Source organism: Podarcis vaucheri (genome assembly GCF_965113315.1).
Source record: "Podarcis vaucheri genome assembly, chromosome: 15".
In the NCBI taxonomy this organism is placed as follows: domain Eukaryota; kingdom Metazoa; phylum Chordata; class Lepidosauria; order Squamata; family Lacertidae; genus Podarcis; species Podarcis vaucheri.
Genome location: NC_138753.1, coordinates 13,675,040 through 13,796,935, shown reverse-complemented (window position 1 = coordinate 13,796,935; position 121,896 = coordinate 13,675,040). Strand labels below are relative to the sequence as shown.

The following is a 121,896-nucleotide window of genomic DNA, read 5'->3' as shown; positions in this document are numbered from 1 at the left end:
TCTGACTTGGTACGTATAAGCTTGCTTCCTATGTTTTTAATAAATATGCCTATTACAGCATAGAGGCTGGGTTTACGACACTGCCGTAAAGCGGCACCAGGGGGCCGTTCCCATTCTGTATTTACTGTAATTCTTGGCGGCCGCGCCACAACATTCCGAACCATAGAGGCTACGGTTCCTTCCCCTCCCTAGAAGGGCTGCGTACGCGACGCTGCCGCACATCGAGCCCTTCTGAACGCGCGCTAGTGTCCTCGGCGCTGCTTTGCGGCCGGGTGACGCAAAACGGCCGCTAGGCGAGCGGGCGTTTGCGACGCCGCCTTGGCGGAAGTTCGGCGTCCTGAGGGAAGCCGCAGGGACGAGCTGAAGGAGGAGCGGCCGGCAGAAGGAAGCCGGGCTCGGGCGCTCCATGGGGAACGTGGGCAGCCACAGCGAGGGCGAGGAGGAGGAGGAGGAAACGGCGCCCTGCGCCGCCGCCGCCACCGCAGGAGGGGCCCGGAATAGCGGCAGCGCCGCCAGGGAGGCCTCCTCGCCGGGCGCCATGGAGACGGCGGCGGCCTCCTCGTCCTCTTCCTCACCGGCCGCCGCCCGGCCCTCGGCACCTCCGTCGGCGGCCTCCCTGCCGTCCTCGTCCCCGTCCCCGCTGCTGCCGGCGGCGTCGGTGCTGCTCGGCCAGGCCCGCCTGAGGGAGGAGGCCGCGGCCCGCTTGCGCGAGGCTCCCTCGGCGGAACCGCTGCTGTCCCGCCACCACGCCGCCCTGGTGCGCTGGCTGGAGGAGCGCCTGGGCCGCGGGGAGCACGCCGTCAGCCTCGAGCAACTCTGCGAGGCCCTCGAGGCGCGCGCCGGGCCGACGCCGGGAGGAGGAGGAGGCGGCGGCGGCGGAGGAGTAGCGGGGGCCGCCGCCACCGCCGGGGCAGCCGCCACGGGAGGAGGCGGGAGTGGAGGAGAAGCCGCCGCCGCCGAGGAGCGAGCCAGGAGCGAGGAGGTGAGCGGGAGCCCCCCCCCACCATGGGGAAAGGGGTGGCAGCTCAGTGCGTGGAGCAGGTGCTTCGGAGGCTCCACTTTCCGCCCTTGGCATCTCCAGGCAGCGCTGCGGGGGGGGGGGAGAGACCTCCTCCAGTTGGACCCCGGAGATCTATCTTTGTATAAGAAGCTTCTTAGGTTCCTGTTTGAAGCAGTCTATGTTGAAATCACGAGGACTAGAGTCTTGCTTTATTTTTAGGGCAAAGTGCACAGGGCAGTGGTGGAGCATTATGTTTGCGTGCAGGAGGTCCCAGGTTGGTCTCTGGCATATCCTGGCAGGGCTGGGGAAAGGCTCCCTGCTTGAAACCTTGGAGAGCCGCTACAAATAGTTGTAAAGGTACCCCTGACCGTTAGGTTCAGTCGCAGACGACTCTGGGGTTGTGAGAATGCAAAGCTAGATGAACCACTATGGACTCAGTATAAGGCAGCTTGTTATGTTGTTATTTAAGCTAGACCTTTATTTAGAATAATGAGGACTAGAATCCCTAAACCTGATAGTGCTATACAGATGTCATGTTTATCACCACCACTCACAAGTAAGGCATTTCTTCTTGACATGTCACACATCCCCTTCAGCTGTTTAAGGAGAAAACTTTTCTGAATCTAGCTATCTCAGATCCTGGTTCAAATTGCACTTAAACCTGAAGCACTGTTAGAGTACCCGCTTTGCATGCTAAAGGTCCAAGATTCAATCCCTGGCATCTCTAGATAACGGCTGGAGAATGACTTTTGCCTAAAACGCTGGAGAGCAGCTGCTAGTCAGTGTCCAGAATACTGAGCTGGATGGACCAACTGTCAATATACGGCAGCTTCGTACATTCCTCTTTAAGCTCTTTGTTCAGAAAAATGAGGACTAGAATCTTGTTTTCTTTTAAGCAAAGGATCACCTTTCCGTGGCAGAGTACCTGTTCCTAAATTCAGTCCCCAATGGTATCTCCAGATAGGGCTGGGAAAGAGACCCCCCCCCATCTGAAATCCAGGAGAGCCATTTCTCATCATTGTGGAAAATACTGAGCCAAATGGGCCAGTGGTTTGATTCAACATGGCCGCTTCCTCTGTTTGAGGAGATTGCATCTACATATGTGTGTTTGAGCAGCATAGCCTATACACCCAAACAGAAGGGTGGAGGGCTAATCTCTGCTTGGTAGGGTTTGCTGCCCTAGGCAAAGATGCCCAAGGGCAGAAGCTTTGCAGTGCAGGCTTATGTAATACTTGCTGTGTTTGGTTCTGGCGCTTCCTCTTATGCAAAGTAGAGAGGGCAGCCTTGCAATGCACTCTTCTGTGGTGTTTACTCCCAAGTAAGTGTTCTTGTGTTTACTCTTAGGAAGCATGCAAAGTAGGATGGCAGGCTTGCGGTGCAGGCCTCTCTGTGCTGTTAGAGTTTATATTTGTGCCATCTTTCTGCCCAAAAAGGTCTCCAAAGCAGCTCAGAGAGGTTCACAAACAAATTCAAAATTCAAGTTTTAAAAAATGCAACTTTGAAAAGTTGAAGATACAAACTTTAAAAAACAACAACAAAAAACCGCTATCACTTATCCCCCTCCTCGTGTGTTCTACTTCTTAATATATTGTGACTGGGTTCCATTTGTTTATTTGCATGTATACTTGGAACTGAACTACTCCGTGTTTCTGGGGCCTTAACTCCCCAGGGAAGGGTGCTCAGGGATGACAGCTGCGGCCTTGCAATGCACTCCTGTGTCAAGTATTTACTCATCTGTAAGCTCCAATGTGCTCAGTTTAGGGTTTCTCCTTTAGGAAATGCACAAGGCAGGACAGCAACCACCTCCTGCAGAGTGGGCTCTACAGCAAACACTATTGCGTTCACTTCAGGGCTTCCTTTTAGGAAACGTACAGCATTGTAGGATTGTAGCCTTGCGATTCAGCTCTATGGAAACTTGGGAGTGAGATCCTGTGTGTTTACTGAGTCTTGCCCAGGAATGGATTTGAGATGGAAGTATTTCTATTAACAGTTTTGTATAGTTCTGTGGCTTGGTGAAATGATTTATATTACTTTATCTGTGTTGTCTACTCAACAACCATTTTCTGTGGTGGGCTGCTGCATTTTCAGATATGCATCTTAGGGTAAGAGTATGACTTGTAAGCCCTGAGCTGAGGGTGGACAGGTGTGAACCTGGGTCTCCTTCCCGCAGCAGTGGCTCTGTGTGGCCTATAGAAGCAGATTTAAAATGCTGTTGTTGGCAGGGACCACAGAGAATTTGGCCCGGAGTTCTGAGGCTCCCCAGCGATGGTTTAGAACAGGCATAGGCAAACTTGGCCCTCCATATTTTTTGAGACTGCAACTCCCATCATCCCTGACCACTGATCCTGTTAGCTAGGGATGATGGGAGTTGTAGTCCCAAAACATCTGGAGGGCCGAGTTTGTCTATACCTGGTTTAGAAGTTACCAAGATGAGAATCAGAATTTACAAATGCTTCAAATTATTGAAGTAGCATAATTGAATCTGTGGTAGGTTAGCATAAATATGGGGTTAGAGGAGGGAATAAAATGATAAGGGTAGTGCACTGGTTGAATGTGTTTTGGAGACTTGCAATACTGACGTTACATGTTTTGGTCCAGTACTAAGTTGTGTTTCCAAGCAACCTTTTCCCCATATGTCCCATGGCCATAAATAACCTGCAGTTCTGTTGAAAGCATGACCCAGAGGATATATTTTCCCATGCTGTTAAATGTAGTGCCCTCTTCCAATCCAAAGCAGTGTCTGTGGTACAGGTAATGCCTGTAGAAGGGGACATTGGTTTCACAAACAGTTAATTATGGGAAGTATTAAATAATCCTTCTCCTTTCATTTTAACAGGGTTCTTGACAATGTTTGCCTACAAGGGAGAACAGATGCTGGTTGTTTTTCATAAGTGATGCTAGGAGTTATTTTAGTTTGGAATATCTGTTTCCTCAGTGTGTTTTATATGAGGCAGAAAATGGAAGAGAATTGATTTAAAATTAATACACATCCAAGCAGTTGTTGTGGAAAATGCAAAAAGCAGTTTAAGTGCTGTTTGAAAAATGCCTGCTTTGAGCCTGCAAACTCCTGCATTGCCTTCAGAGTGGGTGTGGACAGTTTCACCTTTATGTAACATGTAATCGTGATAGTATGAAGAGAAAGAGAACACTTCAGGGCAAAGGTTCAGGGGACAACACCCTGTTAAGAAACATGACCTGATGCTCAGGCAGGGAAGCTGTTTGATTTTGCTGGCCCTTAGGCTTTAGCAATGCACAGAGCTCTCTGCCTTTTTGCAACACTTCCTTGTTCACTTGCAAATATGCTCTTGAGGACCACAAACAGCCTTCCAGGTCTCAACCCTCAGAACTCTCTGCGGGCCAAGCTCATACACAGGCCACACTCCTCACTGCCCCTACTCTGCACCCTCCTGAAGTGCTTTTGCCTGGCTGGACGCTTGAACTGTGATTCCTCCTGCTTAAGTGAATGGAAAAAGGGGGTGTTGGCTCTGAAGCTCTGCCACTTGTAAGCCTGGGTCAAAGCTCCACTTGTTGTTGTTTTTGTCCCAGATGATTTGCTTGTGCATTTCAGATATTTATTTGAAATTTTGAGCACAAGTAATATATGCGGAGATTTATTTATTTTTTAAAGAAGAAAAAGCTTCACTTCTCAGGAGCCCACGTTACTTTAGCTGAGTCTGTAAACCTTTATGTGGTTGATGAGCACCACATCAGAGGTTGACCCTCAGGATGCTTCCAGCTCTGAAGAATTCTCCGTACAGCATTCTGTATACTTTGAGTCTCTGGTACTTGTTCATTCCCATGAGTTGGAGTGTGTCATTTGACAGTCTGAGTGGGGTGATTGTTGGTGGCTTGACTAGCCAACTCCGAGGATCAGTGGAGAAGTTTGGGGTGTTCACACATGGCATCACAGATCCACCATCCCAGACACTGTGGAGAAAACATCTCTCTTCCTTTTCCCTCAGACCTTTCGTTCTGCACACCTCTCCTGAGCCCATCTTCTTCCTCTTCCAACTCTTGTTTATTTATTGTCTACTAAAAAATTATTTGGAACTTTTCTGCCACGTAAGAGCCCCTAATATGGTCCATGCAGTATTAAGATGAATATAGTATTGACAGCGGGCATCAACGTTTTTCAGGCCTCTGAGCACATTTAGAATTTTTTATCAAATGCCATGGCTGCCAGCTCCTCTGCTCACCTCTTGCCTCCCTCCCCCTGGATCAACCCATACCCCACAGAGACAGTAGAGGAGAGCACATGCACATGGATGTTGCTTTTTCAAGGGATTTGTGTAAACAGACATATACAAGAGTACTCAAAAAGATTTGTACATATAATCAGAAATAATTTGGTGTCAGGTTTATTCAGGGAGCATTTCCCCCCTTGTTATGGTGTTGTCAGGCAATAGACACACTGAGGAGCTCTGAGGCGAGTGAGGCTGAGCAGCCAGACTTTGCTCAGCCCATAATGCTGCCAAGGTGGCATGATGTAAGCTCCTAACCAACATGAAAGCATAAGGTTTGCACAGCCTTGCTTTCTATCCATTCAAACAACCAGAGGAAGTCTTCCCGACCTCGTACAACACCTTTACCAATCAACCACTCATGCCCATAACAATTTTGCCTGACTTCTGATTGTGCTATATGGGGGCACAATCTGAGACCGATGGTGAGAATTCAAATACTACAATCTAACCTACTTTTATCATTTATCATTTTATTACATAAAATTCAGAATTAAAAACAGTTAAAACGGACTACATTCACTGGAATAGGGTGGATCCTGCAACTCATATCTCAGGTATCAAAGGTCAGGGGGGAAAGCTGCGTATTCAGCATTTACCAAAAGCTGTATACTGAATAAGCTGGACACAGTTCTGTGCGGAAGGAATTGCACAGTTTAGGGCCTTCCAGCAGAGAATGGCCTCTCCTGGGCCACCGCTCCCCTCAAAAAACCTTCTGAGGGTGGTGGAACTTCCAAGGGGACCCTTCTACTGAGCTTGACAGGTCTGTAGGAAGGATGCGGTCTTTCAGAAATTTGGGACCTAAATTGTTTAGGGTTTAGAACAGTTGATGCGAGCACCTTGAATTGGGCATGGAAACAAACTGTCAACCAATGTAGGACAGTAATTGGAAGATGCCTTCACCATGTTAAAATAAAACACCTGTCACTTCTGAGGTCTTTGGCACCCCAGAAATCAGCCAGCAAATCCACCCACACATGGCTTCAGCTCAGCAAATTTATATCAAGAGAGATTGTGGCTGAACTGAAGGGACAGGTGAACACACTTACTTCCCCTAGCAACTGTTCCCTGCCTTTCACCCAGAGAGTACATGTTCAGATAAGGTTATAGCCCAACTGCAGAGCAGGTAAATATACATGCTTCCAGAGCTAAATGGCACTGACTTCCCTGTCTCTGCAGTTACAGCTAGCTACAAATCACAATAATTTTTCATGCAAACTAGGATTGGATGTGCTTGTTGACAGTAGTACACTGCAAACAAATCACCTGGCCAGCTTTGTTTAAATGGTGCTACTTGGGAGGTCACTTAGCCAAACACCACTCTGGTTGCCACAACACATAGTCTGTCCTCCCATGCTGTGGTTAAGCATGTGACAAGCATCTTCACTGCTGACCTTTGAAATGAGGATAATCCATATCCATTTACAAGCAGCATGTTCAGCAATGATGCACACACAACAGTGTGTAGAACAAGTTACAGTCAGTTGTACAAAATGGGCTGGCATGGAAAGAAAGTATTTTGCCCTTTTTTCTGTTTTGGCTTAAACAAGTAGGCCTTGAGCCCTTATGCTGATGCCATGTGTATATCTAACCTTTGGCCATCACGGATTAGTTAAAGGACCAGAAGGGAGACTAGCTTTAGTTGGTGAAAGCAAACAACCTTGTTGCTTACATAAGACACTTCGGGTATGTTTACAGACGGCCCTATCCTGTGTTGCATTACAACAATTTCAGTTGTGTCGATCACACTCCCTAAAAGGGGCTCGCAATCTAGTCTGGGTTACATCTTGAGGGAAACTTAAAGTAGAACAAGCTAAAATTGATACCTTAAAAAAGTATGTCCTTTCTAAGGACATAAAAATAGCCTGCTGGATCAGTGGCTCATTCAGTCCAGCATCCTGTTCTCAGAGCGGCCAACCAGATGCCTGTAATAAACCCCAAAGCAGGACCTTAGTGCAGTAGCAGCTTGGGGGAAAACTGGTTTATTACTACTTTTAATAGGTTTGCAGGAGTGTACTGACAATCCATCTGACTCAAGAAAACAGAACATCATGTCCAGTCTAAGATTTTGTTAAAGCAATAACTGTGATAAACAACCAGTGAGATTCTTTTACTAGTTTTGGGAATCATTTCAAATCTCTGCTGAAACGATGGTCTCGGAGGGCATCTCTGAACTACTTGCTGTTTCTGTGACTCGGCTACAGCTCCTATAGCCAATGGTCAAAAAGGCAATGCAAGTTAAAACAAGTTGTGTGCGTGTGCGTGCGTTCACCCCCTTCAAAAGCAAATTATATATATAAACAGTTGAATACTGTATTCATAAAACCAATCCCACAGATACCAACAGAGCTAAAGGTCTCTGTTTAGATGCCAAAAAGACAATAACGAAAGTGCCTGAGATATAACGGAAGGGAGTTCAAAGGGTAAAGTGTCACCACACTAAAGGCCAGCTGCATCTAGAGAGTATCAGATGAGTATTCACTACAGGTGATTGATTACCTTCTAAATCAAGTTATACCCAGTGTGCTATAACTTTGTGCCAATGGAGAAAATTGCTTTTTCCATTTGAGATAGTTAAAGACAGTTGACAGTGGGCACAATAAAAGGGGGGTCTCCCCTCTCTGCTCATCTAACTGCTGATCTTCTTTTTCTTCCCCTTCAGGCTTTTGCTCAGTTTGATCCTGAGGGTGATGGCACAGTGGATGTGGAGAACATGCTGGAGGCTCTCAAGAACTCCAGCGGAGCCAATCTTCAAGGGGAGCTTAGTCACGTGATCAGGCAGCTGCAGGCTTGTTCGCTTGTCCCAGGTAAGAAATGGGAAGGAAGAAGGGAGATGGCTTCTGTGGATTTATCTTAATGCAATGGGCCACGGACTTAAGATACCATGACAGTAACCCCCTGGGAAGGTGCCTGGTGTTTGAGCAAATGGAGAAGGGCCATAGCTCGTTGGTAGAGCAAGCAGAAGGTCCCAAGTTCAACCTCTGGCACCTCCAGGTAGGGTTGGGAGAGACTTTGCAGTGGGACTTTCTCCCTAGGATGATTCTTCCGCCACTGTAAGGCAGCTTCACATTCTCCAGTTGATATATAGCTATGTGAGTTGTAGTCCAAAACATCTGGATAAGACGAGGTTGGTGAAAACTAACATATCCAATAGCAGAAGGAATCATTGATTGGGCATCTCACTTAGCTCAAGTGTGCAATTCTATCACCATTGCTAGCTTCACCCTGAACCATTCAAGGGGTTCATTTTTAATCACTTGTTTACTCAGGAGCTGTCATGTTAACTTGCTCTTGTTTTCCTGAGAAGTGCATGGTCATGACTCATGAGGCAGTGCCAAACCTTTGCAAGGTTCTAGTAGCTTTGTTTGGGCACACCCAAAATAAACAGTCAGGGTATAAAAGTACTCATAGCTAACAATAATGCTTGTTTTTCCAATATTCATAGTGCTTTCACAGTCTTGCTAAGGTAAGGCCGGTATTGACCTCATATTACAGATGGGAGATCAATGTTGATAGAGGGAGATTGACGTTTACTGAAGGTCCACACTGAGCTTCTATAAGAGGCAAGATTCAGAGTAGCAACTTTCTGCTTCGTAGCTCAAGCTTCTTAGCCACTGCACCACACCAATGTCTAAAATATATTAAAACTGTTAAATCTGGGAAAAAAACCTCAGGCACCCTGCAAGAGGGCTGTGAGTTCCGTGCTAGGAAAAGGTCTGAGAAGAGAACAGTATCTGCGGGTCTCCTTTTTTTTTAACATTGTGTTTCACTAGTTTGTGTCCATTATTTGAGCCCCATAGTTGAGTTGAAGGATGTCTTATCAGTCTTTCACAGCTAGAAGAGGTTAAGGATATGGTTCAAGGTACCAAGTAAGGAACAGATAGTCATATAGAGTGTGGCTACTCCCAGTTTCTGAACACTGGAGATTTTGGGAGATTCTGCACCCGTGTTCAAAAACATATCCCCCAAACATAGGAATGGACTAGGATTTTTAAACAAGTGCCATGTCATATTTCCAGAAACTTCTAGGATCATACAACATGGAAAAATGCTGCTACCAGCTCATACCATTCTGTAGGGATTATATCAAAACAGTTTCAGTAGTTTAGGATACAGTGATTACTTGGTTCACACACAGTTAAGCCATCAGCCTGTTCGTTGGGGCCAAATGTGCTTCCTCACTTGCTCACACTGATTGAATATGCTTCTCCTCACACTCTGGTTTTAATTATCAGTAGCTTCATATGGTTTCTTTCTTAGGGGCACTGCTGCTTCTTTTCCCCCTTCCACTAGCGTAGTTTGGAAGCACCTAAGTGGTGACTTGAGTGGGGTTTATTTAACTAATCTCATGTTTAGCCCAGGGATTGGGAGCCTGTGGCCCTCTAGATGTTGTTGGACTACAATTCCCATCATGATGGGAGTTGTAGACCAACATCTGGAGGGGCAACAGATTCCTCTGTTCCTGTTCTAGCCAGATGAGTGATAGAATTAAGTTCCACTTAATTAACTGAAGCAGGAAATGTTCTGTCTCTACCAAAATATGTATGCACCTTATTAAGTGCCTTTCCCTTTCCTTCTCAAGGTTTTGTAGACATATTTTCAGAGTTGAACGAGCGACTTAGTCTCCACGCTTTCATGATCCTGAGGTTCCTGCACCGGCACCGTATCGCCAGCACAGTCATCCCATATCCAGTCTTGGAGTACTTCAACAATATTTGCACCATGCGATCTTCCGTACTGAAGGATTCTTTAGATCGGCTCCTCCTAAAAGAAAAAGGTATTGGAAGTTGATTTGTCCTCTTCTCACCTAAAATGTTTATAATCAGGGCCAGCCACTGAGGTGCAATTGTAATCTTAATTGTGTTTCCTCTCAATCTTCTGAATATCCATGTCAGGATAATTTCTTGAGCAGTTCAGTATCAATACGTCCTTGGAGGCAAAGCTCCTCTGCAGGTGGAGATGCCGATCTATGCCTCTCTTATTTGAACCATGTTTAAATTCTGATTTCACTAACGTGTGGCATTTTTGTCACTATGGGTGCCATCCCCCCCTTTTTTGTCTTCTCCAGATCACCCTTCACTGTAATTGTTCTGCATAGGTTGTGATGTGGGTCATTCAGTCACTCAGAATACAAAGGCGTAGCAGAATTATCTACCTTCAGAGGAGGCTGCCTGTTGCATTGCTGTATGAGTATCTGCTCTGGGCATCCCCCCATCCAATCATTCAGGTGTGCCCAGATTAGCAATTCATGTGGGAACTCAGAGTGGGCTCTCCTAAGGGTTGGCAGCTCTATAAGTCCTTTAATAGTGAACCTGGGCAACTGAGCTCCTGACAAGAGAGGGGAAAGGACCTAAAGAAACCATAAGCCAGATCCACACAGTCTGCTTAACAGTTAAGTCTGTGGATGATGCTTGTACTATTTGGATGCCAGTTCAATACCTGCCCTTTAAAAAAAGAGAGAAAAGGAAACACTAGGCGAAAGAGGTTACTTTCCTTTCCTCTAGGCAAATTCTCAATGAATGTGTTGCAAGGAAATGAAAGAGAATCACTTCCTCAAAGGTCTCGTAGATTGCCATGAAGGTAGGGGGACGGAGGAAGAGGTAAGCAGAAGTCAGTATGCTGGTATGAATGTTTTTACTTAACCTGTCTTTGCCGCTTCTTCCAATCTCTTTACAGAATGTCCGAGTGATTTAAATGGAAACCAGGAATTAGACAAGCTCAAATCAGTTTCAAAGTGCTACACTCACATAGAAACTTCCTCCAATTCAGCAGACATTGACAAAATGACAAATGGAGAGACCTCCTCCTTCTGGCAGTCTGATGGGAGTGCTCGGTCACACTGGATACGGTGAGTGACAGGCTGGATTTCATTATTAACAAGGCTTCTGGGATTTCCAGAGCAGAACGTTCCTCTTCTTTGTTTGACTTGGATGGAAACTGGTAAACATAAGACTCTCAAGCTTGTAGAAGAGAGGTCTTGTGGTTCTGTCCAGATGTTGGACTCCAACCACTATCCTTGGCTTGGACTTAATTCTGAGCCCAAGAACTGTGGTTTGTTTCATTTACTCATAAAATTCCTCAGCTGCCCTTCACCATAAGGTCCCCAGGATGGGTTACAGCTATATAAACATATGGTTACAAAACCAAGTAAAACCATTTCAACCAAAATAGAAGCTTCTCTTGAACAGAAGGGGTGGGTCCCATAAAACGAAATACCTTAACTGTCAAAAGCTAGGCTCACGGTATGGATAAACAACAGTGATGTGAAAGACTTTGTGCAGGAGGTTTTTCTACCACTATATTTTCCTATGATTCTTCCCCCTGTTTACTTATTTATAATAATATTTCTGTACTGCTAATACATAAAGAAAATATCAAAGTGTTTCACAACAAGTACATATGAAACCATACAATAAAAACCATATTAAAAATTTAAAATCAGATAACAATTGTGGAAAGATGTATTCTTAATTGCCTGCATAAGCTTGAAGGAATAAAAAAGTTTTCAGCAGGCGTTTAAAAGTTGAAACAGATGGTGTCCGCTATATCTTTTGTGTCAGAGGGTTCCACAGAGCTGGGCAGATTACACAAAAGGCTTGGTTCCTTGTTGTCTCAAATGAACCTTGCCAACTTGGGGAATGACCAGCGACAGTCAAGCAGATGATCTCAGTGACCAACCTGGGATATTAAGCTTCTGGAAGTTCCTGAAGTACCCTGGACCGAAGTTGCTCAGGGCTTTATAAATTAAGACATGTTCCTGGCCTGATAATAGATGGACAGCCAGTGTCAACTTGCTTGGGATTTTAACTGTTGGTAAAGTTTTTAATGTGCTGCTTGTTTTATTACTAGGTTTAGGGTGATTTGAGCGAAGTTCTGCCCAGAAGACCTAATAGGCATGACTAATGCTGGATGCAAGCCTTTGCCTTTAATTCTCTCATGATTTCTTTTTTAATTGTAAGCTGCCTTGAGTTTGATCTTTATCATGGACTGGCGCGATACGTATGGCCCAGTAGATACATAAGCCTGGCATCCTTTTATAAATGTGTTCTTTACCGAATAAGTGCAAGTCGGGCAAGCTCAGTTGGGCACCACAAAATCTCCTGTTCTCACCCCCCGCATTCCCAATGAAATCTCTTTGCCTTCCAGTTTAAAGATGAAACCGGATGTCATTCTGAGGCACCTCTCGATTGCAGTCGCAGCCAACGACCAGAGTTACATGCCGCAGCAGGTTACGGTAGCTGTTGGAAGGACGGCCAGCAATCTCCAGGAGGTCCGCGATGTTCACATTCCCAGCAATGTTACCGGATATGTGACATTGTTGGAAAACGCTAACATTAGTCAGATGTGTGAGTCCATAACAATACAATTGGTGTTTCTTCTCTCTCTCTCTCTCTTTAATAAAACAAAATATATTTTAACTGTCTGGCTTGAAAGGTAAAAGGGGGGGGAGCAGTTCCTTAGGGATGGGAAGTTTGGGTTACCCAGGTCAGCCCAAAGTCACTTTATCTCGTCCAGGTTAACCCAAAGTGACTCACAATCAGCCCACCAAACAGACAAGAAACCCCACATAGACACTTTTGCCTGCATCCCTAGATGTTGAGCTCTCAATACTTGTGGATGCCCATGCTCAGAGACAGATTGCATGTGTTCTGGGGCCAAGCCTTTGAATCTGAGTGCAGATTCTGGTGTTCAGCTAGAAAACTTATTTAAAAGAGTGTTGGAGTTCAGATTGACAGGTTTCAATGCCCCAAGTGTGCATAGCTTTATAACTGTGCCGCTAGAAATGTGAAGCTTAATACTTGGAAACCACTGAAATCGGATGTCTTGTGAATATCACTCTTCAGGCAAGATTCGGTGTCTGTATTATCCTCATTTCCATGCAAACCCGTGAATGTCATGGTTGGCTTAAAATGCACAATGCACCTCAGCAAGATACCTGTGGTTTACTTGGACATTTGACAAGCGCCCCCCCCCCCAATTATTGTGGTTTGCATGATTGCAGGTTTGTTCATTATCTAGAATTGAATCTGGAATTCTGACTTGCTCAGGGAATTGGAGCGTTGTTGTTTTTAAAGCTCATTAATTTCTGTTGAAGTAATCTTGGGGGGCCTATAACCCGAACAAAAAGACCAGCATTAAGAGAAATGTTGCAGTTCTCAGAGAAGTCTTGTCTGCTTGGGACTGTGGCTTACTCTGTTGCCAGAACTACCCTCATATATAATACAGATCACACACTTAAGCTAGTTGAGTGTCAAATCAGTTTTAATTATTGATTTATTACATTTATATCCCGCCTCCTCCATTTTATCCTCACAACGACCCTATGGGATAGGCTGGGCAAAGAGGCAGTGACTGGCCCAAGATCGCCCAGTGAGCTTCATGCCAGGTGGCAATTTGAAGCCTTGTCTCTCCCAGGTCCTAGTCCAGCACTCAAAACCACTACACCACACTGGCTACCATTTTGGGAGAGAAATGGGGCCACCTAAAAATAGAGGCTTCTGGATATTCATGGGACTCCCTAATACAGAAGTTTGTGTCTTTTTGTGGGGTGAGGGGAGAAATAAACAGAAAAGAAACATGGCCTGATCCACAGACTTTTGAAGTTCCAGGATAAACAACATGTGGATAATTACATGCCAGCATTGTGCAATAGGGCAGGGGGCGGGAAGGAAAATAGTGAGAGAAGTGCCCTAGCAACTTTGCAGTTAAGTTTCCTAGGTGAAAGCACCCCCACCAGGCATTATAAAGGGATATTTCAGGAAGAAAGGAAACCTCGGTTCTCGAACGCAATCTGTTCCGGAAGACGGTTGGAGTTCCGAAACGGTTCGAAAACCAAGGCGCAAAGGGTTGGCTGCAAATGCAATTGAGAAAATTGAAAAACATACAGCAGAGGCTGTTCGACTTTGAAAATGGAAGCATTTACTTTTGGGTTCTGAAACATTTGACAATGGAGACGTTCGAGAACCGAGGTACCACTGTAGTTAAAAGATACACTGGTTTGATGCATCAGATGAAGACCTGGGTAAAATAAAAAATATGACCTCTGCGGGGGGATTTAGACATAAGGATTCCCCACGTCTGTCTTTTTTTTGGTAAATAATTTTTATTTCATTTTATAATGTATATAAAACCAAGACAACAACAGATGGGGGGGGGGGGAATCCAGATAGGCACATAGAATAAGTACAGATACATATGGGTTAAGTAACAAAGTCATGAAAGAAAAAAATGAGAATAAAAATTGCCTTCACATAGAAGAAAGAATATTTGTGTTAACTGATCTTCACATATAGTTCCAGATTTGCCAAGCACGTGATGAGGGTTGTTTTGAAAATAATGCTTCTGCTGTATATGTAGTAAAGGGATGCCAAATCATATTTAAAATATCTGGAAGTGCTAGACCTTGTTGAAATCTCAAATAATGCATAACTACATGTCTGTTTTGACTCTGAGTCTGGCATATGATTCCCAGCCAATAATTTAAGCCTGCCTGCCACTAGGTCCACCTTCATTTTTGTGGCTTGGCAGTTGGCTATGCTTGGTTTACAGCTGCCCTGCTCTGGAGAACCCAAAAGAAGGTGCAGGAATTTTTCAGGCCTGGCATATGAAGCTTGTTTGTGTCGTTCTCCACTCCCCAGTAAATAAACTTGGTTTGGCAGCAACATCCTCCATGATGAGCCTTCTTCCCCTCACTTCATATTTTCCTTTAATAGCTTGTAAAATCTACCAATTACCTAGACCTAGTTTATTGATTCATGGTATTGTACTCTGAATAAGCAGTCATGTTCTAGGCTGCAGGAGAGAATGCTTTTGGAATATAACTCAAAGGGGTTGTGGTAATGTACAGCGAAGGATGTTCCGCTACACCAGGCATAGGCAAACTTGGCCCTCCAGATGTTTTGGGACTACAATTCCCATCATCTCTGACCACTGGTCCTGTTAGCTAGGGATCGTGGGAGTTGTAGTCCAAAAACATCTGGAGGGCCAAGTTTGCCTATGCCTGCTATATACGTATATCATGTTTTGTGATGTTAGCTGTTCTTAAACATTATTGGACAATCAGCAGCTTCCCTTTGAGCTGTAGAACTTCATTAAAAACAAAAAACAAAATTGGCCCATGGCTGGAAGAAATTATTTGTTTGATGCTTTTGACAGATGTACAGATAAATATCAAGCGCTGCCTTAGCGATGGGTGTGACACCAGAATCCACGGGCTCAGGGCTATCGGCTACCAAAGAGTGAAGAAGGGAGGTGTCTCGGTCTGTGATGCTTCGGCGATCTGGTACTGGTCCCTTTTGACCTCTCTGATCACAGCGTCCATGGACACCAACCCTGCGATTGTTCATGCCATCCTGCAAAATACTCAGTGAGTAGTTCTCCTTTTTCTCCTTAGCTACATTACCATCTGCATTTTTCCTTATTGAGTGTACACCAGTGTTTATATCTGGCCAGGGTGGGTTACTAAAATTTTAAAATTCAGAATTAAAAACAGCTAAACTACCCCTCCATTTTGTTGTATTTTTGTGTGTAAGAGTCTCTTATGCACGGTTTTAGAAACAGCAGCTTAAAAGTTGTTGTAAAACTAGGTACATATCCTCCCTGCCCCCACTCCCATCTAGAGGGAGCCTTCTAGATTTTCCAGAGGCGCAGCTCTGACAAGGGCAGGACTATTAAGGCATAGTCATTGATTTTATTTATATGTTTAGAATTCTGCATTGCTTTTCCTCTATCCAAGAGCCCATAACGACAGTGGGCCATTGCTTTAAAAATGTAACATGTAACTGAACCATGTAGAGGTGTAGCTGGGCTGCTCACGTTGGCCTCTTGTTCTCCGTGATGTGCTGTGGTGCAACCTTGTCCACACTGGACTTCCAGGAGCACTTCCTGCTTGCCATTGTTTCTGATGGGACGCTCTCTTCCTTTTTCTTCCTTCAGGAAGGCCCTGCAGCACATGCCGCCGCTTTCTTTGTCACCAGGCTCCATAGACTTCTCAAGCTTCCTATCTCCCAACGTTTTGGAAGAAGTGGACAGTTTTCTTCTGGGAATTACCAGGTACAGTCATAATAGAGCTTTGCAGTGGTACCTCGGGTTAAGAACTTAATTCGTTCTGGAGGTCCGTTCTTAACCTGAAACCGTTCTTAACCCAAGGTACCACTTTAGCTAATGGGGCCTTCTGCTGCCGCCGCACAATTTTTTTTCTCATCCTGAAGCAAAGTTCTTAACCCGAAGTACTATTTCTGGGTTAGCGGAGTCTGTAACCTGAAGCGTCTGTAACCTGAAGCGTCTGTAACCCGAGGTACCACTGTAATACAGCAAATAAGTGTTACACCAGGAGCAAATACCCATTCTTCAGCCTCATTCCTTCTGGAAGCTTGCATGCTAGTGGTGGGTGGGGTTAGAGGCAAAAGTGGGCGGAGCAACCCATGCAAATTTCACTTGTCTGCATGGCAGCCCCTTGTCATGTATGGTTGCCAAGCTCATGCTTCAACAAAAATCAAGTCCATGTTAAATCTGTAGACTAGAGCATGGATGAGGAACTTTGGCCAGCCTGAGGGCCGCATTGCCTTCTGGGGGCCACATCCCCCTGGTGGGCAGGACTAGAGAAAAAAGAGTGCTAAGCAACAAATGTAAATTTTACTTCTGTAGGCTGGTTTCTACACACACTGGCACACCCCTCTCCGTCCTTCATCCTTACAAGCAAGAGGCACCGTCACAATTCAAACACACTTTCTAGCCAGGCAGAATCACTGGGCGGGTGGGAGGTGCGGTGGGCATGACCTGGAGAGAGTCCCAAGGGCCAGATGGAGAGGCTTGAAGGGCCACATTAACCTCCATGGCCTAGTTTCCCCCACCGTGTTGTGACGCAATGGAAACTGCAGCTTTTTAGTTCAGACAAGAAAGCACAGGACTAAGGGGAAATGTTTTAGAAGCTGATACAATTCTGAGTAGTCTGGGAATTTTTCCTCCAGTCTCCTTATGTAGCTTGTGCTTCCTCCATATCCTGCGTTACAGCATGTCGTGGTGGTTAGAAAACAATAGCCCAAGACTACTTGTCTAATCCCTGTTTTCCTTCCATTTCTTCCCAGTCGTTGTGCCTCCCCAGAAGTAGAGCTTACCCTGCTGGCATTTTCCCTGGCCAGGGGCAGCATTGGCAAAGTGCTGAGTTCACTTTGCACGATCGCCGACCACCTGGAAACGCCTTACAAGGCTGCCTCACTCATCGCCTCCATGGCCACGGTCAGGCAAAACTTGCTGTACAAATATGGTAAATAATGGCTGGGGAACGTTCATATAGTTGTTTCCAGACCTATGCATGGCATTGAAAAAGTGGTTACAGAAAGGCTATAAACTCAAGACAGGTAAAAGACCTCCCACAAGAGGCGGGGATGGCCGCCAACTTGGATGACTTTCAAATTGGACAAATTCATGAAGGATAAGGCTGTCTATAACCACTAGCTATGTCAGCTATGTTCCGCTTAATATGTTGGAGGCATTAATGCTTCTGAATATTGACTGCTGGAAGCCCAAGTAGGGGAGAAGGCTCTTGTGTTCTGGTCCAGCTTGGAGGTTTCCTATAGATAGCTGGTTGGTCACTGTGAGAACAGGATGCTGGACCATTGACCTGACCCAGCAGACTCTTAGGTTCTTAGGCTTGGGGAGATACAGGTCTGGTAACTGTTTCAAACTTCTAGCAGTTGTCCTCTGCTTTTCTTTGAAGCTAAGAAAATCAGAAACTGGGAATGTTTGCATCCTTGAACTGGAACACGGTGAAGATTTTGTGTTTTAAAATAATCACCTTTGTGAGGTTATTGGTGTGTTCCTCCTTTAGACTGTTTATTCACAGAGGAGCACTATGTTTCCTAATCCCATCCTCCAATTGAAAAGTATAGGGGATGCCATGAGTGGGCTGCTTCTCTGTGTTGTTGACAGACTTGTCTGTTGCTATCTCCAGGAACTCCCCTGAGGCTGACGCTGCAGGCCTGTGATGTCAAAGGAAAGGAAGACAAATCAGGTCCTGAAAATCTCCTTATAGAGCCATGGACAGGGGATGGTAAGGGCTCGCGTTGATTCCAATCATGTATTTCTTACATTTTATCTTGCCTTTTGTATCTTCCCTTTCTTCCTCAAATAGAGGTATGGAAGGTAGCTTACATAAGAAACCAGACAGTAACAATTTAAAACAAACTAACTTACGCATAGCAGGAGATAACAGATAGTATAAAGCAGCCTGGCAGCAGGAAATTGGGCAGAAAAGCAGATGCACAGCAGCTGAAGGGGGAGCAGGGCAAAATGTTTTACACTCTAGATGCAAGAATATAGAAATCTCTTATAGCAAGTCATTTGCCAGTTGAATTCCTGATGGCGACGGGATTTACAACAAGCAAGGTGCTTCCAGACACATGCCTTGTTGTAACCAAACAGTGCATCAGGGTTAGGCCTCCCCTGGTTGGCCCAATCCAGAGCCCAAACATGCATCGTCCTGAACATTCTCCATAAATTTCAAGTCTTCTTGTTTTGTTCGAAGGTTTCCTTACTGAGACTGGAAAGAGACAGGCCAGTGTCATTCTTTCGACCGGAACTGAATCAGCCTTTCAGGTCACACAAATCAGAATAAAGGTAAGGGTGCTTCTGTTCAGCTTTCCGGGTATGAATGAAATTGCTTTCTCTATACATGGTTTAGAGCTTCATTATTCTCCTAGGTGCGGAGGGGAGCGATTGGGGCCCGGTGTGGGTTGGTGTTTGCTTACAACTCCGCTTCAGAGAAATTTCACGCAGAGGAGCACTTCAAGAGATTCGAGAGCTATGACAGATGGAAGCTAGAAGATTTCCGGCACTTCTTAAAAGCCAGGTAAATACAACCTATCTGCTGCCACCTGGTTCTTTTAACTGTTGGTGCAAATGGTTGAACCTGAATTTTTCTGTGTATGCTCCAATATTGGTCTATTACCCTACCTTGAAACTCAAACCACAGCAGCTTTCTTTGGCTTGATAATGCTCAGGATCCGAACCCACAACCCCAGTGGCCTGTTTCTTTTTTAATTCTTTTTATAAATTTTCCAAATTATTACAAATTAATTTAATACAATTTTGTTATACGCACACACACACATAGTGGTGCCTCGGTTTCCGAATGTCTCTGTTGATGAACGTTTCAGAACTCAATTGCCAAAAACCAGGAAGTAGATGCTTCCGTTTTCGAATGCGCCGTGGAAGTTGAACTTCTGAACTGGCTTCCTGTTTGAGTTTTCTGTGTGTCTTGAGGCTTTCGTATCAAATTTTCGGTTTTCAAACGTTTCGGAAGTCAAATGGTCCTCTGGAATGGATGACGTTTGAAAACCAAGGTACCACTGTATATATGTATGTAAAAAAAATCTAATTAAACACTTGTAGGAGCAGCACTCCACGAGATGAACTGGGAGAGGAGGATCCCGTTGGCTGGTTTGAAATGGAAGAGGAATGGGATGAAATGGAAGTCAAAATGCAGCAGTGCAGAATTTCCAAGGTAAAACTTCAGCCCAGTTCCTCCAGTCATGACCATATAGCCGGGGGGGGGGGGGACGGGACCTTTTTCTGCCCTCGCAGGCCGCACTCCCTCATGGCTAGTCTTCTGCTGGGCTGGGGTTGGAGTGAGCGCATGCCAGTATGTCTGACTCTGCATAATGGCAGCTGTTTACATTCATCTTGCAGTCCCAACTTTTGTATCTTCTAACTTCGGACACAAGATGCATAGTCGCCAGGGCTGGCACTTTTAATTAAAAAGAAAGAAAGAATGATTTGGTCATGATGTCCCTTCCCCGTTTTTAGTATCTGATGGTGAAGTTCTTGTGCACAAGGCAAGACAAAGCCGAGAGGCTTGGGGTGCAAGGCTTGAGCGTCTTCGGCTACCTCCGGTCCATGTCTTCAGAGCCCAACAGAAGCAAGTGCTGCCTGGAGTGCGGCAAGCCCAGCGGTGACGTTGTTTGTGGGATGACACTCCTGCTGAAGACTCTGTGCTTCATCCAGCAGCTTGCACAGGATTTGGTAGGTTTTACGCTGCCTGCTGCTGCCTCTTCTCTCCATAGTCTGGACCGTATTCTAAAGGCTAAATTAGGTTATTCTCTAGGGCAGGCATGGCCAGCGGTGCTCGTATAGATGTCTGCCATGATGCTTGCAAGCAGTCTCCTTCCCCAACCAGATATGTGAAAAGCTAGGAAAACATGGAGAACATTGGGAATCTCCTCTCAAAGCATTTCCAATTTTCCCCCAGGCCTTCACATTTCTATTCCCTCACTCTGAAATTAGGCTTGAGAGAAGCATTCTCTCATAGCCAATAGAATAGGTGTGTGTCCACACATGCTGGCAACAGCAGTCTCTCCAAGTTGCATTTGTGCTTGTTTGCCTCCCAAAATTGGGGATCTTTAGGGCATCAGAAAGATATCTGATGCAAACTGAAAATTATTCTGCTCCCCCCCCCCTAAAGCTTTCCAGTGCAGATTTTTTTGGGAGGAAATTCACATCGTCGTTCCTTATCCTCCATGAATTTATTTCTTTTTCCAGCTTAAAAAAAAAAAATTATTTTATTTCTAGGTTCAGAAGAAGGCAAGCGGTCTGCGCTACAGGTCATACCTCGACTTTGCGGGCCTGGATTTAAAGCTTTTCTGGAATTTCTATAGTAAACTTCACCAAAAGTAAGTCCCTTTCCCATCATTTACAACTAGTTGAAAGTAAATGAAGCTGGCTGAATGCTGAGTCTTTGGTGCTGTGGCGTGCATTGGTGATGGGCAGAAGCTTCGGTCATTGTCTGCCTTGGTAGCTTGTACAACCAAACTCATTATTCCAGGCCCTGGTGCTTAGCATTAGGTCTCACCAGATGCATCCATATAGAAACTAGCAGGCATATTGCTAATTATGGTGAAGGAACAGAGTAATAGAGAGTAACAGGTTACCAATAGACTCAATGCTGCTGTTAAATAGAAGCCTGATATGTACTGTAGTTTACTTACTGTACACGTGTACTGATATGAATCTTACGGAAACTGGCCAGTTCTGGGCACCACAGCTGGAGTGTGTGCAGAGGCAGGAAGACCAAGATGATAAAGGGTCTGAAAATTGGGCCTTATGTGGAACAGTTGAGGGAGTTGTTTAGCCTGGAGAATTGGGGACTTGATAGATGATGTGAGAGCCATCTTTAAATACCTGAGAGGCTTTCAACGCTAAACCGTGCTTCGCGCATGCGCAGAAGCACCGAATTGCAACCTACGCGTGCGCAGACGCGGGTTGCGAATGCTGCGGGTTGCGAACATGCATCCCGCACAGATCATGTTCGCAACCCGAGCGTCTACTTTACCTTTCTTGCTCCTGCAATGAAACCCACTTGTAGGATGGGATGAGAATCACATTATTCTGCCTGCCTCCAATTGGTCGTTCATGACAGTGTTGCACACGGGGTTATGAATGAATTTTTACTACATCAGGGTTGTGACCTTTCCTCCCACCCTAGCTCAAGAGAAGAGTGCATTGATGCCCAAGCCATGTTGCTGCGGCTTCTCCAGAGCTGCTTTTCAGTGCTCACATCGGATAACAAAGCTGCAAAGACTCAGGAAGCTGCTCAGAGCAAAACGTCTGACAGCGCAGAAGCAGCAGAGGAACTTTACAAGCATCTGTGTGAAGGTGATCTCCTCACTTCAGCCCGCCACCCCATTGCCTCAAAACCCATCGTTTCCATTAATAAAGAGGGGGAGGGTAGCATAGCCTGGTGGTAGAGCCCGGCCACTGTAAAGTGCTGTGTGGCATTGGAATTTCATGCAAAAGCTTAGGAAAGCAGGTAAGGAAATGAGATTCAGGTTGCTCATAGTTAAGCAGAAATCTCTCTTTGCATTTTTTTTGGAGCAGTTGTAGACAGCGACAGCGAGTCCCCATCACTGAAGACCTTGAAGCAGGAAGTGAATAACACATTGCTGAACGGAGCAGCCATCTTTTTCCCCCACAGACACACCCGGCGGGAGCAGCTTTTTGCAATGTTGGTATGTTGTGGACATAGAAATCTTCGTATCTTAGTACAGACCCTTAGCTTTTGCTTTCTCTCTGCAAAATCCCTGTGGATTACCTTTAGCAAGCCAACTATACTTTTATCCTCCCCACCCTGCAAGGATCTTAGTACATCACCTCCCCCTTACTTTATATCCACACAACCATCTTGTGAGGTATGTTAGGCCCAGAGTGCAGCATCGCCATTCAGAACTCTGTCATCTGCATAATCTGCTAAGAAGTAAGTCCTGCAGGGTTTAGTGGCACTTGTTTGAATGTTGTGGAAAAAGAAATGCAGCCTTGGAGAGCATCGTGGCTGGTTAGCATTTGAACTCAAGTCTGCTCAGTTTACGTCGAACTCTCCCATCACTTTCTGATACAGGCTATCAAAATGTCATGCTGCCACAAACCTTACCCCACCCGTAACATATTTTACATGAGGGGGAAATGTGTGAGCTTTTTTTTTTTTTAAATCAAGCTTTTCTTTTTTTCCAGAAAAACATAACAGAGCAGGAACACAAGGCATCTGTCCATCTTACTTTCAAATCCCTCTGTGCATATTTCAGGTAAGCAACTTTGGCTGCAATCTGATACGCGCTTACCTGGGAGTAAGTCCCACTGGGGTCTTTAGAATCAATCAGCGCTTCAGAGTTGATTGTAAAGTAATAGGCAAAAAAAAACGCCTTAGAATTGAGAACAAATGGCATGGGAGAAATTGAGAATTTTGCCATTACAGTGGTACCTTGGTTCCCGAATGCCTTAGTGGTCAAACAAATTGACTCCCGAACACTTCAAACCCAGAAGTAAGTGTTCCAGTTTGCGAACGCTTTTTGGAAGCCGAACGTCTAACACGGCTTCTGCTTGAGAGCAGGAAGCTCCTGCAGCCAATCAGATGCTGTGCCTTTGTTTTTGAACAGTTTCGGACTCCCGGAATGGATTAAGTTCAAGAACCAAGGTACCACTGTACTCATAATAGACAACAGTTACTTGATTTTAAGAAAACCAGCTTAATAGTTGCAGGATAGGGGGAAAAGAGACTGGGTAATATCCAGTGTCATACTCAGAGGAGGCTCACTGAAATCAGCGGTTAAGTAACTGAAGTGAATTTATTTAGTTTAGTACACCAACTCTGAATAACCCCCCATAGTTGTATTTTATTTTGAAAGTTCAAATTCCACTGGTTAGAGTGTCAGATCATATGACCTGAGAGACCCGGGTTCAAGTCCCCCACCTGGCCATGAAGCTCTCTGGGTGTGACCTTGGAGGACATTCCCTGCCTCTCAGCCTAGCCCACCTCACAGGGCTGTTGTTAGGATTAAATGAGTGGAAGAACCATGTACACCTCCTTGAGCTTCTTTTTAAAAAGGTGGGATGCAAATTTAACAAATGAATAATCGAACAATATAAGCAGTGTCCATTTTAAAGATCTGTTTCCTTGAGTAGTTTCTGGAGAAACAAGTTAGTTTTACTAATAATGCAATGTTCCTGTTATCTTTCTAAAGAAGGAGAGTGGAAGCAGTTAACTTAAGGGGCGCTAATTGTGATGGATCTGTAGTGAGGATAAGTTAGCTGGGTACGACCCTGATATCTGCAACCATAAGGAGTGTAGGTTAGGGAGATGACATTTGCTCTGCTTGAAGGTTGGGATATTGAAGCGGATGGATTTTGCAGTCTGGAATGCTTGCGTCTGGGGTGCCTTTAATAGCCATGCTCAGTGGCGTAGCGTGGGTTCTCAGCACCCGGGGCAAGGCAAGTAATTTGCGCCCCCTAACCCGTGGATTTTAGCACTCGAGTCTCTTCCGCGCCCCCCCCCCGATGTTGTGCCAGGTGCGGGAGGCCCCCCCTGCACCCCCCACGCTACGCCACTGCTCCCACCACAAGTCTTCAGGACAGCCATCCGAAGGCTGGCGCGGGGAGAAGGTCTCTCCGCCCCACCGCCAGGCTTCGGAGGAGGTCCGAGGACAGTGGGGAAGACGCGCTGCGCTTCCCCGCTGTCCCGGAGATTTCCCTATGGACTTTCATCTTGCGAAGGGCCGGCCAAACGCGCCCCCCCCCAATGTTGCGCCCGGTGCGGCCGGCACCCCCCACGCTACGCCACTGGCCATGCTGTGGAAATGTCTGTTCTTTGACAGTGACCAGGATCCAGGTGGGCTCCTCTTGCTGCCAGACAAAGGACCTTCTGCAGATGTTGATGTGGATAAAGTGCTTGCGGTGACAGAAACCCTCCTGGCAGTGACATCGAGAGAGGTAGTGCTTCCGGTCGGTCTTTGGGGTAGTCCTTGCATGTGGAATGGCTAAACTTTTATTTATCAGCAAAGTCCTCAGGACTGGATAAAGTACAGGCAAGGGTCGTAGCTGAGCAGTAGACCACCTGCTTTGCATGCAGAACATCCCAAGTTCATTCCCCATCATCTCCAGGCAGAGTTGGGAATCTCCCTTGCTAGTCATTGTTGACAGTACTGAGTGAGATGGATCAATTTAGTATTGAATTGAAATACTTTATTGTCACTTGTACAACTTGTATACGGTGAGATTACACGAGCACCCCCCCACTCAGCTCTCCTAGTCTTAATTCCCCTCGTTTACTGACTCACACCCACCAAACCCGAAAGTCAGTTGCCCTGTTGTTATCTTTTCATTCAGCAGCCTAACAGCCCATGGATAGAAGCTGTTCTTTACCCTGTTGGTGCAACTAATCATGCTTCTATATCTTCTGCCTGAGGGCAGAAGAAAGTGCCGGCCAGGGTGTGAATCATCCCTGAGAATTTTCCTCACTCTCCCGAGGCAACGTTCTTCCGCTATTTCATCTGTTTACTATTTTATCTATTCATCTATTTCAACTATTTACCCAAGTTATTGGGTAACTTCTTAAGTCTGTAAATAGGTGGCTTTGCATTTGCTGCACCTTGACACTTACAGCCTAAACAGCTGTTAATGTTTTATTAAGATCATTCCTCACCTGTTAATTTATTATTTTTCTTATCTGCGCCCCCACCCCGGCCATATCCAGTGTCTTCCTTTTGGTTTCTACCTATTATGGCAATACATCACTGCTGTTCTTTTTCTTTATAGACCGCCTTTCCCCAGCCATAACAGCTACCAGGGCAGTTTGCTGACCACCCCTCGTCCCCAGTTTACAACAGTTTGGGCAAGCCCAAGTCTTAAAAGAAAAGAAATCCCAAAACCAACAGGCAAACACCTAAGCAAAGAATAGAAAAGCGGGGTAATTAAAACAGTGTGTTAGAGAAGTGGGAAACCTTGGACCCGGGGACCAAAATGCAACCTTCTCCCTGTCCCTGGCCACCAAGCCTCCCTATCTAGCCTTTGGGACACTTCCCAAGGTCCACCACCTGCCTTGAGTGTTTGTGCCTGGCTGAAATAGGTCTTTGAACTCTGAGAATGCCTCTTGTTTGCCTGGTTGGAGGATAGAGAGCATTGAGGACAGAGACTTCTGTGTGTGTAGAAACCAGCCTACTGTGCAAAGGTAAAAATGGTGTGGGTTGCTCTTACCCACCACTGACATATGCCCCCCCCCAAAGGCTGCCCAGTCTGCAAAAGCTTAACCACCCTATTTTAAGTCGCTCAAGGCCAGCATTTCTGACAAGGTGAAACTTTTTGCATTCCGCAGTGCGAAATGTTGATGATGGGCATTGCCCAGCAAGACACGGGTCCTGTGCTCTCGTCCTTATTCTGGTCTGTCCAGGGCAGCCTGCTTTCCTGGTGCTACTTGCAACTTAAGGGCAGTGATCCAGCACCCAAGAGCCTTGCCGTAGAAATCCTTACAAAATGTAAGTATCCGACCAGGAGCGGCCTCTTAACTTACCTTTTCTGTAAAAACTCCCAAACGTGCTGATGGGAATTGTACTTCAAAACACCCGGAGAGCAACACGCTGGGGAAGGATCCTCTGCATCGTTTACTAAGCCATCTTTTGCTCTTTCCTGTCTAGATGTGCAGCAGTTCCTGCGGAGCGTCAGGACAATTTTAGAGTCGCTCCTGTCCCAACACAGTGGGAGAACAATAGTGGAAAAACTGAGCAACTCTGTCTTTTCCATGGTAGCCCGCCAGCTGGTGAGTGAACTTATGGGATGCTTACGACAGCTGTGGGTGGGTTTTCTTGATATATTTTAAAAAAAACAACCTGTAATTCTAACAGGGCACCTTTTGTCCTTTCCCAGATGACCTTCCTGCAGGACTTCTGCACTTTAGACATTCCACATCGTACCCTCCTGCAGGATGTCAGCATTTTGACAAAGCTACTGAATGACCTGTCTGCAGAGCCAGGAGGTGGCCCAAATAAGGTAGCCTTGGGAAAGGTGCTGATGCTTTCAGTGCACAATATGAACTCTGCTGTTAACCACGTCAAGTGCATTTTCTGTGTAAAGTAGGATAAGAATGAAATGAAAATTAACTCTTCCTCTGTTAAGTCTTGCGAAAGATGGGTGTTGAGAAAGGGGCCCAAGTTTGAGTAATGCAAACACTTCTGTAGAATCTGAGGCCTTCAAGTCCTGGCACATGCAGATACCATGCCTAGAAATATCTATCTAGGTAGGCCTTCCTAGTGCTACCAAGGGATCCAGTCATTCAGTGTTTTTCTTTTCTTTTCTTAATTGACATTATTAACAGCCCCAAACTGCAGTATGTAGAGTATTAGATCATGCCATATACAAAGCAAACAAGCAGTGAACAATGAGAAAGGGAAGTGGTAACACACCAGTACAAACCAAGACATCCATATTTCCCAAGCCGGCGTAGGTAGTGAATCTTGAGAAATAAAACCCCATGAGATGGCATAGTAATATTTTGGATCCTCCTTCCCCCAGGAAACTCTTCAGTTTATGTGTGTAATTTTCCATAGTTTCTTACACCCCACAGGCAAATGCAGATTATTTTCAGTGTTCTTCCTTTCTAGGCTGTTGAAATCCTAGCCAACATCCATGTCAAAAACACTTTAGAGAGACCAGTTTTCATGTTGTCCATTTACCTCTGGATTAAGCTTCCAGGTGTGCACCAGACACCTGGTTATTTCAGGACTTCCTTTTCCTGGATTGGCATCTGGGGAGCCGAATCACCCTTGGCTCCTTTTATAATGGTTTATTATTATTATTATCATTATTATTATTTGTGCCAGGTGGGCATGGAGAGTTGGCAGCAGGAACAGCCGGTGGTGCTGCGGACATGGGCTGCAGAATCCCCACATAACTACGAAAACAACTGCCACGACGTCACCGTCTTCCTTTGTCCTGGGGCAACTTACTTCGAGGTGGAGTTTGACGAAAGATGTGAAACAGAGCGGAGGTAACCTTGCAGCAGTTTTCATCTTGGGTGTGACTTCCATGTTAGCACCTCTCTTTTGGCCCCATTGCTGAAGGCTCACTCATACATCTGTTAGCCCAGCCCCTTGCATTCCTGGGAAGGTCTAGCTAGGCAGGGGCGCCCCCTCAATGCCACACCTTCAGGATTATTCTGCACGTCTCTTCAGTGCCTAGCTGTGCTTCTGAGCTGTCCCAGTTAGGCCCCCAAAGGTTGCCAGAACTCACCGGTTAGAGAAATTCTGTTCTTTTAATGCTGCACAAACACATCTTCATAGGTACGATTACCTGGAATTTACTGACGCCAAAGGTGGAAAAACTCGCTACGATACCAAAGTTGGCACAGACAAGTGGCCCAAGGTGAGTGGCTTCCAAATACTGAGAGCGAGCAAGACTTCTGTGTCACGCAAAAACCCACCGCAGTGGCACCACATTCAGTTGTTCCTGGCTTTTCTTGCAACTGCACTGGGAGGTTCTTTATGGAGAACCACATACCTTGTTATTTAAGAGAGATGAAGAACATTGCCTTTTGGGGACAGCATTAAATCTTGCTTCACGACATGCTCCTAAAGCAGGGGTGGCCAATGTGTGACCCACTAGATCAGCAATTGCCAAATTCCTTTTTTTTTTTTTTGTCAACCCCGACTTGGTTCCATAAACTCATCCCTTGTGCAACCCACCCCCACATCGGTTTGCATGACACACTAAGGAAGATAATAACACAATCAAATTCAACAGAGTAACAAGTACTTGCACATTTATTCAAACTATTTAGTTTAATTGTCAACAAAATGGATGAACTTGAGCCAGAGAAACTAGCTTTTCAAAGACTGATAGCTATTTGCACCTGCACCACCATCCTGCCACCTTCTTGCCTCTTAGTGCCCCCCCCGGCAATCCCACCGCCCCCCTTGGCTAGGATACCACCACTGCTCTAAATGTTGCTGGACTGCAACTCCCATCAGCTCCCGCCAGCATTGTCAGTGAATGATAGGAATCGTAGTCCTCCAATGTCAGGAGAGCCACAAGACTCGTATGAACTCACAATTGCAAGAAAGTATTTTCTATCACTTGAAGGGGGTTAAAGCCTTCATTCCAGCTGGGCAGTGTCATTTTCCTGACAGGCAGGGCTACACAGGTTTCTGAACTGAAGTTTCACTATCCGATGGTATTTGCTTTATCCATTCCTTAGAATCAAACACACTGCCAGGCTTTTTGCAAAACTCTTGAAATAGGAAGTTTTGCATTGCATCCTTCCGTCAAAACTTCCCAAGGTTTCTTTCACCTAATAAAAAGACGCTGCATTTCATTTGGCTGGGGAGGTGTGTTGTGTGTGGGTGTGTGTAAGAGCTGCGAGCACGATGGAGGAATGTTGGGTTATCATTCATAGCCCTGCTGTGACTTCCTGTCATGTGACACTTGGCAAAAACCTCACCTGTTTTGTTGCTCTGTAGAAAGTGACCTTTAAGGCTGGCCCTCGGCTGCAGTTTCTCTTTCACTCCGACAGCAGTAATAACGAGTGGGGCTACAAATTCTCCGTCACTGCATATGGCTTGCCAGATGTGGAAGTTTCGTGGGGTCTGGACCTGCATCTCCTTGTGGCCAGGCTCATGGGGCGCCTGGCTTCTCAGAGCATGGTGCTGAAATCCCAACGAGGTGCGTTGAGTTCAAGCATCACTTGAAATGTGTTCAGGGTGTGGAGCTGTGGCGAGGATCCTTTATGAGTTGTAAGGAAGGTGAAGGAGGGGTTGTTTTGCTATAAACTGAGGCAATGTAGTTGTCTTCAGTCTCCAATGCTTTCCTGGTGATTTATTTGTTCATTAGGTTTGCGTACATACCATTCTTAACTTCAAAAAGCTCAGAGCAATTCACAGTTGTTCTTCCTCTAGCCACCGCACTGAGTAGCATGTGAAACTTTGACATTGGAACCCCAGGTTTAGATGACTTTTGACTGAATCCCTTTAGCCAATTTTACTTTCCTTCGTCTGGCTACCTACACAGTAAAATAAATTACGTGTGTACCCTGTTTCTCCCCTTCCCCCAATAGTTGACAGTGACTTTTAAAAACGTGTGATCTAAAACAACCAAAAGCAAGAACGTTATATACATATTTTGAGCCCTAGAAAGAGTGCCTACATCCAAGGTGCCTACATCATATTGTAAAATCCACAAGACTGGCTTCTGTATTTTATTTCCTTTTCACTTTCCATTGATTTAAAGGTTATGAGGCTAGAAATTTAAGATGCTTAATATAACAGATGTATAGCCTTTACTTTTCTAATATCACTGCCTCTCTTTTTTCCTTCCCCAGAGGCAGGAAATGAAATAGAATTGTCTCCTGCAAAAGTGATGTCTGTTCTTAACTCTCCTCTGTGGAAGCCGGTCTTCAGGCATCAGATGCGTTCTGAGCAAAAGCTGGGAGCTAAAGAGCGTAGCCAAATGCCACAGGAAGACAAAGAGGTATTTCAGCCAACTTCCTAAATCTAGTCGCACTAATGCATGGAGCACTTCAGCCCTTCTGCTTCTCTTCAGTGCTTCCTTAGCTGATATTGTACAGTAGTCAGATGACCGCCTCCAGGTGTTACCCCAACACAGGTAGCTATGACCAGAGATCACAGTGGAAGAGTGACCAGGGTTAAGGATGGGATGGGGCAGAAACATGATGAGGATATATTTCATTTGGTCACCAAGCAGGTTTATTGCTGGCACAACGGTTGTTGGGCTACTGTGTGGTAACTGCAGGAGATTTTAGTGGAGCTCTAGAGGAGGGCATCTTGAGTCGCCTGCTCCTTTTTTTATCTTATTCTATTTATTTAACAATTTATTTCCTGTTTGCTTATAATAAAACCTCTAAGTGGTATGCACCAAATATTAATATTAACATTAACAGTAAAGACAAATCAAACATACTGAAATAATTATAATTAACAGGGTTGGTGGTTTTTTTTTAAAGATTAAAACATATCAACAATCTACATGTCTGGGTACACTTGCTTAAACTAAAATGTTTTCAGCAGGTACCAAAAAGAGTACAGTGAAGGCACCTGCCTGATGTCCATAGGCAGAGAGTTCCGAAATGTGGGTGTTGCCACGATAAAAGATTGATTTCTCACCACTGTGGCATGAGTATTATTTGGCACCTTTAACAGTGCCACTTCCACAGATCAAAGTGATTGGTTAAGCATACATGGTATGAGTAAAGTGGTCCCGAGCCGTTAAGGGCTTTATGTACCAATAGTAACACCTCGAACGCGGCCCAATAAGAAATCAGGAACCAATACAGACCACTGAGCTGAGGAGTTGCGTGCTGACGGGGTCTTGCTCCTATAAACAACTGTGCTGCAGCATTCTACATCAACTACAGTTTCCAGGTCATACAAGGGAAGCTGCACAATAGAGTACTTTGCAGGAATCCAGTCTTGAAGTACCAGTGCCTGAAGTACCATGGTCAAGCCCTCCTGGCTCAGGAATGGTAAAAGCTGTTGCACCGAGTATAGCTAGTAAAAGGTGCTTCAAGCCACTGAGACTCCCTGGGCCTCCAGTGACAAAGCTGGACCCAGAAGCACCTGATTGCACACCTGCTCCTTTAGGGATCTGTTTCTTTCGATTAAAACGGAAAGCTAAACCATAGTTTGGCATTACTGAGAGCAGCCCTAGCTTTTCTCCAGGCTCACATCTTATCTTGCTTCTCCTCTTGTGCAACTGTGAGGACTTTAGTGTGGGGGAAGTCAGGAGGTTCCCTTACTGTGGGTCACTAATTAAAAGATGAAGAATTCAATAACGTTTATTGATTGCACGTCCAAGATAGAACCCCCTATGTGGAAGTCTCTACCATGGAATTAAACACAGTGTACGCATAGGTATAGAAGTGCAAAATAATCAGACCCTTCCCTTCATTACGTTAGTTTATTCGGTCATAAAGCATCATTAAAGCAACACTATTTGACATGTGCAATTAGACCCCTTTGTTGTCGTCTTCTTTCACACCATCATCTTTGCTGCACAAGTGCTTCATCTGCATTTGTCTTTGAAGCTTCTACAGCATGATTTGTTGCTTTTTCCAAGTTTCTCGATGTCTCCAAATGTTTTCTTACTTGTAACATAGCTTGCTTACTCCCTTCCAGTCACATCAAATATGGCCTTAGCAGTTTCTCTTCAGTACTACTTAACTGAACAATTTAACTACACCTGGAAGCTTCTGATTAACCACACATGTTTTGTCATCAATCCAAGACAAAATGTGATTAATCTTAACTATGGTTAGTAGAAGCAAAGCCGCCTTCAAACAGTTTAATCGAAGCTGGCTTGTTCTCACTAATCACAGTTTAGGGTTCAGATGACACACTAAACTATGGTTAATATAAAATGGAAGCGGAAAATTCTTGTCTCTGTGACTATGTCAGAGAGGGAAGGGAGCCCAGGTACAGGGCAGACAAGGCTCATTCTTGTAACACTAAACCAGAGTGTACTGTTACCAACTAAATCTCTTCTAATCTTCTTTTCAGGCCACAAACTCTCATGCCAACAACTGTCATAATTTTCTCCTTGACTTCGCAAAGTCAGACTCTGCCCAGGAGTTCTGTGGGCCAAATTCTGAGCTTTTCAAAGGACTCGTACAGGCATGTAAAAAACAGGCCCCAAAGACTGATATAGTTGCTGGTTCCACTATTGATCAAGCTGTCCAGTCTACATTTGCTGCTCTGGTCTATCTCTCTCCAGATTTGTATGGGAAGCTTCAGAAATATGGTAACTCCTACCTTAGTGAACATACATTCACAGTGAAGACGACTGCTCATATTTACATGATTCAGTTGTAAAAGTGTGGCTTGTCCATTCTTTCTAAATAATATTTACAACTTCGCTTGCATCAATTTTATGTACATGTGAAAAACCCGCTTAGTTTGTATAACACACGTGGAAAAAATCAGGGTGAGTTGAGTTTCCCTTTGTGTGTTCCAGAGGCCTGACTGGCCTCCGCTGAAAGTTGGGCATTTAGTGTCACTGGACCTGTGATGTGGAGCAGAGTTGGGGCAGGCACCCTTGCTTTTGACTTTCAGGCATCTCTCAGAGACCTCTTTATGCTGCCAGGCCTTTGCAGCTGTTTAAATTGATTAGCCAGTCAATTGAATAACCATTTGTATTGCCCTAAATGGTGTTTTAGTTGTACACTGCCCTGATATTTTATGACATTGTCGCTACGGAAGTATTTTTATACAAAAGTGAGCCTAGGGTGCCATTTTATACAAGTGGCAAGTGGCATACAAGTGGCAAACCACTCCATGCTGTGTGGCAGGTGGGGACCAATGTCCCCTGTGTATAGAAAAATGTTTCAGAGAGCTATTCTCTTTGTCAAAGTTTCTGTGAGCTGGGCAGATTGTTTCCCCCTCCACCCCTACCCTCTGCAGCTATGCAGTCATCAAACATTTGATCTTCCACCTGCAGGCTGAAGTTGATCCAGTCCAGGGAGATTTTTGGCCCTCAGTTCCATTGTTTGTATAAACTGGTCCTGAGACAACCACGTTTCTTTTATTGATTTGAAGTGGTGGCAGAGGTCCACTGTGGCTTCCGCAGTTCTTTTGTTACACCTTCAAGATGGCTTAGAAGTCTCTTCTTTTCTTCCTTTCCCCACAGTCAACAGTGGAGGCAAAACGCCTTTGGGCGAAGAGTTTGCACAAGTATATTCCCTGGCCGACGGGATCAGAATATGGATGGTAAGATTTCCTCTCTTTACCCTGGGGCCCAGAAAATGGCTGCTATACAATTTCCCCCATTTGTTCCTCATTTCCTGAGTCAGTCTCAACATTTCTGTGCAGAGAAATCCCTCTAAAAGATAATTTTAAGCACCTGAGTTCATTTAAGTAGCATCAAATGTGCTGTCTCCCTACCCCCTCCATCCACCAGGGACACCTTGGCAAATTTTGAAAGTACTTTAAACTCTTTTAAAAATATGTGTATTTCTACAGCTAGAAATGAAACAGAAGTTCCTCGTGAACCAGGGAAATAATGGGGAGGAGAAGCAGACTGCTGAGGTGAGCGAGGTGAACCCAGAGACCCTTGGTAAGTGTCATTGTGCTTCTGCCTCTCTTTGCTCCTCTTGCTTTTCCCATGGGTGGCAGACAGCCACATTGACCAATATCACCCCCTGGCATCCAAGGCAGGAAGTGCTCACACTACATTGGCTCCCAGTACGTTTCCGAGCACAATTCAAAGTGTTGGTGTTGACCTTTAAAGCCCTAAATGGCCTCGGCGCAGTATACCTGAAGGAGCGTCTCCACCCCCATCGTTCAGCCCGGACGCTGAGATCCAGCGCCGAGGGCCTTCTGGCAGTTCCCTCATTGCGAAAAGCAAAGCTACAGGGAACCAGGCAGAGGGCCTTCTCAGTAGTGGCGCCCACCCTGTGGAACGCCCTCCCATCAGATGTCAAAGAGATAAACAACTTCCTGACATTCAGAAGACATCTTAAGGCAGCCTTGTTCAGGGAAGTTTCTAATGTGTGATATCTTAGTGTATTTTTGGTCTTTGTGGAAGCCGCCCAGAGTGGCTGGGGAAACCCAGCCAGATGGGCGGGGTACAAATAATTTATTATTGTTGTTGTTGTTGTTGTTATTATTATTATTATTATTATTATTATTATTATTATTATTATTATTATTATTATTATTATTACAGCGAGAGCTGTAAGGTAGGCCGTGCACTTATGAAATACTTAACATTTCATCTGTTGATCAGTGGCGTAGCGTGGGTTGTCAGCACCCGGGGCAAGGCAAGTAATTTGCGCCCCCTAACCCGTGGATTTGCGCCCCCTAACCCTAACCCCCAAATGTTGCGCCCGGTGCGGCCGGCCCCCCCTGCACCCCCCACTCTACGCCACTGCTGTTGATACGAGATGCACAGAGCAGGAGGAGCCCAGTTGCACTGCTCTCATGATGCGCTTGATGCCTTTCTATTGCAGCGCAACAGTGCATCCAGAAAAGTCACCTCTTGCTCAGTTTTCTGCCTGCACGGACCAAGGCAGAAGGCCACGACTTGGATCACGCAGAGGACTTTGGGCGATGCCACAGAGACCGACGTCGGAGGACGAGCTCTGTCGTCGAAGCGGATTTCCAAGCATCAGATTCTTCCCCTGTCTCTGGAGTGACTGGTTTTGTTTTCCCGGAGGCAGGTCAGGCCACAGCCTCCAGCTCAAAGAGGAAGCAGGTGCCAGACTCGCCGCAGACAGAAGTGTCTCCTGCGTCCCAAAGCAAATCCCTTGACAGTAACTTGTCGGAGCAAGAAGATGCCTTGTCCCCTCCCTCCACTCCCACCCGGAAGCCTCCGTTCAGCCGCGGGAGGCTCCGGCTCCTCTCCTTCCGCTCCATGGAGGAGTCCAAGCCTGTGCCCAGCATTAAGGAGAAATACCCCATCCTGAAACACACCTTGGACTTCATTAAGGACCAATCTCTTTCTCATGAAAGGTGAGCCAGATCCAATTTTGTGCCGGTAAGAAAAACCAGACGTCTCATTAAATAGAGGCTCCAGGAAAACCTCAAGGGGCGTTTGAGATTTGCTTGTTTGGCTCCTACCTCTTGGCCTGTGCGGCTTATTGCTGAACAATAGGATGCTGTGAGAGCATAAGACGAGCCCTGCTAGATCAGTCCAATGGCCAATCTAGTTGAGCATCCTGTTCTCACAGTGGCCAATCAGATACGAGGAACCGCAGTATGGCACAAGGTGTGTTTTGCTTCAGAATATGTGCTCAACAGTGAATGTTTTGTGAGAAGTATTTGTTTTTGGTTCTAACACTTTACGTAAACTGCCTAGGGGTTACGTATATTAAGCAGTACAAAAAAGTATAGAAATATATTATTGAGTTAAGAATTCCATCCCGGTGGGCAAGTGTATGTGAGAGCATTTCTTGCTTTTGTGTATATATCAGGAAACCCTGTTATACGATATATACGATATGCAATATCTTTATTGTCATTGTCCCATGCAGAACAATGAAATTGAAAAACTACATAAAAACTACATAAAACTACATAAAAACTACATAAAACTACATAAAAACTACATCAAACATTCAAAATCCCCTAAAAACTCTGAAACCCCATTTTAAAATACACTATACTATAGAGACCCCTTATGCTTCGCTTAGAACCAGATTTGCATTTGCATAGAAACTGTTTCTCAGGCGGCTAGTCCTGGCCTTTATAACCCTATACCTTCTTCCAGAAGGCAGAAGCTGAAAGAGATCATTTGTTATAACAAACCATAAAGCCATGTAGCGTGTTGTCATCGCTTTGCTGCCACATTTTGTCCTGATCGATAAATACCCACCACTTGCCACTTTGTTAGGCTTCTTGACATCACCAGTTCTCTGTTGACGGAGAAGCTCATCGGTGTGGGTGAATGCACCGTCCCCTTGTGCCAATGCAGGAAAAGGTTTAATAGGAAAGTGTGTGTGTGCGTTTCTCCTAGTGTTCTGAAAGTCCTTGCTTTGAGGAAAGCTCAAGCCAAAAGCATCTTGGAAGTGTTGAAGATGATCCTCCAGTGCCTAGAATCCCTCAGCCAGCCTCACTGCTTCACCCCACCTTGCATCATCTTCCTGCTGGAACTCCTGGCTTGCCAAAAAGACTTCACAAAGTAAGACATGTGGGAAGCTGCACTTCAGGCATAGGCAGTTGTTCATTTTTAGCTCAAGTTAGCAGAGAGCGGAATGCGTCCAATCAAGCCATTGGTCCATCATTCTTAGTATGGCCTACACCTTTGATGGGGGTACCCGAGGCCAGCATATTTAATAAAAAATATTTTTTTAATACAGATAGCCTGTCATACACTTAGCACTGTCATATTTTAATGGGTGATCTTGGGAATAGCTCAAGTTATGTATTCCCCCACCCCTTTGTTTTGGTTCTTCTCATTGCCCCTTTGCTCTGATGTCAGTGCAATGGTAGATTGAAGTAGCTATGGTTGTTGGGAAGTATTACACAATGGCAGGCTTATAAAATGCAATCCAACAGCCTATATATCTTCTTTTCCAGCTATTTTGCACACTTGGAAGGCTGTGGGGCTGAGCTGCACCGGGAAATACGGGAATCTTACTACCAGCTTCTTCTCTTTTTGGTCAACGCTCTGAAAGGATTTAACGACCTCAATGAGAAGTATGGACCTCTTTCTTTCTTTCTTTCTTTCTTTCTTTCTTTCTTTCTTTCTTTCTTTCTCTTAAAGCATACAAGATCCTTTTTTTTTGTAAGACTCCTTTACTCCAACCACCATGGTAATTGTCCCTGGTGTTGTGTGAAGAGTACATCCTATTGTCGTCCCATAACTTACTATCAATCAATTTTATTGCATCACTCTGAGCTCTGGGTATCATTTATTACTTATTAAGGTATTTATATCCTGCCTTTCTCCCAAGTTGGGACTCAAGGCAGCTCAAAGCTGTTAAAAACTTTATAAAACACAAAGTTACAAAAGCAAACTAATAAAACACATTTAAAACCAGCAATTTAAATGCAGTTTGCCCTGACAGCAGCCCAGTGGGCAGTCTTTGCACTTTAGTATTCAGAGGCCTGTCTGAAGAGGAAGGTCTTGCTTAGCCTGCTGGCAGAAGGATAACAAGGGGAGGGAGGAGCCAGTCTGATCTCTCTTGGGAAGGAATTCCGCAGTAGGGGAGCAGCCACAGAAAAGGCTCTGTATTATGAACAAGGGAGAAAAATCAGGTTGTTTCCAATGTTGCTTCCCTCCACACTATGTGCAAATTCCGTCATGTTGTCTCCTTTGGTCATAGCCCCCTTTACCCCCCAAATGAAATTAAGGCCGTTTGTCCCTTCTCCTTCGCTTTTGCCACCTGCAGCCTTGCAGCTCCTCCGTGTTTTAATTGCACTGCCCTGGTTTGTCTTCCCTGTTCGTTTAGATCGTTGCTCCCTGCCTTGTCCTGCGTGCAGACGTCTCTCCTTCACCTCTTGGACATGGGTTGGGAGCCAAGTGACCTTTCCTTCTTTGTTGATATACAGCTGCCACACCTCCTTATCAACATGTCACGAGAGAACATAAGTACACATGACAGCATAGTTTGGTAAGTTGGGACAAGTACCTGGGTTTGTTTTGCTTTGACACTCCTATCGGTGCCGCAACAAAACGACTAGCACATTTGCAAAGCTAAGAAGGGTCTGGTATGGTTTCAAATTGGATGGGAGACCGCCTGTTGAGATTGCTGCAATGCAGGGGGTTGGACTACGTCACCCTTGGGATCCCTTCCAACTCGGATTCTTTGAAAGTCTGTGAAATAATTTTGGCTGGGAAGTCGCTTGTGCATTCGTAGGAATTGCCCAGAACTGCCTCGAGAGGATCTTGGCTGAACGGTGGGGTAGAAATCTGACGAGTGAATAAATAATGCAAAATAAAGATATTTCCCAAAGCAGTTACTGTTTCTTACAAGAGCTGGCTTTCTCTTAAAAAAATACAGATGCCTTGTTGTTGTTTTTTCCCTTTGTGGGGGAGCCTCGTGTTTGAAGTGTTTTGAGACTGAGATGTTTGTTGTTTGCATTAATATATCAACTGCCTGCATTGCAGGATTCCATATTTGTTCCTATGGCTGGTAGGGGCTGTGAGTTTCTGGAAGGGCTAGCCCACTTTTTGAAACTTCGTTTATTAATGGCATTTGCATGCTGTTCCAATACAGCATAAAGTTCTCTTTGTGGTTTAACAGGAAATAATTCTAAACACATTGGAAATGCAAATTAGGTCATGAAGCCATGAAATCAAAACCTGCATCCTTGCTCCTCCAAAGTTAGAACACAGATTTAAAAACATAGAAGGTCATACTCCACCAGCTATTTAGAAGACCTGGGTGTTGCTGGAAATAAGCTGGCATTGGGCAAACCTCCCTGGGGAGGCTGTTCCATAACTATGGTGCTAGCACCGAAAACTCTTACTGGCCTCAGATAATTCAATTTAGAGCAGGCACTCCAAGGAGATTCTTTGGAAGAAGACCAAATTATTTTTAAAGCATTAATTTTAATAGTCATCCTAAAGAGGGTTAAATTGATAGGTTTAGTGCTTGTGCTAATTATGAAAACAAACCGGAGTACACCAAGTTTTTCTGTGCCACCCATTAACAAAAGTGCTCATGTGAAAGTGTGAAAAATAGTTGACTTGAGTTTTAAAAAACAGAACATAGAGATAAAACCTTAAAGAGCAAAACAGAAAACAGTTTTTAGAAATGCTGGAACGTGGGGAAATGAAGAGGTCTTCCCTTGGTGCTGAAAGGTTGACAGCAGAGGCACTGCTGTAAGCCTGCCTGGTGAGGGCATCCCCCAAACCAGGGCATTACCACTGAAAGGACTCCCTCAGTGGTGCGGTGTTCTGTTCTCAGGGCCCTTCCATTCTCCCTAAGTTGCAGGATATTGTCCCTGACTACGCACTGACCTATGCTTGTTGCGTTTCTGAGATGGAGACCCTCAAAAGAGCAGCAGGACTGTAGAAGAGATGTCCTTGCCCCCCTCCTCCAAGCTTCCAGGCTTGCCACATTCTCCAGATTGGAGGGGCAGGGGCAATCCTGTGCATTAATGAAATTAATTTGCATAATTGTGGATGACTTACTGAACAATTCTTCTATTCAGCTCTTAATCTGGAACACCAGGTTCAGGCTACAGTTAAGATATTGGAAGCATATTAACCTGAGGCCTCTTTTTACTTGAATCAAACGGCTTTTAATCCATTAAACATTGCAGCCCCTCTTCCCCCATTCTTTTGGTCCTGCCGTTCTAAGTAGAAAGCATTTAATTTTGTGCCTTTGTTCCTAGCCAGTGGAGCGAGGAAGAGGAACTCGCAGACTACAAGCAGAACTCCGAGTGGATGGACGAGTGTCAAGAAGGAGTCTTTGAAAGCTGGTGCGACAAGATAAGCCAGGCTGATCCAGAGAAGCAGAGGAAGGTCAGTAGAATGAAAACTTTTTGTCTGGGTTTGGTGGAAGGGCTCAAGAGGTAGAGCAGGTGGAGGCAGAGCTGGTGTAATAGGCAGGCATGGATGGGCATGTTGTAGCCAGGAGGGGTTGGGGTAGCACGTACGAGAGGCCCAAGGACCCTACTCCGAGAACTGGAGATGACATTGTGGGATGGGGTAAAGGGAGGATGTATCCTGAACACAAGAAGGCATATGACTGACATTGGCTTTGGAAGATGCTCCTTCAAACCTGTTGAGCTATGAAGTCCACCCAGTGGCCCTGGGAGCATGCAGTCCCGTCCGTCCCCCCCCCCCCCCCAATTTGGGATTCGGAAGGCATTTTTATGTTTCATTTTCCTGCGACTTTTTAGCTAGCTGTCAATTTTTGATTTGCCTTCTATTTTATCTATGCATTTAAATATTTATAAGATGCCTTTTGGGGTCAAATCCACCCAAGCCAGCAAATTAAAAACAACCATATAACAACATTAGTATATCATTATCACTGTGAAACTTTCAAAATGGGGGCCGGGGGGCAGGGCGGAGGAGAATCCTGGAAATGCATTAAAATATATATTCAGCTGGTTTAAAACCCTTTCACAGAGCTACTTTAATGAACCAGCAACATGACTAAAAAACACATTTTAGTCATTGGCTGAAAACACTGATAGGCGGATGGAGTTGGGAACTCAGAATGTGCATGCTAGGTACTTCTAAGTTCCAAAATATTGCTCACAGGATAGCTTTGAATCTGGGAGTACAGGGAGTGTGTAACCAGCTTTGTTTGTACCTGGAAGCGTTGTATAAGCTCATGATACTACTTAAAGATATTACTGTAGGCTTCACCTGAATTGGCTCTTAGAAGCAGAAGCCTCCTTGGGCCTGAAACCAAGTTCTCCCTTGGCATTAATTGAGAGCACTGTTTATGCAGAGAGAGAGAGAAAAAAACTCCGAGAAGCAATTCTGCATCCATCTGCTTTCTTTCCAAAGCCCTCCAGGCTTCACAAAACTCATGTTCTTCCCACCTGATGTTTCCCTGTGATGGGCTTTCTTCCCAGTTCCTGCTCCATTATCTAGAGCAGGCATGTCCGACTACCAAGAGACAGCAATCCACTCCCACTATAAAATAACTGGCAGTGATCTAACTATTGGATTTTTGGGGAGGAAGACCCAAAGTTGTTGCGCTTTTTTGGGCGAGGAAGACCCAAAGTTTTTTTAGCTTTTTTTTGGGGGGGGGGAACAATCGACCAAGGGCGCCCCGCGATCGAGCTGTTGGACATGCCTGATCTAGAGGCACTGTAGCTTGCATGGAATTAATTTTCTTGTATATTCTGATGTGGTCTGACCTGCACAGTTACCTCTTGGGTTTTGCACTTTTCTGGATTTTGCAGTACTGTTCAAAGCTCAAAGAACAAAGCAAAATGCCCATTAAAAATATGCATTTAAGAATAACTCTACAATTCAACGATTTCTATCATAAATATATTGATCTGCCCATGCTACAGATGATGGCTCTTGAGTTAGACCTGCAGTGGGAAGAGCCAAGATGGTGGCATTTTATGGTTTAAAGTTTTCTGCAAAGCAAGCCCGTGAAAAGTGTTTCCACGTCTCATTCCAGATGCACATGTTCATTGCCCGCTACTGTGACCTGTTACACGTGGACATATCCTGTGACGGGTGCGATGAGATCGCTCCTTGGCATCGTTACCGCTGCTTGCAGTGCAACGACATGGATCTTTGCAAAACGTGCTTTTTGGGTAAGCCGGTTAGCCAGAAATGGCATTGTTTCTTCTTCAAAGGGGGTGCTCAGTTTTCTGTAGTTTAACATCTTTCTTTTTCTTTTTTCTAAAAAAAAGTAGGCACCAAAGACGATCCTTTTGCATTAACTTAAAAAAAAATGGCACCAATTTTCTGAATTTTGACACAGGCAATACTGTCCACAGAAGAAAAAGGAGGGGTAGTGTGTAAAACATGGAAATACTATAATTTGCAGGTAGTGGTGTGTATGTATGTTATGTGGATTCCCAGCACATTCATCAACTACTACTGGCCTGTTTTCCCAGCAGAGAAGAGGGACTTCAAGTTATCTACTCCCTTCCTTTCCCTTCACTCTTTCCTCTTTCTATTTCTGGGGGCAAGAATGGGGAACCTGCAGCCCTCTAGCTATTCTCTAAACTCCCAGCTCGCATCAACCCAAGCTTATTTGTGTTTTTGGGCAGTGATAAGGAAGCTGTGGCCCTCCATGTTGCTGGACTACAACTCCCATCATCCCTGACCCTTGGCCATACAGGCTGGGGCTGATGGGAGCTGCATTCTAGCGATGTCTGGAGGGCCACCGGCTCCCCATTTCTCTGCTTCAGGGGGACCCAGAAGTGTCAAAGACAGGCTTTGAACTGGAGCCTTGGCCTCTCCAGGTGATACTTAAATGGAACCTCCATGGCCCAAAGCAGTAAACTTCAGAATACCAGACGCAGTGGGGAAGAAGTGCTGCTTTTTCGTCTCTCACAAGTTTCCTGGAGACTCCCAACGGGCTGCTGATGGAACCTAAATGTGTCTTTGGTCACACCCAGCAGGGCATTTTCCATGCAAGCAAAACATCTCATTTTTTTGCCATTCAAAAGTCCTACCAGCAAGGACTCTGAACCTTCCGGCTCTTGGCCCATGCAAAGACACTGAGTGTGCACCCCAAAGGGTTAATTTTAAGCCTGTTTAAGAAAGAGAAATCAGAACATATCAGCTTTGCCAACTTGGTGCCATCCAGATGTTTGGCACTACAGCTTACGCCCCTCTGTGCTTGCTGAGGCTGATGGGAGCTGTAGTCCAAAACATCTGGAAGGTACCAGGCAGCAGAGGCTGAGGAAACGGCTTTATTCAACAGTTCTGCTGCAAGAGTGGTGTAGATATTGAACGAACGATGGCTGCTTTGAACACTCGTTGCTCTCCCTTTGCATCCCATGTAGGCGGAGTGAGACCCGAAGGCCACGAGGCGAACCATGACATGGTCAACATGGAATATGCCTGCGACCACTGCCAGGGCATTATCGTTGGGCAGCGCATGAACTGCAACGTGTGCGAAGATTTTGACCTTTGCTTTGGGTGTTATTCCGCCAAGAAGTACTCTGAGAGGTACTCTGCCTTCACAACCTTCTGAATCTTAACGTGACCACGCTTGGGAATTGGGCACCTCTACTTTGGGATTTTAAACCACAGAGCCTAGGACTTGCCGATCAGAAGGTCGGCGATTTAAATCACTGCGATGGGGTGAGCTCCTGTTGCTCGGTCCCTGCTCCTGCCAACCTAGCAGTTTGAAAGCACGTCAAAGTGCAAGTAGATAAATAGGTACCACTCTGGCGGGAAGCGTTTCCGTGCACTGCTCTGGTTCGCCAGAAGCGACTTAGTCATGCTGGCCACATGACCCGGAAGCTGTATGCCGGCTCCCTCGGCCAATAAAGCAAGATGAGCGCCACAGCCCCAGAGTCTGCCTAATGGTCAGGGGTCCCTTTACCTTTACTTTTTGGCATTATCAGGTGGAGGTGTGGGGGCAAATCCTGGCTAATCCACAGGTGCAATTTGCTCAGCACTTCTCCCAATCTAGCTTGAGTTAGGGGTGGGGAGCCCACACGCTTGCCGGATGTACCTGGTTTCTTTTATGAACACCCCGCCCCTGAACCTACTAATCTGACACTAGGAATAGGGTACCTCTACATCCTTGCCCTATGAATTTGTTTCCAGTGCCAGGAACTGTGCAGAGCCCATATGGATGGAGCAGTATTTTTGAAGGGGTTGGGGGTATACGAGGCTTGTATGTTGTAAGCATTTTCAGAAAATAAGCAAGAAAGAAGATGACAGTCTAGGTTGCAGAGACTTGTATTGTGCCCATGCGCCCCACAGAGCACAACCCCGCTTTCGCCTAGAGGCAGTCACATGCATCCTGTTGACATTTTACTAGTAGCAGTGCCAGCCATCCATCGTAATGAGAAGTTCTGCTTTTCTTCCCTCCTCGCCTCCATTTTAGCCACCTGCCCACCCACAGCGTCACAGCGCACCCGATGATGACCATCCGGATCAGTGACCGCCATCGGCTCATCCAACCCTACCTTCACAACTACTCTTGGCTGCTGTTCTCCGCTCTGGCTCTCTACAGCGCCGACTTGTCGAGCGGCAAGCAAGGGGATGGCGAGGAGGCACTTGACCCCCAGGTCGTCGCCCATGCCAGGGCCCTGCAGCAGCAGTGCATCCAGCTGATTGGGGATTGCCTGGTGAAAGTGCAGCATGGGAAAGGTGAAGGACGTGGGGATGGCTGCTCAGACCCAGGGCAGAGCATCGGTAGGAGTGGGGGATGACACATTGCTTATCCCAGGCATAGATTCTGCCCACGCGCTAAGGCCTGTTGCTCTGATATAAAGCTGTAAGGTAGGAGTGGGGAGCCTTTGGCTCTCTGGTTGTTACTGAACTACAACTCCCCTCATCCCTGGCCACTGTTCATGCCTGCTGAGGCTGATGGGAAGTGTAGTTCAGCAGCGTATGGAGGACTAGGGAATCCCTGCACCCTGCCATAAGGTCTGCATCTGAATTCCGTTTCAGTATGGAGATTGCAGAGGTTAACTTTTTGCATGGGTGGGATGCTTTATGGTAGGGGTGTTGGTTTTTTGCCGGTGTATATGTTTTTTGATTAAAATATTGTAAGTCACTTTGAGTTGCCATAGAAAAAAGTGGCTAAGAAATTTAAATAATAAAGGATTGGGGGGCATTGTTGGGACACCCTCTTCCAGCTATTAAAACCCCCCACGGTCAAAACATGTTGTACCTGCACTGCTCTTTTTGCTAAACTACTCTCTACCCAGTGTGGGCTGTTCAGTCCATAAGGCTGCCTTTCCCCATCCCTGGTGGCTAGGGAATAGGATAATTTGGAAGGGAGGCTTTCAGCAGTGGCAGTAAACCCCATATGAGCTGGTCTGGATTCTTGAACACTGCTGAGGGGTGAGGGAGGCACAGAGTTCATTTTCTTAACCCTCAAGTTCCAGAACTTGCTCTAATTATGATGAGAGTTGGATTTATTTCCTTCTTTTCCTCTACCCTCACCCCAGTACACATTTAGGATCTGGTCCATTCATGTTCCGCTTTTGGATCATCTTATCTTCCTTCCCCCACACCCAGGTTTGAAAAGCCTCGCTCTGCTCTGCATGTTGCCAGAAAGTGAATCTTTACCTGAAAAGGGGATACTATCAGTTGAAAATTCAACAGACGGCACTGGTGAGAGAGCCATGGAAACCGATAAGGCGACGTCTGCATCTTTCACCCACTGCAACGTAAATATATATTTTAAAAAATGCTTCAATGTAAACGAAAGATGCTTCAAATTGGTCCCTCTTTTGGTGTCCCTTTTTATGATTCTCTGCAGTTATAATGACTGCCTATACCAACTTTTGTGTACATGGTACCTTCCAGATGTTTTGGGCTACAACTCTCTTCAGCCCCAGCATCCTGTGGCCATGCTGGCTTGGTCTGCTGTGAGTTATAAACCAAAACAGCTGTAGGATATACCGGGTAGGCAAAAGCTACCCAGATTCTTGCAGCTTATAAGCAGATAAGGCAGAACAGGAGGATGTTGACTCCTGTTTTCTAGAAGGTGGGAGTGAGCTCCACATTCACAGCAAACGATTAACTGTGGTATACCTTCACCTGTGAATATTGTCATTGATGAAGAATCCTATTTTTGTTAACAAAGAGACATGAGCGGTGGGTGGAACGAATGATGGCTTCCCAGGGCCTGAATCTGACTTCACCTTGGTTTTGTGTATTTGTGGTAATTTCAGGCTGATAGCTAATAGTTCAAAAGTGTAGGAAACGAAGCTCTCATCTCGCAAGGAACATGGCAAGTGCACCCATTCATTGAGCGCACACGTCCTCTTTCCCACACACCTACACTGCCAATCACCACCACCCACTCCCTTCGCTTTTCAGCAGGGGAGTTTCCTCCATCCCTGGAAGGATGGAGTGCAGACTTAACAAATTCCTTCTGCTCTGGACGTTAGGGACCCATCTGGATCAGGACTCAGCGGAAACAAATCCCTCTGGCTGAGGGGGGAGAACCTTCTTAAGGCAGCCCAATTTGGTGAAGTTGAACCCTTCAGGTGCTCCACCCTGCTGTTTGTTTTAGCTTTTGACAAGTCAGGCTTGCCAACTACATAAGAGCACTCTTGCAATTTTCGCCTCTCCTTTATTTGTAGGGGAATGGAAACGCTGATGAAATCCAGGCCTCTGCAGATACCGAACGAGCGCAGAAAGTGAAAACGGAGGGCAAGCCCTCCAACGGCCTTCCACTGAAGAAAGAGGTGGTAACACAAGAGAGAGAGAAGTTTGCCCTTAATGCAGATTTTCAAGCAAAGGAATCTGTATCTGCAGGTAAAGATTACTCCTTTTTGGTTCCTAGAATTACAAGTCACTACTCTGTTTTTAAATGTCTTTCTCCTTTATCATTTGAACATGTTTCTTCTAAGTTTGTGGCTCTGCCATTGTTTGGCACCAAAATTACTTTGCGCCTGCAGCTGGTAATAACATGTAGTCGATAGTAATCATTTTTAAATTGCCTAAAATGTACTAAGTGCCTTTCAAGACACCCTAACCAGCAGCCTTACAAACTATATTTATCTTAAATGTGGAAAAATGAGTTGGTGGAAGGAGAGGGAATAATTTCTGAGCAGAAGTTTATGCATGTTCAGAGAACTTAATAGAGGAAAGGTAAGTGCTAGTCATAGTTTACCAATATGAGCATTGCAGTAAGCCTTGATTAGCACTAAACTGCAAATAGGAAGTGATGCCGTGCTTGGGAGTGCAGATGCGGGAGTGCACAGGCCTCCCAAGGTGGCTTGGAGGACTGGCTAAATTGAGGCTAGATGCTTCAAAGAAGTGCTGCTTCACACCATTCATTGCACCAACTTAGGGGACTTTTAAAGGGGTTGTTATTATTATTATTATTATTTTATTTTATTAAATTTGTAGCACGCCTTGCATCTGAAGATCACAACATAAACATACAAAATGAGAACACAAAATACATAATAAGAACAATAACAAATCAAACACCACCACCACCCTCCTACAAACATGTTTAAAAGGACATAGAATGTTAATCAGACAAAGGCTTAGTTATAAGAAACAACCACTTTTGCCTGGTGCCTAAAGCTGTATAATGAAGTTGCCAGGCGAGGTTCCCTGGGGAGAGCAGTCCATAAGTGGGGAGCCACACTCTGGGCTTCTCGCGGGGGAGACACAAGAAGGCTCTCAGGTGATGATCACAGGGTCTGGGTTGGTTCATATGGGGAGAGGTGGTATAACGCGTGGCAGCAATCTGACTTACGAGGTTACCAGAGCATAGACAACAGAAGATAGGCTATCCCTGTCCAGATAGTGGCACTGCGGGACTACCAGCCGAAGCTGATGCCACCTGAGCTTCCAGCGACAGCAAAGGAGTATCCCTAAGCTATGTACCTGCTCCTTCAGATGGAGTGTAAGCCCATCAAGGGCAGGCCACCTCTCATCCATTCGTTCTAGGGAACCACCCACTAACAGTGGCTCAGTCGTACTTGGATTGAGCTTCGTTTTGTTGGCTCCGATCCAGTCCATTACCAAGGCAAGAGAACGGTCCAGCACATCCATTTTCTCACCTGCAGATATAAAGGAGAAGTAGAGCTGTGTGATACCAGCATATTGCTGACAGTGTACTCAAAGATCAATCCATGGCTGTATCCTCAGGAATCTGAGACATGCCTCTCAATACCACCTGCTGGTGAATAACCATGATGTACTCATTTCCTGCGAGGGGCTTCCCAGGGACATCTGGTTGGTTGCTGTAGGAAACAGGACTCTTGGACCAGATGGTCCTCTGGTCTGATCTTGCAGAGCATAAGGAAATACCATAAGGAAAGTTAAAGCTAACCACGGTTATCACATTGCAGATGCAATGCTGCACCATGGTCAACGCCGAAAGCAAAACAAAGTCAAGCACGCAGAGGGAGCGCACTGTGAACCAGCTACCTCAACAGTAATGACAATTCTGCAATTTAGAGAAATTTATGTTGCTTTCTTTCATTTTACAGACGCTGAAGTTGCCGACATTTTGACTCCATGCCGAGCTGAAGAGAAGGCAATGCCCAGCCAAGAGGAGATATTTGCCGAGTGCTCCCAGAAGAGGATTCTTGGGTTGCTGGCTGCCATGTTGCCTCGCTTGAAATCAGTAAGAATCTGCACAAACTGGGGGAAGGGAAGCCAGGAAGTTTCTGGGTGGCAAGAAGAAGGAAGCGGGTAAAGCAGCTGGAGAAGAGGGCAGAGGCTTAACAAAGAACTGCGTGGTGGAGGTGTCCTTTGCCCATCCTTGGGACCCCACCAAACCACCTGAACCTGCAACTGGGTGTGGAGAGTGCAGCTGACTGCTGAATGGGACAGCCTCAGGCTGATCCATCCACCTTCGGCCTGCTCGTAAAAAGCAGAGGTGAATAAACAGCTGGATAGACAGCCCACCTTGGATGAAGGCAGGAAACAGACTGAGCGAGGACAGGAAAGAGCTACGTGCTCTTGACTCTGAACATTTCTTGCCTTGAAGGCCAGGTGTTTATTTGACACCCATTACAAACACATTTGTTTTGGGACACGGGTGGCGCTGAGGGTTAAACCACAGAGCCTAGGACTTGCCGATCAGAAGGTCAGTGGTTCGAATCCCCACGACGGAGTGAGCTCCCGTTGCTCGGTCCCAGCTCCTGCCAACCTAGCAGTTTGAAAGCACGTCAAAGTGCAAGTAGATAAATAGGTACCTCTCCAGCAGGAAGATAAACGGCGTTTCCGTGCACTGCTCTGGTTCACCAGAAGTGGCTTAGTCCTGCTGGCCACATAACGCGGAAGCTGTATGCCGGCTCCCTCGGCCAATAAAGTGAGATGAGTGCCACAACCCCAGAGTCAGCCACGACTGGACCTAATGGTCAGGGGTCCCTTTACCTTTACCTTACAAACACATTTCAGGTGAGACCAGCAGTCCATTCCCAGCTGGAAGTAGGCAAAAGCTGGAAACGGAGAAAAGGAGTGAAGCACATCCCCAGTCCTCTGATTTCCTGCCCCCTTCTGCCCTCTCTGCAGGACTCGGCCATGTCTCTGATGAACCTGGACCAGATCCTCCCGCTGATGTTTCAAGTTGTGATCTCGAATGCCGGCCATTTGAATGAAACCTACCACTTAACCCTGGGGCTCCTAGGCCAGTTGATTCGGAGGCTGATGCCTGCAGAAGTAGACGCTGCCGTGACCACGGTCCTCTCGGCCAAACACGGCCTCGTTGCTGCCGATGGGTCCTCTGTGCCGGAAGGATGGAAGACGACCCATCTCCTCTTCAGCTTGGGAGCGGTTTGCCTGGACAGGTACATAGAGAAAAGTTTTCCTCTGCCTAATCCTGGAATAGGGAACGGTAGGTGGGCAGAAGTTATTGGAGGCGGTCTCCCCACCTGCAATAGCCAGACACCCCCACACCCCCATGGACTGGGGCACTGGGCAAGCACAGGATCCACTGAGTCCCTAGCAGGCCCTGCTGTTGTCATATCACTACAGTGGGCCTGATCCAGGCCTCTTTGCCTCACCAGCCTGGACTCTGGCATAGTGAGGGGGTATTTATCCCTCCCCATTCCATCCTGGCAACATGAGCTGGTTAGTGGAGGCTGTTACGGTTTGTGGTTCAGCTTCGTAGGTCTTCAGAAGATGACGGTTTTGCCCTGCAGCAGTGAGCAGTACCGCCTTCTCCCCAGGGGTGGTGGAATTACCATGGGGTTGCCAAGAGGCAGGGGGGTGGCATGGGAGGTGGGGCTAGAGCCTGAAGTGTTAACACCTTCCACTGCTCTTGATTGCTTTCAAAGCTATAGTCACGGTTCTGAGTTGTCACAAGATCTCATTATCGGTTATAGCTGGTATCACGGGATCTAGTTAATCAGTTTTGTTGAATTAATTAAATAGTTTTGATTGGACTTTGAATGAATGTGCAGTTTATCATTACTGTTTTGAATTTTTTGATGTTATTATCCATCCTTAGCGGGCTGTGTAAATGACTACAGTATTCTGAATAATGCTTTTTATCGGGCAGGGGGCAGGGGGGATGAGTTTGTGGACCCATGGAGGGGGCAGTGGCCCAGAAAGGTTTGGGGACCACTGCGCTAGAGTGTACCAAGCATGCTTTTTCTATGGGGGGAGGCCAGTTATCATTTCCAAGAAAGCTTGTCCATCCTTGATTAAGGAATCTCTGCTAAGCATCAGAGGGAAGCGTGCTTTTGCTTGATCACTGGAGTCATTTGTCGTTTTGGAAAGCTCACTGGTGCATGAATAGCGCACACAGGCTCACAGCTAAATGGGCTGCTCAGCCTAAGAAAACCCCAAACTTTTGTTTTTCAGCCGTGTGGGCCTCGACTGGGCATGCACTATGGCCGACATCCTCCGAGCCCTGAACGCCTCTGCACAATGGCACAGTGTGATTGCTGCGTTCACAGACCACTGCATCAAGCAGCTGCCTTTCCAGCTGAAACACACCAACATCTTTACCTTGCTGGTACTTGTCGGCTTTCCAGAGGTGAGTGTGTTGAACTTTAAAGCACCGCTGCCGCAGAACCACTTCCCAGACAGCGCTGCCACAATTGCAACGACAACAACAAAAATGCATTTTGCTGGGGCAGGGGAGGAGGCATAAAAGTTGGTCGTGGTCAATCCTTGCCTGGAGTTTGACGTCCTCTCTCTCTCTCTCCCCGCTGCCTACAGGTCTTGTGCATGGGGACCCGGTCTGTGTATATGGACAACGCAAATGAGGCCCACAACGTGATCATCCTCAAGCACTTCACAGAGAAGAACAGGGCGGTGGTTGTGGACATGAAAACGCGGAAGAGAAAAGCAGGTTCCTTTCAACTTAATCTCAGCATGATCCCCCTTTCTTGCACCACTTGGCTTTGCATTCTTAGCTGCCTTCCCAGTTACAAGGGCTAGAACACTCGCTTTTTTTTCCTTTTTCAAAGGAGTGACTTGTGTTAGTTGGTTAACAAATGAATGAATGGTTTTACTTCCCTCACACAGAAATTTCTGCCTTGCCCTTCTGGTTCCTTTTTGCCATTCAGGGCAACAGTTTAAAATCACAGCACCACAACAGCATATTAAAACGCAAACAGTAAAAACAGATACAACACCCAGGTTGGTGTTCAACTTAAGCTTTACTCAGAGTAGACTTGTTGAAATTAATGGCTGTAATGAGGTCACGTTCATTAATTTCAATGGGTCTGCTGTGAATGGAACTTAGTTGCATACCACCACCCCGCAAATAAAAAGCACATCATTAGAAATCCATATAAAGGCACCGATGCCAGAGATCACAAGGAAAAATGACCTTGGCAGGCAGAAGGAATAAAAGTGTTTGAATGAATGAATGAGAGTGATGGTCACACAACACGAAGACTGTTGTGGAACCCCATGAATCCTATTTTATTTATTATTTCTAAGGCAGTTCATTTTGCACTGTTGCAGGAAATTAATGGGATGGGATTTGAGAATGGGTTTCAGGTGTTTGGTTCTTTGCACGCATCACCATTTTTATCCATTACTTTGCTAGACAGAAGCTCAGAGGTGGCTGCTTAAACAGTGGCATGTTTGGCAAAATAAATGCTGCGGCACCACAAAATCTCTATATTCTACCTTGCTGCCTGCATTGGGGTTATTTTGATGCACAATCAGCGTCCCACTTTTATGTATACCTGATTTTGTTTATTTTTTAAGCAAATAGAATTGATGTTTGGGTTGATGCTCTCCGTGGAACACTTGGGGTGTTAGGTCAAGGTTGGCCCCAGTACTGAACCAGGCCACGATCCCCAGCAGAGACCTGCACAGTCACCTCCTTCCTCTGCTTTCTAGTGAAAGACCTCCAGCTGGTTCAGCCATGCGGACAAGGCGATGACGAGTCTCGGTGCCAGTTGCGGCAGTACCTCCAGCACTTTGTGTTCATCACCAGCCATCTCCTCCAGACCAGCATCAACAGCAGCTTTGCAGAGGCTGTGGAAGCAACCTGGGTCTTATCTCTTGCCCTGAAGGGGCTATACAGGACGCTTAAGGTACAGTATAGCGTGGCAGGTACTATGTGCGGTGGATCTAGGCGGCGAAGCCAGTGGTCTTCACTACACCTTATTTATTTAGAGCAGGGTTTTGGCAGCTGTTGTTTGGACTTCAACTCCCATCATCCCCGACCACTGGTCCTGCCAGCTAGGGATGGTGGGAGTTGTAGTCCAGCAAAAGTTGGGAGACCCAAGTTTGGGAAACCCTGGTTTAGAGCATTAGGATCCCCCACTCTTCAGCTGAAAAGGCTCCCAGAGCAGCTTAACAGACAAGCCATTAAAACTAAATGTCCCCTGTCGTCAGGCTTACAGTCTAGAAAGGGAGAACATAGTACACAAGGGGAAAGGAATGGGGAGGGAAGAGGGGGAAACAAACGTGAAATCCGTTTGACTTTGGAAGTGGCCTGTAGAAGAAAGCCGGACGGTTCAAAGAAACAAGGGGGCAAACCTCAGAAAAGGTGCTGGAAGAAGGTTTACATTATTCCTGGTCACTCCCTATTTCTTCATGCGCCCAATGCCTTTTGAATATGATATTGTTGTTCAGAGGCAGGGGGGGAAAGCGGTTCAGAGAGTATAATTCAAGCAGCCGAGTATAAGGTTTAAGATGTAAAGATTACATGAAAGCCACATCATGCAAGCAGTTTTCCATCTGGGCTGCGATACATCTGGTTTCAACAGGTTTTTCTTTTCTTTTTCCCCCTGTCTTTGGCAGATGCATCCCTTTGAAGAAATTCGCACCGCCTTCCTTCAGACGGGTCTGCTTAAATTGCTGGTGAAGAAGTGCAGCAAAGGAACAGGCTTCAGTAAGACCTGGCTTCTCCGAGACTTGGAGGTAATGCAAGGGCTTCTCAAAGATGGCGGGGCTGCTGATCCCCTGCGTCTGAAACGATTCCTCTTGCTCACTTGCATAAGCTCTTTCCAGTCCTCCAAAGAGAACACACGAGGGCTCAAGCTATGCAGGGGTGTAAAGGGGATCCTTGCACCAACCTTGTCATCTTCCTCTTGTGACCTTTCATGCATCAGTTATGGAGGTCTGGAGGGGAGACTCTTAACTGTGTTCATTTTGAGCCTTATTTTGAACACCTAAACAGGACTAATTCCTCTTGAGCCTCCTGCCAGTCATTTCATTATTTATTTTTAAAAAATACATTCCCCCCCATTTTACATTATTCAACAATAAATATAAATCACACACAAATCCAGTAATGTTTTCTGCGACTTCCCTTCCTCCTCTTCTGCAGTTTCTTATTTTTCTATCAGATTCTCTTACTGCATATCTTAATTTATCATTTTTACCCATTTATCTGTTTTTAATTCCCTTAAAATCCTTACTGCTCGTGTTTATATCAATCCTACTAATGTTTTTAATTGTTTACAGTCTGTTTTCATATATTTTCCTCATTCTGCTACAAAGAGTTTATCATCCTGATCTCTTAACCTTCTGCTAAGTTTTGCCATCTCTGCTTATTCCATCAATTTTAGTTGCCAGTCATCTCTTTTTTGGGGTCAGTTCCTATTTCAAGTTTTGTGCATATATCATTTGGGCAGCTGTGGTAGCATAGATAAATAGTTCTTTCTGATTTTAGTTATTTTAAGCATCCCCCCCCCCAGTTCATTATAAATCATTTCCCAGAAGGCTTTTGCAACCTTACAGGACCACCACATGTGAAAAAAGTACCCTCTTTCTCTTTACGCTTCCAGCATATATTGGATTTAGACTTACACATTTTTGCCAGCTTGCTAGGCGTCAAATACCATCTAGACATCTTCATGTGGTTTTCTTTTAATGCGTAAGCATGCTGTAAATTTTAAATCTCCTTTCCAAAGACTTTCCCATGCTGGCATAGCAACATAATAACCTATATCTCCTGCCAGTCCTTTCAGACAGTGCTAAGCTGGGTGGGCCCAATGGCCTAACTCTATGGGGCAGCCACGTATGTTGCATTGATTCAGATATTGACTGCAATTGCATTTAAGGCATTTATACCCCCACCCTTAGCCAAAAAGGCTCTATTGCACCTGTCACCAGCCTAGTGCCTTCCATATTTTTTGGACCACAACTCCGATCAGATATGGCTATGCTGGCTGGGATGTATCAGGAAGTTTTTAAAGTTTGACATTTTATTATTTTTTCCTATTTGCTGGAAACCACCCAGAGTGGCAGGGTTTAAAAATTGTTGTTGTTGTTGTTGGACCTGAAGTCCCAAACATCTGGAAGGTACCAGGTTGACAAAGGTCAGCCTATAGGTTGTGTGGCCTGGTTGGTCTGCCACCGACATTCAAGTTGCATTTTGTCTCTTGCAGATCTTGTCAATCATGCTTTACTCCTCAAAAAAGGAGATAAGCTCCCTGGCGGAGCACAAGAGCCCAGACCTTGGTGAAAGGGACCAGGATCAAGCATTGGATCAGTCTGCTGTCACTCCCACGGATGCTGAGCAGAACAGGCTCGATCCACTGGAGGGCTTGGATGAAACCACCAAAATATGCTTCCTGGTACGCTTTTGACATTTATCTAGCAACAGGCGAGAATCTCAGAATTGTAGAGTCGGAAGGGGCCACAAGGGTCATCTAGTCCGACACCCCAGCAATGCAGGAATCTTTAGCCCCATGTGGGGCTCAAACGCATGACCCTGAGATGAAGAGTCACGTGCTCTCCCAACTGAGCTACCCCAGGCCACCAAGCAGCTCAGTGTGTTAGCTCACATTGCACAGATCGGGTCTTATTTCAAGGGTGGGGAACCCTTTTCAGTCTGTGGGGTCACATTTCCTTCTAAGGAGCCTTTGGAGGATGGAACACACGCTAGTGGTTAGCAGGGCCAGAGGCAAAAATGAGCGGACCAAGAAGTGTAATATTTACCTTTTTGCAGTTGGCTAGTTTCCAAACATGTCCAGACCTAGGGACTGGAGCCCACTTCATCAGCTGTGTGAAGTGTCTTTCTCTGAAATGAACTCTAGTCCATAGGAGGAAACCCCTTAGTCTTTAAGGTACTGCTGGACCACGATTGCTGGTGCTGTTTTTACATTTTTGTTCAGCAGCTTTGGGTGAAGTTCTGATGGTTCTCAGGATGAACTGATAGATTAGGCAATAGGTACTCCCCTTTCTGTAGCCCCACAAGATACTAACAAAGAAAGCTTAATGAATGCATTGCTTAAATGTGCTCATGAAACCTGATTTCAAATTTGGGACTTCCAAAGGCTGACTCACACATACAACATGTTCAATTCACACACCCATTGTTGAATCATAGTCCCCCACCCCCCGAAGCAAAGAGTAAAAGCACCAGCCCTTTTCCTTGCTTTTTACCCCTGTTGAACTTAATTCCAGATGACCCACGATGCCCTTGACGCCCCTCTGCATATCCTTCGGGCCATGTACGAATTGCAAATGAAAAGGACCGATTCTTTCTTCCTGGAGGTCCAGAAGAGGTAAAGGAGTTCCCAAGGCTAGCTGGAAATGAGGAGCTGGGTGGGTGCATGCACGGCTTGACCGATCAATGTTGGAACAAAAAGACATGTTTTGAAGGCGTATGAGGCTGCCACCTTGCTGGAGCTGAGCACATCTGGGGTCTTGGCCAGTGCTTTGGGTGGGTGACTGCCTAGGAAGCACATGTCTGCCTTCTTGGGTTCCATGATGGAAGAAAGGTGAGATAACAACATAAAAGGACAAATAAATAAAAAGAGGAAAAGAGCATTATGGATACCACCTTTCCAGGAGTGGGATGGGGAAGAAGGGGTTGCTTGTGTGTGTGTGTTTTAATGAACTGTTATGAGGAAGAGTTGAGTACCTTTCTAAAGAACAGTATTCACCCAATGTGGTGGTGGTGGTGGTGTTTAGTCGTGTCCAATTCTTCATGACCCCATGGACCCCATTCACCCAATGTAGCGCAGGGAATTACATTGTGCAGAGGAGCATTCCTCCTCTGAAGTGAGTCAGCCAATGAGGCAGTCCAGGCGCAGGCCTTGGTGTCAGGTTCTTCCGCTATAACAAGAGCAGCCAATGTGATCCACTGTAGATGTGTGTCGGACACCACCTCCCTTCGACCTAGGACCAGGTTGCTTGAGCGACCTCCTCATCCCTTACAGTCTCAGTAGCTCACTGCTTTCTCTCCTGCAAGTTCCAAAGGCCTCAGAAACCCACTTTGTGGCAACTTGGGAGCAGGGCTTTTAGCGTGGCTGCCCTGTTTCTGCGGAATAGCATTCCTGCCAAGGAATGCACTTTCTGGAAACAAGTGAATATAATTTTGTTCCAACAGGCTTTTCCAGTGGGATAAAGGGGTCTTTACCATGAGTGCCCATTCGTTAGGGTTTTAGTTTTCGTATAAGTGCATTTGCCGTTTTCGTGCTTTTAAGCTGTTTTTGAATTACAGTGGTGCCCCGCAAGACGAATGCCTCGCAATACAAAAAACTCGCTAGACGAAAGTTTTTTCCGTTCGCGATTTGCCTCGCAAGACGAATTTCCCCTATGGGCTTGCTTCGCAAGACGAAAACGTCTCGCGACTTTTTTCTTTGACTAAAAACAAAGACATGTTTTGTTTATAAAGTTAATTTATTTTCCCTTAAATTTTTGAACTGCTCTTTACAGTATGTGTGACTTTAAAGAGCAGTTAATAAACTGTTGTTGTACCAAATTTGGCTTTGTTTGGACTTTTTTTGACCATAGGAACGCATTAATTGATTTTCAATGCATTCCTATGGGATTTCGTGCTTCGCAAGACGAAAAATTCGCTAGACGACAAAAATTGCGGAACGAATTAATTTCGTCTTGCGGGGCACCACTGTACCTTGTTTGTAGATGATCTTGAGACAGTGGTTTAGAAGGCGATTAATAAATTAAGTAGAATAATGATAATCCTGACCATTGGTCATGTTGGTAGCTGGGAGTTGGAGTCCATCATCATTTAGCGGGCAGCCTGTAGGCTTTCCCTGCGCTGTATACTCCTTCCCCTTGGAGAGCAGCTAAGTGGTAGGTTGGCTTCTTGCTGTCAGCCAACTCAGCTCTCCACGCCATTTGCATCTTGCAAATTAGAGCTGGGAGGCATTAAATACTTAACTGCTTTGCAATCAGCGTATTCAAGATTTCAGCAAACAAGAGCCTTCCTGGGGAAGTAGCATCGGGAATGTAAATGGAGAAGGCTTTTCATGCAAAGATCCTGTTTTTTATTTACGTTTCTGGAATTTGACTGCAAAATGCTTGGGTGTGCCCTTAAAGGTTTGACGGTGACGTAGTGACAACGGATGAGAGGATCCGGACATTGGCTCAGAAATGGCAGCCCAGCAAGTGCTTGCGGTCAGAGGAGCAGATTTCCAAAGCGCTCGATACGGACATGATTATTGTGCCATGTCTGGTGAGTCTTCCACGTACTTCAGTGTACTAGGAGCACCTAACGTAATGCACATAAAGTAAAACATTTGGAAGTATTCAGGTGGGCAAATAGCAATGAATCCATCATGTTCAAACTGCAGAATCCCAAGAATTGCGAGTATACAGAAGAAGGAAGAAGCAATACATAAATATTCAGTTTAGAAAGGTTCATAATGTCGACACCAAGAGTCACACGAGTCCCCAGTGGCAAATGAGTGTGGCTGATTCGGTGAAGTGTAGCGGTTAGACTAGGACACGGGAAGCCTCAATTTAAACCCCCCACTCAGCCAGGATGCTCATTTGGGCTAAGACCTGCTGTCCCTCATCCTCAGCTGCCTCACAGTAATGTAAGTTTCTAGTCCATGGTAGCTATGGAAAACAGCTGCCCCAAAATATGTGGGCTGCATCTGCCTAGAAAAGCCCCAGCGTGGTAAGTGGTGTTGGATTTTGAAGTGAAATATAACCCCGAATCTCTGCAGCCTGCTCCTGTTTTACAGTCCAAGCCTGCCCCCTGCAACAAGGCCACAGAAGAATCCAACCCCATCACCCAGAAGCTCATCACCAACACGGAAAGCGACCTCCAGCTCAGCTACGCCAAGCAACGTCGCACCAAGAGCTCCGTCCTCCTGCACAAGGAGCTGGACTCCAGGAGCAAGAAGGCCGTGCGCGGCTACCTCTACCGGGTCAACGATGCCACCGCCGTCCTTTACGCGAGGCACGCCCTTGCTTTGCTGTTGGCCAAGTGGCCCGACGACGTGGCGATCAGCGAGGAGATGCTGGAGCTCAGCGGTCCGGCTCACATGACGTACATCCTGGATATGCTTTTGCAGCTGGAGGAGAAACAGCTGTGCGAGAAGGTAGCAGTTTTTTCTGAGAGAGAAAAACACACACACACACCCCTACCTCCCCGGCATATTGAAAGATTGTGACTTTGGAAAGGGCGCTTTAAAACCTGCCAGAGAATACATTCAATCAACTAAAGTCCCTGCCCCACAAGCTTACACCCATGACACACAATGGAAAAGGGACAGGGAGGGAAATCAAGCTAAGGAACCAGTTCTTAAAGGGCTGTTCTCATATTGACCAGCTGGTGGGAGGTGCCTGATGGAGCTGGTCTTTTAAGCAAAGCTGGTGGAATGAGTCTTTTGCTCCCCATTTCCCACAGAGGCAGCTTGAGGGAATGGCTGCCCCCAGGTGCCAGTTGAGGGGAGAAGTCTGCTGGGGCTGGCCTGTCTCAGCAGAGCTGATGGAGTGATGATGGTACCAACTGTGCTGCATTTGCAAACCCGCCTTCGCCTTCTGAAGCCGGTTTAACTTGTGCTCTCTGCAGATTCTCCTGAAAGTGCTCCGCGGCTGCAACGAAAGCATGTTGGCGACGATGGCGTTGACGGCCTGCCAGTTCATGGAGGAGCCTGGGATGGCCGTCCAAGTGCGGGAGTCCAAGCACCCCTATAACAACAACACAAATTTTGAGGTACTCCCCCCAGCAGTCTGACATCACCTGTGTGAAATTACGGTGACGGCCCACCAAGAGCAGAGACGTGGGCAGGAGAGAGAAAATGGCCTTAATGGCTTTACTTACGAAGGCAGATTTCCAAGTAGGGCAGACACAGGGAACCTTTTTTCAGTTCTCTTCTGGGCAAACTTCTGGGCAGGGTGGGGCTACATGCCAGTGGTGGGCGTGGCCAGAGGCAAGAGTGGGCAGGGCAGCAAATGCCAGCTAGTGACTAGATGCCCTCACACAACCCTCTCTGCCTCCACCCTTGCAAGCGAGAGACATCATCCGAGTACGAGGACACATTCCATCCAGGCAAAAACCCTTAAGATGAGCAACACAGTCTTGGCTTTAGTTTCCCCATGTGCAAAACCTACCTTCTGAGGTGGGTTGGATGACTGAGATGATTTATGTGTAGGTGGAAACGAGATATGCCTGGAGGGTGGCATATGCACTGCAGTTTCTAAGGGAATTTTGCAAGTGGGTGTAACAACCTGTGGCTCCTTTGTGGGAGGTGGGAAGGAGCCACAACGGGGCAGCTCCGGGAGGCAGAAGAGGTTTTTGTTGAATGGAAACTGCCACCCCCTCTTTGGGCAAAGTGTGCTCCTACTAGCTATCAGCTGAGAGGTGGGTCTGAGTGTGCTCCAGCGAAGAAACCAGGAGCCCACCTTAACCTCTCGATTGCTCCTTTGAAGCCTTCCCCTTATCCACACTGCACCTGACATTGTGGAGCAGGAGGTATGACTTCCCCAGAATGGCCCAGCGGGCCAAATGAGGAGGCCCAAGTTTGCCCCACAGGCTACAGGAACCTCCCACCCCTGGAGCCCACCCTTTTTCTCCCCGTGAGTCACTCTTACCTGTCTCAGCTCTCTTAATAATGCACCACGGAGACCTCCAGAGGAGTGAATCATGCCTGGGCAGAACAAGCAGAGTCCTCTTTAGAACATGGGTCGTTCTGGTGCATCTTAGCCGTGGGATGATTCAGCCACCCTCAGCGCAGAAATCCATATGGAGGAGAAGCTGGAGGAGTGAATTGTTCTGAAGAGCTGCAGAGAGCAGCCACCTCTTAGCGTTCCAGGCTCATCGGAGCCTTTCATTTTTAGCTTGTTTGCTGCGAGAACTAAACTAAGCTGGTTCTCACTTCCCAGCCTGCAGATTCAGGATATGAAACTTGAATCCATAGAATAGCATCTCCCTTTCGGTGTTTACCTTTCAACCAAGGTTCTTCTGTGCCCTCGGGTTTGTCACTCCAAACACCCATCCTGGCTGCCATTCTAATTTTGAGTCAGCCAGCGTTCCCTCTTGTTGGATTCCTTCCCGTTTTTGTTTACAGCGGTGGTTAGGAACCTTTCCCTCTCACCTGGGGCAGCTTTCTGGGGCCCTCGCCTCCAGTGATGGGCTATGGCCCCAATTCCTCACATGCGCTCAGCTGTCTTTGTGGTGCTCATTGGTCCTCTGTTAAGCTTGGCACCTGCTCTCTCCCACAGGATAAGGTTCACATCCCTGGTGCTATATACCTCTCCGTCAAGTTTGATTCTCAGTGTAACACGGAAGAGGGCTGTGATGAGCTAGTTGTAGCCAGCAGCTGTGACTTCATCCACGATCGCCACACCTTCAGCGGGCCTCCGCACAAGTGGACAGACTTCGAGCTTCCAGGTAAAGTTTTGCAGCATTGTTGAAGGGAGGGAGACCATTAGATAAGCTAGCAAACATAGCGCTGACACTCTCTGGTGATACTTAGATGCCAGAAACATTGATGCAGCTTAAGAAGCAAAAGTCGTCTAGGTACTAAATGAAACTGGGCATACGTGAACCGTGACGCTCAGATGAAGGGGCTCCTTCCACAGAGCGGGAGCAAGTCTCTCTACAGCATAGTTTGAGACACTGGCAGGAGCATCTTTTTCTCCGGTTGGCAAATATTGTCAGTGGCCACCATATACTATAAAAAAGAGAGTTGGTTCTTGTCACCTCCCTACACAGTCTGTTCCACTGCATTAACTTCTATGGCAGCATCAGACCCCACACTTCCCCCTCCCCAACCGTCCACTGTGAATGCAGAACAGACTCTCCAGTGGCGAGACATCTCTAATTTTGGCGCTGCCAGAAGAAAAAGAACTAGCCTTACTGGTCACTTGTTGGGTGTCTTCAGGGAATGGGGCCAGCAAGTGGGTTCAGCGATGTTATTTGAGAGACTATAGCTGAAACCTCCTCAAGGATGTATATTTTTATATACAATTTTATATTTTTGTTTTGTTTTGTTTTGTTTCCTGCTCTTCGCTCCAAGAGTATGTTACGACATCAAAACAACATTAATAACAGTTTGTTTATTATTTATTTGTTTCTTTATTATTTAATAAAGGTAAAATAACAAACAAACAAACAAATATACAGTTGAGGTGTATATTTTTAGGGCCCACCATATTTGGATTGGAGTGCCAAGTCATTCAAATACCTGAAAGGCTGCCTCCTTCCCTACAGACCCTCTCGGGTGCTCTTGGTAGTTCCTCTGGCCTCATTGTTGCCTCCAGCTGTGGAGGTAGAGCATAGCCATCATGGCTAGCAACCATCAATAGCCCTCTTCTCCTCCATGAATGTGTCCCATCCTCTTTTAAAGCCATCCAAATTGGTGGCCATCACTTCCTCCTGCTGAAGTGAGTTCCACAGTTTAACATTCTTCCTTTCCCCTTTCTGAAGTGGGCTCAGTTTTGACCTAATTTCTTCTCCCCACCATCCCTTAGCTCTCATGTGTTTCGTTCTTTTAGCTTGGCAGAGAACAAAAAACACCATATGTCTTCTCCTGCGCTGTGAGTCATCGCTTCCTTAGCATTGTCGGGGAGAGGTTTATTAATGTAGAGAGAGTTCCATAAAATCCTGCCTTTGTTCAGAACATGTTGCCTGTCAAAAATATTTTTAAAAGATGCAGAAAACATGGCAACGTATTAGCAATTTGCTAATAGCAGACGTTTCAGCATCTGGGATCAGAATCCTGTTTTGTCTTGCAAATTACCTTTGAAAAAACAAACCGCTCCTCAGGGCAGAAATTTTTGAGCAATTTCCTTTGCAGCGCTGAATTCTGAAAAGTCGAGATGGTTTTAGGGCTGTGTTTGAGGTGTGTTCAGGAGACAGTACTTGCTCAGTTAAAAAACCCTTTAGGCCATGACATTTTTCTTATTCTAACTTTTTTTGAAAAATGAGATGATACTGCTCCATGTAACACACAGGATACTGCCAGGAATCCGAAAAACAGTGAAACACAGACATGCAGTGTGGCCTGATCCTCAACACTGCCCCTGCCCCTTTGCTTATAGTGTGCGTTTTGAGCGAGATTGTCTGTGTCCCTGCTTAAGAGAATGCTTTCCTTCGCTTTTGTAACAGGGGATACCCTCTACTATCGATTCACCACGGACATGAGCAACACAGAATGGGGTTATAAGTTTACAGTGACGGCAGGTCACCTGGGGAGGTTCCAGACAGGTAAGTGCTTTTCAGAGCCACGAGTCAAAGATCGTTGTAGTCTCGCTTTCCTTGGGATCTTGAGGAGCAAAGCCTCTTTTTTCTTAAGATAACACTGAGCAGTGGAAGAGAGGGGGCAATAACCCAAGAAGATGTTAACACAGCATGGGTGTCTCTTCTGTGCAGAGCGCAAAAGGTGTTTGAAATAAAACATTACGATTCATGCAAACAGGAGCATTCATTGATAAGAACCTAAGAAGAGCGTGCTGGGTCAGGCTAGTGGCCCACCTTGCCCAGCCTCCTCTTCTTGCACCAGCCAGTCAGATGCCTCAATGGGAAACCCAGAAGCAGGACCCGAGCGCGTTCTCCCCTCCTGCGGTTTCCTGCAACCGGTATTCAGAAGCTGTGGAGGCAGAGCATAGACGTCATAGCTAGTAGGCAGCAGTAGCCTTCTCTGCCATGAATTCCATAAGAGTTCACTGTCCTATGTGCCACCTGGGGCAAAAACTTGAGGGAGGGCAGTTTACAATACCTTAACTCAGGACTGGGAAACCTATGGCCCTCCTGATGTTCCTGGGTTCAAGCTGCCATTAGTCCCAACCAGCATGGCTAACGGTCAGGGAGGATGATGGGTCCAGCATCATCCGGAAGCTACACATTCCCCCTTGTTGCCCTTAATAAATCAACTGTTATTTACTAGCTGCCTTTGCTTATTGGTCTGCTCTTTTGATTTCCGCCTTTTTAATTGTTGGTTGGTTTTACATCGTTCTAGGCACGGGCGTGGTTGAAAACATTGAGGCCAGTCTTTGCTTACCTGGCTTGTTCCAGATGTTTTTGGGATACAGCTCCCATCAGCGCCCAGCTTCGGACAGCCAAGCTGGCTAGGACTGATGGGAGTTGTAGCCCAAAACATCTGGAGAGAAGGCTGGTTTAGACAAATAAGTACCTGCGTCAGGGTTAAGAGTAAGAAGTTTCTTCTATTACGGGACAAGTGATACAACCTGTTCTGAGGCTAGCTTTGCTAAATATGTTTATAGAGGACTTTCTGTTTCAGGAACTACTAAAGCTTTTCCATATCTGCAGCTAGAAATCTCTTGACGCAATACTGTATTGGGAAGCAGCTACTAACTCTAGCGACACAGTGGGGTTGGGCTATGGGACATAGCTCTTGCAGAAAAACGTAGGAAGCGCTAAGAAACACAAAGACCTAAAAAAAAAACCCCAAAACCCCCCACCTGATTTTGAAACTGTAAGGTCCATGTTTATTCAGTTCACTGGTCTCCTCGTTCTCCGTGGCTCGCTTCAGGACAGTCTGTTAAGACAAGAGACTAAAAGGCACCTTCTCTAAACAACTGTACGACCTGCTTAGCATTTAACTGTGTCATTTACACTGAGGAGAAGGAACACGTCTTACCGGAGAAGCAGAATGGCACTACGGAGTATCCAATGTACGTATTTTGAATTCCAGGCTTCGAGATCCTGAAGCAGATGCTGTCGGAGGAAAGGGTCATCCCCCACATCCCATTGGCCAAAATCTGGGAGTGGCAGGTGGGCGTGGCCTGCAGGCAAACTGGCCACCAGCGACTGAAGGCCATCCACCTGCTCCTTAGGATAGTCCAGTGCTGCAGCGAAAGGTATGCCTGCCAGTCTCAGGTTTGCTTTTTCCCACTAAGCTTCCAGTCCTCATGAAAAGCAAAAAATAAAATAAAAACATAATTCCCCCCCCCATCCCCACCACAAAGATAGCAGTGTTTTCGTGTCTCGTGATTCCTTTTGAAATATTATTTCATGATTCCGAAGGCTGCTCTTTTAATCTGAGATCTGCTTCCCCTGCCTGTGCAGAAAGATGGGCTTGGCCAGTGATAAAGGCAAAAGAAATGTCATTCGAAACGGGTTTGAGCCACAAATGGCTGTGTTGGTGCTCCTTCTCTCCCTAAGCTCTGGCCCATTCGCCACCGAACTTGGTCGTTGGAGGCCTGGTCTACCCACTGTGTTCAGGAAATCTAATACTGTGCAAGGAAGTGGTGGGATGTGGTTCATCATGCAAATGCCTCTGCTTTTAAAATCAGTGGCCAGAAGAGTCATTCTGTAAGCCAGATAATACTGGGATATATTCAAGGTCCTCATACAAAGCACCTGCTTTTATTTGCTTATTTAGAGCACTTGTTTCCGCCGCACTTCAGCCAGAAAAGCTCCCAGGGTGGCTTACATGCGATCAATGCAGTCCCTGCCCTGCAGGCCCACGGTCTAAAAAATACAAATAAATTCCTTCCCAGCTCTCCCACCTGAACTAAGACAGGATGCAACTTACAAATCTAGCTCAGTGCCATCTACCTGTCGCCCGGCAGATGCTCACCAAGGTTTTTCTCAGTCCTGCTGAATCCTTTAATTCGCAGCTGGTCAACTTGTGGCCCAGGAACAGTTTAGTGCCTTCCCAACTTCATTTTATGTGACCTCCTGAAGCTGCCCCAGCCTTCCACCTCGTCAGACTTCCTCCCTCACTGTCTAATTACTCCCCTTTCCCACCTCTGGACTGTGTATTGTGTGTATTGCACCGAAGTCAGAAAGGAATTGCTCTCATTAGTTTTCTAGAACATTACTTCTGACTCAACCTGCTTAGGGAACTCAGATCAGAGGTGCCCATGTTGAAAATTGGAAGTAGAGCAGCCTTTGTTTTGGGTTAATCTCCGGCTCTGCCCACCACCAGCTTACGTTATACCATGGAGAACTGGTTTCAAATCCATACTCAGCCATAAAATATACTGGGTGACCTTGTGCCAGTTTCTACCTAACCTATCCCACAGAGTTGTTCTGAATGTTACACCTGGGGTGGGGGTGGGAACATGAAACTACGTACCCTCCCCTGAGCTCCTTGGTAGAAAGGCAAAATAAAACAAAATAAAAATACATGAATATATTCCAATCAGGAGCTTGAGAAATCAGCACACCTAGGGAAGGTGGTAGCTCCTCTTTAAACTATGGAACTCCCTCCCACAGGAGGCAGCGATGGCCACTCACTTGGATGGATTTAAAGACAATTTCATGGCTGCCAATGGCTGTTAGCTATGATGTTTCTGCTCTGCCTCCACAGCTGCAGGCAGCAGTGCTTCTGAATACCAGCTGCTGGAAACCACGGGGCCTCTTGTTTTCAAATCCCACAGGCCGCTGTGAGAGCCGGATGCTGGAGTAGATGGGCCGCTGACCTGATCCAGCAGGCACTTACCTTAGATAGTTAGAAAGTGAAGAGGGCTTTTGCAATCAGACTGGGACTGAGGACAGCTGTTCTTCAGAGTGGCAGCCCTTTTGTGTTAACTCAAACCTCTTTCTTTCAGGGACTGTGACCTCACTCTGCTGAAGCCGCTCTGGCACCTCTTCAGCCGCATGGAGAACAGCATGCGCCACGATGTGACCAAGTCGGGGATCCTCCTGCCGCTGCACCGGGCGCTGACCGAGCTTTTCTTTGTCACCGAGAGCAGAGTTGCCGTAAGCACTTCTGTCTTCTCCCTTGTGCTGGGAACAGCTGCTGAGTCATCGGATTAGACCAATGATGGCCAAACTTGGCCCTCCAGCTGTTGGGACTACAACTCCCATCATCCCTGACCACTGGTCCTGTTAGCTAGGGATGATGGGAGTTGTAGTCCCAAAACAGCTGGAGGGCCAAGTTTGGCCATCACTGGATTAGACTGTTCTTCCTCCTTTCTCTTCCTCCCTCCCCTCCCCTTTTGTTTTACTTAAGAATAACCAGGGCTTTATCAGGTACAGATCGCGATCAGACTGAAATTAGTCATGCTCTTTTCCCACCAGTTGTAATGGAACGATGACTTTGCTTGCAGGGGGCTCCTGTTTTAACGCTGTTCTCAAAGCGTGTTTGAAAAGGGCACTCTGGTCCTGTTGAAGCATTTTGCAATTCAGGATCAGTTTGTAGTCCCTCCCTCCCCTCCCCCCCCCCAATGTACCTTTGAAATGAAGTTACAAAACTTGTTCTGTATGTTGGGATCCATGGGTGAGTTTGTTTATTTCCCTCATGCAATGCCATTATGAAAACACACTCACTGCAAAAGCTTGTTCCTGGATTTTGCTCCTAGCTCTCATTCACACTCTCTGCTTTTAGGAACTTGGATCTCTGCAGGATTACTTGCTTGCCTTAAATACGGAAGACCATCTCCACCGCTGTACAGCGCAGGTAAAACCTCCAGGAGCCCCTCCTGTCCCCAAACTTCTTCTTCAGCAGAGGCTGCTTTTGAGACGGGTTTGCCTTAATTGCTGTGCCCCGGAGACTCTTGAGACAAAAGAGCAAAGCTTTGCGTTTGGGCAAGGGAGAGACATTCCACTGGGAGACAGAAAGTATTAGGAATGGGGAGGGGTGAAGCTCTTGGGAGCCTTTTAATTGGGCATCGTCCTCATAAGACACAGGAGGCTCTTGTCTCCTCTGAGATAATTCACATTATTTTACCAAAAGAAGACAAATTTAGAAACTGAAAAGTCAGGTGCACCATGAGAATAAAGAGTTGGACACGTGATGTGACTTCTAAATCTGAAGTAGATTTAGTTTGGGTCCGACTGGTGTCTGGACAGGGGTCGGGGTGGGGCTGTTCTGCCAGATGACGTTGGGCTCCCAACTCCCATCAGCCCCAGCTGGCATGGCCACAGTGGGCCCTGGAGGTAATGGGAGTTGTAGGCCAGCAACATCTGCAGGGTCCCCCTGTCCCTGATACAAGTGGAAGCCTGTTGGGATGTGTCCATCTGGTCCAGCATCTGGTTTCCTGTGGTTCCCAGAATCCTCTGGGAGGTTCATAAAAAGGGCACAAAGTCAATCTCCTTTTCTTCTTGTTTGCCTCACTCTCCCACCTGCTATTTTGGGGGTATAATCCCCAAACCCTCTGCTTCCATTTAGCTTGAGGTGTGCATTACATCAGTATTTTGTGCCCTGTGCCCAGATGAAACATATGACGGTCCTCTCTAGGCAACACTGCTGCCCCTTCGTCAACAAAGTTATGACTTCCCAGGCAAAAATCCTTTTGCTTAGAACAGTGCCATGAAATTGGAGAGAGGCGGGGTAGGGAAGCGCTCTCTCTCCCACTGTCCTCGCAAGACTACAGTGGTACCTCGGGTTACAGACGCTTTGGGTTACAGATGCTTCAGGTTACAGATTCTGCTAACCCAGAAATAGTACCTCAGGTTAAGAACTTTACCTCAGGATGAGGACAGAAATTGCACGCCAGTGAGAGGCCCCATTAGCTAAAGTGGTACCTCAGGTTAAAAACAGTTTCAGGTTAAGAACGGACCTCCAGAACGAATTAAGTTCTTAACCCGAGGTACCACTGTATTTTGCGTGCTTGGCGATTCCCTTGAGCTTTGCACCTGCCATTGCCCTTGAGGCCCTGTGGTTGGTGGTGGGCACAGGCAGAGTGCCCCTGTGCTGCTCGCAAAGCAGAAAAGCGCTATTCAAGCAGAATAGGGACTGCTTCTGAATACCAGTTGCCAGAAGCCACAGGTTAGGAGAGTGCTGCTCTTGTGCTGCGGTCCCGATTGCAAGCTTCCCATTGGGGCATCTGGTTGGCCACTGTGAGAACAGGATGCTGGACTAGATGGCCCATTGGTCTGAACCAGCAAGGCTTTTCTTACGCTCTTAGGATCATAAAGCAGTAGAATTGGATGGGGACTCCAAGGATCCTGCAATGCAGGAATCACAGGTAAAGAATCCCTGACAGGTGGCCATCCAACCTCTGCTTAAAACTCTCCAATGAGGGAGAGTCTACTGTCTTCTGGGGGAGCCCACTCCGTTGTCATACCATTAGAAAGTTCTTCCTAATGTTTAGTTAGAATCTCCTTTATTGTATTTGAATCCGTTGATTCAGATCCTGCCTTCCGGAGCAGCAAAAGGCAAGCTGGCTCCATCTTCCATGTAAACAGCCCTTCAGGTATCTGAAAACGGCTCTCATATCGTATTCCAGTCTCCTCTTCTCCGGAGAAATCTCCTTGAATGGTAATATGCTGAACCTCAGCAAGCCTTGATGCTCAACTCTCCCTTTCTTTCCCAAACAGGCCCTGAAAAACATTGCTGCTCTTAGCCTTGCCATTAACTACCCCAACAAATCGACGAGCCCCTGGAACGTTTAACCACAGGCTCTTTTCCGGCTCGGAGCAGGGATGGTCCTTGCCCGTAGGAACCGTGGGGGCGAGCGTCCTTCGCCCGGTGCGGGTACCAGAGAAAGGAAAAGGGGGTCCCTTCTGCTTCCGTTTATGTGCACTCCGCGGGCAGCCAGCCAGTCAGTCAACTTTCCGCCCCGATGTAGATTCTGTAAAAGCAAAAAGCGCACTTCCAAGGAAAAAAGGGGCACACTCTCTCTCTGGAGCACCTTTGCGCGTCACCTCGAGTTATGTATGCACTTCTATTGTAGCATGTCTGTGGAACAGTATTTACTTTCTCTGAATTTCGGAAGAATGATATGGGGGGAGCAAGAGGGAACGAAGACCTCCCCCAAAGGAAGAGATGCCAGGCCTTCTTCTGGCTACCACCCCACCCTCTTGCCATCTCCCACCACCACCACTTGCCCCTCCTTATATAAGCTGAACAAGGAACTGAAATGGACTGGTCGAAGCATCATTTCAAACTCAAAAGCGGGTCTGGTCCATGATAACTGGATTGGCCAAGGAAGCAATGGAGGAATCTGGAAGTACAGCGAGGCTGAAAGAATCCTCTAGGCTGCTGCTTTGGGGTTTTTTTCCCCTCCTCTCTGAAAAGCTGGCTGCAACCCCAGCCGAGGGAAGAGGAGGAGGAGGAATCTGGAGGAGACCCTTGGTGAGAGACGGCGACACTCCTGCTTTTCCACTAGATGCTCTCATGCTGCTGGCAGCCACGGCTTCTTGCCTGTGACGTAGAAGTTGTGGCCTGGATGTTGTCCCGGTTGCTCTGCGAGGAGCCATGATTAAAGGGACAGGCGCTTCTTCCAAGATGGCATCTGGAAGGGGGACGGAGGCAGGCGGTGGGGATTCTCTTCCCCTCCACTCTGAATGCTGGCAGTGCAGGATGGGTCCAGCTCTTGAGCGATGAGCGAATCAACCCGTCTGGCTTCACACAGCAATAACCACACAGTTCCTCCCGAATGTGGAATGCGCAGGGAAAACCTTTTGGGTGAAATAAATGGGCTTTAATCTCTTGTCCTGGGAGGGGGAGCCAGGGTGAAGGAGTTGCTTCTCCCCTCCAAGGGCAAACTTGCATGAAAGGCAAGGTGCTTGTGTGTGGCAGGAAGAAAAGGGTGTTGCACATTTGCCCCCAAGTCGCTAGCTTTATTTTAAAAATTTTCTTTGCCCTCTGCCATGCTGGCGAGAGACCTCCTCTGCTTCGATGTCTCTTTCTGGAGTCTCTGAGGAACAGTGCAGCTGAGTGAGCAGGAACAGCAAGGTAGCCGGCCCTGTTTGTCAAGGAGACACTCTGCCCAAAAAGCTTTGCCTCTCCCCAAGGGCAGAGCGCGCACCACGGGGAAAAAACTCATGCTGTAGTTTTCGTGACAGTATTTTACGGCGGCGGCAGGTTTCTCCTTGACTTCATTGAGTGAAAGGAAGGTGATTGCGGCAGTGGCTGGAGAGGCAATGAGAAGGATTGTTCTGGGACGAGGCTGGAGGAATGTGGCTTGGAACCTTGCTGGCTTGAGAGGCTGCAAAAGATGGTGCTTGGGCAGGACACGCTCCCTGAGAATGGGAAGACACAGCTGCAGGAAGTCTTCCCTTCGACAGTGGGAGCTCTGCTTCGGGGTCCTCCAGGTGTTTTTTGACTACAACTCCCATCATCCTGGACCATCCACCTTGCTGGGTTGGGGCCGAGTCCAACAATATGTGTTGGGCCACAGCTTTCTCCCATTCCAGGGTGGATCTTTGCTCAAAGCGCATTATTTCTCATGTACACAACCCACAATATCAGGGTTGGGGTTTTTGTTTTGTTTTAGGAAAGGTGACTCTTTGGGAAGCTGTTCCCCCCCAACTGTGTGTTGTCTTGCTAAGCATATCAGGGGTGCGACAGGGTCAGCTACCGCAAAATGGCAGGGATCTTGTGGAGCGCACCCTGGCTGCATCCAAAGAGATTCACAGGGATCACTTTTCGTGAAACGATTTTGACCTCTGAGGATGTCAGTTGCAGGAGGAGCAACTTGTTGGAAAGGTACTGGGACTCGTCAGAGACACAATGGCTGGAATCTCCGCTCCTTTTTTCTTTTTCATTCTCTCTCCCCCTGCTCCCTTTCAACAACATCCCCCCCCCCCAAAAAAAGACCCATTCTGCAGAGTCATGGTATGTACAAAAGACTTCTCACTGTCTCTGTCATGGCTGCTGTCCTCACTTCCATTTCTGATTGGCTGATAGGTTTCCATGTGGCCTATAAAAAGCAAATGGATTGGATGGGACTGGCCCCTGTGCAGTCCTTGTTCCCCACATCCAGTGAGGGGGTTTTGAGCCAGTAATGAGCACCTTGCATTTCACCCCCACTTCTTTCTGGAACTTCCTAATCCAGTGACGAAGATGACTTCTGCCATTGCCTTACGTTGGCTGCTCTTCACATTTTTCTGCCCCACACCTCAAAAATTAAAATAAAATAAAATTAAAGATATTTATGAGCTTCCTTTTTACTAGAACAGCAGTGTGAAGAGGCAGGTTATGAATTGAACTAAAGTATTTTAACACCCCAGTTCCTCAGAAATCCATAGGAAAATGCAAAATCCCAGATTTGAATGAGGGAGGGGGAAGAGAATAAATTGTGCCTATAACAATTATTGTGTGTGTCGAATTGCATCTTGTTACGAAACCACCGACATTCAAACATAGCTCGCTCTCTCTCTCTCTCTTTTTCTTTGACATAAACATTTGAAATGGGTGGTTGTTAATTTTCCTTTGCTTTGTTTTATTTTGGCGTCATGAAATCTAATCACTTATGGAGGGGGGCCTCTCCGTTTTTGGTTTAACATTATTAAAAGCAACCCCTTAGATTTATTCTTGTTTGGTTTAATGTGTATTTTAAGGAAAAGAAGATATAGATGCAGTGGATATATGCAAATGGAGAGATATATTGTAAAAAAAATCTATTAAAAATGGAAGTACAAGGATATGCCTGTTTATGTGTGTGGTTATTTTGCTGGGGGTGGAGCCATAGTTAATGCTGTTCTGCAAAGTTGGCAGTTTGGATTTTGGAGCTTTGATTGCAACTTCTGCAGAGACTGGGGTGGGTGTGTGGGTGTGTGGAGAGCACAGAAATCACATAGTATTATAGGATGTGATGGGACACCAAGGGTCACCTAGCCCAACCCTCCTGCTGCAGCTAAGGAATCCCTGACAGTTGATCACCCAACCTCTGTTTAAACACCTCCAACGAAGGAGAGAGCTCGGCACCTTCTTAGGTCATCCCTTCCACTGTCAAACAGCTTTTAGCGCCAGAAAGTTATTCCTAACCAATTCTGCCTATCCCACTAGGAGCTCCCCAAGGATCTTCTTCCTCGGGCTCTCCTAACCCTAGCTTAGAAACCTTTCCAACCCACTAGATCCCTGCCTGGGGCCAACCACTCCTCTGGCCAGGCCAGCACCCCTACCTGGTCCATGACTAATTCTTGATCCAGCGCTGCAGCTCAAAAAAATTTCCCCACCCCCAGTCCCTCAAGAGGGTTTTCTGCATCTCCGACAACCTGATCCTTATTAAGTGGAAATGTCACATATGGAAGAACTGGTCAGGGGGATCTTGGCAGTATCATTGATGTTCTTTCATGTGTTTTTAATGTGCACTGCCCCAGGGTCTTCCAATAAAGGGTAGTATATAAATTTAATAATGATAAAATAATAAAAATAAATAAATAAGCAAGCATGTGCTTTAGGTTATGGCCTTTCGTGGGCTCCTGTTTGCCAGTGAGCCGCTTTGCTGATTCAACTCTCCTCCGCCGGGTTTCAAAGCTGTAGACTCCCCTCTCTCAGACACTGCACCTGTTCTTGCCATCCCTTAAATCCCCTCTCTCTGCCCACAACCCTCACCTTATGCTGCATTCTATAAAATGACTCCAGACTACAGTTCTTCTGAATATAGAACCTGGGGTGGTATTCAATGCTAGTCCTACAGAGAGTGTGAGAGAGTCGATGGATAGACTGTTAGCTACCTTATACTGAGATCATTGAGCTCAGTGTTGTCTACATTGACTGGCAGCAGCTCTGCAGCATATCAGACCAGGATCTGGCCTCGTCCTGCCTGGAAATGCTGAGAATTGAACCTTGGGAGACCTCCTGCATGCACAGCATGGGGCTCGAACCCACAACCCTGGGGCTCAGAGTCTCACGCTCTACTGGCTTGGTCTCTGTCCAGACTGGCTAAGCCTTTCCCTTCTCTGTGTCTCTCCCCCTCGTAGCTAAGACACCAAGCCTGGTTGCTGAAAGGCTGCTATCGGTGTTAGCATAGCAACCAGCTCTCACGAATCTGACAGCGGCCCACTGCCGCTGGTACGTTTTGGAGCCAGCTTCTCTCAAACCGCCTGCGGTACTTGACCCTCCACGCTGCCCTGCCATCTCTATCGTCTGCATTTGCCCACAAGTGGGGCTGCCCCAGTTCTGGGTGGGGTTTCAAAGGCATGAATGGAACTTCACTTAACCCTCTTGCTGAGCTATGTGTGATATTTGTGATATTTGTGTGATATGTGTGATACTTGTGATATTTGTTTGCATCTATACCCTGCCTTTTCCTCCAAGGAGCTCTAGGCAAACTCTGCCCTCCAGATGTTTTGGAACTACAATTCCCATCATCCCTGACCACTGGTCCTGTTAGCTAGGGATCATGAGAGTTGTCGTCCCAAAACATCTGGAGGGCCAAGTTTGCCTATGCCTGATTCTCTGCAGTCATTTGCACCTGGCTTCTACCAGGCAGAAACTTGCAAGTTGTATATTCAACAACAACAGACATTCTCACCCACTTGGTGATTCAAGCCTCCCTTTGCCACCTGGAGGGGCCAAGTAAACCCGAAGACTTCAGGCCAGCCCTGGAGGTCTGGCAACCCCGCACAGGACAGATTTCTCAGATTTCTGTTCTAATCTGATTGACTCCAGCTCCCATAGTCCATTAGCTGGTGAGAGCTGAGAGTCCAACAACAGCTGGAGGGCTCCCTGTGTGTGATGCAGATGCAAATAAGGAGAGCCTGTGTGGTGTAGTGGTTACAGTGTTGGACTAGGACCTAGGAAACGAGGGTTCAAATCTCCACTCAGCCATGAAGATCACTGGGTGACCTTGGAGTCAGTTACTGTCTCTCAGCTTGGTCCAGCATGCTGTTCTCACAGGGGCCAACCAGATGAAGTCCTTGGACATAAAGGAGGGATATGAACGCAATAAATAATCATTAAAAAGGGACATTCATGTCCCTGGTGCTTCCCACTCCCCTGCCAAAAATGGAATGATCTCGGTTGACAAAAGCAAAGTCAAGTCACCTCCAACCTTTGCTGCCAGATGATTCCGATGTCTTGAAATAATTGATTTGACCTAAATGCTCCTTGTTTCGTTTTTTGGGCTAGTTGCCAGGTTCCTACAGGAAGTACTACTTGGAAAGGGAAGATAGCCGAGAAGCAGATTCAAATGGGCTCAATGCGGAAGTTCTGCTAAGCCAAGTATTCCGTGTTTGCCGCTGTCACCTCCAGCATTTGCACAAGGGAGGGGAAGGAAAAGGGATAAACCCTCCCCACTTTACATGGGAGGGGGCGGGGAATTCTCAAACTGGGCCGACACCAAGACTTGTGTGCTTTCAAAAACAAGAAACATCTTGACCACTGTGGTCCGTGTGTTGGTAACCTTGAGCTATTATGCAGCCATTGCACAGATGAAGCAGGGTTCTTCTTGGGTTCTTAGGCTCACTGCAGAGCTCAGCCAACTATCCACAATCGGTGAGATTGCGGATAGTTGAACCACTGGCTTTGGATGTGTGTGTGAGTGTGTGTGTATCAGGCAACTTTTTCAGAACAGCTTTTTTAAATCAAGGACTCAGGACTTCCTGCTCATAGAGACTTGTCTGGGAAAGCCCTGGTGTCCAAGGCAAGCTCTGCTTGTGCTCCTTTGGGCCCGGCAAGACTTCAAACAATGCCACATTGTTTTTGCGAGGCCACCGAGAATAAAGCATGAGCCGTCCCGCCGGGCCTGCCTAGTTCCTGTGGAAACTGCGAGGTCAGACTGATTTACGATTTGTTTAGGTGGTCCTTGAGTTGTTTTGTCGGCGGGGGAGGGAATTGTACCAAAGTGGAACATTTTTGACGGGCAACAATATCCTGTAGGAATAATGTCCAGCATTGTGATTTTCAAGCAGCGTCCCATCTGCCACCAGAAACAGTTTAAATTCAATAATTAAAGTCCAAACCACTTGGAGGACGAGGCTTCATGCTGTCTCTCTGTATGATTCCCTGCTCTGAATAAGCCTTTTTTTAATCTGAAGAGACATGCACAGCAGTGACTCATTCAGAAACACAGGAAATAGACCCTAGATAGGGTCACCCCAGAATTGTATACTTGGAAGTGATTACCGAGGGTAATTTAGCCGAACCCCCGGCAAAGCAGGAATCTCAACTAAATCATCCCTGACAGATGGCCAACCAACCTCTGTGTTATGTACTGAGTTGAATAGGATCCAAAATGCAGCAGTCTGATTTGTCCTAGAACAATAGGATTCAGAATGCATCAGTCTGATTGGTCCTAGAACAATAGGATTCAGAATGCAGCAGTCTGATTGGTCCTAGAACAATAAGACCCAGAATGCAGCAGTCTGATTGGTCCACAGAAGCCACCCAATCCAGCTCCAGGTGGAAGTGAATCCACAACCTGATTGGCCCACAAGAGAATCCCGGAATTAGCCAATCATGTGGGGCCCATTGTGTAAATAATATATATAAAGCAGACATTCTGGGGGAACTTCAATTCCTCCCCACCACTATGAGCTGAATAAAGAGCATGAAATCCACTCTCGACTCTGAGTATATTTCACTCTGCTTACATCAACCTGGTCAGCTTCCTCCGAATGTTGCCATTTTAATACAGGGGGAAGGGGTTAGCCAGCTATCAGCAGGTTGTGAAATGCCAGTTGAGAGCAGGGATAGAGAGTCTGTAGCACTGGAGAAAACTCCAGGGCAGTGGGTACTTCGGCACCCACAATAATATATTTGTGGAGGCTGGGCAAAGTTGAAGCCCTTCCTTGTGGGCACATGCAATCTTCGGCACAAGATGGCACCTATGAGTAGCCACCCTCTAGAGATGTTGCTTGGGTCAACCCCCCATCAGACCCAGCCAGTGGGGCCATCAAAGAGGGATACCGGGAGCTGGAGTCCACCAGCGCCTCCCACATCATTGGTCTAGGACAGGGGTCAGCAAACTTTTTCAGCAGGGGGCTGGTCCACTGTTCCTCAGACCTTGTGGGGGGCCGGACTATATTTTGAAGGGGGGGATGAATGAATTCCTCTGCCCCACAAATGACCCAGAGATGCATTTTAAATAAAAGGACACATTCTACTCATGTAAAAACACACTGATTTTCGTATCGTCACGCGGGCCGGATTTAGAAGGCGATTGGGCCAGATCTGGCCCCTGGGCCTTAGTTTGCCTACCCATCATCCAGCTAGGATGATGATGAACCACTTAAGGCCCCTGAATCCCTCCCTTACACAGTGGAACCTCAGTTGCCAAACACTTTGGGAGTCGAACGTTTCGGCTTTCAGACGCCAGCAACCCAGAAGTGAATGCTTCCGTTTCTCCGTTTTTCCCAATGGATTTTGCCAACCATCCATTGTCGAACGTTTCAGAAGTCGAACCGTCTTCTGGAACGGATTACGTTTGACAACCATGGTTCCACTGTATTTGAGCTTGCTTTGGCTTAGACAGCCCAGCAGACAGAGGACCTTCACACAGAGGACAGCCCTCAGATAGCTTTTTCTCCCTCCTCTTCCTGCCACCCGTTCCTTTCACCCCAGTAGTCAACAGAGCCAAGGAAACTGGCACCACTCTCTTGAGTTACATAAGAACATGCGTAGATCCCTGCTGGATCAAACCAGTGGCCCTTCTGCTCCAACATCCTGTTCCCACAGAGGCCAACCAATGGCCTCTGGAATACCTGCAAGCAGACCAGAACCCCTCCTGAATCTTCATTTTAGATTGTATTATGATTTATGTGGAAATAGTTCAGTTTTGTTGTGTACTTTTTTGATGTTTTACTTACCTTTTATGACTACTTTTGTTACGTTCATAATAGTGTGGGTTTTCAATTTTGTTGGAAGCCGCCCAGTGTGGCTGGGGCAACCCAGCCAGGTGGGCAGGAGAAAGGAAATACCGTATTTTTCGCTCTATAACACGCACCCGACCATAACACGCACGTAGTTTTTAGAGGAGGAAAATCCGTAGGCATGCCACCCGTAGGCATTTCCTCCATAACACGCACAGACATTTCCCCTTACTTTCTAGGAGGAAAAAAGTGAGTGTTATGGTGCAAAAAATACGGTAAATAAATTACCAGCCAGTGCTATTTTTCTAGAAAGGGACGCAGGTGGCGCTGTGGGTTAAACCACAGAGCCTAGGACTTGCCGATCAGAAGGTTGGTGGTTCGAATCCCTGCAACGGGGTGAGCTCCCGTTGCTCGGTCCCTGATCCTGCCAACCTAGCAGTTTGAAAGCACATCAAAGTGCAAGTAGATAAATAGGTACTGCTCCGACGGGAAGGTAAACGGCGTTTCCGTACGCTGCTCTGGTTCGCCAGAAGTGGCTTAGTCATGCTGGCCACATGACCCGGAAGCTGTACGCCGGCTCCCTCGGCCAGTAAAGCGAGATGAGTGCCACAACCCCAGAGTTGTCCGCGACTGGACCTAATTGTCAGGCGTACCTTTACCTTTACCTATTTTTCTAGAAAAAGAGATGCCAGAGCTCTCAACAAACCTCTCCCTTGTTCTCTTAGAATGGCAATGGCGTCCACTTGAGAGGTGCCGGAAATGAGTTCTGGCAAGTTCTGGCTGGAAACAAAAGCCCTGCTTTTAGCAGAAGTATAGAAATAAAACGATGTATGTTTATATGTGTGTAAAGGGAGTCCATCTCAATTAATTTATTTATAGTTTATTAATTAAATTTAATCCCCACCCTTCCTCCCGGAGGAGCCCAGCACACAGCGAGTCTGAGTTCTCCATCTCAAAGATTGTTACACATTGGAAAATTGGCAGCTGCCTTTTCCATTGTGAGGGACCATCTTACATGAAAGGACTTCTGAAGCGGTGGCCTTATCAAGGCCAACATATTCTCCGACAGCCTCCTCCTGCCAACTGTGGCAAGGTCTTACGTAAGCCTGACTGAAGCCTCTTGTGGAGGTAAGGGTGTCAGGAATCGGAGCCCACTTACAGGATGGTCAGGTCACAAGGCAAGGTCAAATTTGGGGCTGGGGGAGTCGCTGAGAGAAGGAAAGCCTAGTTAGAGGCCAAGGCCAGGGACACACAGGAAGGTAAGTTTGCCAAAAGGGGCCCAGTCTGTGGCCCTCTGGTCTCATGCTATGCCCTGCCCCCCCATTTATGCATTTTTCACCTGTGGCCCCCTTGGAATATTCTGGGGCCCCGGGTAGGGAAACACTGATGTAGATAACTTTGTTGGAATATGGCATCCTTTTATAAAATACTTTACTGATAACCCTGAAGAATGGCAACAACCTAAATCACAGATCGGACTTTGGCAAACTTAGATTGATCCTTCCTCATCGGGGGGAGGGGGCGAGCTGGGATTTTGTTTTTGCATTTTCCCCTCTCTTTTTTTGTAATTGTTATATACTGGAAAGTAATAAAACTATATTTAAAAAGGCAGTAGCCCAGCAGGTGTCTGTGGGAAAGCCACGAGCAAGATCTAAACACGAGAGTACTCTTCCCACCTGCAGTTTCCAATATCTGGTGTTCAGAAGCAAACTACTTCTGACCGTGGAGGTATGGATGGTGGGATTTGTAGTCTAGTAGCAGCTAGAGAGGGCCACATGTTTCTCCAGCCATGGACCCTATAGGAAGGTCCACTTCACAGATCCGCCCGATGAGGTGGAGTGGGCAATTGATAAAAATGTAGGCCATCAAAAATTGTGCCAGTCTTCAAAGCGACCACAAGACCCTTTGCTATTTAAGAATGTAAGATGAGCCTGCTGATATTGAGCCAGGGGTCGGCAAAGTTGTTCAGCAGGGGGCCGGTCCACTGTCCCTCAGACCTTGCGAGGGGCCAGACAATTTTTTTTGGGGGGGAATGAACAAATTCCTATGCCCCACAAATATCCCAGAGATGCATCTTAAATAAAAGGATACATTCTACTCATGTAAAAACATGCTGATACCCGGACCGTCCGCAGGCCAGATTGAGAAGGCAATTGGGCCGGATCCGGCCCCCGGGCCTTAGTTTGCCTACCCATGCACTAGCCCATCCAGTCCATTCAACCACCCCCTATCACCTGCCACCCAAGGCAATCCCTGACCCCACTGACTGCGCTGGCACCTTGCTCATCAGCTAACCTCTTCCTTTGTCCACCTGTTCATTTGGCTGCTCCCTCAGCCCCAGCTTTCAGCATCTGTCTCCACCGGCACGTTGCCCTAATGTGACAAAGATGGTTGCCAAGGCAACAATTTCATTAAAGAAAATGGCAGGGTTTTAAGCTTGTCTAATTTCTCCAAGCAAAGTACAAAAAAAATAAAAATAAAAGAAGATGCTCTGGGGCTGCAGATTCCAGTGTTTCCGCACCCCCTGGTGGAGTCCCATATGTCTCTCTTGAACCCCAAACCCTCTGATCAATCCAGGATTTAATCCCTCCTCCTCCTCCCCTTTCCCAGGCTGATTCCCCAAGGAGCCAATTCCCTTCCTCTCATTTCCTGGGAAACTTTGTGATGGCATAAAAAAACGCAGAAGCCTGAACATCTTCTCATGGAACCACGTGACTGGGTCAAGGCCTTTTATCTGGCAGAGATGTTGGAAATTAGGGTAAGGGCTTCATGGTCAAACATGAGCATGGTACCGTATTTTTCGCTCTATAACACGCACCAGACCATAACACGCACGTAGTTTTTAGAGGAGGAAAACAAGAAAAAAAATATTCTAAATGAAACAGTGGATGTATGATTTTTGTGGTTCATGCTGTGGCCACAGACATGTGATCTGACAGTGAGTTTGGAGTAGCCCAATGCAAAAATCCTGAGGATCCATGTGGATCTATGCTTTGTAACCACATTTTTGCACCACTGCGACCCTAGGCAACAGTGGGTGCCTGATTTTTTTGGTGCAAGATGTAGCCATGGACATGCTATGTGATCTGATGGTGAATTTGGGGTGACCCAATGCAAAAATCCTGAGGATCCATGTGGATCCGTGCTTTATAACCACGTTTTAAATGGGGAGGGAAGGAAAAACACAGAAGGGACAAGGAGCACAAGAGGGGTGTGCGGAGAAGCAGCTGGCTAACAATGCAGGATAGGGGTGGGGGGGAGGAAAGGAAAGCAAAAGTCCCCCCCCAAAAAAAACCCAGCCCTCTCTCTCTCCCACCTGCATGTTTTTCGGCTGCCTGCGAGTCCCTAGAGCATGGAGAGGAGGAGGTGGTGGGCTGGAGCCTGCACGCAGTGTGACTAGGAAAGAATTAGAAGGAAGGACTCGATCCTTTCCTTAACCCTCTGCTTGCCAGGAGGGCAGGGGATTCCCTGCTCTTTGTTGAGTTTGAGCAAACACAGCAACAGAAGCGGGTGGGCAGTAAGACCCTGAGGCAGAATGCAGGAAAGCAGCAGCTTCCGCCTTCCCTCCGCCCGCCCGCCCGATCTTATTTTTGCCTGATTTTTGCCTATTTTTGCCCCTGCGCTCTGGCGAGTCAGCTCCAGGGACCACACATTCGCTCAATAACACGCACAGACATTTCCCCTTACTTTTTAGGAGAAAAAATCTGCGTGTTATAGAGCGAAATTTACGGTAATTAAAAAAATAAAAAAGGGTAAGAAATGTATATGCTACCAGGGAACCACTCCTACTAAATTCCTACTCCCATGATGGCTGTCGCTAATTATTAAAGGTTCATCCAATATTATTTAGGTGCGGGTTCAGGCCTAGTCTTGGGTCTGAATCTCCCTTGGTCACCCTGATGGATGACGTTTGTATGTGGAGCAAGGGCTTTGCTCCTGTTTCTTAATGTCTCGTTGGCTTTTGACACCTGACCGCGTCTTGGGGACACCGTGTTACAGTGGTTCCAGTCTTGCCTACGGGACTGAGCCGAGAGAGTGCTTTTCATCCCTCTGGTGGGTAGGTTATGGGGTGCCACAGGGCACGACCTTATCTCCAATGTCGTTTAATGTTTATATGAAGCCACTGCGAGTGGCCACTAGACGTTTGGGGGCAAGGCTGATAGCTTTGCATCGTATGGTCCAGGTCAACACGATGCAGCCCAAATCTGGGATGCCATCTTCTGGGTCTGCACTCCTGTGTGAGTCGCATGATTAGCATAAGATCGCTGCCCCCCCATGCTTTTTCGGAGGCAGCACCCAAAAACATTGTAACCTCGAAGAGTGCTTTCTTCAGGGCAGTGATTTTGCTCGGCACCCGAAAAATGTGTGTTTTCAGGCACCATGCCTGAAAAAAGTGCTGCCCACATTTGTGCAAGATTGCAGTGGCCGTTTGGCTGCTATCCTCTCGTGAGAAGAACTGGGATGTCCTGGTTTTTTTCTGGGGTAGTTGAGGGGGTATGCAAACCCCAGCATCTCCAGATAGGACTGGGAATATCCCTCCCTGCCTAAAACCCTGGAGAGCTGCTGCCCATCTGTGTAGGCAATACTGATCTCTATGGACCAAGGTTCTGACTGGGCGGAAGGCAGTTTCCTCTGTTCCCACCCACATCTCAACTCCTTTGCAAATCTGTCTCGGCGCAGCTGCTGTGAGTGGGCTGCACATTTCCGCGAGGCCACCCTGGACTTGGGAGATAAGAGATGAGAGGAGGAAGTCGCCTGAGGTTAGCCGGGGGAATGTCAACAGTCAGCTCTAGGGTCCGTCCTACCAAGCCGTATCAGACGTGGGCATTGCCCTTGTCTAGGGAATAATTAGCTGTTTGGAGGTTTCTGCTATTTATTTCCACTAAGTCAAGGGGCAAAGCAGAAGATAAGCGTGTTCTTAAAAAAGAAATGGTGTGTGTGTGGGGGGGGGGATAGCCATATATTTTTTTATGAGAGACATGACGTTAAGAAGCTAAGAACAGCCCGGCTGCTCGATGGGCCATCTATCCCAGCATCCTGTTCTCACAGTGGCCAAACAGATGCCTGGGGAAAACCCACAATCAGGATTTGAACACAAGATCCCTCTCCCCTCCTGGGGTTTCCAGTGGTTGGTAAACTTGAGCCAGCAGTGCTGCAGATTGGGACACTTCCCTAGGGAGCCAGGAACAGGGACCTTGTGGCACCAAGAGAGCCACAGATTCCATACCCATGAATGATAGTCTTTCTTGGCTGATGGTGCATGCTCTACCTCTTTCTCGTAAGTTGCTACATTATTTTCCTTAAAAAACAAAACAAAACAAAAACCTTGGGGCATAAGTGGATGAAATTTGCAGGCAAGTTAACTCCATCTTAAGACATGATTCCTGCCAAATTTCAGGAGGATAACAGCATTGGTTGTTCCACATGGGCAGTTCGGAGTGAGTAAAACAGGAATTTCTTGATTTCCCCATGTGTATAAAATCAGTAAGCCAACCAGGTACCTGTGGGAAACCCATAAGCAGGACCCAAACACAAGAGTGCTCTCTGTGGCTTCCAGCATCTTGTATTCACCAGCATTACAGTGGTACCTCGGGTTAAGTACTTAATTCATTCCGGAGGTCCCTTCTTAACCTGAAACTGTTCTTAACCTGAAGCACCACTTTAGCTAATGGGGCCGCCGGAGCACGATTTCTGTTCTCATCCTGAAGCAAAGTTCTTAACCCAAAGTACTATTTCTGGGTTAGCGGAGTCTGTAACCTGAAGCGTATGTAACCCAAGGTACCACTGTATTGCTTCGGAACATGGAGGCAACACATAGCCGTTATGGCTAGTAGCCATCAATAGCCCTCTCCTCCATGAATGTGTCCTATCCTCTTTTAAAGCCCTTTAAGTTGGTGGTCATCACTGCCTCCTGTGGGAGAGAGTTCCATAGTTTAACTATGTGCAGTGTGAAGAAGGACTTTCTTTTATTCCCAGGATAGCTCAGTTGGTAAAGCATGAGACTCTTAATCTCAGGTTCGTGAGTTCGAGCCCCACGTTGGGCAAAATATTGCAGATGGTTGGACTTGGATGATCCTTGTGGTCCCTTCCAACTCTACAGTTTCTAATCTTCCAATATAGTGGTACCTCGGGTTAAGTACTTAATTCGTTCCAGAGGTCCGTACTTAATCTGAAACTGTTCTTAACCTGAAGCAACACTTTAGCTAATGGGGCCTCCTGCTGACTCCCTGCCACCGAAGCACAATTTCTGTTCTCATCCTGAAGCAAAATTCTTAACCTGAAGCACTATTTCTGGGTTAGCAGAGTCTGTAACCTGAAACGTATGTAACCTGAAGGGTATGTAACCCGAGGTACCATTGTACTCAGTTTGATTGGATCTCCACAAGTTCTGATTTCCTGGCTACAATCTTCCTTGTGCGCTAGAGTCCACAGCTGTTAAGCTGCTACTTGTGATCTCAGGATTTATTCCACATGCTTCTGTTAAGTTCAGTGTTCTCTGAGCTACGGAAAGTACATCCAAATCTGCCTTCTTTTTTATTATTCCTAGACCTCGGCAGGGGAGGACTTAAACCCACCCCGGCCAAAAAAGTGGAACAGTCTAGGGCTTTCCCCAGGCTAGGTTGAACTGTGGTGGTAGCCATCAAAGCACTTTTCATGGGGGCGTTTACGAAGGAAGCGAGGGGGGGGGAGAGATCCACCAGTAGGAAAAAGCTTCCAACTGCACCACACTCAGTTCTACAGGTCATTTCCGAAACAAAAAATGAGGGCAGTTCTTTACCTGGTTACAGGTACCAGTAAAGACTCTCCTCCCTGAAAGAGAGGGGAGTGGTTGTGGGCGGGAGCCCGAGCACCGCCCAGCAGGGGGCGTGGCCCCCTGCCTCCAGCTCACCTGGCTGGTGCTCACGCCCCCCCCCCCCGGTGGCCACCCAACCAGGTGCCTCGGAGGGGGCGTGTTCAGCAGCCTTTTGCTGCAGCGCCAGCCTCTCCCTGGCCTCATTCTTTCCCGTCGTCTCGTCGCGAGTCACCCACCCTCCACTCCCTTAGAGTTAGGGCTTAGGTCATTGGCCTTGCTATGGACCTTAGGTTGGTCGCCCTGGTTGTCTAGGGGGCCTGGTAGGAGTTTTTCCATTTGGCACTAGGCTTTTTGGTTTTTTCGCCTACCTCGTAGCAATCGTCACAACTTTTGTGGTATTGGTGGGTAGGTTAGGCATTGGAATAATGTGTTGTGGTGTGTTGAAGTGCTAGGTGTGGCCATCGCCTATGCCTTCAATTTTTAGGGGTATTCCGTTAAAGGAATCTGGGGGTCGTGTATTCCGTCCGATGCCTGCTTGGCGGGAGGCCTTGGCACGACCCTAGGTGACAGCAGGGGTGAGCCTATAGTTGGATTAGCATCAACAGGCTCCACCTACTGGTGAATAAACCCACTTGTTTCGATCCAATGCCTAAGCCAATACCTTTTCATTGCTGTAATCAATAAAGTTGTGGCCTTCTCTAGCCCATCAACCTCATATCACGTGTCCTTGTGTCTTCATTTCACTTCGCGGGGGTCGGGTTCTCGAACCACAATCAAGAACAGGTGAGGCTGGTATACACACTCTTGGGCTTACATTGTAAATCACTTTCAGATGCCTCGTGGAAATAATAATAATAATAATAATAATAATAATAATAATAATAATAATAATAATATCCTACCTCACAGGACTGTTGTAAGAAGGAAAGTGGGGGAATCATGCATGCTGGCACAAATTTCTTGGGAGAAAAGTTGGAATATATATAATAAGATCATTATGAAAAGCTGGTTATTGGTGTTAATGCTGAGTCATGGAATGTGCAAAGTAAATTTCTTTCCGTTGGCACTGAGGAACGTTCCCTTGGCACTGTGTGTCAAGTAATGGGTGGCATCTGGCTGGCTCAACATCCCTGAAGCAATACAGATTATGGAAGCCTATTGAATCAACGCCCGGGCACCAAAGTTACATTTTTGTGCAGCCTTTAAACTGAAATGACCCCAATTATTTTGCATTCTCTTAGTTTGTGCTTTGTTTTTTAAAAAATGAGTCTACTTGAGCCCAAGTTCTCTGAGGGCTTCCTAAGAGCTTGCAGATGGAAGTCAGGGCAGAAATGCTGACCAGAAGGTAGGCCCAGTTCTGAACGAACTCGGCTTGAACAAGTCCAGTTGAGCCAGAGTTGGACTGGGCCTGAACATTGGTTGCAATTCGAATCAGGTCCTTCCCTCATCACTTGGAAGTTTCTACCTTCCACCCCTTCCACTGGCTGTCCACCTGCTTTTTTAAAAAACTTAACTACTATTGTATTTTTTTAAAAGTAATATTTATTGAACAATTAATAGCTTCAAAATTTAAACATAAAATACAAAAGCCAAAAAAGAAAAAAAAGAAACTACAAAAGTTAGAAAATACAAAGCAAAACACATAAAAGTACAGAATAAAAAAACAATTAACAGAGTAGAAGAAAAGGAATAAAGAACCCCCCAAAAAACATAAAAAAGATTAGTATTTTCATATCCTATACTTCATTCACTAGTTTCTTGACCTCCTCACACCTCCCTTTTTGTATTCCAATTCAGATATTTAGTTCAGCAAATCCTTACCCTCTATCACATTAACTTTACTCAACATCTTAACCTATATTAAAAATACATTTTCCCTCATTATCAGTCTATATTTACATATTCTTATTAATCTTTTTACCAACACCACTTATTTTCCATCCAACGTCCATTTAACATTCATAAATTTTACAGTATTTCTGTAGATATTCTTTAAACTTTTTCCAATCGTCTTCCACCAACTCCTCTTCCTGGTCTCGGATTCTGCCAGTCATTTCGGCCATTTCCATGTAGTCAATCACCTTCATCTGCCATTCTTCCAGAGTGGTTAAGTCTTGTGTCTTCCAATACTTTGCGATGAGTATTCTTGCTGCTGCTGTAGCGTACATAAAAAAAATTTTGTCCTTCTTTAACACCAATTGGCCGACATTAACTACTATTGTAAATGTAAAAAGCTGCAGCTTTACTGAATACAACCAAAGGAAACAGTCCCCAGCTCAAAATATTTACCCAGCCCCAATTTTAACCTCTCAATCCTTCCTGACGGCAAGCAAAGAAATCAGAAAGATTAAAATCAGAATTGTAGAACCCAGAGCTACAGCAGTCAGAGTGGTTTAACACTACATCACTCTTCCCAGGGAATTCTGGGAACTATTAGGGGGTTTCCTAACAACTTCCAGGACCCTTATTGAACTACAACTCCCATAAATCTTTGGGGAAACCGTGACTGATTAAAATGGTATCATAGTGCTTTAAATGCAGGATGTGAACATGGTGACTGAGGTGGATGGTTGGTGTTGTTATCCCTAATGTAAAGGTAAAGGTAAAGGGACCCCTGACCATTATGTCCAGTTGCAGACAGCTTCTGGGTCATGTGGCCAGCATGACTAAGCCGCTTCTGGCGAACCAGAGCAGCGCACGGAAACGCCGTTTACCTTCCCGCCGGAGCGGTACCTATTTATCTACTTGCACTTTGAGGTGCTTTCAGACTGCTAGGTTGGCAGGAGCAGAGACCAAGCAACGGGAGCTCACCCCGTTGCGGGGATTTGAACCACCAACCTTCTGATCGGCAAGTCCTAGGCTCTGTGGTTTAACCCACAACACCACCCACGTCCCTATCCCTAATGTATATGCACGTAATAAACCATACTTTAATAAATTTCTCGGGCTTTGAAATGCTGCGCAAGACACTAAACTTATGTATCCACTTTTCCATAAATGTACCAAACATACTCCATAAACAGAACAAACCTTTGGGTGACAGTAGGTTAAGGGAGCTCCTTGCAAGTTTTCGCAATATTTGGCTATAGAAAGGTGAGCTTCCATTAAAAGATGCCCTATTATATTTTTTGCTGTTTTCCTCTTGTTGCTAAACAGGTGACAGCGAAAGGAGAGCATAGGAAGCAGGATACTACCCTGACAGTGGATCCTAGGGGATAAAATAACCCTTCACTTAATATGTGGTCATGTCCTCTTCTGAATACCAGTTTTTGGAGACCACAGGAGGAGAAAGTACTCTTGAACCCAAATCCTGCTTTCGGATTTCCCGTAGGGGCACCTGTTTGGCCACTGAGAACAGGATGATGCTGGGCTAGATGGACCACTGGCCTGATCCAGCCGGGATCTTCTTAGGTTCTCTTCTGCTCTTGTGGAGGAGCCCACAGAGCAAGGCAGCACCATGGAGAGCTCCTCAAGGGAAACGTGATCCCATGAGGGCTGGAAGGAAACTCAGGCCTTTTCAGCCCTGTCTTCAGCCCTGACTTCAGCCCACCTCTCCTAGCCTCCACCCCTTTCAGAGGACTATTAAAGGGTCAGCCCTCTGGCCAGAAAATGGACACTTCTCCTGCTCTCCAGTCTTTCACCTGGAGCAAGCGCTGCAGCACTGAGCACTGTGCAAGGTCCACCGTTCCTTGGGCCCAGGAGAGGCACCCATGAGGGCCCAGGTCTCATCCCAAGGGTGCTGTGGGATCCAGTTCAAAGGCCGCCAGCCTCAGAGCCAGGACCCCAGCCTGGCTAGTTGGCTGGTGATACCGTAGCCCAGGCACCCCCAAACTTGGTCCTCCAGCTGTTTTGGGACTACAACTCCCATCATCCCTGACCACTGGTCCTGTAAACAAGGGATGATGGGAGTTGTAGTCCCAAAACAGCTGGAAGGCCGAGTTTTGGGATGCCTGCCGTAGCCTCTGTCTCGGTGTCCTGACCGCTGACCAATTTTGGGGGTCATGACAAGCCTTGAAGTTACTTTTATTGTTTTTCCTTAAATAGGGTATGGGGGCCCAGGAGTCTTACTGGGAAGGCAATGCCCAGAGAGAGGAGACTGGTTTGCTCACTCTCCCACTGTGTCCCACTAAGAGTCTTCGGGTGGGAAGGAACTCACTCTTAGCACTAATGCAGGATTTTTCCTAAAGTCTGCTCCAATCACAGCGTAGATAGGAGAAGAGATCAGCTCCCCCTCCCTGGGTACTTCCCAGGAAGAATCACACCTCCTTATAGTTATTTAAGGTAAAGGTAAAGGGACCCCTGACCATTAGGTCCAGTCATGACCAACTCTGGGGTTGCGGCGCTTATCTCGCATTATTGGCCGAGGGAGCCGGCATACAGCTTCCGGGTCATGGGGCCAGCATGACTAAGCCGCTTCTGGCGAACCAGAGCAGCACACGGAAATGCTGTTTACCTTCCCGCCGGAGCGGTACCTATTTATCTACTTGCACTTTGACGTGCTTTCGAACTGCTAGGTTGGCGGGAGCAGGGACCGAGCAACGGGAGCTCACCCCACCGCAGGGATTCGAACCGCCAACCTTCTGATCGGCAAGTCCTAGGCTCTGTGGTTTAACCCACAGCACCACCCGCGTCCCTATAGTTATTTAGGGGAAGACTTCTCCTTCTCCTTCTTCTTCTTCTTCTTCTTCTTCTTCTTGCATTCAAGGAGCTCAAGGTGGAGTCTATGAGTATCTCCCTCCCTAGTTAATCCCCGCCACAACCCTGTGAGGTAGGTTAGTGCTGAGAGACAGCAACTGGCCCACAAGGTCGCCCAGTGAGATTCAGCCAAGTGGGGATTTGAACTCTCTTCTCTTCCAGGTCCAACACTCTAACCCAGTGTTTCCCAAACTCGGGTCTCCAGCTGTTTTTGGGACTACAAATTCCATCATCCCTGGCCACTGGTCTTGCTAGCTAGGGACGATGGGAGTGTTTGGGAAACACTGCTCTAACCACTGGCTCTAATGGCTGTCCTGTGGCTCCTGGAAGGCTGAGAGTGTAGCTCTTGAGTTACAAAAGGCTTCAGACCCCTCAGGTAGACAATGCTAAGATGGCCAGTGGTCTGACTCTGTATAGGGCAACCTCTTAATATTCCTTCAACCGCCTCTTTCGCTCAGGCACAGAACTGTTTCCTTTGGACCTGGGATTTGCCTTGGCCATTCCAACCCGAGTCTGAGTACAGGCCTAACTGAGAAAATCCAGCTTCCAGCCTCCTCCAGATTTTGCAGCCAGATGGACCATTGCTGGCTGGCTGAGCTCTCGACAATTGTCCCTTCACGTGAGCGTCCATAACCACTTTGGGTGGATGCTGGAACCTGGGCTTCTGGCTGCCTCTAGTGAGTGACTCAGTCCTGTTCAAAAACCTCTTAAATGGATAAATGACTCTGACAGCCAAGGAAATAAGAGGACGATTCTTGGTCCAAACACTCATTTAATCAGGATGGTCTTTGAGAAAGAAGCTCCTGCGCCAGTTGATCCCTCAAACCAATTGCCAGGAATCACTAGTAGGCTGTGAGGAAGGAATTAAAATCAATCAAATTTGAGCAAGTACCACAAGAAGGTTGCCCAAGGCATATTCTTTGTCATCATTTACTGATTGGTTGCATTTCTCTTCCACTTTTCTGCCAATTAGTTCAACTGCTTAGATGGTCCATCTTCCCCTCTCCATTTTATCCTCACAAAAGCCCTGTGAGGTAGATTAGTCTGAGAGCCGGTGACTGGGCCAAGGCTGCACTTGGTCTATTTTTGGACGCCATTTTGAATCAAGATGGCGGACTGGATCTTTCAAAATTCTGCTGCTCTTCATAAAATTTTGCATAATGGTTCCTGAGGTCAATAAGCAGGGTTTTCCTCTATGTTTAGATACAACCAGATGCCATTTTGAATCAAGATGGTGGACTGAAACTTTCAAATTGCACCGATTTTAAGTACTGAGTTCAAGACTGCTCTTATTTTTTGGCTTCTATGCATCTCCAAGCAACACTTGGTCCTAGGCTGCTAGCGTTGAATGAAGCTTGGTGCTGGCCACATGACCCAGAAAAACTGCGGACAAACGTTGGCTCCCTCGGCCAGTAAAGCGAGATGAGCGCCGCAACCTCAGAGTCGTTCGCGACTGGAATTAACTGTCAGAGGACCTTACCTTTACCTTTATTCCTCCAAGGATCTCAATGTGGTATATATGATTTTCTTCCTCTCTATTTTATCCTCACAACAACCCTGTGAGGTAGGTCAGGCTCACCCAAGTGAGCTTCATGGCTCAAGTGGGGATTTGAACCCAGGTCTGAATCCAACATTCTAACCACCACACCACTGGCTCACTGGCTGCATTTTCTAAATAAACAGAGAGTGCATAAAGTAAGGAAAACAAACTGCAGCAAAATGCACAATAAAAGCCAAACTTCACCATTTTTTGGTGGGCCAGAGCTTTGTACGTATATCTGAATTTGACACATAAGAAACGAAATTGCACTCAATGGCCTAGAAATGGTCTTTGCTCTGAGAAACACACGAGTTATTTCCTCTACGATAGCCAGAGACCACAAATTTTGGTACCACAACGTTTAAGTCCCGCAGCATCTTTCGTTCCTGGGCCAAAGAAGGCCTCACCTCAACCAGTGCAATGGATAAACATATTGACGTATACGATAGGTGAATTACGTGTGAAAAGTTGTAAACAGAGCGTGTGAAAGGAGACTCTACTTTCTCAAAAGACTGTCTAAAGAACATGCGAAGAATGTTTGTGCACGAAAAACTCGGCCTTGAGCGAGCCTGATAGAGAGTTGGTGCCCTGTCCTTCCCACGGTAGCAGGCATCTGATAATACAGACATGCTTTCCCTCTGAGAACGTGTCTTCATTTCTACGCATGCGTAAAGCTAAAGCGAGGGGATGCCTGTGTGATTGACAGGCCTGGGGACTTTTGGTGGGTTCCCCAGCAGCCGCTGTGGTTCTGACCAAGTGAAACTGCCTTAAACATCACAACTGTTAATTGAAGAAAACCACCAGCATCTGTGTAAGAAGTTCCTCCAATTGGAGGAGTTTGGATCAGAAAGTTAGCTTCTGAGCAATTTCACACCAACCCCTCCTCGTTCCCTTTTGCCTGTGTGTCCCTCCGTTTGCAACCTGTCTTGGAAAAGGATTGTGCTGCCCTTCCATGTTCCATATGTGATTTTTCTTTGCGTGCGTGCTCCATGTGGCTTAGGATCATAGAGTTGTCAAGTTGGAAGGGACCCCAAAGGTCATCCATTCCAACCCTCCCACAGTACAGGAACCACAGCGATTGGCTTATGCCTTGTGAAAGCAAAACGACTCTATGGTTGAAAAAGAAGGGGAGAATTTAAAAAGCAGAGGCATGAAGTGAGAGGTAAGTCGTAAGTGGAAATATTAAGAAACACACACACACAACCCCTGCCCAAATCCCGCTTTCAGTCCTTCAGTCGTTTTGTTGAAATGGTTGCTTGAGCTGGTTCCAAAGATGTCATTTTGCTTTCCTGGCAAAGTAGTTAAAAAGAAAAAAAGAAAAAAGTGATGTCATATTGTTGAGAACTGGGGGGTGGAGGGACTGCTGAGCAGGAGGAGGGAGAGTGGAGAAAGGAGACGGGCATATTGCTGATTCGCATATTTGTGAAAGGAAGGTTGACTCAAGTGCTCAGAGGAATGGCACACCCTCCAACATTTCTCTGATGAAAATAGGGACATCCTATTCTACATCAGGAGAAGCTTCTCCCACGTTTGATCTCGCCACATGTACAGGAATAATACGCAAATCTCCATCAGTCACCCTGAGCCAGCGATGACCTCTCTGCCAAACCGACCTTGCAGGATTGTTGTATAGAAAAAAGGTGTGAGGGAAGGGAATGTTTGAAATAGGATTTCAGGGGTAAGCTGCTTTGAGTCCCTGTCAGGGGAAAAGATGGGATATATTATTATTATTATTATTATTATTATTATTATTATTATTATTGATTGAAACTGTGAGAATGATAGGAACATACCAGAGAGTAAATCCTATTGAACTCATTGGGACTTCATTCTGAGTTAAAAAAATGTTTAGGATTAAAGCGTAAGGCTGCCCAGTCTTTACCTAGTTACCTGGGAACAAGCTGCATTGAATACAGTGGGATTCCTGAGTAGACAGAGTAAGGCTCCCTTTACAACAAAGGAATAAACACTCCATGTGTTTCCTAAGAAATGGCTGGCTGCCTAAGCAGGGCAATGAAAGGATTTAAAGCAGACTGGTGACCTTTTCCTTCAAAATTATAGGCAGGGCTTCCTTTGGTGCAGGTATTTTATTTCCAGTATAAGAAGGACTCTGGTTTTGCACCCACCTACCACGTTTAATTGTTCTCTGAGATGTGGAGGGGAGGGAAAAAGAAAAAAAACAGAATATTCCGGGATCAAATCAGAAACCGAGACGGCTTCTGTAATTCTGGGACTGTGCCTGGAAGATCGGGACACCTGGAGGGCATGTGATGGTTAGAAAGACTGCGCTTTTTTTGAGCGCCTTTAAGTAGAGAGAACTGGAGGGCCACATTGGGCCTTCCTTAGTTCTATATTCTTTAGTTGTGATCTTGTATTGCAGGGGGTTGGACTAGATGACCTTTGGTGGTCCCTTTCAGCTTTACAGTTCTGTGATTCTATGATCCATGCTGCCCTGCAGTTCCATGCTAGTACACTAACACTGCTTCTTTACCTTAACTGAGAAGAGGGAGGCGCGAGTCGTCCTAAGCCCCTTAGCGATGATCCCCTCAACTCGACAGTAAGACGCCTCTTCTATTTCTGGCGTGAGGCTCTGCTTTCTAGCAAAGCCCTCTCCGCGCTGTCTGATCCAGTGGCTGGAGATGGGCAATTTTGCAGAGAGGGAGGGAGCCTGGTGGAATCAATGTAAACAGTTTTTTCAAAGAAAAAAGAAGGGAGGGGAAATTAATTTTAACACGGCGAGTGGGAGGCTCAGATGGCCTCGGTAACGAATTTGCAACGCTCACTCGAGGCATGTGTCATCGTTTCTGCTAGTCCTGGAAAAAAACCCCAACGCAAATATAGAAGAGAACGCGGCTGTTGCTAGGTTCGCCATCGTCCGCAAGGACAGAAGCCATTTGGGTGGCACTGAAGGGCCCTGCCTCTCCTATGGGAGGACTTGCAAACAGGCTCCAACTCAAGGCTGAGGAAGCTCCATGGTCCCTGTTGTGCAGACACTACATGCATGAAGCTTTAAGGCTGGGGTGGCGGTGGAGGCAAGCGAGCAGGGAATAAGTGGACTGTAGAACTGGGAGAGACCCAAAGGCCCATCTAGTCTAATGCAGGAGACAAGGTAGAGATGTATCACATTCTGCATCGAGAGAAGTTTCCTCCCTCTCATATAAGGCCGAAAGGGGTCCGCCTGTGTGGTGTAGTGGTTAAGAGCGGTGGACTCGTAATCTGGGGAACCGGGTTCGCTTCCCCGCTCCTCCACATGCAGCTGCTGGGTGACCTTGGGCTAGTCACACTTCTCTGAAGTCTCTCAGCCCCACTCACCTCACAGAGTGTTTGTTGTGGGGGAGGAGGGGAAAGGAGAATGTTAGCCGCTTTGAGACTCCTTAAAGGGAGTGAAAGGCAGGATATCAAATCCAAACTCTTCTTCTTCTTCCAATGAACCTGAATGCTGGGGACTTCAAACATGTCTGCGTTCCTAAAGAAGGAGAGGGTTGTCAATGGCTACCGAGCATGCTGGCTGTGCATTCAGAGGCAGCAGTGTTTCTGAATGCTAGTTGCTGGAAGCCACAGGAGGGAATAATAATAATAATAATAATAATAATAATAATAATAATAATAATAACAACAACAACAACAACAACAACAACAACAACAACAATAAATTTATACCCCACCCATCTAGCTGGGTTTCCCCAGCCACTCTGGGCGGCTTCCAACAGAATATTAAAATACAATAACCTATTAAACATTAAAGCTTCCCTAAACAGGGCTGCCTTCAGATGTCTTCTAAAAGTCTGGTAGTTGTTGTTCTCTTTGACATCTGGTGGGAGGGCGCTTCACAGGGCGGGTGCCACTACCGAGAAGGCCCTCTGCTTGGGTGCTCAAATTCCGCTTGCGGGTTTCTCCTGTGAGAACAGGAGGGATGCTAGGCTAGGTGGGCCATTGGCCTGATCCAGCAGCCCCTTTCAACTTGGTTGGCTCCCAACAGCACAGAAAGGGCGAGAAAACCTCTTCTCAGCCGCCTTTCGTGCCAATTGGGTGGCTATAGGACGCTGAAGAAGAGGGACCCTGCTGCAGTTATAGTACACGGGTCTTTAACCCCCACGACACTGGACCACGACAACTCTGATTATATGGTGGTATGATGTAGGGCCTTCTCTGTGGTGACCCCTGTTGGTGGAACTCCTGACTGTCCCGTCCCCCCCACAGCTGGTTTGCAGAAGACAGCTTCAGACACATCTGTTCACACAGGTTTTTGGGGGATGTCCGAGTCTCATAGCTATATGAGACTGCTGCTGCTGAAATACATTGTTGGGTCAATGCAGTGTTTTGATTAATATTTCACTGCCCTGGGAGCCTGTGGGGTGAAGGAGGGTCTACCAAAGGGAAGGAAGGAAGGAAGGAAGGAAGGAAGGAAGGAAGGAAGGAAGGAAGGAAGGAAGGAAGGAAGGAAGGAAGGAAGGAAAGTTTTAGAATGGTTCACAACACAGGGAACCCTAGGAATCATAGCTTTTTGAGGTGAATAGAGGGGTCTCCTAACAAATCTCAACCACCCTTAATGAGCTATAGCTCCCAGAATTCTCTGAGGGAAGGCATGACTGTTTAATGTGGCATCATAGCGCTTTAAATACTGGAGGAAGCCTCAGCACAAGTTACTCAGACGTTAAACCCACAACCTGTTCCCAGGGTTGGTCCGAGGCCTTCTCAGTTCAAGCCCATTCTCTCCCCCTTTTCATTCCCCAAATCCTTTAATTTAAGCAGAGACCAGCCCCTCCCACCTTTCCACAAACTGGGGGAGCTATTTTTTGCACGCTCAATTTGTTTTCAGGGAAGCCTCTTTTAATTGACAATCTGTTTTGGGAAGTCTGCGGGCTATTCTTGCAAGTTGAACACACACCAACACACACCAACAACCTTTCCAGCAGGGGCTGCATTTTAATATCCTCGGCGCTGCGGCAGACACCGGGAGAGGAGGACCCTCCGCCTGGACTCGGGTGCCAAGGCTGAGTCAACTCTTTTTTATATGGGGTGGGTGTGGGGGAAATGCTCCCTGCTCTTCCTCTAACCCATCCATCATCCTTTCAACAACATCCTTGCCAAGTCCTTTTCCATGACACGCTGCGGCCAGAGGCTTCCCTGCCTTCGAAACCGCAGCTTCAAAGTGGTGCCGTCACTCGCAGACCCTTTAATTCACGGCTGGAAGCTGCGTGTGGGTTGGCAGCGAGGTGAAGGAAAGGGCAGCATCTTCTTCCTGTCTTCTCTGCCCCCCGTCAATGCCAGCCGGGACTTGATCCTTCTGGTCTGAATCCCAAGTCAGAAGAAGCATTGGGAGGCAGTGTAATGTAGTGGTTAGAGTTGGAAAAGGACCTGGAAGACCAGGGTTCAAATCCACCCCCCTCAGCCATGAAGCCCACTGGGTGACCTTGCAACTCAGTTGCTGCCTCTCAGCCTGACCTACCTCACAGGGTTGTCGTGTGGATAACATATGTATGCCGCCCTAAACTCTTCGGAGAAAATGTATAAATATAACAACCACCAATACAATAGATCCTTCCTGTATCTGGATTGTGGTGGGGGACCTTTTTCATTCTAGGGGCCGCATTCCTGGCTGGGAAACATTTCAGGGGCCACCTGCCATTTGCAGGCAGGACCAGAGGCCAAAGGGGTCCGAGCAAGGAATGCAAATGTTACAGTGAGGGGCGTGGCCTGTAGAGAAGGGGCGTGGCCTGGGAGAGAGGCCTGGAAGGCTGCATAGTGTTTTCCAGATGTTGTTGAACTACAACTCCCATCATCCTTCACCATTGGCCATTCTGGCTGAGGCTGATGGGAGATACGGAGGGCTCCACGTCGGAGACTCTTAAACTATAGAACTTTGTGTTGGCAAACTCACTTAAGTAACATTGTACTGAGCAAACTGGGAAAATAAACCTGCGTCTAATTTGAGGAGGATGGAACACAGAGGTTTTGTCTTCCTTCATTCGGGCCTTGTACGTAGCAGGAAGGCATTCAACCACACATACAGAAGGGGGGGGAATCCCTCAGAGATTCACAGTCTATCTGAACAAGGGAAGATCATGCCCCTCTGCCTGGTTGCTAAGCAACACCCCCACCCACTCCTCCCCTCTTGGCTAGCTGACTTTAACACTAACAGAATTAACCATTAAGTTGCAAGCTGAATGATCCCTGCTGTTGCACTTCCAACGCTTTGCATGACACAATGCAAATGTGTGGCCTTTTCTCTCCACACCCCACCTAGGCATCTATCCTCTGAAGGCTCCCAAACTCGAGGATTTGCTGCCACCCCTCTGAAGGGGACGGAAGACTCCAGCCTAGCCAGCTCTTAAAAGGAGCAGGGTGTGCAGGAGAGAGAAATGACTTCACGGCTGCCTTGCAAGCGTTGCACGCTTTTCTCTGGGATTCTTTTTAGCAACCGCCTCCTTCCTTCCTCTACTTCCTCAGAAGCAACTGGCAGTTGTGGTTGCCAATCTCTCCAGTTTGAAACCAGCATCCATTTCTGCTTTGTTGTGCGCTCGCTCTTCCAAAAGATCACAGAATCATAGAATAACACAATTGGAAGGGACTCCCCAAAGGTCATCCATTCCAAGCCCCTGGAACACAGGAATCACTGCTAAGAAATCTCTGACAGTTGGCCACTCGGACTCTGCTTAAACATATCCTATGAAGGTTGGCCGTGTCAGAAAGGGGAAGTTAAAATTTTGTCACTCGAAGAGAGGTCCTTAGGCTGGCACCATCACCATTCCTGATGGGTTCTTAAGGCTTTCCCCCAGGATCCAGTTCTGCACTCTTGTCGATTTCCTCCTCCTCACGTGTTGAGATTCCTGCCTTGCAGGGGGTTGGACTCGATAACCCTTGGGGGGTCCCTCCCAACTCTACATTTCTATGACTCTATACGATACAATATTTTTTTTAAAAAAATATTTTTACTGTATTAGGGATTTCAACACAACAATTTATCAAAAATACATCATCCACATTTCCCACCCCCATTTTTCCCCTCCCCCCCAAAAGAAACCCCCCCCCAAGACTTTCCTCAGCTCCTCCCTCTGGTTTCTCAGCACCTGTTATTCTCTGCATGTTATAAATTTGTAAAGATCCTCAATTTATCTATCTGTATGTTTATCTATCTGTATATTTGAGAATTCCTGGAGAACAGGCAAAGTCCCGGCAGACTGGAGGAGGGCAAATGTTGTCCCTATTTTCAAAAAGGGGAAAAGAGAGGACCCAAATCATTACCGCCCAGTCAGTCTGACATCAATACCAGGGAAGATTCTGGAGCAGATCATTAAGCAAGCAGTCTGTGAGCACCTAGAAAGGAATGCTGTGATCACCAATAGTCAGCATGGATTTCTGAAAAATAAGTCATGTCAGACTAACCTGATCTCGTTTTTTGACAGAATTACAAGCCTGGTAGATGAAGGGAACGCAGTGGATGTAGCCTACCTTGATTTCAGCAAGGCATTTGACAAGGTGCCCCATGATATTCTTGTAAAGAAGCTGGTAAAATGCGGTCTTGACTCTGCTACCACTCAGTGGATTTGTAACTGGCTGACTGACCGAACCCAAAGGGTGCTCATCAATGGTTCCTCTTCATCCTGGAGAAGAGTGACTAGTGGGGTGCCACAGGGTTCTGTCTTGGGCCCGGTCTTGTTCAACATCTTTATCAACGACTTGGATGATGGACTCAAGGGCATCCTGATCAAATTTGCAGATGACACCAAACTGAGAGGGGTGGCTAACACGCCAGAGGACAGGATCACACTTCAAAACGACCTTGACAGATTAGAGAACTGGGCCAAAACAAACAAGATGAATTTTAACAGGGAGAAATGTAAAGTATTGCACTTGGGCAAAAAAAAAAAAAAAAATGAGAGGCACAAATACAAGATGGGTGACACCTGGCTTGAGAGCAGTACATGTGAAAAGGATCTAGGAGTCTTGGTTGACCACAAACTTGACATGAGCCAACAGTGTGACGTGGCAGCTAAAAAAGCCAATGCAATTCTGGGCTGCATCAATAGGAGTATAGCATCTAGATCAAGGGAAGTAATAGTGCCACTGTATTCTGCTCTGGTCAGACATCACCTGGAGTACTGTGTCCAGTTCTGGGCACCACAGTTCAAGAAGGACACTGACAAACTGGAACGTGTCCGGAGGAGGGCAACCAAAATGGTCAAAGGCCTGGAAACGATGCCTTATGAGGAACGGCTAAGGGAGCTGGGCATGTTTAGCCTGGAGAAGAGGAGGTTAAGGGGTGATATGATAGCCATGTTCAAATATATAAAAGGATGTCACATAGAGGAGGGAGAAAGGTTGTTTTCTGCTGCTCCAGAGAAGCGGACACGGAGCAATGGATCCAAACTACAAGAAAGAAGATTCCACCTAAACATTAGGAAGAACTTCCTGACATTAAGAGCTGTTCGACAGTGGAATTTGCTGCCAAGGAGTGTGGTGGAGTCTCCTACTTTGGAGGTCTTTAAGCAGAGGCTTGACAACCATATGTCAGGAGTGCTCTGATGGTGTTTCCTGCTTGGCAGGGGGTTGGACTCGATGGCCCTTGTGGTCTCTTCCAACTCTATGATTCTATGATTCTATGTTACCAATCTGTATGTACGCGGGTGGCGCTGTGGGTAAAACCTCACCGCCTAGGACTTGCCGATCGCATGGTCGGCAGTTCGAATCCCCGCGGCGGGGTGCGCTCCCGTTGCTTGGTCCCAGCGCCTGCCAACCTAGCAGTTCGAAAGCACCCCCGGGTGCAAGTAGATAAATAGGTACCGCTTTATAGCGGGACGGTAAACGCCGTTTCCGTGTGTGGCTCTGGCTCGCCAGAGCAGCTTTGTCACACTGGCCACGTGACCCGAAAGTGTCTGCGGACAGCGCTGCCTCCCGGCCTCTAGAGTGAGATGAGCGCACAACCCTAGAGTCTGTCAAGACTGGCCCGCACGGGCAGGGGTACCTTTACCTTTATGTTACCAATAAGAATTTGTGAGTGCTTATTCAAAACCTGCCAAGGATTCCAGTTCATGTTGTTGTTTCTTTAAATACTTCGTAAAAGGTTCCCATTCTTCTTTAAAGTCACAGTTATCCTTGTCACGTAGTTTATGTGTCAGTTTCGCCAGTTCCGCATAGTCCATCACATCACATTTCTTTTGCTACAGTTCTTTAGTCGCGATACGATAATCTTTATTGTCATTGTCCCACACAGAACAACAAAATTGAAAATAAAATAAAACATCTACATAAGACATTCAAAACCAACAAGCCTGCTTTCCCAGCTATCCCAACCTGGTTAGCCCCCTAAAAACTCTGATACCCCATTTTAAAAATACAGTACACTCCCATAGAGACTCCTTACACTATAACCTCTGACCAGCCCTGCCAAGACATCTCTGTGGGGCTCATGACAGTGGGGTGGAGGGACAAGGAGGAACCACCATGTGGCACAGGGGCTCTGGCAGTTCAGGGTGCCAGGGTGGCAGCAGTGCCAGTCCAGCGGGGTGAGGCTGGCGCCATGCAGGGTCTTCCCACGATGCCACACCGAGGGCCCACTGAAGTTTGGTGCCAGCTGTGAAAACAGCACTGTTGAAAGTGGTAGCGAAGGCGAAGGTAATCGTATGGGTGGAGCGATTAGAGTGTCAGCTCAGGGCATGTTAAGTAAGAGAAAGCCATCCAGAGTATTACTTTGCTTAATCCTAAGGATGCTAACTAGGAAATAAGCCTCATTTTGCTCCTAGCAGGACTGACGGAAAGATCACACATTGTTTATTTTTATTTAACAAGCTTTACGACCTGCTTAATAATAATATTAACAACAAACCTCTGCATGTGGGGGGAGCAGGGAACCTCTGAACAACCCTCAGCCCCATTAACAAACTGCAGCTCCCAGAATTCAAAGGGACATCACAGTGCCTTGAATATTCTGTGCAAATGTGGCCGAGGAGAAATGCACACTAAATTTCTGGAGAATTCTTCTGAGGATTCTGTCTTTTTTAAACACACACACGGCAGAATGGTACAGAAACAGATGTGCTGAATTTAACTTAGGACTGGAAAAATGAGAAACTGGAGAAAAGCAAAAACTGACTAATTTATCTGTTCCTGAGTTGAAATCAGGCATAGGCAAATTCCCATCATCCCTAGCTAACAGGACCAGTGGTCAGGGATGATGGGAACTGTAGTCCCAAACATCTGGAGGGCTGGAGTTTGCCTATGCCTAGATTAAATGAAATTGGCGAATTCCATTTCTGTGCCTGTCTCTATCAAGTGAGGTCCTCTCCTTCTTTAGGAAAACTTACCCCCAATTGTCTCAATGCTCAGTTCTTTCGCCGTTCTACCCACCATCCTTCCGTGGTCCCATAATCCTTCGGCAGCATTTAACCTGCGTTGCAGAGTATTTACATGTGAGTTAGCTGGGGCAGCTCTTAAGTCTGGGTTAAAGAGCGGCTGCCCAGCCATCTGGCCGGGTTAGGAGGTTAATCCACCTTCCCTTCCCTGCTGTCATTCTTCTGCCTTCTCAGATGATGGTATCAGCATAAGCCTGGTTCCTTAGTGCAGGATGTGAACTTAGTTTCGCCTCCTTGCAAAGGTTCTGCTACAACTGTTTTTCATGGGCCTGGAAATTGGTGATATGGAGTCATTGAATTATTCATTCATTCATTCATTCATTCATTCATTGCATTGTATCCCACCTTCCCTGCAAGGATCTCAAGGGGGCATCCATAGTTCTGCTGCTCCCTATTTAATCCCCAAAATAGGCCTGCATTAAGCAGGGAGGCAGTGACTGGCCCAAGGTCACCCAGTGAGCTTAATGGCTGAGTGGAGGATTTGAACCCTGGTCTCCCAGATCATAAGGAGTGTCTTGTGCCATTGGAATTTGTCCCAATATTTTATTTTTGTGAGCGGTGATGTGCAGTGGAGATGGGAGCTGTCATTCAAAAATGCCTCTTGAGAGCCAGCCCTGGTCTGATGCATCTCAGGGGGTTGCCCTAGACGCCCCTTTGGGTCCCTTCCCATTCTACGACATCTGGACCACCAAGCCACCCAGCTCCCAAAACTCCTCCTCCTCCCTTGTGGAGCCACTTCTCCGCACACCCTCGGCTTGGTTCCAGCCTCTCTGCTGAGTCAGCCAAGGGAGGCAGGCCAAGTCTTTCACGGATCCCTTCACAGGTTCCCCAGCTGCCCATTAATTCTGACTTCAATATCCCCACCGTTTTAATTAGGCAGGCCTGAACTGGCTCTCGATGAGTCAAGCTTTGGACAGAGGAGGTTTTCCTGGGGCCTGCTATGATTTTGCAGGAAAAAATATGCGCTACAGGGAGAGATCTCCCCTTCAGTTCCTTGTGACTCGTAGGGAGGATCCCAGGAGATTTGCAAAGCTTTGGCTACCCTAATTTACCCTCTGTTTGGGTGGCTTTGCTGCCCCCAATGGCTCATGAATCCACAAAGCTGCGGGTGGTTTTTATTCCCCCTCTGCCAGCCTTTACTGAGCACCAGTCACCTCTCTCGCACCTAGTGCTGCTGCCTTCTTAAACTTAGATTTGGAGTGGAAGGAAGATCTGGGTTCAGGGTGCGTTTAAAGAGGAACCAACCTAATTCTCACAGCTTACATGTGAGATCGCCTCCCCCCATATAAGCCCACTCAACTGCTTCAATCTGTGGAGCTGCATTTGGAAGAAATCAATCTTTTAGAGTAGCGGCACTCGCACTGTGGAACTCCCTGCCTCTTGACACCCAGCAGCCGTGCTTTCGCTGCATTCTTTCTCGAGCCTGCTCAAAATGTCTTTTGTCCAGGCAAGCCTACCCAGACGTGTATATAATGTTGGCATGCGTTTTAAACTGGCTTTATCTTATCGTTCATTTTAATTGCGTGTGTTTAAAATAGCTGGTTTAACTACTTTTGCTGCACATTTTGTTGCTTTATCCCTTTTGCATATGCTGTTAATACCAAGCGGTAGATAAATCTGATGAAATAAATAAACCGTACCTTCCAACGGAGTGTGTATACATGGCCATTCTTCAAAATTCACCCTTTCCAAATATTGCTGTGCAGTCCTCCAACCAGAAGAACAAAATGTATATATAAGGGAAAATGCATATACTGCTGGAGATAAATGAAGAAAATTCATTATATTTGGAAAGTATATATTTTTTGGGGGGAGGGAATGCATCTAATAATAATAATAATAATAATAATAATAATAATAATAATAATAAATTTTATTTATATCCCGCCCTCCCCAGCTAAAGCCGGGCTCAGGGCGGCTAACAACAATAAAACAGTAGAAAAGTACAGCATAAACAACACTCTAAAATCATTCATTATAAAATTAATTAATTCAAGCCACTGGCAACCATTGGGCCAGAGCTCCGCGAAGATTGCCGAGGGAGGGAGTCAGGCTGTGCCCTGGCCAAAGGCCTGGTGGAACAGCTCTGTCTTGCAGGCCCTGCGGAAAGATGTCAAGTCCCACAGGGCCCTGGTCTCTTGTGACAGAGTGTTCCACCAGATCGGAGCCACAGCCGAAAAAGCCCTGGCTCTATTAGGGAGCTGTGCATGCTCAAATACTTATGTCAGAGTACAATGTGAAATAGGGAGTGGGTGGGTGGGTGCATTGGGCAGAGGCAAGAGGAGATTGTACATTCTCACCCGTTGTGAGAATGTGCGAAGATGCTGAAGGGTTTGCTCTTAACCCACCAGAGAGGAAGAAGTTTCAGCGGCTATCTTTCGAACAGCAAGGCTTCAAGAAGGTGACCTTTACCAAGCGTGGGATCACCCATCTGAGTGTCTGCTGCTTCTTCGTGGTAAACGGCTTCCTTCCTCCTTCTCCCGAAAACAGATCAGCTGGGGAGAAGGCAAGACTTAGGAACCCAAGAAGGGACTGCTGGATCAGGCCAAAGGGGCCGCATCTGGTCCAGCATCCGTTCTCACAGGGGCCAACCAGATCCCTGTGGGAAACTCACAAGCAGGATTTGAGCACAAGAGCCCTCTCCCCTCCTGCGGTTTCCAGCAACTGATATGCATCAACCCTGCTGACTCCAGCAGTGCTGGCAGAGCATAGCCCTCGTGGCTGGCAGCCACCAATAGCCCTTTCCTCCATGCATTTGCCTAATCCTCTTTTAAAGCCATCTGGGGGTGGATCTACATACAGGGGAGGAAATCCTTTAAATAGGTAAGAAATTAAATCGCCGTAACAAAAGAGGAGAAAACGCTATGGAAAATTGCTTAGAATTATTTTTTTGCTCTCTGGCACCATCTAGTGTTGCACGTTTATAACGCATTCAAGACGCTGTTTCTTGACTAATGTAGCCGAGTCCCAGGTTCGTGGCCATCACTGCCTCCTGCGGAAGGGAGTTCCATGGTTCAACTACGCTCCGAATGCTCACGAGTTGAAGTGTCACGAGAGCATGAGAAAAACCTTTCTCTGTCCTCTTTCTCCACGCATGCCATGCATAATGGTATAAGTTTCTATCACATCTTGCTTGCCGTTTCTCTAAACCGCTGCAGCCTTTCCTCCTCGAGGAGTCCTCTCCATCCCTTTGACCATTCCACTTGTCCTATTATTAACCTTTTCCAACTCTGCAATATCCCCGTTGAGGCTGTACCATAGATTTGTATGACTGCATTGGCATATTGGCCGTTTTACTTTCAGTTCCTTTCCTAATGATCCCTTGAGTGGAATTAATCTTTTTCACTGGGTCAACATCACCACTGAGCTATCTTCTATGACCCCAACGTCTTGTTCTTGGCCCTGCCACATCTGCTACTGCTTCTCCTCCTCCTACTTCATTGCTCCACTTGCTAAGTGTCACTTCACAACAGCAACGGGCATTGTATGTGGCCCTCCAGATACATTGCGCGGCTCCGGCCACCCCAGACAGCATGGTCAGGGAATCCAGCATCATTTGGAGGACCATAGATCCACACAACCCCACTGCCACCTGATGTCACGGGCTGGTTGGACACAGAGGAATGGTGTGAGGAACCAGCTGGGGAACCACCAAGGGGAAAGGCTCAGATCCAGGGGATTGGTGGTGGGATGACAGTGAGTGGTCACAGGCAGAAGGGAGGTCACGAGGCAGAGATGAGTCAGGCTAGTGAAGAGTCAAGGCTGTCTCCCCCTCCTGCTGCAACAAGCTTCCCTTCCCCTGACTCCTAGAACCAAGAGAGGTATGAAACGGGCAGAGCATAGGCAGGCTGCATGCAGGCAACGTCTCTGATTGCTTGCAAGAAGCCCCAGAGAGGAGGAGACATAGGCAGCTGGGGGGAGGTGGGGATTTTTAGCTGCAGTAGCTGACTTCATGCCTACAGGGCGCAAGCTGCTCCACGCATTAGGCCTGAAACTCAGTCAAGTCTGTGAAGATCGCGTCTCGCTAATAAAGAGTTCACCCCAGTTTTGAACCGTGTGATTTACCTACCCGGTTTCTCTGTGACACCTGATAATCATCCCCATATCCTAGGCGAGACCAGGGGACTGAATCAAAGTGGAACCTTGCAGGCCTCCTCCTGTGGAAGGAGACTCCCTCAATCACACGGTGGATCTTGGCAGCAACTCTGGAGTTTAGCACTTTTCCAGGCCCTTGAGAGGACACCGTTTTCAGTTTCCCCGGCTAGGAAAACACCATGCACACTTAGCAACCTTATCGACCGATCACTCAATCTCTGGAGTTGTTTACGATGCCATCCAACAGGTTCTGCAGCATCATTAAAGGTGCATTGAAAGACATGCGCTTCTCTCGAGATCCGTCTTTCTCTTTTTGAGCTTTGTTTATGGAACAGACATAAGGATGTGGCTTCCCCTCTGGCTGTTCCAGCCTCTGAGCCAAAGGAAAGAACTTCCTTCTTCTCACCCTCTCTGTTGTCACATCACTGTTCACCTTTCCACCACCTCCTCCTCCACCCCCAGGCCAGACTACAGCATAAATACTTGCCAGGCGAAAAAAAGACCACAGGGATGTAACTATTTTTGCAGCCAAGGAAGCACTTGCAAGCCAACTCCCTCAGATGGATGTCTGTGGACTTCTTTTCTTCTTTATGAAGATTTGGAAATGACTAGCTGTTATGTACTGAGTTGAATAGGATCCAAAATGCAGCAGTCTGATTGGTCCTAGAACAATAGGATTCAGAATGCAGCAGTCTGATTGGTCCTAGAACAATAGGATCCAGAATGCAGCAGTCTGATTGGTCTGCAGGAGCCACCCAATCCAACTCCTGGTGGAAGTGAATCCACAACCTGATTGGCCTACAGGAGAATCCCGGAATTAGCCACTCACGTGGGGCCCACTGTGTAAATAATGTATATAAAGCAGACATTTCGTGGGAACTTCCATTCCTCACTACTATGAGCTGAATAAAGAGCATGAAATCCACACTCGACTCAGAGTATATTTCACTAGTGTTGCACACCAACTCAATCTCCAAGCAGCGAGAGAATCCAGAAATTCCAGGTGCTTAACCCAGGGTTTGGTTTCCTAGGAATGAAGGTCAATGGAGATTGTGGTGTCTTTGGGATATATGGTTTTATTTACACATTTATACAAGGTGGAAGGGCTCGCAGCATCAGCACCCCAACAGACCTTGCTTCTCCATTAGTCACAGCTTTGGATCCAGCACAGAGCAAGCAGGCCTCTGTGTCTCCAGCCTGCTTTCAGCTCAGCTCACAAACATCACACTGGCTATTTGTTCTTCTACCTAGTAGCTGGTTGAGCAAAGGCCTATCCGTTTGTTCTATGGCGCAGAGCAACTGCTTCGGTTATGCTAATCGTGGTGCTCAACTAGCCAGACGAAAACCTAGGCAAAGGATATGGTTTGGAAAGCTTGTTCCCATATATTCTACCCCCACAGATACATGATCCCAAGAATTGGGACTCAGGGCATCATCCAGACTGACCCTGCTGCAGTCCCACAACAATAGTATATAAGTGGGAGCTGCAATAAAATGTTGCAGCATTCCTTATTTCAGAACTCTGCAACTCTAGTCCATTCTCTGGTCACTGAGTTCACTCTTCATTGGACTGCTTCCCCCACTCCCCATATATATATATATATATATATATATATATATATATATATATATTGGGGGGAGTGTACTCCTACAGATGCTGGGGTTCGCCCCAGCCTGCTGATACTTTCCTCACTTGGTGGGCAGGACCAATTTGGTTATCAGAAATGAAGGGAATAAAAAACACAGATAGGAACACAGAGAACTTATCTGAGTGAAGGACATAAGGAGAGCTTGCTGGAGCAGGCCAGGGACCCACCATGCTGTCCAGGGGACAACCTGGAGCCCCAAAGGGAAGCCTTCAAGCAGGCCCCAAGCACGAGATCCCTCTCCCCTCCTGTGGCTTCCAGAAACTGGTATTAAGAAGCATCCCTGCTGTGGAGGCAGAGCATAACTATAGTGGCTAGAAGCCAAGGATGACCCTCTCCTCCATGAATTTTTCCCCCATCCTCTTTTAAAGCCATCAGGGTTGGTGGCCACCACTGCCTCCTATGGAAGAGAGTTCCATAGTCTGTCTGTGTGGAGACCAAGCGTGGTGTAGTGGTTAAGAGCGGTGGACTCGTAATCTGGTGAACCGGGTTCGCGTCTCTGCTCCTCCACATGCAGCTGCTGGGTGACCTTGGGCCAGTCACACTTCTCTGAAGTCTCTCAGCCCCACTCACCTCACAGAGTGTTTGTTGTGGGGGAGGAAGGGAAAGGAGAATGTTAGCCGCTTTGAGGCTCCTTAAAGGTAAAGGTACCCCTGCCCGTATGGGCCAGTCTTGACAGACTATAGGGTTGTGCGCTCATCTCACTCTAGAGGCCGGGAGCCAGCGCTGTCCGCAGACACTTCCAGGTCACGTGGCCAGCGTGACGAAGCTGCTCTGGCGAACCGGCACCAGAGCAGCACACGGAAATGCCATTTACCTTCCCACTATAAAGCGGTACCTATTTATCTACTTGCACTTAAGGGTGCTTTCGAACTGCTAGGTGGGCAGGAGCTGGGACCGAACGACGGGAGCTCACCCCGCCGCGGGGATTTGAACCGCCGACCATGCGATCGGCAAGTCCTAGGCACTGAGGTTTTACCCACAGCGCCACCCGCGTCCCTTTGAGGCTCCTTAGGGTAGTGATAAAGCGGGAAATCAAATCCGAACTACTGTTCTTCTTCTTCTTCTTCTTCTTCTTCTTCTTCTTCGTCTTCGTCTTCGTCTTCTTCTGTGAGAAAAATGACTTTTATATGCCCTGAATCTTCAATGGATGTCCACAAGTTCCAGTGTTACAAGAGAGTAAGAAAAACTTCCCTCTGTCCACTTTCTCCATGCTACGCAGGATTTTATACACTTGTATCATGTCGCCTCTTCCTCAACTTTTCTCTCATTGGATGCCTGTCAGTTCGAACGCTAACAAGCTTGCCCTTTGAGGAAATATTTCATGTTGACCCAAACAAAGGCGTAGTTCGGCACTTCAAAGGTCAGAGCTGCGAGGCGGAGGGGAGAAGGACCGGCCTTGAAACCAGAGGTGAGAAGAATGTCCCGGTGAGGAAAAAGTGGAAGGGCACGATTCTACCCCACACTGAGCCCACGAGACATCTGGGTTCCCCAGCAATGCCACACATGCCATTTCCAAGGTAGCAAGCTCTCTTTCCGCGGTTTCCATGACAAAACATACTAATGAAGGGAAGTGTCTGTGTGTATGTGGGGAGAGCTGGCTCTGAGCAAACAGATTTTCAGCTCGCGATAAACAGATTTTTGCCCACTATAAACATATTTTAATGGAACCTGATCACCTTGGGTGGCTGCCAAATGAAAGGGTGAACTTGAAATCCTTGCAAGTTAAGCGCTTGGCACTCGGAAAAGGCAGGTGTTGGGGTGAGAACTTAACTCCCCCCCCCTCCAGACACATCCAATTGAGCTGCATGAGGGCAAAATAAGGGATCTTCAGGTATACAGTGGTACCTCAGGTTACAGATGCTCCAGGTTACAGACTCTGCTAACCCAGAAATAGTGCTTCAGGTTAAGATCTTTGCTTCAGGATGAGAACAGAAATCGTGCCCCGGCGGCAGTGGGAGGCCCCATTAGCTAAAGTGGTACCTCAGGTTAAGAACTGTTTCAGGTTAAGTACGGCCCTCTGGAACAAATTAAGTACTTAACCCGAGGTACCACTGTAAATGCAAACCGCGGAAGAAACTACCAAGGGAGAAATTGTGCTGCTTTTTAATTATTTAAAGAAAAAAAATATGTTGCTTCCAGCATAGGAGGGAGGCTCCAAATATCCCTATTGACCAGCCCTATGTTTTGGTTATGGTTGTTGTTGTTGTTGTTGTTGTCTTTTTGCTTAATGGTGAGCTGCTATTTTGGCTGTTCTGCAGGGTTCACCTCCCTCCCAAAGAGCACCTAGAACAACCTTCTCCAAGCAAATATTTTGGACGACAGCTCCCATCAGTGGGGAAGAAGAAGAGGGCAGACGAGGGTAAAATTATGCATGCGAGGAAGTGAATGCATCAAAGTTCTCCCTCCCCCCTCTCTCATAACACTAGAACTCAGGGGCATCCACGGAAGCGGAATGTTGGGAGATTCAGGACAGATCAAAGAAAGGACTTTTTCACTAAGTGCATAGTTGAACTGTGGAACTCCTTCCCACAGGAGGCAGGGATGACCACCAACACAGACGGCTTTCATAGAGGACTGGACAAATTCATGGAGGGGAGGGCTATTGATGGCTATTAGCCATGGTGGCTGCGCTCTCTGCCTTCACAGCTGGAGGCAGCCATACTTCTGAATAGCGGTTTCTGGGAACCACAGGAGGGGAGAGGGCTCTTGTGTTCGAATCCTGCTTGAGGGTTCTGGGCCTGATCCAGCAGGCTCGTCTTATATCCTTTCGCCAGCTGTTCCTAAAACAAGGATGGGGAAGACCGAGGGAGAGGCGGTGCCATTTGCCATATGCAAGTTCTCCGAATTCTCCAAATGCAGAATTTGCATGTCGTGCAAATTGGGAGCATGAGGCTCGTTACACAAATGAGACCAGCCAGCCCCTAGGAAAAGTAATTTGCATGATTTGCAACAGGTGCCTGTCCTCAGAAAAGGCAGGGCCGTAGTTCAGTGCTTTGCATGTTGACGGTCCCAGGTTCGAATCTCTAGCAAACGGTTTTCAGTTGTAAAGCTTTCAGGTAGCCTGCGTGTGAGGTATAGCAGCTTGCCTGGATGTGAGCTGTGAGCCAGGATTCGAATGCTAGGGCCAGAGACAATGGCAGGCGGAGACAGCCCCTGATTGGTTGTGAGTAAGAAGAAGTGAAGGGAGGGATTGGCTGAGGGCAAACCTGAGGTTGGTGGCACAGCGGCCCTTCACGCTAACAGACCAGGATGCATGTTCAAATCTTACCCCACCTGTATATTGGCCTAGTATAGCCTTAGGCAAATGGCTTCTTATGGTGTCCCCTCTGAAATATAGGAATACTACTACTAATTATTGCAGGTGGTTGGGCTAGAAGACCCATTGGGGCCCTTTTATGAGTCTATGATTATTATTCCTGCTCTGCTCTGCAGGGTTGTTGCGAAGAGTACGGAAATAATGTGTGCGATAATCCATTCAATGATTTGAAAACCTTGTTGATTTTAAGGGTGGTTTTAATCTTGTCTGCCTTAGCTTTAAGCTCTCCAAAGCCAGGGAATTGGAAGCCAAGGCCGATGCCTTAACAGATGCGTCCTGTGACCAGTAATTAAGTTGTCAAATGTCACAAATTGGTAAAGGTAAAGTAAAGGGACCCCTGACCATTAGGTCCAGTCGTGGCCGACTCTGGGTTGCGGCGCTCATCTCGCTTTATTGGCCGAGGGAGCCAGCGTACACCTTCCGGGTCATGTGGCCAGCATGACTATGCCACTTCTGGCAAACCAGAGCAGCGCATGGAAACGCCGTACCTATTTATCTACTTGCACTTTGAGGTGCTTTCGAACTGCTAGGTTGGCAGGAGCAGGGACCGAGCAACAGGAGCTCACCCCATCACGGGGATTCGAACTGCCGACCTTCTGATTGGCAAGTCCTAGGCTCTGTGGTTTAACCCACAGTGCCACCCGCGTCCCTTACAACTAGGTAGGGACGGGTAAATCTCTCCAGTTTCCCCAGATCAGAACTCCACACTTCCACATCAGTTTGCAAAGTCCTTTGCGCAGCACACTGCTAAACTGTGGAACTCGCTTCTCCAGGAGACAGCGAGGACTGCCAACCTGGATGCCTTTGAAAGAGAATTGGGTAACTTCATGGAAGAGAGAGCTGTCCTTGGTTACTAGCCACGATGGCTATGCTCTGCAACTATAGTCAGAAACAGCAATGTTTCTGAATGCTGGTTGCTGGAAACCACAAGAGGGGAGAAGGCTATTGTGCATGAATCCTGCTTGTGGGATTCCTACTGGCAGGGGCGGAGGAAGAGGGACATGTTGGTGCTGTCTGCCCCAGGTGTCACCACTGAGGGGAAAATGCCGGACAGCACTCACCGCGGGGCCTGCAGTGCACCTGAGCCACACGTCTCTCCTGGGAGTGATGCGGTGGCTTGGGCGCACGCGGGCTGCCTGCTGCTACACCCCCCCCCCAGCTGTAGGATGGCTGAGTGGGAGGAGGCAGGCAGACTCTGGAGGCTCATCCCGCCCTTGCCCTGCCCCTATGGGCGGCTTCCCCTGCCCATGGGCTCACTGCCCCAGGCGCCCAAGAGGCTTCCTCTGCTGCTGCCTATTAGAGCATCTGATTGGCCACTATGGGGATAAATTGCTGGACTAGATGGGCCCTTGGCCTGACCCAGCAGGCTCTTTTTATTTCACAAATTATGATGTATTTTATCAATAATGAGATGTCCATTCAGTTAAGTGTGCACAAGGTCAGAAAACGGATGAGCTTTCATTTTGCAATCGTCAATAAATGTAGAACAGTTCTGAATGAATGTACAGTGGTACCTCAGGTTACAGACGCTTCAGGCTACAGATGCTTCAGGTTACAGACTCCACTAACCCAGAAATAGTACCTCGGGCTAAGAACTTTGCTTCAGGATGAGAACAGAAATCATGTGATGGTGGCGGCAGGGGGAGGCCCCATTAGCTAAAGTGGTACCTCAGGTTAAGAACAGTTTCAGGTTAAGAACGGACCTCTAGAATGAATTAAGTTCTTAACCAGAGGTACCGCTGTATTATACCGTTTCCTTCTTTCCTTTCTTCCTATACATGTAAAAAGTAAGGTGTTGAGATGCTCAAGAGTTTGCATCTCTCTCTGCCGCCTCCCCCAGTATGAGGAATGGCCCACCTGCCAAGGTAAGCTTTTTAGTGGGGGCGTGCAGAGGCCAGGGATTGATCCTTCTGCATGCAAAGCAAATATTCCACAACGCTGAGCTACAGCCGCTTCTCCAGCTCTGCTGAGCTGTGGGCGAGTTTGGGCTCAGGTGGAAGCATCTAAAAAGCACAAGTTTTGCAATGTTGCACCGCTGCCTTTATTTGAGGTTTCCGTGGACGCTGCTTGCGGCAAAGCATGCTGGGAAGGATGCTTGCTGCTGCTGCCCCTTCCTCCTCCTCTCCTTCACTGCTGCTCTCCAGAGCCTCTGAACCTTCCTCCCACTGGCAATATGAAAATAGAATCTCGCAGATATGGGGCAGGCAGGCAGGGAGGGAGAGCAGGAAAATAAACACCCTTCTTTTTGAAAGAAAGGAGAACTTGCACATCCTCTTCACTAGCAGTCCAGCTCCTCAACCCTGGAAAGTTAAAGTATAAGACATTCCTGTTTTTAGATTCTCTCATATTTGCAGAATGGTGTCAGACAGCCAGATCCAACTCTCTTGGATAAAGGCTGCTGTTTCTTCTGCTCAGGTAGAATAATCTGTTCCCAGTAGGTTTCCAAGCACAATTCAAAGTGTTGGTGCTGACCTTTAAAGCCCTAAACAGCCTCAGTCCAGTATATCGGAAGGAGCGTCTCCACCCCCATCGTTCTGCCCAGACACTGAGGTCCAGCTCTGTGGGCCTTCTAGCAGTTCCCTTGATGTGAGAAGCCAAGCTACAGGGAACCAGGCAGAGGGCCTTCTCGGTAGTGGCACCCGCCCTGTGGAACGCCCTCCCACCAGATGTCAAAGAGAACAACTATCAGACTTTTAGAAGACCTCTGAAGGCAGCCCTGTTTAGGGAAGCTTTTAATGTTTGATGCATTACTGTATTTTAATATTTTTGTTGGAAGCCACCCAGAGTGGCTGGGGAAACCCAGCCAGATGGGTGGGGTAGAAATAAATTATTATTATTATTATAATTGTTGTTGTTGTTGTTGTTGTTGTTGTTATTCCATTTATTGTTTGGCCTCACCTGAGGTAGTCTTTGCTTTCTTCTTCTGAAACCAAGCTGGTTTTTAAGCAGAGGTTGGATGGCCATCTATCATGGATGCTTTAGTTGATATTCCTGTATTGCAGGGGGTTGGACTAGATGACCCTTCCAACTCTACAATTCTATGATTCTATGCATTTAAACTATTTTATTTAAACTATATTTACTCTGCTCTTCTGCCAGGTGGAGGGAAAGGTTCTCTGAGTGGCTTGCAGAGATCAGAAATACATTCTGCATTCAAAAGGTATTTCTTGAACTATTTTATTTAAAACATTTTTACTCTTCAGCCACGTTGCAACAGAGTTGCTTTACACAGTGACTTGCCTCCCCCACCCCTCTGTTAAATCTCGCTGTTCGCCTGGGCCTACCTACTGTTCCTTATGTGGCAATTGGTATAGCTTCCTAATGGCGTGATGGCAACCTACATTTCTATGTATCTAGCAAGAAAGGATGACGGCGATACAATTCATTCAAAACATCTATTGATTGGAAAACAGAAGCTCACCTATTTTCTGACATCGCACACAGTTATCGGGCATATAATTATTGATAAAACACTATCACATCGTAATTTGTGAATGGCTGTTTTTGGGAGGGTGGGGGCATATGCGTTCACAAGAGCATATTGTTGCATACCACCCTGATCCTGTGAGCAGTCCGCGGTTCCAGGGGTTCCCAGTGCTTACAGAAGGTTTGTGGTGCCTTTACGACATATGGTTTATTTGCACATATATGCAACCTGAGTCTATGATGGAGGAGTTCACTGCAGTAACAGCCCAAGAGGGTCTTGCTTCTCCCATAGCTAGACCTTGGGATTCCAGCAGAAATCAGGCATGGCTTTGTCTCTCTGACTTCACAGTCTGGTTCCCTGCTTTCAGCTTCTAGCTCACATAACTCAACTCTCAACTTTGGCCTTTTTCTTTCTAACTCCCTACTGGAGTTGAGGGAGGGAACTGTCTTGCTTTGATTGTATGTAAGCAGCCCTGGCTGAAGGAGCAGAGTAGAAACAAAAATTTAAATAGATGGTTTTCTTTCAATATTCCCCCTCCCCTGCCATTTTAAAAATAATGTATTTGAGATTTTGCCATGTCTTACATTGTGTGTTACAGTATATCAGAAAAGGAGAACATTTCTCTGTGATTTGGAGACAGGAGGCTGAGGGATTGTTTCTTGGGTGGACACACTGCCTGTTAATTTGTCTCCCTTTTCATTTCAGCTGACTCTGAAAACTTCATAAACCATTTTGTAGCCACTGGCAAGGCAGGAGGCTTATTGTATGGGGCCAATACAAATGTAGCAGCCAGTAAATGAATCACAATCAGAAATGTGGTTGGTCTCTACCAACAATACAATTCAGTAAAATGGTCATTGTGACCAGGTTTTTAAAAATGAAAAGTTATGGTACATGTTGAATCCCGATTAAGGTTAAATTGAGTCATTATACCTTCTCAGAAGGCTCCTATGATAATTTTTTTAATGAAAAAATCTGATTATCACGTTTATTACTTTGCTTAGTATGTTTTTAGTGCAGAATTTTAAAGTGTTGTTACCCACTCTGAGACCTGCTGGTGAACAGTGCATTTGAGGAACGTTTGGTATTCAGACTGATGGTGGTGTCAGTTAACAAAAGATTAAAAAAAATCTATTGGTTGTAGAACTGCCCTGCCAAATGGAAATCTGAAAACACTTTTTCCTACTAAGGCGTTTTCCATAAGAGAATGGAGCCAAAGGTGGGCAGGGCAGCCTGCCTGTCAATTATTGGCGGCATCAGGTGATTGGCAGGTGAGTTGTCCCACCCACCCACCTGTCAAAGCTGGCCCCTAGGGGTGGTGCTAGGTAAGGGTCTGGCCTGCAGAGCCCAGCCCCTGTTATAGTGAATGACACACAACACAAGCAATATGTCATTCACAGAGACAGTTAATGCACAAGTAAACATAGTTCTGAATGGGATTGGTATGCTCTGTGTGACGCCTGGACTGCTGTTATCTGCTTTCTTTCAGCCATTCCAGAGATTGATGCTGAGAGGGCTTTTGGAACGTGCCCCCTCCCCCATATCTGAACATTTTAAATTAAAATTTAAATGTCAAGTTTCTTGAAATTGCAATCATTTAATATTAAAATACATGTTTCATGACATTGCTTTATTTGAAAAAATAATGTGTGTTTACTTAGTTAAAATGAAGATTGAAAAGTTCCTTTCCCCGTGATTTTGAAGTGCCCTTATGAATTAATTTTACACACAGATAGAGGATCTAGTTCTCATTCCGTGTGTACTAGATTTCTTCCCTGTTTCAGGCAGCTAGAGCTTTCGGCGCGGGACTGTTAACAGCAGGTGTATGGCCGACAGAAATGCAACAGGTGCAGCTGTGCCCCGCCCCCAATAGCTGCAGCGATGGGAATTCCTTTAAAAAGACACAAAACACCTTAAAAGGCACAAGTGGGCGGGTCGGAAAAGCGCCCTCCCCCGGGTGGGGGGGAAAAGAGAGAAATGCTATGCAAATCGGAACGCCTCTCATAGCCAATGGCAGAAGGGCAGGAAGGTATCAAGGGTGTGCCGGAACCAATCGGGAGGCAGCAGGTAGCTTGTGAATGGGGAAGGCTGGAGGAGGGAGAGGGAGGAGCCGCCGCGCGCTCAGCAGCGAGGCTTAAAGAATCACAATAATAACACTTCCCCCCCAAAAAAATCGTACAAAAAGGGCGAGCGATCGCAGGTGATCGAGGCGAGCGATCCTGGGGGAAGGCGAGGCCGGGCGCTGGAGGCAGAGGGCGGGACCTGGCTCAGGGAAACCCGAGTGGAGAGAAAGTAACTTTGCAAGGCGCGGCATGGCAGCGGCAGTAGCGGAACGCCCGGGCAGGCTCTGCGGACGGGAGCCGCGGCTGTGAGCGCGCAAGCGGAGAGGGCTGATCGCGGGGCCAAGCGGAAGGTGCCCGGCTGGGCTCGGCTCGGAGGAGTCCCTTCCTGCGAGATCGCGGCAGGCTGAGACCGAGGGACTTGGAGAGAGAAAAAACGCCCCGGGTTTTAAAATTTAATTTTATTATTATTATTACAATCCGGGTTGCGCGATTTGGCTTTGGAGTAGGTGGGAACCTGCGGGCGGCTTTCCTCTTTTCACCGTCGTCCAGCCGGATCAGGCTTCCTCCTCCTCCTCCTCCGGGGCCGGTCCGGTAACCGAGCAGCGTTCAAGGGATCGGGCGGGCGCCGCCGGAGCGCACAGCCAGGCGAGGCGAGCGGGCGCCGGAGCGCTCCAGCCGCGCGTCATGGAGAGCGCGCACAGCTCGACGGCCGAGGAGGTGCTGCGGCGCTTCGGCGTGCGCGAAAGCTGCGGGCTGAGCGCGGAGCAGGTGCGGCGGAACCGGGAGAAGTACGGCGCCAACGGTGAGTCCTGCTGGGGACGCCGCCGCCTCGCGCCCTACCGCCGGAGAACCGCGATGCCATCCATGGTGGCTTTCAGAACGGCGATGTCATCGGGACGGGTTTGGGGGTTGGAGCCAGGGTTAGCCCTACTCAGAGTAGACCCCTTGAAAGCTATGGTTTCAGGTCGCAGCCAGGCCATGCAATCAAAGCGCTCTGCACCGGGCATGGTTCGCACCCTCCCCAAAAAAGAATCATGGGAACTGTAGTTTTTAAGGGTGCTGAGAATGGCAGCATCCTTCAACTATAGTTCCCAGGATCCTTGGAGCAGGGGAGGCATGACTGACTGTGGTGTAAGAGTGCTTTGAATGGATGGGTCCTACTGATTTCTATGGGTCTGCTCTTGGTTGCAGGGATGCCAACTTGAATAAAATATTGGGGGGGGGCAGGTAAGCCTCGCCCTGCATAATCATCTCATGATGTGGCACATGCACACCATTTGAATGACAATGTCCATCGACTTTGAGGGTCCCAGCTTCCTCAACTATTACGTTGGGGGGCAAAGGGACCTTATCCGCTGGGAATTGGCTCTTATGCTGTTTGGGTGCAACCGTTTGTTTTCCACATAAGGGGGGGGGGGCTACCTTGAAAGGGGCCCACCTAAACAGAGAGTTTATAAACAGGGTGTGTGATCTGGGGTAAGGGAGGTACTTTTAATGGTTGGGTGTCCTGTGGGGTTTACGTGGGGCTGGAGAGGGTGGCTCTGTGGGGGATGGGAGTGCCATCCAGTTTGGGCAGTGGGTGGTAGGATCCTGAAGCCAAAGGTGACTGGGCAGAGAGAGAGAGAGAGAGAGAGAGAAAAGTGCAGTCGCCAAGAACTGCAGCACCATGAAGGCAAGAACCCTCTGCCCTTGCTTTCAGAGATAGACTGCCCCTAAGCATGCTAGTTCCATTGAGATGCCGCAACAGACAGCCATTAATTGGCTCCCTCCTCTCAGGACTTTTGTCTGATCAGTTTTAAAATAAGCACTCAAAGAGGAGCCCTGCTGCAAGAGCAAACCACAGGTTCCATTTAGCTGAGCAGCCTCCTTCCGTAGAAGTCGGCACAAGGCTTCCGGGATGTCTGCAAATGCAGCCTTTTGCTCCCCTTTGTATTTGCCCCTAGTCAGCTTACATTTACAGCCAGAATGCCCTGGACCCTGGAAGCTCCATTGAGAGAGCTCTGAAATGGCAGCTTTCATGCTTGGAGGGGGAAGAGGAGCGACTGATTTATTATTTTTAAATGTTGCTTCAGAGGATAAATTGAGGTTAGGTTTGGAGACTGTGGCAGGGTGGGGGTCAGAGATTATTTGGGCATGAAAGGCAAGGCTTGCACCGGCCATTGGTTACGGACTATGGTGGTCTGACTGCCCGGTGAAGGAAGAACTGGCTGGGCCCTGGGCAGGCCCTGGAAGACTGCTTTGCTTAGGAGTTACCTGGAAGGTGAATCATAGAATCATGGAGCTGGAAGATGTCCCAAAGGTCATCTAGCCCAGCCCCCTGCCATGAGAAGTGCTTGGAACTGTGATTGTGAATCTGGTCAGGCCTGGGCCGGGGGGGGGAGAGCAGGGAGCGGACACCTGGATTTGCAGAGAGCATCTGAGGTAGTGGTGACCTAGGTCTTTGGGAGAACTGCTCTGTTTTGGGACTTGGCTAGGGGTTGATGTGTCTGTAAGTTGGTGAATATTGTGGGTGAATTTTGGGGTGCAGATAACCTGGAAGCAGGCTTCGGAAGGGGGCTTTGAGTCACAGGCAAAGTAAACACAGGAACATTAGCAAGCGGCTTTCTGTACCCTCGGTCTCTTACAATGTCTGTGCCTGAACCCATCTAGCTGGGTGTTCCCTACACTGACTGGCAGCAGCTCCCTAGGGTTACGTGTAGGTAGTAGTCTTCTCATCCTTGCTTGGAGCTGCTGGAAGGAATTGAAACTGAGACTTTGGGCATGAAAAGCAGATGTCCTGCCACAAAGCCTTGACCCTTCCAACATTCCAGCACAGAATTGTAGAGTTGAAAGGGACCCTGAGGGTTCCCAGGACCTGGGAGACGCGCGTTCAAACCCTGACTCATCCAAGAAGCTCACTGGGTGACCTTGGGGCCAAGCACTACCTCTCCGTCTAACCTACCTCACTGGGGGTTGTGGGGATTAAATGAAGGCAGGGAAGAACCATGTTGGGGACCATGATCTTCTTGGAAGAAAGATGGGGTATCATTTACTTATTTATTGCATTTATATCCCACCCATTTCTTCAAGGAGCACAAGGTAGAGCACATGGTTCTCCTCTTCCTCATTTAATCCTCACAACAGTCCTGTGAGGTAGGGCTGGCTGAGAGGCAGAGCCTGGCCCAGGGTTAGCCAGTGAGCTTCATGGCTGAGTGGGGATTTGAACCCAGATCTCCCAGGTCATTGTCCGACACTCTAACCACTGTGCTACACCAGCTCTCCATTTGTACAATGAATATTCAGGGTGGAGTGTGCAGGAGCCAGGGTTGGCAGAGGTGGCGTGGGTCAGGGAGTGTACTGATTCAGGCTGTCACCCCATGTCTCACAGTATTGACCACTCTAGAGGGAGCCATGGTGCTCTAGATCAGCCTTCCTTAACCCTGGTTCCCCAGAGGTTGTTGGACTATAACTCCCATCATTCGTGACGAGTGGTCTTGTTAGCTAGGGATAATGGGAGTTGTAGTCCAAAAAAACAGCTAGAGACCCAAGTTTGGGGAAACACTGCTCTAGATGGTTCTTGCCGTCAGGCTGGTGCTCTTAGATGCTGCTGGACCAGGCATCCCAAACTCTGCCCTCTAGCTGTTTTGGGACTACAATTCCCATCACCCCTGACCACTGGTCCTTTTAGCTAGGGATGATGGGAGTTGTAGTCCCAAAACAGCTGGAGGGCCAAGTTTGGGGATGCCTGTGCTGGACTCTCATCTCCTGGCCAGAGTGGCCAGTTGCCAGAGAGGATGATGGGAGTTGTAGTCCAAAGCATCTAGAGGGGAACGGCTGACTTGGAAATAAGGCCCACTGGGCTACTACGTTCTTTGGTAGCCACTCCCTCCCACCCAGGACAGATGATTATCATCCCTCCCAAACCCTGCAGGCCAAGGTTGGCAGGTAGGCAGGACCACCCAGCTGTCAGTCATCTGATACCTTAATTGTGTCAGGTGAATGGCAGGTGTCCTGCCCATCTGCCAGACCTGGCCTACGAAGGTGGGAAGATAGTGACAGGGGGATGGCTTGACTTTCCAGGTGGGCGAGAGTTCCATAAGATTTATTACTCTTATTATTAAGACTGTGCATGCAGCTTGTAGGCTTCAACCTGGCAGGAGCCAGCTGCAAATTATTGCATCGATTCTTGTGGGTGGAGTCCCTCCCCCCCTTCCTCTCCAATCCCAATTAACCTCCATCTCCAGGGCTCAGTCATGCTTAATGACATCACTGGAGCTTGCTTCCTGTGAGATCAACAGGGGCCGCCCCTAGGTCTCAGGTCTCAGGGTCCTGACCTAGCAACTCTAGTATTTTACTTGGATGGAATGTTCGCTATTGTATGTTCGCTATTGTATTGTATTGTATGTTTGCTCTTGTATTGTTCCTCACCTCTGCTGCAGATAGCTCAGATGGTAAGAGCACGAGACTCTTAATCTCATGGTTGTGGGTTCGAGCCCCACGTTGGGCAAAAAGATTCCTACATTGCAGGGGGTTGGACTAGATGACCCTCGGGTCCCTTCCAACCTTACGATTTTATGATACTCAGGGATAAGAGACCTGTGACCTTTGTTTCCTGCGGGCGCCACCTTTCCCCCGAGACAATAAGATTTGGTTATCCCTACACAAAGAAGGGTGGAACTTGACACTGAGCCTCAGAACACAACCACACCTGAGTCAATATTTATCTGATTAGAAGAAAGCTCATTGGAAAGTCCTTATGCAGCCCAACCAATATTTGCATATGCAAATAGCTTTGTTGAAGCTGAAATGAAGTATGTGTGTGTGTGTGTTGGAAAATGGCAGAAGTTGGAGGATGGGTTGTGCCAGGTTGTTGGGTTTTTTAAAAAAAGGCAATTAATTTATAAAAAAAACTTTGTAAAACTAAATTGAGTTTCAGAAGCAATTTGTGATCATCTGCGCAGCCTATTTTTAGAGGATGCATATTTGTCTCTCTGTGTGTGTTCTTTTAAAGGCTACTTATTGTCGGTGGGTAGAACGGAGGGGAGCCTGTTGTATTTCTGCAGCAAAGCCCTTTCTTGCAACACTCTCTGGATTATAGATTTGTTGGGTTGGAAGGGAACCCAAGAGTCATTTACTCCAACCTCCTTCAATGCAGGAATCACGGCTAAAGCATCCATGACCGATGGCCATCCAAGCTCTGCTTTTAAAAACCTCCAATTAAGGAGAGTCCGCCACCTTCTGAGGTGGACTGTTCCATTGTAGAACGACTCTCACCGGCAGAAAGGTCTTCCTGATGTTTAGTTGGAATCTCCATTCTTGTAAATTTGGAGGGTATGGCCAGTCCTAGTATTGCATGGAGTGAGGCAGCTGCCTCGGGTGGCAGTTACTGAGAACATAGGTAGTGAACTCAGCTGGGCATGCTCTGCAGCCTTCTCTTTGCTAGCCTTCTGTCCTTGGGTGCCATAGAGGATGCTAATTTGTCTTCAGCGTTAAGACTCAGCTGCCCAAGGGGGAAGCACTATCTTGACATGTGCTTCGGACTGCAAAATGTCTTGGGCCAACTCTGATCAGGCACTGTCAACCTTCCTGCACCCAGGGGCACACTTGCAAACCAGAAAAATTGTTGTGGCCCCCCCACACCTAGAGGCACACACTGCAACCTGTTCTTTCAAGCCTGAGTTGACCCTTTGGGTGTCAAGGAACAGTGTTAGAAACTCAGATATATAAGTTAACCCAGGGGTCAGCAAACTTTTTCAGCAGGGGGCCGGTCCACTGTTCCTCAGACCTTGTGGGGGGCCGGACTATATATATATTTTTGGGTGGGGGGGGAAATGAACTAATTCCTATGCCCCACAAATAACCCACAGAAGCGTTTTAAATAAAAGGACACATTCTATTCATGTAAAAACACGCTGATTCCCGGACCATCCACGGGCCCGATTTAGAAGGCGATTGGGCTGGATCCGGCCCCCGGGCCTTAGTTTGCCTATCCATGAGTTAACTGCCAAAACGTACTTTATACATAGCTTATGGGCGCCATTCCCCCTCTCCCAGTGGAGATTGTTATTATAATTATTCTTTTTCATTTCATTTCTTTACCGCTTTATATTTTAAAGAAAATATATGGGATATACATGCAGTAAGTAAGCCCTTCTGCTTACCTGCTTAAGAAAACTGGAGGGGCCAGCTAGGTGGAGATGTCAGTCACCAAGCTAGCATCCAGAGATCTCTAGGTGGTCACAACTGGACCTGCGCCAGTCACAAGACAAGCCTGGCGCTGGCTATTTTCGAACACCGTTGGGGAAGACCTCTCCGGTCAGCTTGTGCACTGAAAGGCGTCTTTCCACTGGCCAGCTTGGCGGATCCTGAACTCGCACCCACCTCTGGCTTCTTTACAGGGATGGCTTTGGAGGTTGAAGGTGATCAACGGCTGCCATCTGGTGATCTCTTACCAGGCGCTACTGGACTTTGCGAGTCCTAGTTCTGAGCAAGCATGCATAGGATTGGGCTGGGTGTGAGTTAACCAGCCCTTCAGGATCTGGGATCTTCTGCCACAGGTGCTCTTGGCAGTTCCGCAGGAAATCAGGAGGGATTGAGCACAAGGTGATCTACAAGGCGAATGGACTCTAAACTTCCTAGCCAACAGTATCGGAAGCTGCCTTGAACTGAGTCGGAGTGTTGGCCCTCTTCAGACAAGGGACATTCCCAGTCCAACCAGAAAACGCAGGGGATTCATCTCAGGTCCTTCTGCATGCAAAGGTCTACCACTCATCTGCCACTGAGCTACAGCTCTGTGGGTATAGATGGAGATCGCCGAGACCCTACAAATCTTCGGGGTTCAATTGAGCCTTTGGTTTATCATAACACGTTGCATTTCATTAAATCAGGGGTGGAGAACCCGCACCCCACCAGATGTTGCTACGCTCCATCACTGACCAGTGACCATGCTGGCTGGGGCTGAGGGAGCTGGGAGCCACCAACATCCGGAAGTCACCAGGGCTGGCAACCCCTGGAAGAAAAGCTGCTGCGTTTTGTTGGGTGGCTAGAAGAAACTGAAACTGGAAACCCTTCTTGACTGCTTTGCATGTGAAAGGTCCAGGATCAATCCCTGGTATTCGTCGGGAAGGACTGGGGAAACCCATTGGAAACGCTGGAAAGCTGCTGCCAGCCAGTGTTGACAGCACTGAGCTTGATGGACCAATTGTCTTCAGAGCCAGTGTGGTATAGCTGTTAACGTATAGGGCCTGGGAGACCAGGGTCCTCACTCAGCCACAAAGCTCATAGGAAAGTCACAGCCTCTCTGCCTAGCCCACCTCACAGGGCTGTTGTGAACAGGAGAACTATGTACACCATCTTGAGGCCCTTGGCAGTGGTGGACTTTGGGCTTTCAAATTTCAGCGGTGCCCTGTGCAACGCTAAAACGCAAATTGGCCGTGCTCCCCTAATTGCGCCTCTGCTCTTGGAGGGAAGGTGGGTTATGACTGTAACGATTAGAATATGTGCCCCCAAATAATCAGTTGAACCTGTTACAAATATATATTATTTTTTATTTCTTTTTTTAATTACTTTTTTATTCAAAATTAAAACAAAACATATTATCCAGAAATATATCATCCTTATTTTCCCCCTTTCCCCCACCCCCCCCACAGAACCCACTGACTTCCCTCAGTTCCAGTCTTTGATTTCTCTAAAAAATGCTGTTTTCTGCATGTTACAGTTGTATAGATCCTCACACTATTTAGCTGATTATTATCAATAAAAAGTTTGTGAATGTTACTTCAAAGCCAGCCAAGGAGTCCAGTTCGCTTTGTTGCGTCTTCAAATATGGTACTTTGTAAAGGGTTCCCATTCATCTTTAAAGTCACAGTTA

The 121,896-nt window shown here is 47.1% G+C and overlaps 1 protein-coding gene across 2 annotated transcripts; it reads left to right on the top strand.

Moving 5' to 3' along the window:
- The first annotated feature begins 307 nt into the window (after positions 1 to 307).
- Positions 308 to 71,005, top strand: ZZEF1 (zinc finger ZZ-type and EF-hand domain containing 1). 2 transcript variants are annotated; one of them, XM_082201332.1, is made up of 55 exons: positions 308 to 982; positions 7,904 to 8,048; positions 9,824 to 10,018; positions 10,918 to 11,089; positions 12,388 to 12,587; positions 15,397 to 15,607; positions 16,177 to 16,293; positions 17,328 to 17,506; positions 18,194 to 18,292; positions 18,767 to 18,858; positions 18,942 to 19,090; positions 19,633 to 19,744; positions 20,047 to 20,262; positions 20,809 to 20,909; positions 21,722 to 21,891; positions 22,114 to 22,244; positions 22,744 to 22,814; positions 24,381 to 24,495; positions 25,877 to 26,036; positions 26,196 to 26,317; positions 26,425 to 26,547; positions 27,378 to 27,544; positions 27,837 to 27,918; positions 29,013 to 29,214; positions 29,870 to 30,018; positions 32,064 to 32,304; positions 33,190 to 33,269; positions 33,522 to 33,615; positions 34,511 to 35,012; positions 36,016 to 36,180; positions 36,579 to 36,698; positions 37,454 to 37,615; positions 39,345 to 39,474; positions 41,102 to 41,240; positions 42,444 to 42,609; positions 43,499 to 43,764; positions 44,641 to 44,792; positions 45,714 to 45,888; positions 47,583 to 47,719; positions 48,613 to 48,887; positions 49,906 to 50,080; positions 50,266 to 50,398; positions 51,403 to 51,599; positions 52,312 to 52,431; positions 53,904 to 54,092; positions 54,925 to 55,025; positions 56,809 to 56,944; positions 57,441 to 57,818; positions 58,292 to 58,435; positions 59,944 to 60,112; positions 61,832 to 61,930; positions 63,378 to 63,543; positions 65,242 to 65,392; positions 66,021 to 66,092; positions 67,955 to 71,005. In XM_082201332.1, the coding sequence occupies exons 1-55, from the start codon at positions 407 to 409 to the stop codon at positions 68,027 to 68,029; spliced, it is 9,165 nt and encodes a 3,054-aa protein (XP_082057458.1). In that variant the 5' UTR covers positions 308 to 406; the 3' UTR covers positions 68,030 to 71,005. The 2 variants fall into 2 exon arrangements, with proteins under 2 accessions (XP_082057458.1, XP_082057459.1); XM_082201333.1 differs by having other exon boundaries at positions 309 to 982; positions 57,459 to 57,818.
- The last annotated feature ends 50,891 nt before the right edge of the window (positions 71,006 to 121,896 follow it).

Coding starts and splice junctions, on each gene's coding strand:
- ZZEF1 (XM_082201332.1), top strand. CDS start 407: ATGGGGAACGTGGGCAGCCACAGCGAGGGCGAGGAGGAGGAGGAGGAA. Junction 18,859..18,941: donor TCACACAAATCAGAATAAAG/GTAAGGGTGCTT, acceptor TTATTCTCCTAG/GTGCGGAGGGGAGCGATTGG. Junction 29,215..29,869: donor GGTGCTGAAATCCCAACGAG/GTGCGTTGAGTT, acceptor TTCCTTCCCCAG/AGGCAGGAAATGAAATAGAA.